General features: G+C 40.5%; 1 long non-coding RNA gene across 1 annotated transcript; it reads left to right on the top strand.

The window, feature by feature from the left end:
- The first annotated feature begins 43,565 nt into the window (after window positions 1-43,565).
- On the top strand, window positions 43,566-116,655 carry LOC136886323 (uncharacterized). The gene is made up of 4 exons (XR_010861772.2): window positions 43,566-43,680; window positions 48,165-48,289; window positions 68,088-68,170; window positions 116,557-116,655. It is a non-coding gene; the product is annotated as an uncharacterized lncRNA (long non-coding RNA).
- The last annotated feature ends 27,524 nt before the right edge of the window (window positions 116,656-144,179 follow it).

Here is a 144,179-nt window from a genome sequence, read left to right as displayed (position 1 = left end):
GTTGGTGAATTGAACACCGAGGATGATGTCCCCACAGTTAATTTAATAGTCGCAGTTAAAATATTTCTTAGTTCATGGAGTATGTGCATGATTTTCTTGTTATTTGTTCAACCTTCTGTCTGATATCTCCTCATGTTTACAAATTTATGGCCGACCCCGTGGTGAGGGGATATAATGCCTGCCTCTTACCCGGAGGCCCCGGTTCGATTCCAGGCCAAGTCAGGGATTTTTACCTAGATCTGAGGGCTGGTTTGAGGTCCACTCAGCCTGCGTGTTTACATTTGCGAGCTATCTGACGGTGAGATAGCGGCCCAGGTCTAGAAAGCCAAGAATAACGGCTGAAAGGATTCGTCCTGCGGAACCCAAGACACCTCGTAATCTGCAGGCCTTCGGGCTGAGCAGGATCAAGGCCAAGCCCTTCAGGGCTGTTGGGCCGTGCGATTTTTACAAATTTATGATACAGTAGCAATTGAATGTTGTCACAATATGTCGATACTTTTAAAAGAGTAGGCTCCAGTCCGAATGGTAGTCTAATATTAGGTTAGAAACTTACATACTTTCTGGAATACATAAAGGTTTCGAACAGAATTACAAATTAGTAACATCGATGGTAGGTGAAATTCTCATAACCATACATGAACTTCAAGGGAGGAAACATTGTAGGCTCATGTGCATATACTGCCAGTGATGCTACATCAGCTTAGATGTTAGGCCTATGCTAATATTATACGTGCTAGTTTTCTTTTAAGATCACGTAATGCCTATTTAAATTGAAATATGCTTGTAACATTCTGTTGTGATGTTAGCAATTCGGCCTAAGTGAGTTAACATTGCAAAATGCTGTCGTGTTTTACAACGGTCTGCTGTTTATCTTTAATGGCAGAGTCACTAAAATACGGTAATAACGACAGTATAATTCAATATCCTTCAAAATTGAAACGCTATTTGTTAGTAAATAAATTATTCCATTGGCAAAAAATATTAAAATCATGTCTGTGTTTAAGTATGATCCGCGTTTCTCTGCATTGCCATCGCCTCCGTAGCGTGACGTCACTACGCTGTTGTTAGGCCTTATTATCTAGGAGGTGTTGGCTATACACGACTCCTTATGAGACGCCTTAAGGGTGCTTGCGCAAGATGGCTGCTGCTCTTATGAAGAAAGCTAGCTTAGAGGCTAACGTGTCGTGCTAGTTCGATTCATTAAATTTAGGGCTTAAATGCAAAATGTTAAATATCTCGAAAACGGTGCATCGTAGAGCAAAACGGGCAAAATTTTTCTGCCCAATACCTCGGTTCGCAGTATGAGGAACATGATAGCATAAGCAAAACATAGTCTAATGATGAGATCAACGGTTCGGTTCCTACTTACGCCCTTTGACATTCGCTCTGTTTTAGCTTGTATTGAAGCAAGTCTTCGTAACATGATGAGGTCTAGCTATGGTAGAGAGTATAACGTGCCGTGCAGGTTCGATTCATTAAATTTGGGGCTTAAATGCAAAATGTTAAATATCTCGAAAACGGTGCATCGTAGAGCAAAACGGACAAAATTTTTCTACCTAATACCTAGGTTTGCAGTATCAGGAACATGATAACATAAGAAAAACCATAGTCTAATGATGAGATCGACGGTTCGATTCCTACTTAGGCCCTTTGGCATTGGCAGCTATCTAATTCTACAAGATGGCGGCTAGACATAGCTTGTTATGAGACAGCTTAAGAGCGCTTGCACAAGATGGCTGCTGCTCTTATGAGACGCCCTAGGGGTGCTTGCGCAAGGTAGCAGCGACAAGACGGTGACTATACACAGCTCCTTATGATACGGCCTAGAGGTGCTCACACAAGATGGTGGCTGCTCTGATGAAGAAAGCTAGCTTTGCATCGTGCAGGTATCTTTACAGCACTAAACCTCATACCTTAGAAATGTGGTGGCGGGTAATTTGAAAAATTCTACGTGCTGTTTTCTTAACAGCAGCTATCTTTAAACAATAGAGGCTATACATAAGCTGCTAAGGCCTCCTCTTATGTCAAGGCATAGCTCTATCGGACAAGTTTAAACCTGAATCGGGATAGCTAGAGTAAGCACGTGCTGCAGTGATGACGTCATTATGCATGTTTAGACTTGCAAATCACTAAAGAAACATAACAAGACTAGAATCGAACACTGCACTCTACGCCGTTAACTTTATCATGTGATCGGAACATTGATTGAAGTGTTTAGAACACTAAATAAGTGATCAAGACTATAATAGAACACTGTACTCGATACAACATGTGTTTAGAACATGTCAGGGGATACATTTGTTCTAAGAAGATTACATTACTGCACATTCCTTGTGGGGCTAATAGGCTAAAGGGCTAATGGGCTAAAGGGCTAATGGGCAAAAGGGCTAAAGGGCTAATGGGCTAAAGGGCTAGGGTGCCTCTCCTCTCTTTATCCGCGCTTGAGACCGGCTCTACAACTAGAGGCGGAGTTAACACCCTAAGGAAGGGAGAATGTTGGGAAATAATCTATATGAATATAGCTACTCGATCGACTATATACTACAGATGGATGACTTAGGTGAGGGTAAGCGCTTACTTAATAATACCTACACGACGTAATTCATGCTCTATTTCAAAAATATCTTCTTTGTACTGTGTGTAACCAGCATCATGATAGGCTCTTAGCAGTTGTAAACGTTTTACGAGTACGTTGGGGTCATTACAGTATCTTATATCTACATAGGGTAACAGAGGCTTGTTGTGAACTTTGAGTCTATATGCAGACAGTTGATGTGTAGGGACTTGTTTAGATGTAATACGTGCTTCAGCAGTAGCGTTTCTAGGTACAAATTTAACTTGTTTGGATAGCGATGAAGCGTTGAAATTTCCTTCTTCTTTACCTTGCATCTCTTCTTGAGATGTTTGCACTGCGACAGAACGTGTAGTAGGCTTAGGAAATGAAGTAAAATCATCAAGCTGTAATGGCATTGAAACATTAAGATTTTCTTCTTCTTCTTCTACTTTCCCATTACTACTGTTTTGATCAACATCATTATCCTTATTATCATAATCATGATCTTGCCTCTCTTTATCTTGAAGTTTGTGCTTAGTAACAGAACCTGCAGCAGGCCTAGACAACAAAGGGAGAATTAAAAATATCTCGCAGAGGTGTACGTTTTAAACATAAATCAGTGTTCTTGCTTTTTTGACATCTGTCTTCTTGACGGACCCTAACCTCACATTGAAGGACAATAGAGCGTCGTTAACCTCACTCTTGCCATCTTGATGGGCTTACACCTTACTGTTGCTACCTTGGTTACACGTTTTTGTGTTAGTTTACTGTTAATCGCTAAGCTGTTCGCATTATCGAAGTAGAGAGTAACAAATGTCAAGTAGATTTAAAGAAGAATCTGTTAGCAGAAGATAAAAGTCCGTCATGGAAAACCTATTTCTAGGTATATTTGCGAAGAGTGTGGAAAAGCATTTTCCCGAAGCTATCACAAGAGACGCCTTGAGATATCATGTAGGACAATTTTTCAATGCAAACATTGTAGAAGAGAGTTCAAGAACGCATACAACGCTCAACGTCATGAACCCTCGTGTAATGTAGCTTCATCGGGAACAAAATACAAAGAGCTCAACCATATTCAAGGGAACACTGATTTATGTTTAAAACGTACACCTCTGCGAGAGATTTTTAATTCTCCCTTGTTGTCTAGGCCTGCTGCAAGTTCTGTTACTAAGCACAAACTTCAAGATAAAGAGAGGCAAGATCATGATTATGATAATAAGGATAATGATGTTGATCAAAACAGTAGTAAAGGGGAAGTAGAAGAAGAAGAAGAAGAAGAAGAAAATCTTAATGTTTCATTGCCATTACAGCTTGATGATTTTACTTCATTTCCTAAGCCTACTACACGTTCTGTCGCAGTGCAAACATCTCAAGAAGAGATGCAAGGTAAAGAAGAAGGAAATTTCAACGCTTCATCGCTATCCAAACAAGTTAAGTTTGTACCTAGAAACGCTACTGCTCAAGCACGTATTACATCAAAACAAGTCCCTACACATCAACTGTCTGCATATAGACTCAAAGTTCACAACAAGCCTCTGTTACCCTATGTAGATGTAAGATACTGTAAAGACCCCAACGTAATCGTAAAACGTTTACAACTGCTAAGAGCCTATCATGATGCTGGTTACACACAGTACAAAGAAGATATTTTTGAAATAGAGCATGAATTACGTCGTGTAGGTATTATTAAGTAAGCGCTTACCCTCACCTAAGTCATCCATCTGTAGTATATAGTCGATCGAGTAGCTATATTCATATAGATTTCCCAACATTCACCCTTCCTTAGGGTGTTAACTCCGCCTCTAGTTGTAGAGCCGGTCTCAAGCCCGGATAAAGAGAGGAGAGGCACCCTAGCCCTTTAGCCCTTTAGCCCATTAGCCCTTTAGCCCTTTTGCCCATTAGCCCTTTTGCCCATTAGCCCTTTAGCCTATTAGCCCTACAAGGAATGTGCGGTAATCTAATCTTCTTAGAACAAAGGTATCCCCTGACATGTTCTAAACACATGTTGTATCGAGTACAGTGTTCTATTATAGTCTTGATCACTTATTTAGTGTTCTAAACACTTCAATCAATGTTCCGATCACATGATAAAGTTATCGGCGTAGAGTGCAGTGTTCTACTCTAGTCTTGTTATGTTTCTTTAGTGATTTGCAAGTCTAAACATGCATAATGACGTCATCACTGCAGCACGTGCTTACTCTAGCTATCCCGATGCAGGTTTAAACTTGTCCGATAGAGCTATGCCTTGACATAAGAGGAGGCCTTAACAGCTTATATATAGCCGCTATTGTTTAAAGATAGCTGCTGTTAAGAAAACAGCACGTAGAATTTTTCAAATTACCCGCCGCCACATTTCTAAGGTATGAGGTTTAGTGCTGTAAAGATACCTGCACGATGCAAAGCTAGCTTTCTTCATCAGAGCAGCCACCATCTTGTGTGAGCACCTCTAGGCCGTATCATAAGGAGCTGTGTATAGTCACCGTCTTGTCGCTGCTACCTTGCGCAAGCACCACTAGGCGTCTCATAAGAGCAGCAGCCATCTTGTGCAAGCGCTCTTAAGCTGTCTCATAACAAGCTATGTCTAGCCGCCATCTTGTAGAATTAGATAGCTGCCAATGCCAAAGGGCCTAAGTAGGAATCGAACCGTCGATCTCATCATTAGACTATGGTTTTTCTTATGTTATCATGTTCCTGATACTGCAAACCTAGGTATTAGGTAGAAAAAGTTTGTCCGTTTTGCTCTACGATGCACCGTTTTCGAGAAATTTAACATTTTGCATTTAAGCCCCAAATTTAATTAATCGAACCCGCACGGCACGTTATACCCTCTACCATAGCTAGACCTCATCATGTTACGAAGACTTGCTTCAATACAAGCTAAAACAGAGCGAATGTCAAAGGGCTTAAGTAGGAACCAAACAGTTGATCTCATCATTAGACTATGTTTTTCTTATGCTATCATGTTCCTCATACTGCGAACCGAGGTATTGGGCAGAAAAAATTTGCCCGTTTTGCTCTACGATGCACCGTTTTCGAGATATTTAACATTTTGCATTTAAGCCCTAAATTTAATGAATCGAACTAGCACGACACGTTAGCCTCTAAGCTAGCTTTCTTCATAAGAGCAGCAGCCATCTTGCGCAAGCACCCTTAAGGCGTCTCATAAGGAGTCGTGTATAGCCGCCATCTTGCGTCCGCCATCTTGCGCAAGCATCCTTAGGGCGTCTCTAGCCATCTTGTGCAAAGGACCCTTAAGCCGCCTCATAAGAGCAACCGCCATCTTGCGCAAGCATCCCTAGGGAGTCTCATAAGGAGCCTTGTATAACCGTCATCTTGCGCAAGCATCCCAAGGGTGTCTCATAAGAACCTAATATAGCGGGCATCTTTCATAAGCACCTGTAAGGAGTCATGTATAGCCACCATCTTGTGCAATTAGCGTCGAGAGATGGCTGATGTAGAATTTTTCCTTTTAAATTATCCGCCACCATATTTCAAAGGTATGTACCCAAAGAGTGCAGCACTGAGGTTTGCGATGTAAAATGTCGGATGACAGCTGACAAAGAGCGCGTGAGTTTGTTTACTAAACAAGAGCACGTGGAATTTTTCAATTTGCCGCCACCACATTTCAAAGGTATCTAGCTAAAGATGGCAGCACGGTGCTCTCTTGATTAAAGATGGCGGATGACAGCTAACAGAACGTTTCAAATTGCCCGCTACTACATGTCATAAAGAGGACAGCACGGTGTTCTGTGGATTAAAGATGGCGGATGACAGCTGACGAAATTGCCCGCATGATAGCAGCACAGTGCTCTATTGATTAAAGATGGCGGATGACAGCTGTCAAAAAAGCACGTGGCTTTGTTTGCAAGCAAGAGCACATAGAATTTTTCAAATTGCCGCCACCACATTTCAAAGGTATCTAGCTAAAGACTGCAGCACTGAGGTTTGTGATGCAAGATGGCGGATGACAGCTGTCAGAAAAAAAGCACGAGAGTTTGTAAAGCACGTGGAATTTGCCACCGCCAGAAAGAGGGCAGCACGGTGCTCTCTTGATTAAAGATGGCTGCTGTCACGTGGAATTGCCTGTCACCACAGAGATCTAGGTGAAGAGGGCAGCACGGTGCTCTCTGGATTAAAGATGGCTGCTGTCAAAAAGCATTTTTCAATTTATCCGCCACCACATCTCAAAGTTAAGTAGCTAAAGAGGGCAGCACTGTGTTCTATAGATTAAAGATGGCGGATGACAGCTGTCAAAAAAGCACGTGGATTTGTTTACCGATTCAAACCTCGCGCTAGTGAGGTTAAGTAGGTAGCACTAAGGTTTAGGCCCGTTAAGATAGCAGCACTGCGGATGACAGGTGACAAATTTACATCTACTACGATAAAGAGGGTAGCACGGTGCTCTCTGGATTAAAGATGGCGGATGACAGCTTCACGTGGATTTGTTTACCTATTCAAATCTCGCGCTAGTTAGGTTAAGTTGGTAGCACTAAGGTTTAGGCCCGTCAAGATGGCAGTACTGAGGTTTGCGATACGTTGTTGTCTGTCAAAAAGCACGTGGCTGTCAAAAAACACGTGGATTTGTTTACCTATTCAAATCTCGAGCTAGTTAGGTTAAGTTGGTACTACTGAGGTTTAGGCCCGTCAAGATGGCAGCAGTGAGGTTAGCGATGCGTTGTTGTCGATGACAGCTGTCAAAAAGCACGTGGCTTTGTTTACCAATTCAAATTTCCCGCGGGTGGTGGAGGAGGCCTCTGGGAGGCCTCTGGCTGTGGTGGTGGTGGAGGAGGCCTCTGGGAGCCGGAGGAGGTGGTGGCCGCAGAACCATCCAATTATACTACTATAATATAAATAATAATAATAATAATAATACACTGACTGACAGAGCAAATGCAACACCAAGAAGGAGTGGTCAGAACTTTATGCCAATTGCAGGGTAGACTGACGTCACTGAGGTATGCTCATGATGTGAAATGCGCCGCTGTGCTGCGCACGTAGCGAACGATAAATGGGACACGGCGTTGGCGAATGGCCCACTTCGTACCGTGATTTCTCAGCCGACATTCATTGTAGAACGTGTTGTCGTGTGACACAGGACACGTGTATAGCTAAGAATGCTAGGCCGCCGTCAACGGAGGCATTTCCAGCAGACAGACGACTTTACGAGGGGTATGGTGATCGGGCTGAGAAGGGCAGGTTGGTCGCTTCGTCAAATCGCTGCCGATACCCATAGGGATGTGTCCACGGTGCAGCGCCTGTGGCGAAGATGGTTGGCGCAGGGACATGTGGCACGTGCGTGGGGTCCAGGCGCAGCCCGTGTGACGTCAGCACGCGAGGATCGGCGCATCCGCCGCCAAGCGGTGGCAGCCCCGCACGCCACGTCAACCGCCATTCTTCAGCATGTGCAAGACACCCTGGCTGTTCCAATATCGACCAGAACAATTTCCCGTCGATTGGCTGAAGGAGGCCTGCACTCCCGGCGTCCGCTCAGAAGACTACCATTGACTCCACAGCATAGACGTGCACGCCTGGCATAGTGCCGGGTAGAGCGACTTGGATGAGGGAATGGCGGAACGTCGTGTTCTCCGATGAGTCACGCTTCTGTTCTGTCAGTGATAGTCACCGCAGACGAGTGTGGCGTCGGCGTGGAGAAAGGTCAAATCCGGCAGTAACTGTGGAGCGCCCTACCGCTAGACAACGCGGCATCATGGTTTGGGGCGCTATTGCGTATGATTCCACGTCACCTCTAGTGCGTATTCAAGGCACGTTAAATGCCCACCGCTACGTGCAGCATGTGCTGCGGCCGGTGGCACTCCCGTACCTTCAGGGGCTGCCCAATGCTCTGTTTCAGCAGGATAATGCCCGCCCACACACTGCTCGCATCTCCCAACAGGCTCTACGAGGTGTACAGATGTTTCCGTGGCCAGCGTACTCTCCGGATCTCTCACCAATCGAACACGTGTGGGATCTCATTGGACGCCGTTTGCAAACTCTGCCCCAGCCTCGAACGGACGACCAACTGTGGCAAATGGTTGACAGAGAATGGAAAACCATCCCTCAGGACACCATCCGCACTCTTACTGACTCTGTACCTCGACGTGTTTCTGCGTGCATCGCCACTCGCGGTGGTCCTACATCCTACTGAGTCGATGCCGTGCGCATTGTGTAACCTGCATATCGGTTTGAAATAAACATCAATTATTCATCCGTGCCGTCTCTGTCTTTTCCCCAACTTTCATCCCTTTCGAACCACTCCTCCTTGGTGTTGCATTGTTACTGTCAGTCAGTGTAATAATAATAATAATTATAATAATAATGGTTCATGTTTGTGGGTTACTGTAGTCACGTCCTAGTTCGTGAACCATGGGCAACGGCTGAGTGGCCTAGTAAGTGGTCCTGAGAGTCGGGATACCAGTTGCTATGGAATGGGAGTGGGCATCTCGGACATATTCTGAGTCGTGGTCCTCCTTGTGCTCAGGTGGCTAGGACTATACAATCCACCGGTGGTCCATAACCCGTTAGAGGAGAGATCCTCACTTAGACTATGTGCAAGTAGGGCAGCATCCTGCTTCATGAATCGACCGAGCTCAGAACATTTTAAGCAAGCCTCGGACCTATGGGAGTAACGGAGTCCCACTCCCATTTGACAGGCGAGGGACTCCTTGGAAACAACTTGCCGAACGAAATGGAATTCGATGGGGAGCTATCAATATTAATGGGGCTTATGGAAGAAAGAAAGTAGAACTGGCTGAGTCAGCAAAGAGGATGCATCTGGATGTGCTAGGAGTAAGTGATATTCGGGTAAGGGGAGTTAACGAGGAAGAGATAGGAGATTATAAAGTGTACTTGACGGGTGTTAGAAAGGGAAGGGCAGGGTCTGGGGTAGGGCTCTTTATCGGTAATACCATTGCACGGAACATAGTTTCTGTTAGGCACGTAAATGAGCGAATGATGTGGGTAGATTTGTCAGTTGGAGGAATTAGGACTAGAATTGTGTCCGTGTATTCACCATGTGAGGGTGCAGATGAGGATGAAGTTGACAAGTTTTATGAAGCATTGAGTGACATCGTAGTCAGGGTAAACAGCAAGGATAGAATAGTGCTAATGGGCGATTTCAATGCGAGAGTTGGGAATAGAACTGAAGGATACGAAAGGGTGATTGGTAAATGTGGGGAAGATATGGAAGCTAATGGGAATGGGAAGCGTTTGCTGGACTTCTGTGCTAGTATGGGTTTAGCTGTTACAAATACATTCTTCAAGCATAAGGCTATTCACCGCTACACGTGGGAGGCTAGGGGTACCAGATCCGTAATAGACTATATCTTAACAGACTTCGAATTCAGGAAATCTGTTAGGAATGTACGAGTTTTCCGGGGATTTTTCGATGATACAGACCACTATCTGATCTGTAGTGAACTAAGTATCTCTAGGCCTAAGGTAGAGAAAGTGAAATCTGTCTGCAAACGAATAAGGGTAGAAAATCTCCAGGACGAGGAAATTAGACGGAAGTACATGGATATGATTAGTGAGAAGTTTCGAACAGTAGACATTAAGCAGGTTCAGGATATAGAAAGTGAATGGGTGGCATATAGGGATGCTGTAGTAGAAACAGCCAGGGAATGCCTTGGAACAACTGTGTGTAAAGACGGGAAAAGGCGAACATCTTGGTGGAATGATGAAGTGAGAGCAACTTGTAAACGTAAAAAGAAGGCTTATAAGAAATGGCTCCAAACAAGGGCCGAGGCAGGTAGGGAGTTGTATGTAGATGAAAGAAACAGAGCGAAACAAATAATTGTTGAATCCAAAAAGAAGTCATGGGAAGATTTTGGTAACAACCTGGAAAGGGTAGGTCAAGCAGCAGGGAAACCTTTCTGGACAGTAATAAAGAATCTTAGGAAGGGAGGGAAAAAGGAAATGAACAGTGTTTTGAGTAATTCAGGTGAACTCATAATAGATCCCAGGGAATCACTGGAGAGGTGGAGGGAATATTTTGAACATCTTCTCAGTGTAAAAGGAAATCATCCTGGTGGCGTTGTGAACAGCGAAGCTCAAGGGGAGGAGGAAAATGATGTTGGTGAAATTATGCTTGAGGAAATGGAAAGGATGGTAAATAAACTCCATTGTCATAAAGCAGCAGGAATAGAGGAAATTCGACCTGAAATGGTGAAGTATAGTGGGAAGGCAGGGATGAAATGGCTTCATAGAGTAGTAAAATTAGCGTGGAGTGTTGGTAAGGTACCTTCAGATTGGACAAAAGCAGTAATTACACCTATCTATAAGCAAGGGAACAGGAAGGATTGCAACAACTATCGAGGTATCTCACTGATTAGTATACCAGGCAAAGTATTCACTGGCATCTTGGAAGGGAGGGTGCGATCAGTCGTTGAAAGGAAGTTGGATGAAAACCAGTGTGGTTTCAGACCACAGAGAGGCTGTCAGGATCAGATTTTCAGTATGCGTCAGGTAATTGAAAAATGCTACGAGAGGAATAGGCAGTTGTGTTTATGTTTCGTAGATCTAGAGAAAGCATATGACAGGGTACCGAGGGAAAAGATGTTCGCCATACTGGGGGACTATGGAATTAAAGGCAGATTATTAAAAGCAATCAAAGGCATTTATGTTGACAATTGGGCTTCAGTGAGAATTGATGGCAGAATGAGTTCTTGGTTCAGGGTACTTACAGGGGTTAGACAAGGCTGTAATCTTTCACCTTTGCTGTTTGTAGTTTACATGGATCATCTGCTGAAAGGTATAAAATGGCAGGGAGGGATTCAATTAGGTGGAAATGTAGTAAGCAGTCTGGCCTATGCTGACGACTTGGTCTTAATGGCAGATTGTGCCGAAAGCCTACAGTCTAATATCGTGGAACTTGAAAATAGGTGCAATGAGTATGGTATGAAAATTAGCTTCTCGAAGACTAAATTGATGTCAGTAGGTAAGAAATTCAACATAATTGAATGTCAGATTGGTGATACAAAGCTAGAACAGGTCGATAATTTCAGGTATTTAGGTTGTGTGTTCTCCCAGGATGGTAATATAGTAAGTGAGATTGAATCAAGGTGCCGTAAAGCTAATGCAGTGAGCTCGCAGCTGCGATCGACTGTATTCTGTAAGAAGGAAGTCAGCTCCCAAACGAAACTATCTTTACATCGGTCTGTTTTCAGACCAACTTTGGTTTACGGGAGCGAAAGCTGGGTGGACTCAGGATATCTTATTCATAAGTTAGAAGTAACAGACATGAAAGTAGCAAGAATGATTGCTGGTACAAACAGGTGGGAACAATGGCAGGAGGGCACTCGGAATGAAGAAATAAAGGCTAATTTAGGAATGAACTCGATGGATGAAGCTGTACGCATAAACCGGCTTCGGTGGTGGGGTCATGTGAGGCGAATGGAGGAGGATAGGTTACCTAGGAGAATAATGGACTCTACTATGGAGGGTAAGAGAAGTAGAGGTAGACCAAGACGACGATGGTTAGACTCGGTTTCTAACGATTTAAAGATAAGAGGTATAGAACTAAATGAGGCCACAACACTAGTTGCAAATCGAGGATTGTGGCGACGTTTAGTAAATTCACAGAGGCTTGCAGACTGGACGCTGAAAGGCATAACAGTCTATAATGATAATGTATGTATGTATGTATGTATGTATAATAATAATAATAATAATAATAATAATAATAATAATAATAATAATAATAATAATAATAATAATAAAATTATGAAAGTTAGGAAAATTATCAATGGAGCAGCTGCTTCACATCTAGGCCTGAAAGTGAGAGGGAAAGGACGTGGAAGGTGAAGGAGCCCTATTGAAGTCCGTGGGAAAGTATGACGTCATGGGGAAGGAAAATTTCCCGACAACCACCCTCGAACTATTAATTATTAACAAAATGAACGTGTTTACAAAATCAAAACAAAGCAAACGTCAATTTAGATGACATCAATCGAAACATATTTAAATAACTATAAACCAAAACCTAATCTAATCAAGCTTTTCGGACAGTAGGAAATTAACTGCAACATAGAATCAACACTGAATGACGTCAGGCAATCTCAGATATGATCGAAATTTTAATATGGTATACAATATCGCTTTTCAAGAGAGAAAACCGAGCTCGATAGCTGCAGTCGCTTAAGTGCATCCAGTATGCAGTATTCGGGAGATCGTGGGTCGAACCCCACTGTCGGCAGTCCTGAAAATGGTTTTTCGTGGTTTCCCATTTTCACACCAGGCAAATTGTGGGGCTGTATCTTAATTAAGGCCACGGCCGCTTCCTTCCCAGTCCTAGCCCTTTCCTGTCCCATCGTCGCCATAAGACCTATCTGTGTCGGTGCGACGTAAAGCCAATAGCAAAAAAAAAATCAAGAGTGAAAGTTACATGTACATCATATTACACAAGAATGAATTTAAATTAATTTATAAGCAATAACATAGAGCTTAGCGTAAGAAGCTGGAGTCCCCAGCGAGGGACAGTCCCCGAGCGCTCGCTAGGTCGGTCAGATGCAAAAGACGCGGACAAAATACTGAGCTCTCACGAGGAGCCCGGAACCGGAAGTCGTACGATTACAAATAGCCAATAGCAACACTCCAGATTGCCACATTCACCAATGAAAAATGTTAATGTTTTGGCCATTAAGAAACACTGTTACGAGGAGCTTCTAGAACAATCTTTCCTGCTGAACACGCATATCAGCGGATATTACAAAACGACAGGAAAGGGCCACATACACGTGGCACACCCTGCTGCACAAATTATCTACCAAATTGAGCATGCCTTTATGGAATTTGCAGAACAATATTTTACCGGGAACGCCGGTGCGAGAGAAGTCCGAAGTATGTTTGTTGAACTTCGCGCCAGGTGGAATGTCGGCAGCCCGCCGAACGCAGTGATGTACCCAGCGAGTGGCGTGGCTGCCGTAAGCCAGCTATTCGTGCCACATATGGTAATGTTCCAGCTCACCCTCAAAAGTACATTTTGAGCTACTTTGTCGCTATTTTGACACTGCCATCTTAAAAACCTTTACAATGGACGTCATCTGTCAAGATTTCAAGAAAATCCACCGAGTATTATAGGAGTTATAAGGGTAGATAATACCCGGGTTCTAGACACTTCCATGCGAACGTGTATAAAAGAAGTACCACCCGACCTACGAATTCAGTATCTGTCACTCCGCCGTCTCTGTGACACGGGTGACAGGAGGAGCACTGTGCGTGTCGAACTTCTAGTTGACAGTCTTCGAAATCCAAGAATTGGAACTTCGGTATTTTCTCTAAGTGTTGTGTCGGGACTTTGCCATATTCTTGAAGTGCCTGATTGGGACTTTATTATTTTCTGCGAGCATCGTGTTGGAACTTTGCCATATCGACATATTGGAAATTTGTTATTTTTTCGTGTGTCGTGATTGGGCTTTGATACTTTCTTAAAGTGCCATATAAGAACTTCGTTATTTTTCTGAAGCGTTTCATTGGAACTTCGTTATTTTTCGCCAAGTGTCGCGGTAAGACTTTATTATTTTCTTAAGGTGACATACTGGAACATTGTCATCGGAACTTTATTTTCTTCGAGTGTCGTATTGGGACTTTAATATTTTGACACATCGGAACTTTGTTATTTCTACACATTGGAACTTGGTTATTTTTTGAAGTGCCACATAGTGACTTAGTTATCCGACGACGATTGAAAGGACTTTGAATTTTCACGAGTGTTGTGTACCACACTGAACTTACGTTTCGAACTTATTCAAACTTGTATTTTGCGAATCAATTTCTGGAACATTGAAATTTTCCGAGCGTGTAGGATGAACTTGTGCCCTACCGACATAAACTTTCGCATGAACGATATGACTTGTCTTCCCAAGTGCCTCATTAAACTTACGTCTTGTAAAAACTGTGGAACTTAGGAGACGTTCAATATTACGTTTATTGTGAAATATGCAATATTTCCCAAGTGCTGCACGGGGACTTGTGTTTTGATTCTTATCCTCATTAAGGACTGCGACAATTCAGAATACGCATGTCGCGTTCCCAGAAAGCCTAGAACTTTCCAGTATTTTGAGTGAATCCATAATTTATAAAATCAGACTTTTTCTTTCAAATATTATTTTCTTTAATGGCTATTCACTTCGCCTATCGACGGAACAAGACAGTTTCCGAGTGCTATTTATTCAGTTCATTGCCAATGTGTTTAAAATCTTCAGAACTATCCATTTAGAACTGTAGTGACAGTAATCATCTAGAACATTCTGACTTACAGTAAGCTTGTGTTATGAACTTGCATTTCTACCTGTACAAAGTCAAAATCATTTTGTTCTTCGGGTGATTATTCCAGAACGTTTTGATTTAATATCTAGAGTGCAGTAACAATCATCAAAAGGTCATATCCGTTCAGACAGTGCCATGAATGTGTGGAGTGCCGTGCAGAAAACTCAAGTGTGAATTACGTCCCAAATCGAACCCTGGAACGTGTGCAAATCTTCGAGACATTCCAGAACGTCGAGACATTCCAGAACCTCGAGACATTCCAGAACTCCTCATCCGAGCAGGTGTGGTCCCTGCCCAGGCGATGTCCAGCGCCACCCCAGGACTCGGAGGTACCAACCAGCCACGAAACTTCCATGCTGCTGTACGAAGGTTATATGAACTTGCTTTTGATGATCAATAAACTCAATTTATCAAAAGAATCTCTAAAATTGATAACTATACCCCTCTCTGTACCAACTCCAATGATGATGCCACTCCCTAGGATAAGATACATGCTCGTTAATTTAATATCAAGCGCCTTAAAGATATGAACACTTTTTACGGGTACAATATAAAATTTGAAACCGGAAATGTAAACACCCAGATCTCTTGAACATAAATCTTCTTCATAGGCCCAAATATTACACACTATTGATTAATCAAGTCTTTTTCTTGGGGATTTCCGGAATGCATAAGACAGATTCATACAATAATTTTTGGAACCCAAAATAAAATTCCGCTGTTCTCTCTTGATGATGCACAGGTCACATCACAATGTGGACTGTTGTGGGTCAAAGATACCGCTAGGTGGTGTCCTAAAGTATAAAGAAAACACGGCGAATATTGCTACTGCCGAAGAACAGCCTCCTGAATTCCGCTTTTCCGGCAAACCAGATGATCCACTGCAGACCGTCACACAGGGACCTCGCTCTTCTAAGGCCCATACGAGTCTTCAGTCCATAATTCTTTCAAACAGCTTGCAGAGGCCAATTGGCAGGCATATTAACCTAAAACCTTCCAGAAATATTTGGATCCTTATCTGGCTAGGGAACTGGTATGGCGTTGCCCTTACACCATATTATGTTGATCAAAGTGAGACATCAGTCACACAAATGGTTATGGATTTTGTCTAGACCAGAAACCGCGTCGGTGCACAATGCGAATACACTCTGCACGTCCCAATCCTTGAAAGGCACCTGATAAGATTTCGATCTACTAGAGTCGAAAGAGAGATAGTGAGCTACAACTTCGCGCTTTATACACAAAAATACAGGGTAATATTTCGAGAGCTGAATATTCCTGCCAAAAGTGACGGGATGTGATCTGCGAAAATGTCCGTTAATGGAGAGGTGTAGGTAAATTGTGTACTCCGACGATTCAGCGTAGTATTGCGCACACTTGCGATGATGGAGTGTGTGGGATCATGGATTACACATACTATATCCTGGTAGCTGCCCTACTGCCCCGAATCCACAAACGGGCTTTGGCAAGTAGATATTTAATAGCTATATGTTTGGCCCTCTTAGGATTCGGACGATCATGCTTAAAGGGTGCTCACGTACTGCTGACCTGTTACCTGCGAGGGATACCGGAGGAGGGAGCTATTGTTTGCTCTGCAGCAGTCAGAATTCCGGTTATAAGAGAACCAACGTGGTTATCAGCAGACACTACCATCTCAACGGCCATCACTGGACGTTTGAAAAATTGCAGAAAATTTTCCCGATGATGTTGACAGTGTTTCAGCACTTCTGACTGACCATGTTATCGCGAAATTGCCAATGTCACAGAGGTCATCCACCGTAACAGACGAACAAGCATACGGCCTTTTGCGCTACTGCAGGAAGAAGTTTCCTAGTGCTGACCACACGGAGATCGAACTGGTTGATCAATCGCTCAAGAATCCCTCCTCCACCGCAGGACAAATGAGTGCCTCAGAAGATTTTAAGAGCGTTCATGAATCCCATGAAGAATAAACGAGAAGCAATATATTTATCAGATCATGGAGATCGTGTATGTTAAGGTGGAAACTACACACTGCACAACGTTTTCATTATTGGCAATGGAGTGCGAACTGCATCCAGCTGAGTTCGTAGCGGAATTTCTTCGCTGAAGATGTGTGGAACGCTTAGGGTACAAGCGCCTCCATCCGCAACTACTCTGAACTTAGAATAAAGATAGTGCTGTTATGTCCAGACCTCAAACGCGTTTTTTCAATAGACAGACTACGGTGGCCGCATGTGACGTGAGTCAGCTGGGCGACACACAGAACTCTCGGTGTTCCATAGCAATAGTGCCTTCGTGCGTATCTCACCACGCACATTCTCCTCTTTATCCTCGGCTGTGGGGAAACAGGTTCGCCAGGAAGTGATCGAACAAGAGGGCTCGAGGCCTCTCACTCCACTGTTTCTTGGAGAAACGCCGGCAATAGGCTTGTTTGGGAATACCGTGGTCACCGAGCAGTTTGCATAAGGGAGGAGAGCGCATGTCCTCCTTGCTGATGTCCCGGCCTCTTTGGGAGGACTTCCAGATGAATGTGCCTGGGAATAGACCATCAATGACGCACTTGTCAATTTCCTATTACGCTCTTGGGCCCTCCATTATCCTTCGTAATAGGAATTACGTTCTTAAAGATTTGACTGCAGGTGTAGAGTTCTCCACTGAGATCCGCACTTTCACCAATTCTTCAGCGAAAGGAACTGTGAACTCCAGAGAATCCGTGGGTTTGAACTTTCTCTGGACGTCTGAATAAGAAAGCTTACCCAGTGTTTTGATGTCCGCCCTGAGTCTCGGACGCTCCATGCACACTTGGACAGTTGAAGCACAAAGAGTGCTCATTTTACAGATCGCGAAACCTTGACATGTCAATGAGGTGCGGGAGTCATAATATATCACTGAAGCTGCAATGCATGGGCGAAATAGCAAACGGTACATCAGACATTCCATTTGATCGAGATGAGACTGTCGAGGTTAAAGCGCTCACATCGAGCAACATAACCACTTCGACGTCGTCAGAATCCTTAACCTAATCGCTATGGACGATTACTTCATTGCAGGAGTTTTGGGATTTGTTTTTCTACGTCTTAATGAGTACACTTCCAAACATTGCACCCGAGGACGAATCCAAATTCACCACCAACAATATTTTCATCAAAATTGCTGATTCAGGGAGGACTTTCGGGGAGGAAACTCTGGCCATGGACCGACGAGGTGACCATGAACCGCAGTAACAATTCGCATTTTCTATGCTAATTGAAACTGGTGCAAGCCTCTTTTTCTCTTACATTGGAACGATCGCGTTTGAATGGTGGCACCCTATGCTGTATCAAAATTAAAATTAGGTTCAGTTTCTGCTCCCACGACTGGATAGGGAAGCGGAAGGTAAATCCTCAGCAGAGACCCGGTAAGGCTTAATACACGAGATGGTGTCCTGTATATGGAGGAGGCCGGCTAGCTGCTACCCATCACCTCACCACGACCCAAAACTTGTGACTAGGCGAGGATGAAACCTCCACACAGAAGCTCTCTCTATGAAAACAAACGTAACATCCGAAGAGGAGAGGCTGGCTAGACAGTAAGTAGGGTTGGGTAGAAGAGGAGGAAATGCGCACGAAGAGAAAAGAACGGAGTCCTCTCAAGCAAATCGGGGGTACATCTGTCATTGTGGCGGTAATCCGAGGTCAATCCAGCATGGGTAGTCCTTAGCTAGCACGTCATGGTGTCGCTGGAGGGGGAGTGCTGTTGGAGGTCCAACGGAGGCAGGGTATTGCCGGTATTCACATTCAGATTGTCGTGAGAGCAGGTATCTGAACATACCAGGGAACAACGGACCACCAAGTGTGAACAGCCAGACACAAAGAGAGATCTAAGACTTCGTCCTCAATCCGGAGACGTATTGTAGCCTTCGGGAAGTGACCTCGTTGCCGTATACAAGTACTGCCAACTTTGTCGCAATGTTTTTCAGAAGTGTGGGACAGTGACCTCTGGTAGATGGTGTAGCTGTAGAGGTGGTTGGATAGAACCCCACCGTCGACATAAAAGAAAGTTTTGTATGTTTTAACTCCTGCGATCCACTTTTTATGGTGATGTTGTCTGAGTTTGTGTTACAGTGAAGTAAGCAAAGCAACTGGAAACTACTCCATTGTAAATACTGGGGATCCAAGAAGACTTACTTACTTCAGGTTTCACGTCAAATGTAATTCATCCTAAATTCACCAAATTCCCTAATCATTTGCTTGTATGACTGTGCTGAACTCAACAGGACTCCCAAAGTGAGGGCTGGTCCTGTTCTCAACTTCTTCGGGGCTCTCCAATCGCGCCAGCCGCATGACCTCACGGAAGATCAGCATTAACCTTACAGGGCCAATGGAAACCAACATGGTATAAAGGTTGAGAGCATGGTAGCCCCAGAAGGGAGTTACAGCTAGCACGAGTGAGATAGCGAAGAAAACACATGACAAACATCAACATAATGAGAGTAAAACAATACACTTACCTCTGGGAACGCGAATGCCGTAGAGAAGAAAAAACAGTAACAATGATGAATCAATGAAAACAAATGCAATACAAAATAACTTTAATACTTAAATCCGATCATGATTTAATAATTCAGATGGAAGAAAACAACTAAGTTGCCCTCACGTTATTTTAAACTCACAAACTCACAAACTCACCGGTCATCTTGCTGGAAGTGTTTCAAAAAAATAGTTCATCCTACGGAAATAATTCTTGATTGTGTTCATTCAAACCTTGATGTGATTTGGTTAACTTATTTCCACCAAGGGGTCAACGCAACGATGCTATATTAATTACCAGGAAATAATAAATCAGAAACGCCCAAAATAGCAAACACCGAAAATTACTGGCGGTGAAAGTAAAATCTTAGAACGACATAATGGTAAGATCAATCCGGAACACTGTAGCGGTATAATTATTGGGACTATGTGGAATTACAGCTAGTCCTGAGATCAATTCATGTGAAATTTAAAAGAAAAAGAGAAAGGAAACAATCATATAACTTTTCCCCATGTAACGCAACCCAGCGATAGCCAATTGTGCATTTAAAGACCAGATTGGAGTAAATTGTGAAATAACGGTGGGCTATTTGCTCACCATTGGAGCCCTGCTGGAATTTTGTTGTTATGAACTTAGTATTGGTTGTTTTTCGGAGGTTATCTGTGGAACGCATAGAGGTGAAAGATAGCGCTGGTGGCAATGGGTCTATCTACTGCAACCTGACAAAGATAAAAACAGGAATGATAATTAAACACCATAAATATAACCAAATGAGCACAAGAAGCAAAATACTTACCATCGAGCAGGAGCAGTATTAACAAAACCAGCGTGGAGGGCACAGAACATAAGGGAAAGGACAGGATCGAACTAACTACCTGAGGGGTTGCCAGGTCAAGATTGCTAAATGAAAGCAAGATTAATGTTTAAATAACTTGACTTTACTTAAAATTAGGAAAAATTTAAACAGAATTTAGGAATGAAAACTGTAGAACAAATAATAAATCTGTAAATAATGTCCTTAAATTATAGATAAAAATCAATTTTTAAAGCAAAATATACTATGAGTGCGCACTCGGATAACAACGTAAAATGATTTTTATGTAGTAATAAATAAGTAAATAGAAGAAAGATAAAATTGTAATAATTCAACTCATTAAATTCGGAGAGAAATGTCTATTTTTAGGATAATTAAAATCGTGAAAACACGCTCAGATTACAAGCTACAGCTTGCCTTAGAATCAATGAATGACAAATGTTAAAACGGATCCGTGCATTAAATATTAATTACATAACTGGCCAGCTTTTCTTTGTGAGTAAGTATACTACAATTAATCACAATAAACTGGAATTTGCTTCCGGAACCAGTACACAAGGATTTCAATCACCCCGAAACACGGAAACACACTCAATATTTGAGGCAACGATAGCAGACCGAAAAAATATTCCACACGTAAATAATACAATACAATACAATACAATAGATTTATTTTGTCTGGCAAGATTAAGGCCATTAGGCCCTCTCTTCCATCTAACCAGAAAGGACACAAGAGAAAATCGCACGAACCCGAATAAAAATATGTCTCAGATAAACTACAAATTACAAAGGGAAACACATAAAATTCCACAGACAACAAAACAATGGTACACACGAAGCATACAGCTTCCCAAAAACCGAAGCCAACATCCGACTTAAAGAGACAATAGGCAAAGCCCACACAAAATTAGCGTACCGGAGATAAGATAAAAACATGGCACGCAATAATGAAAGAAGAAGGAAAGAAAAACGGACGCGAATAATCTGAGGAGGGCAAGGTATAATTAAGAAATGGGGAACAAATTCCAGCTTATTATAACCAGAATATTACAATAATTATGTATAGTCTTTTAAATTTAACATTTCTTCCAACCAAAATATTAATAAAGGATTTAAATGCCGCTTGCACAATTTTAATTTTAGGAGGCCTTGGGAAACGGTAATGGCCGAATAAGACCGGAAATACACCATCCATTTAGTAATTAAACAATGAGCCATTACGAAAACAATACTAGTACATAACGTCTTTCAAAACATTGTCAACAGTCCATCGGATGCCACAAATATGAACCAAGAAAAGTAGAAAGAAATCCACCAACAAAATTAATAATAATAATAACTTTACGAAACAGAAAAAGGCAGCACAACGATAAACTCAGTTAAATTAAAGCGATGGAATAATAGGTCTCTCACCCGCGCATATACCATATTCCAGAATTATTCCATTATAATAATTTGGATATAGAACATTACCAAAATCACGTTAAGTTACATTTTAATATTTAGCAGATACAATTTATATCATTAAAATGTCCGATGAAGAAGAAATTCCAGCTTAATTTAATGAATATAGGGTGGTCGCCATGTCTATATACTATAGGCCTAATTTCAATTACAGTAGCGGAGTAGAGACGAAGTAATATTAACAGCGTTGCCAAAACATTTCTTCTAATATAATAGTTGTCGCAGATAGCTTGATACACACGTTCTTCTCCAAATAATCCAGCAGCAGAACAGTTCCGAAACAATTAAGAAGATACTTGTACTTACATTTTTGGGTGTCCAATTTAATATACTGTAATCCAATAGCTTACGTTCTAGCCCATTTTGTAACGAAGAACCCTCCTTCAGATAGTTCGGTCACACTATAGGTGGGCCGGCGTAAGGTTGCACATGACAGCTGCGCACTGCAATGGCGCACGAAGCGATGTTGCCGCCGTAACAACACGACACATGGGTTTTTAAAAACATGGGAGAAATGTTTTTGATGTCATCGCGATGATACACAATACAAATGAAATCTGCCGACAAAAATTGAACTTTCAACTTACCGATAATTCATCACACAAAATTATACGAGATAAATATACTACGAAGTTCTTATTGTCGCGATGTTAGAAAACACGGAAGAAATCGGTCGACAAGGATCTCACTTCATATACATCTTCACCAATAAATGTTAGAATAATATTCACCGGTGCTAACACAAAATGTTTCAAGTAAATTCTACAAAATTTACGAAAATTCAGAAACCTTATTTTCATACCTGATTCACAAAGGCAGCGGCTCGATACCCTCCAGATCACTGCCATCACTACCGTCGCCTTCGTTGTCATTGTCATCATCGCCTAGGCAGATCATCAACTCCTGAGAGTCACTGATGATGCCATGTATTGCCATTGCCGAATTAATGAATGCTGCGACATGGCTAAATTTCTTCCTGCACAAAGCCGCATCCATTCGAGCAATACTCTCCCGGAACAGTCCTTCCACTTCAGTAACTGTGAAGGACGTGTTATAAGTGTGTACGTAATGTTTTACTTCACCCCATACCGTACCAACTCAATGAGGTTGAAGTGACAGTGGTACGGCGGCAACCTAATAACCTCGTGCCCTTGTTCCTTCGCTACCTCGTCGACTATATTTTTTTTGCTATTTGCTTTACATCGCACCGACACAGATAGGTTTTATAGCGACGATGGGACAGGAAAGGCCTAGGAATGGGAAGAAAGCGACCGTTGTCTTAATTAAGGTACATCCCCAGCATTTGCCCGGAGTGAAAATGGGAAACCACGGAAAACCATCTTCAGGGCTGCCGACAGTGGAATTCGAACCCACTATCTCCCGGATGCGAGCTCACAGCTGCGCGCCCCTAACCGCACGGCCAACTCGCCCGGTGTCGACTAATTTAGTCGTACACATATGCGCTGGGATATTTCTTTACTGCGGCCATTCCACTTACAGTTCTTTACGGGAGCTCGAAAAAGGGGTCTTGTCCATTATTACGGAGTGGTAACGTGCATTGTCCATAACAATGACAGAAGGGACTTTGAGCTGTAAAAATCGTACTCGTGTCTTCGTATTGCATCAGCCTGGAAAGAATTAATTCCTATTACAGGAGATAGCTTAATTCGTTTCTTTCCCGGAGTGCTGTGAAACAAGTCCCTACTATCAGCCCCGTTTTTGCTATTGCTATGTACCCCAGTCACTTTTTCCTTGTGTTCTTGGAGGCGAACACCTGTTTGAATGACAGTACGTTTTGAAAGCCCTAATGTTTGAGATATGCGATCCACAACATGATCTACAGGAACGGAGAGACGGCTATACAAGCGTACGAATTTCGTCTCCCTCTCGTAAAACTCGCAAGTTCTCCGCACTAATTCTAATGCCTGACTATTAAGGGACACTCCGCGGCTCAAAGGATTATCACTTCGCGCTTCATGACTATGTTGTCATTTCCGAGACATCGCACTGCATTCGTTAAAATAAAATTTCACAATTATCTCAAAATGAAAACAAAACTTTCATAAACGCGCGAATCACACCTGACCACGTGTTAGCGGCGACAGACAAAACGGCAACACTTCAATACAGTAGTCAAGCTACTTATAGATGGCACCACTATACTACCTATATTGCCAACAACAATCAACTGAAAATAGTTCGTATTTATTTTGTAGCTCGCTTAAACCTTATAATATCTTTCAAATGCTCATATTTGTGTAGGCAAATAAAATATTATGAACACTATACGGAATTAAATACGAATTAACATGAATAAAATGCGTAACTGTACCTGACATATTGGATTGGTGATTCTGACTGACGGGTGACGTTCTTCATTTCATTCTTGTAGTGGTGCCAACTGTCAAGTGCAACCTTGTGCCGGCCCACCTATAATATTAAAAAAAACTGTAAATATGAAACACACAACATTATTGCGCTACAATTAAGGCGATGGCTTAATTAACGAGGCTACTAGCCTGGTTTATCAAACTCCACTCCAACAACTTTCAATCGCATTTTGTATACAACTTCTCCAAACGCATCCATCATGGCGAGCTGCCGGTAACCAAAGAGAATATGTAACAGACTGGCTTTCAGTCCAGTCGAGCCGCGCGTCGCTCAGTTGAAGATCGACACTGGGCACGCTCAAGTAAAAAATTTGCTTATTGAGCCAATCAGAAATTCGAAGCAACCGACGTAACAATGGCAAGAAGATGCATTTTAGAGATGGGCACTATCGACTGAAAACCACTAGCCTATCGACTAGTCGGGCGATAGTCCCTTCAAACTATCGACTGAACCAATAGTCGAATGTTTTCAGTCGAACAAAAGTATTCATTACTTCCTGTTGAGAAGACTACAGTCGAATGATTTCAGTCGAAATAAAGTATTCATATAACGCAAGTAGTCAGTCCACAAAAAAACATTCGAATGTTTCCAGTCGAAACTCTCCGTATCAAAAGTGGAGAATCGTACTTTTACGAATTCGACTGATTTTAACTCAATTTACCAATAAATCGAAATCAGGTGTATAGACACCCATTAGAACAAAATGTTATTTGAGCGATTTACAAATGTATTCAAAGGGATCCACGTTTGCAGCCGAGGAGTCACACCAATCCACATTAGGAATAAGAAGCTGTGCCACCTGGATATCCCAGGTCCGTATTCCATTCACTGACAGCGGATACCGTATCCTTAATGCAGTTTTCCATGGGGTTTTCTACATTCATTCCCGGCAAATGCCACAATAATACTGTACCTTGGGCGCATACCCCAATCCTAGACTTATATAATCACACTATGGAGGAATTCACAGTTGCGCAGGTTAAAATCCGATTTACGCACTCGTCCGGACGCGGCGCTAATAAATAGGGAGATGCCCTTAATACGAATCAGCATCATAGGAATGGTCTTTCTTGGTGGTAAATGGACAGTGAAACGTAGAAAGAGTACAATGAGGCTCTATTCACGAACAGAGCTAACAATAATAATATGTAAAATTTGATGCTGTAGTACACAATCAAGATATATATGAGATGGTGGTGGTGGTGGTGGTGGTGATTATTGTTTTAAGAGGAAGGACTACTAGGCAACCATCCTCTATATAACACTAATCAGAGGGAGTAGTATAATAAGCGGGTTCTGCGGCCTCCTCCCGCGGGAAATTTGAATTCTGGCGGGAAATTTGAATTTTGGCGGGAAATTGGAATTTTGGCGCGAGATTTGAATTTGTAAACAAAGCCACGTGCTTTTTGACAGCTGTCATCGACAACAACGCATCGCTAACCTCACTGCTGCCATCTTGACGGGCCTAAACCTCAGTAGTGCCAACTTAACCTAACTAGCGTGAGGTAAACAAAGCCACGTGCTTTTTGACAGCTGTCATCGACAACAACGCATCGCTAACCTCAGTACTGCCATCTTGACGGGCCTAAACCTCAGTAGTGCCAACTTAACCTAACTAGTGCGAGGTAAACAAAGCCACGTGTTTTTTGACAGCTACGTGCTTTTTGGCACACAACAACGCATCGCTAACCTCACTACTGCCATCTTGACGGGCCTAAACCTCAGTAGTGCCAACTTAACCTAACTAGCGTGTGGTAAACAAAGCCACGTGCTTTTTGACAGCCACGTGCTTTTTTGACAGCTGTCATCCGCCATCTTTAAACCACAGAGCATTGTGCTGCCCTCTTTATCGCAGTAGCTGCAAATTCGTCACCTGTCATCCGCAGTGCTGCCATCTTGACGGGTCTAAACCTTAGTGCTACCAACTTAACCTAACTAGCGCGAGGTAAATAAAGCCACGTGTTTTTGACAGCTGTCATCCGCCATCCTTAATCTATAGAGCACAGTGCTGCCCTCTTTAGCTACTTACCTTTGAAATGTGGTGGCGGATAATTTGAAAAATGCTTTTTGACAGCAGAAATCTTTGTGCACCGTGCTGCCCTCTTTAGCTAGATACCTGTGGTGGCAGGCAATTCCACATGACAGCAGCCATCTTTAATCAAGAGAGCACCGTGCTGCCCTCTATGTGGTGGCGGCAAATTCTACATGCTCTTGTTTGGAAACAAACTCACGCGCTTTTTTAACAGCCGTCATCCGCCATCTTTAATCAACAGAGCACAGTGCTGCCATCTTTAGCTAGATACCTTTGAAATGTGGTGGCGGCAAATTCCACGTACTCTTGTTTGGAAACAAAGCCATGTGCTTTTTGACAGCTGTCATCCGCCATCTTTAATCAACAGAGCACCGTGATGCTATCATGCGGGCAATTTCATCAGCTGTCATCCACCATCTTTAATCCACAGAACACCGTGCTGCCCTCTTTATTGCTACTACCTTAAGCACGTAGTAGCGGGCAATTTGAAAAGTTCTGTTGGCTATCATCCGCCATCTTTAATCAAGAGAGCACCGTGCTGCCATCTTTAGCTAGATACCTTTGAAATGTGGTGGGGACAAATTGAAAAATTTCACGTGCTCTTGTTTGGAAACAAACTCACGTGCTTTTTTGACAGCTAACATCCGTCATCTTTAATCAACAGAGCATAGTGCTGCCCTCTTTAGTTTGAAATGTGGTGGCGGCAAATTCCACGTGCTCTTGTTTGGAAACAAAGCCATGTGCTTTTTTGACAAGTGTCATCTGCCATCTTTAATCAACAGAGCACCGTGCTGCTATCATGCGGGTAATTTCGTCAGCTGTCATACGCCATCTTTAATCTACAGAGAACAGTGCTGCACTCTATGTGGTGGTGGTAAATTCCACGTACTCTTGTTTGGAAACAAATTCTATGTGCTCTTCAGCTGTCATCCACCATCTTTAATCAAGAGAGCACCGTGCTGCCCTCTTTGTGGTGGCGGATAATTTGAAAAATTCTTTTCGAAAAGCAGCCATCTTTAATCCAGAGAGAACAGTGCTGACCTCTTTAGCTACTTACCTTTGAGGCGGTTAATTTGAAAAATTATTTTCGACAAGCAGCCATCTTTAATCCAGAGAGAACAGTGCTGCCCTCTTTAGCTACTTACCTTTGAAGCGGTTAATTTGAAAAATTCTATTTAACTAGCTGCCATCTTTAATGAAAAGAGCATCGTGGTGCTATCTTGCGAGTAATATTTTACGTCACAGCTGTCATCCACCATCTTGCATTGCTAACCTTAGTGCTGCCCTCTTTAGCTATTACCTTTGAAAAAATCTATTTGACAAGCTGTCACCCGCCATCTTGCATCGCAAACCTCAGTGCTGCACTCTATGTGGTGGCGGATAACTTGAAAAAATCTTTTTGACAAGCAGCCATCTTTAATCAACAGAGCACCGTGCTGACATCTTTAGCTACCGCCATCTTACATCGCTTACCTCGCTGCTGCACTCTTTAGTTGAAATGTGGTGGCGGTAAATTCGAACAAGTTTAATCACACATCGGGAAAGCTAGAGTAAGCACGTGCTGCAGTGATGACGTCATCATGCATGTTTAGACTTGTCCGTTTTCTTAAGAGTAAGTCGGTGTAAAGGAATGTGGTAGCGGTAAATTCGAACAAGTTTAAAGATGCATCGGGAAAGCTAGAGTAAGCACGTGCTGTTGTGATGACGTCATTGTGCATGTTTAGACCTGATCGTTTTTCTTAAGAGTAAGTCGGTGTAAAGCAATGCAATAAGTACAACATTCTTTGAATGCGATCAAATATTTATTTGCAAATGTACTACAACAGTGTTCGTTTTCGCTGCTGACAAGGTTGGTGTGCTTCTTAACAACGTATGCTTCTGAAATGCCTCCTGCAACATTCAAATTAAACAAAACATTTAGAAATATATTATACTAAGTATGTTATGCTTTACAGAGGAGATCATATACTTCCTACCTTGCTGTTATTCCTTTTCGGAATCATCATCATCATCATGAGGTACTAGAGAAAGTTCATTCATACACTGTGTACAGTGTTCAATCCTCGGGTTTGGTCCATCCCAATCATCATCACCATTTTCTCCTGGATGCTTGTAATGTCGTTCACAAGTTCTGCATAAAGCTACTTCGATCGACATCTTACTGTGTAGAGGAAGGATGTCCCAAAAATTATGTACGTAAGAGGCAGCGTACGTATATAAAAATCCTGGTGGTAAGTATTGAATAAGATGTTTCGGCATCGACGATCTATGTTTATAGAACATCTTAATAGCCTCACTCACTCGTGAAACATAAATAAGATGTTGCGTATGAGCATGCAAACAGCATGCACATTTACAGTTTTGTTCCATAGCGTACGATGTCGAAGCACACACTAATGAAAATGATATTTATAGTCTCGTAACAATATTCGTTAGCGGATGGTAAGTAACATCACTCATATGAATAATAAGACAATAGGCTGCTGTGTTAGCAGGAATGTTTTCAGATGTTTCAAATTCTAAACGAATATCAACTGGAGATTCTTTTATAGATTCTTCATGATAAGAGCAGTCTATAACTACAATCGGAGCTTTATTTTTAAATTCTTGAGGTGTAAATAGCGGACGATCTTCTTTCTGATAATACGATGATTGAAATTTACAAAACATGTCATAGAGCATCCCAAACTTATTTTTCTCAAAGTTAATGTCGATGTTTTCGTAGGGATACGTAATTCCGTTGAGATATAGTCTAACGTGTCTTAATTTACAGTGATCAAACAGTGAGCTATCTTTTTCGTGATTGAATTTACGATTAGTTTGAAATCCAAAAATAATGTACAAGGGCTTCTCAGTAAAACGTGATGTTTTAACAGCCCAGCTATGCTTGTTTGTAGGTGGTAACACAGGATATTCATGCAGCTCCCAACTTCTAAAACGTATAGGTAATGGTGTATCATTTTCTACAATCTTGAGCAATCGAAGTTTTTCACGATCAGATAAGGTTACATGTGGAATCCGCCACAGTATACGATGCAGTGTTATTTTCGATTCTACTGGTGTTTCTACTGCTTTAAGAGAATTGTAATCACTTCGATCACGGATTAGAATAAGCTCTTGTTTTGCGTTGATTATAATACGTTTAAAGTCTTCTGCGAATCCAAAAATATGTTTCAGTTATAACATACCTGTAAAAGTTCCATCCTCATTAATCATCCAGTTGTTAGTAGCTTTTGGACACCATCCAGCCATCCGCAAATGATTACTTTCTTCATCACAGAAAGAAGGGTAGAGTTTCATTGCACTTGTAATACCAACATTCTTCGTTCGATCTATTTCAACATTATTTACTTCATATCACGCTTCAGAAAAGAGAAAAGCTAGAGCATGGTTATTTATTTGTGAAGTGCTTGGTCCACTTCCATCAGACTTTTCTAGTCGTCCTTCAATATAGAGGTAGCTTTCGTGTGGTAAGGTGTAAACATCTTGCTGATTAATAATAAAATGAATTTCATCATTGTTATTTAATCCAAACGTAAAAGGTTGATAGGAATGAAGCTCACTTCGTACTACACCTTCACGACTTTCTACTGTATTCGTAATGTCTAGCATTTCTTCCATTCTGTTGTAGTAGTGTATATCCTAAATCTTGGAGTATCTGCTTATGGTATCTGTTAACTCGATGAGTCTCTGCACACATGTAGTATGTCTTCGGAATGTACACCGTGTTTTATAGATGGTTTTCATACTGGTTTAAGATGTAGTTTGTAAGCTACGTACGCGTGCTGATCTAAATGAATAAGCTGATTATGTTTATTTACAAGTCTAAGAGTAACGTTGCTAATGTGTTTTACAGACACAGGATGATACAGAACTACTGCTGGTTTCTCACAAATAGCATATCCACGTTCCTCTGTAACAATAAAGTCGTGCAGGACGTGCGAAGGTTGTAGATTACTATTCAAGTCTGTAATAATATTACAAGTAATGTTCACATTATAATCATCGAAGTGTTTTATAGGTTGATCAGACTCGTAACGTACGTTCGGTAGGAGCTCCCTCGATGAAAATCCAAGCAGTGGTCCAATCGAATCAGGTTGTGATTTGAAGTCAATCTTAAATGATGATTCAATAACACATTTATGTGTAATGTTGCTTATAGTGATTGAGAACTTGTAATTATGATTACTAAAACTATCTTCCCCAAACTGATCAATTAACGTACTTTCAATATAGTCATGAATATCGTCTACTGTATAACTACCTGAGGGTAGTGTTAGCACATATTCATCGTAATAGAACTTGTTTAAACCATCACGCACATTACAGATTTTATTGTAGCTTTCAAACGATACTAGACCAAGACTATGCCGCTGATAACCAAGTTCAATTAGTGGATTAAAATAGACGGTTGTTTCAGGTCCTTCTCCACGTACAGCAAACGTTCTTTCACTGTTCGTCATCACGTAGACACTAATGCACTTTCTCTACTGTCTGGGTTTGATATAAGAACATAAGACATAATCGTCCGCACATGCGTGTATTAAAGTTTTGCACACGGTTTTTCTTGTAAACAATGTCTGCACTGCTTCCGAAATAACGTATGAGCTCAAAAGGAGGAGGTAAATCTCCATAGCTATCAAAATACCATACTTTAGATTTACGTTTTACATAAGCAACGTAATGAGTTCCAGGTCCACGACTGTCGTCCAAGTTAATTACGGCACTTTCACGTTCACGTGGGCGCACTGGTAGTTGATCGCGCATATACACAACTCGAAAATAATGAATTCCTAGTTGTTTAGCAAACGTAAAAACTTCATCATGCGTTAGAGCTCGATATGGCAGTGCATTCAGTAGACGTTTTTTGGAGAAATGTAGATACCAAGCTCTTTCTTGTATGGCGCTAGCTTCATGTTCACACCTTTGCCTCGTAACGCAATTGCCTCCATCGTCTTGTTATGACGTTCACTCCCTTTCAACTGTTGTTCGCTTCTTCTACAGCTTTGACAGTTCTCGCTACAGCACTAGCACCACCTAGCAATGACCCTAAAGCTGCTAAGCCAGCAAACAGCGCAGGAAGAAATCCTCCTCGTTTTGGTACAGGAATAATTCGTGCACGTTTACTAAATATTGCTCTGCACTTTGGAGAAATTCTCGCTCTTGCTGCGCGTAACGCCTTAGTAATAGCTACACGAGGATTGTATTCCCCTCGAATAGCTTTTTGCGCAGCCTTTATAACATCTTTCCATCCAACAGTTTTTACATTCTTCTTCTTCTTCATGTCGTTTGGATATCGTTGTTTCACCATGCTGGACACGACTTTACTAGTCAAGAGCAAATCATAAACTAACCGTTGTCTCTTGTTTCGTTTAATATATATATTACTATTACGTACTTTATGATTCAGTTATCATGAAGATTATAAAGCAGCAAGACACGCTACCTGTTACCGACATTGTACCACATCTCTTACCTAGTTCTAGTGCAACTACAAGAAAACGTCATGGAACGTTGTTTCCTTTTACTGTTCGATGTATTATATCAGGTCCGTCGGGATGCGGTAAAACAAATCTTTTACTCACACTTATTACTTCTGTAAATGGTGTACGCTTCGAGAATATTTACGTTTTCGCAAAGTCACTCTATCAACCGCTATATACTATTCTACAAACTGTAATGCACGATCTAGTTAAAGGTGGAATAAGATATTTTAAATTTAATTCACATGAGCAAGTACCATCACCAGACGATGTGCTTCCTAATTCTCTTATGATCTTTGATGATGTCGCAACAGAACGGCAAAACGTTATTCGTGCATTCTTTAGTATGGGTCGGCATAAATATGTTGATTGCATCTATTTGTGCCAAACCTATTCTCGTGTGCCTAAGCAGTTGATACGCGACAACGCGAATGTTATTGTGCTTTTTCGGCAAGATGAGCGCAACATGCGACATGTGTATAACGATCATGTTAACACTGATATGACATTCGATGACTTTAAACGTATGTGTGCTAAATGTTGGTCATTACACCGTTACAGCTTTTTAGTTATTGATAAAGAAAGTGATGTACAGCATGGACGATATCGCATGGGTTTCGATCATTTTATATGCATTAACACAGAATTACAGTAACTACTTGATTAAAAACCATCATCATGTTAACATCTAGCAAGGAGATCACAAAACATGTCATCCAAGCTCGAAACAATATTCGACGGAAATTTAAAGAGCTTAAACGTATTCAAGCAGACACGGATTTATTTTTAAAAACACAACTAAGTACACCACTCAAAGAAATTTTTAATTCTACTTCATTACCGCAGTCTACTTCAAGTTTTGCTTCTATGCAAACATCATATCATAAAGAGAAGCATGAAGAAGAAAAGCATGAAGAAGATACGGAAGAGAAGAAGCAGGATGTAGTTCAAGAAGAGGAAGAGGAAGATAAGGAAGAAGGAGAAGAAGAACTTAATGATACATCACCATCTAAGCGTGTTGAGTTTTTAACTACAGATGTTATTGCTGAAACACCTACTACATCGACGCAAAATCTACCATCTTTGTCTAAGGTTATGATTACACCAGTGTATCGCAATCAGTTTAGAACTTTTATTCAAGATACCTATGGATCTCTCTTTGCACCTTATATAGAAAAACTGTTTACAGGACAAACTGACACTACCTACGGTATTCGCTACGAAGATGACTGTTTCCGGATAGGAAATTCAAATGTTAAGATTAATTGCAACAAACTCATTGTAAAAGGTGTTACCTATAAACCTACGAAAGGACTCTTAGAACTTCATTTCTCACGAATACCTGACAAGGATATAATTTTACAAGATGATCTTAAAAAATATAAAGCAATACCTTTTGCTACTGACGCAACACGACGTAATTACAAGAGAACAGAAGCTGTAAATGCGAATAAGAGTTACAAGTATCGTGAGTTTATTTCTAAGCTGTTTCCGACTGCACGTAGTCTAGATGTTATCTACAAGCCTTTGTTGCCGTATGTGGATGTAAGATACTGGAATGACCCAAACTTACTCGTTGAACGAATACAACTTTTAAGAGCATCGCAAGAGGCTGGTCACACTGGTCACGGATCAGAAATTCTAGAAATAGAAAGAGAACTACGTTATGCCGGTATTATTTTGTAATGGCTCGTCAAGAGAAGATCTCACCTGTAAAGGTAAACATCGCACATGAGTTACATAAACCAGCACGTCGCACCTACTGTCGCAGACGCGTTATTACACGAGGAAAAGATGATCTCTGGCAAGCAGATTTAGTAGAAATGATTCCATATGCTTCCAGTAATAAGGGGTATAAGTATCTACTTACTGTTATCGATGTGTACTCGAAGTTTGCTTTTGCACAACCCGTGCGTTCTAAAACAGCAGCTCAAGTTAAAGAAGCATTTAAACATATTGTTGAAGAATCGAAACGCTGCCCAAGACTTCTTCAAACTGATCAAGGTAAAGAGTTTTACAACAAGGATTTTTCTTCTTACCTCAAGTTACTTGGCATTCAACACTACTCTACGTTCAGCAATCTCAAGGCAAGTGTTGTGGAACGCTTTAATCGTACACTCAAAACAATGAAGTGGCTAGAATTTACAGCGCAGGGTTCATATCGTTGGATTGATCTGCTACCTAGACTTTTATCTACCTACAACGATACACCTCATCGCACTATCGGAACAAAGCCACGTCTTGTTACAAAGAATACACCTCGTATAAATGCTATTCATCTTGTAATTAAAACAGCTGATCCACGTCGCCATCGCTTTAAAGAATGTGATTTTGTTCGCATCAGCAAACACAAGTCTATCTTTGCAAAAGGATACACACCTAACTGGAGCACTGAAATTTTTCAAATCAGAAGTGTTAAGCTTACTAATCCAGTTACGTATTTACTTCGCGATCTCAGAGGACAGCCTATTGAAGGAGGATTCTACATCGAAGAACTGCAGAAAACAAAATATCCTGATCACTATTTAGTTGAACGTGTTGTTCGACGTCGTGGCAATAAACTGTATGTTAAATGGCTTGGTTTTAATAACAGCTTTAATTCATGGATTAATAAAGAGGATGTACTTTAAATCTTATGCGTGTCTTCTTTTAATCCTCTACGTTTCCTTTCTTCTAAGTCACTAGGACATGCTGTAGGATTAAACAACCCCTGTAATATGTTTTGACAATTCATATTTAGTTTAGAATAAATATATACATTTTTATCCTTTGTTTATTTAGCGGTCTTTGTCACTCAGTTTTCGTTTTATTACACCAACAACGACAAGTGCTGCTATATTCTTCTGAGCAGCTAAAGCACTAGGTAATAACACACACACACACACACATACACACACACACAGCATAACTGTACGAAGCAGATTTTAACAGCTACACGACATAATCTATGCAGGCAGCATGTAACTACGTGTCAGGCGAACGTGTTCTAGGGGCGCAGGGGAGATGAAGCACGAAGAAAAGAAGATCAATCACTCTATTGATGAGTCCACGCCCAACATGTTTCCTCATCTTTCTCCCAGCACGTTTCTTCACCTTTTCCTTGTTTACTCTCTCCACAGCCATGATAAGTGTTTATAAGCCAAGACAACTCGTTAGTTTTAGGTCCATGATACAGTTTAATTAGTTGACATGTACGGCACTGTCTCACAGAAGGTCGTCTACCTAAACTCACGTGTTCATGATGTAAACTACACGTTTGAAGCTCTGACAAAACAGGATCTTGAGTCCACTCACGAGGCACCTTATCCCAAATCTTCTTTACAGCATTCGCAGCTACATTAACCAAAAATGCCTTTGGTAATGCATTTAACTCTTCTTCAGTAAAAGTGTTTAGTTTCTTTTTGCATGCATAAAACTTTACGATCGCCTTTTCAACTGCATTACACTTAGTATCTGTTAGAAATGACATGATGTCTTTACTCTACAAATGTTTCTTTTACACTAAGGTTATTTCGACACTGCAGTTTACATATGTTGTTCACTTCCCGACATGCACTGCGACACAGCCAATCAAAGAGCATGCATACATGTTGTAAAGACTGTTTACCTGTTTCTCTGCTATGCTCTTTCGGAAGAGTTTTAAATGATGGGCACCCCAATTCATGCATGTCGATAATATCACATGATGATGGTAGAAAATCACGCAACCATTCTTTCTTTTCACAACCCTTTAAAAGAACAAGATCTGCTCTTGACAAATGCGCATTCATCATTAAAGGTAGAAAACGATAAGGTATTCTTTTTGCTTCCCACTTCAAACCTAAATTGTTTTCAATCCACTGAGTCTGCTTTTTATCTTCATCTGTTTGCAGACAGTAAGGGAACGGTGGACTAAATACTAAACTAACAAGTTTTGGAGCCCACAACACACTGCAATCTAACACAGCCACCTCTTTAAATACAAATTTGTTTCCGTTTACTTTAAAGCCTTGCACATCAACTATTAATGTTTTCGTCATGTTTGCACTCCACACTCTATCACTGTTTCTCGAAGACTAAAGCTTTTAGTCAACGAACGGGTTTAAACATGCACAATGACGTCATCACAACAGCACGTGCTTACTCTAGCTTTCCCGATGCGTGATTAAACTTGTTCGAATTTACCGCCACCACATTTCAACTAAAGAGTGCAGCAGCGAGGTAAGCGATGTAAGATGGCGGTAGCTAAAGATGGCAGCACGGTGCTCTGTTGATTAAAGATGGCTACTTGTCAAAAAGATTTTTTCAAGTTATCCGCCACCACATAGAGTGCAGCACTGAGGTTTGCGATGCAAGATGGCGGGTGACAGCTTGTCAAATAGATATTTTTTTTCAAAGGTAAGTAGCTAAAGAGGGCAGCACTAAGGTTAGCAATGCAAGATGGTGGATGACAGCTGTGACGTAAAATATTACTCGCAAGATAGCACCACGATGCTCTTTTCATTCAAGATGGCAGCTAGTTAAATAGAATTTTTCAAATTAACCGCCTCAAAGGTAAGTAGCTAAAGAGGGCAGCACTGTTCTCTCTGGATTAAAGATGGCTGCTTGTCGAAAAGAATTTTTCAAATTAACCGCCTCAAAGGTAAGTAGCTAAAGAGGGCAGCACTGTTCTCTCTGGATTAAAGATGGCTGCTTTTCGAAAAGAATTTTTCAAATTATCCGCCACCACAAAGAGGGCAGCACGGTGCTCTCTTGATTAAAGATGGTGGATGACAGCTGAAGAGCACATAGAATTTGTTTCCAAACAAGAGTACGTGGAATTTACCACCACCACATAGAGTGCAGCACTGTTCTCTGTAGATTAAAGATGGCGTATGACAGCTGACGAAATTACCCGCATGATAGCAGCACGGTGCTCTGTTGATTAAAGATGGCAGATGACACTTGTCAAAAAAGCACATGGCTTTGTTTCCAAACAACCCCTCGGGTCAGTTTGCGGAGATACCTACAGAGATAGAAAACTGGTGGCCATTACTTGGGCTGATGTACTGCCTGCCGAAGAATGAAGCACCCCGCCTCCTGACTTAACCCACTCGCTCAGAGATTCGACGAACAATAAGACTCAGCTTTTATATCCGAGGGGAGGGTTCAAGAAGGCTCTGGACTATATCCGGACAACCCCTCTCATTTTATTGGCAGAACAAAAAGCTACAAGAAGCCTATGTTTGGCAGAAAAATAAATACAGAAAATTTCTGATTGGCCAGACTCCAAGGCAGGCGGGATGAGCAGGAAGGGTTTCAAACCTTGAAGTATCAAAATAAATGAAAGTCAGTTCAGTTGAGAAAACCTATAAACACGAAACGTCTTTAAAAACCAATTATTCTACCTTGCACCAGAGTGCATGACCTCTGTTTTTTGTAGAGACATCTAAGGAGAAAAGTTCAAACTTCTTGGTGTACACCAAAACAAAACAAAGAAATCCAGTCAGTTTGGGAAACCTTAAAATAACATATTACTCCATCATTCAGTAGTGACATCTTTTGATAAATGTCCCAAATTTATGGATTAGCAGTTTCAAGTTTGTTCGATAGATAGTTTTCCTTAAGGCGCTTCCTTTAAATGTGCGGGGTGGAGGTGTACCTCCCAGTATAAACGCCCCCCCCAAAGGTCCTTGCCTGGGGTGACAGAGTAGAACTTTAAAAAGAAGAAATGTTCGTATTTCACGGATCAGGAAATTCTTGCTGAATGTCCATTTTTAGAAAAATAATTTGGAAACTAGTTTTGAAGTATTCTATCCATCGTAGAAGTCTAGGATATACCACTTTAGTTTGACGGGTAGACCGGCCGCTGCTTCGAAGTACCCTCATACACACCTCTCCCGCTACTACGAGAGAGGTAGTCATGGTGATGGTCGCCGCAGATTAGATGTAGAAGTGCAGTTCACAGATGGATTGGCGGTAGAGTTACCGCACCTCATCCCTTGCCGGAAAGATGGAGCTCCGGCGCGCCGTTCAGAAGGAGACATGGCACAAACCCCACTCCGGTTTTCGCCCGCCAGAGGTTGAGATACAGCCGCCGGCGGCTGAGAGGGTGCTGAAACAATAATGATATTGGGAGGGGTTAGGTAATGGCCACCAGGTAACGGACAACAGGAGTTTTAATCGAAGGGGAAGTTTGTACAAATGCATATTATAAAACTTGTATGCTCAGGGCAGAAGGCCTCCTTTTTACCATCTAACTAATTTTAAGATCTACTACCCTTCTTGAAAGAAAGATAACTTTCAACACCTGCCAAGATTTAGTGGCTAATGTAATACACCAATGAATTATACTAGCTTCACCTGAGACAGGTGAACCCTAAATATCCTCTACGTGGCTGGGTTACTTACCAATAAGGTGACAGGTATTAAGAAATCTAAAATAAAGCATGGCCCATCAAGTCTGGGGGCAAGCTTGCAAAATAGTGATATACAGGACGTAGTATGTACCTATTCTGATGTAGAGACTAGAGGCATGTAGACTTAGGTGTTATGGACACATGAAGAGAATGACGGAGGAAAGGATACCGAGGAGGATGCAGATAACAGGAATATAGCCAAAAGGAAGACCAAGAAACAGGTGGATAAAAGAATGGAATAGATTATATAGAGAAGCGGAGAGGACTGGGCAAGTGTGATGAGGGAGAGCTTCAGGGAAGGAAAGAGGGGATGGAGAGGCTCATGTTCCAAGCAGACCTTGCCAACCGCTAGAAACTGTATATGATGATGATCATTCCTCTATCTTCTGATTTCATAGAGAAACATGTTCTCATCTTCTCCCCATATAATTATGCCATCTGTGAAGAGTAAAGTCCTTTATGCTTTTCTCCGCGTTTTTAGTTGTAGAAATGTAATGAAGAGTCCTTGGTTTTCCTATCATAGTCTTCGCACTACTTACACACTTTTCACATGTCTCTTATCATTTGTACTTCTGTGGATCCACATCCATCCACGCAAGAATTGGCGTCTCTGCATTCCCAGCTCAAGTAAGACTTTTCCGTCGCAATACTGAAATAAGAGATAAATATCACAAGTTTTGTATTAATCCATTACCAGTTGACGACTCTGGTAGATCAGTGGGCAGTTTCCTGCTTCAAATAACATTAATTCGTAAGTTTAATTACAACATAACCTCTTATATCTTTCATAGCGAGACACGAACAACAAAACAAGAAAACATCATTGCATGGATTAAACATGGGCGACTTGCACGGCGATGAACCAATATTAATTATAATTAAGTTGATTTAATTTACAATAAGTAAGCCAACCAATGCATGAAATAAAATTTTGCACATAACAGCCACTAATTTTGAAATTCCATCTTCGCTGTAAACATTTCACTTGTAATGTGAAAGCGGCAGTTGCATAAAGAATTAAAACGTTTCTCCATTTTCAGGAATTCCTTTCATTCTGGAGATAACATGCTACGCCACGTCCTCGCTTGGCCCAAGGTATATCGTCGGTAATTTCTGAAAAGGAAACAGATACCTTTCGAATTTCCTTTGTTTTCAAACTTGAGTAGTAAGAAGGTACATCGCTTAACGGGCCCTCAGTGAAAACGGAGATGGGATTTTAACGCTATCTGTTGTCAAATCTCTGAAACAATGCTCTCAGCTCGGTTGGCAACCTAGCTTGGCAGTCCTGCGTCCAAGGTTTATAAAAATGGCTTCAGGTAGCGGGCGGCGCGTTCTTTTCGAGTTCGAACTTATAGAAGGTGTGAATACTCTTGAATTGGAAGATGAGTACTCAGATATCAGTGATTATAGTCATTGTGACAGTTATAGTGCTGAGCATCAAGTACCAGCTCCATAAACCAGAAAGAAATTTCGTTCCAAACCTGATTTATTTCAGTGGCGGACGGGTAATATGTTTAGTCCTGTAATACACAGTTCTTCGGGTATGTCACTCGCTGTGATTCATGATAAACAAGCGGCTTTAGACATAATTCGGTGCTTCTTTATGGAGCATACAGCAGTTGAAACAAACAGGCACGTTGTATTTGTTACGCTAACAATACCACCGTCCCCAAGTTCAAGGCTACAGAAGTGGAGGGAAACCACACCTGAAGAACTGTACCTCTTTTTCGCCATGACAATGCTTATGGCAAGAATGAAGAAACTTAAAAAACTTGAATACTGGTCAACTGATCCTCTAATAATGATTCCGCAGTTCTTGGATTTCCTCTCCAGAGACAGGTATCTCTTATTATTTTAATGACAACAACAATCAACCTGATGGTGACCAGCTGTATAAAATAATGCCTGTCATCTCAGAAGCAAGTTTAGAGAAACGTTCACCCCGTTCAAAAACATTTGCAGTGATGGACGTTTGACGCTTTACAAAGGCCTTCATTCAGTTCATCCCATGAAAGAGACACAGATTTGGAATAAGGAGAATCTTTATCTGCGATGGAGAGACGAGATATGTGCTGAATTTTATTGTTTACACGGGGTCAACTACAGAAATAATTCTTAAACGTGAATTTGGGGTATCTGGTACGCTAACTGAAAGGTACTTTCAGAAGGACATACATTAGGGACAGATAACTGATATTCAAGTCCACAACTGTACGATAACAAAACCAACCCATGTGGTGCCATCAGGAAGAACAGGAGGGGTATGCCAATATTTAGTACAAAATTGAGGCAAGGACAAACTGAATCAAAAGCGACAGATAACATGATTGCCATCAGGTGGTCCGATCTTACGGAAGTTTGTATGCTGACCACGCAACATACTAACAACATGATACCCATAGGGAAAGCAGACAGGCAGACAAACCCCATTGCATTAATATTTGTGCACACTTTTCATATATTTAATATATTTTTGGCATTATATTTTTGGAAAATAATTGAGCACGGAGGATCTGATAGTCACTCACAATACGGGTGGGAGAGTTTTAAGAGTTACAAAAGGTGAATGGACATGATCACGTGATTAGGGACACATCTCAAGTGGCTGTGCAGCCAATTGAACACAGTGCCTGTCACAGTGCAACTTGTGTTGCATATTGTGTAAAACTTGATGCAAATGTACGGAACAGCAGAAATTTTGTTTACGACTGGTTCAAACACTACATACAGTTTTATATGAATGCAAAATAAAATAATTTACACCAAAAAGATATTTAGAAATCATGAATAAAATTTCTTAAAATTTATTTTACTAATTCATACAAGTAGTAGGGCAATAGGATTCCCACAGCCCACCAAAAGGAGGCGGCGGATCGGCTCATGTGACTGCTGACTCAGCAGCTCGCGAAATTTGAATTTGTGAACAAAGCCACGTGCTTTTTTGACAGCTGTCAAGGTGATAACTTTAAACAACAGGCTATCGCAAACTTCATCCTGGCATCTTGACGCGGCTGTTACGCTTTATTGGCTTCGGGGGAGTGTGGGGGCTTAAAGAGGTAGTCTTCTTTCCCCTATCTCTTCGTCCAAAAAATAGGGGATGGAGAGATGTGCTCTCCCCCTAGAAGTCTACTGCCTTGGCATTCTCTACCAAAAAAAAATATTGCCCAGCTAAGAAGTCAGGCACGGCCGCCTCTCCATCGTGAGAGAGTGGCAAAGAATAGCTTTTTATTGCATCGGTAAGCGGGAGGGGAGGTGTGCAGATCGATGAGCAGTAGATAGCGGGAGGTGCGATCTTTGCACACTCTGTCGGAAGAAGTTTAGGATGATAGTCGATGCATCCATATTCGATAGGTGCGCGCGCACACATGCGATCGTTGTACACTCTGTCGGAAGAAGTTTAGGATGATAGTCGATGCATGCATAATCGATAGGTGCGCGCGCACACATGCGATCGTTGCACACTCTAGCAGAAACATTTTAGTACGACAGTCGATGTATGCATAATCGATAGGTGTGGGCATACACTTTAAGCATGACTAACTTCAATGCTGACGGCTTAAAACTTCAACGCTGCTACCTCATGCACGTAGTAAGGGGCAATTTCAAATTCTGCTCTAAGGTTGAGAGGAAAAATATCTCTGACTTGGTAAGGAATCGAACTCGGAGTCTCCGTGCGAAAAGCACGCACGCTACACTACGAAGAGGCAAGCAGAAAAACTAAACTTTTTCAACACTACAGCCTTGGTCTACAAAGCGGCTGCTGCTCAGCACGAAGGCTTGTGTGTCCGCGCGACTGTTTTCTAGACCGGGAGTCGCTATTTTACCGTATCCTCGACCTGATTAGGAATCGAACTGGAGGTGTCCGGGCGAGAAGCTGCGACACGTAGCAAGGCATGAACACGTCGTTGGTAAGTTCGAGGCTTTGATTTACACAACTTCCCCGCCGCGGGGAACTTCCGGGCTAAAAATCTCTGACATCGCTAGATAATCGAACTTGGAGTAAGGAGCTAATAGCTACAGTATCTCCTGCCAGGTAAATCGGAAATTCTAGCAGTTACTTGGTAAACTCCGGGTTTGATTTCTAAGTAGATCTCGAACTAGCCTTATTTTAAGATGTAATTATTACTGCATATTCTGGTAGTACTGACTTGGCTAAGAGTCAAACCTGGGACCTCGGGCTAAGAAGCATGCGACTAAGAGAGGTCAGATAGGTTAGATGAACGTGAGGAGCCCAGCACAAGTAAGTTGTAAAAGCAATGCCAGGACTCGGCAAAAGGCACTGTAGTCGCCAAATCATGCTCTCCAGTTCAGAGCCCTTGGTGTCCCTTTTAGTCACTTCTTACATCAGAGAGGTATACCGTATGTGTTATTTTAATGATAGCACGTTGTTCGGCACACATTATACAAACTCCCTTTGTAGGTAGTATAACACCGGCGCTGACATTAACAATAAGAAAAACGAATCCTCTATGCTACTACTGCTTTTTAAAAGGGCCTTGGTTTGCTCATCGGCACTTCAGCAGTTGATTCGTAGACCCCCGAAAAAGAAGCCAGCGTAAATAGCTGGGAATCGAACTCGCTGACCTCCGGCTAAGAGGCAGGCGCACAACAGAAAAGGTGTACACTACATAAAAAGTGTGTAAAAAGAAGCTAGCATAAACAGATTGTAGACGCATAAACAAAATATTTTTACGGCTTCTAGCCAAGACGTAAGCTGCTCGACTTGTGAGCTCTCGCCAGAGCACATCATCTTATCTCCAGTTATGGTATGTAACGATCAGCACTTTTCGCCAAGCTCGGGAGAGAACAATGTACATCGAAACTGTTGTATTCCGACAACCTGTGGAATACATTCGCAGTAGCTCAATCAGGTGAGGCATTGCTGTTTTAACTTGGCATGTTCGATCCTAGCTCAGTCCAGTGGTATTTCAAATACGCTAGCCTCGAACACTTGCAGGACTAAATTTCGGCACTTCGTCGTCTCTGCAGCGGTTAGACTTAGGGTTGGACTTGACAAGTTCGATCCTAGGTCAGTTCGACAGTACGCTAGCCTCGAACACTTGCAATACAAATTCCAGCATTTCGCCGTCTCTGCAGTGGTTTGAGACTTGACAAGTTCGACTTTCGTCCGAGTCGAGACTCAGGTCAAGAGCCCTGTAGTAGTTTTTTGACTAGAGATAGTACCGACCGCTTCTTAGAGGTAGCAGTGTTAAGTTTGAAAAGAACATGAGTTGATGAAGGAAGCCAGTTCCGACTGTACTCAACGAGCATGCTGACATGAACACCTTCCCGCTCTCTACCTAGCAACAAGGCAGTGAAACGCACGACAGAAGTAGTGGCAGTGTGCTGAACGTATCAATTTGTGTGTGTATATAAGCGAATAACCAATTTACTGAATTCTCTCACTTTGATCGAAGCTCATTATCGTCATTCATATCTGCCGTCTGCATTATTCCAGTGACATCTGCTAAAGAAAAAAGTAAGTTTAATTCTTTGATTATTATTATCCCTCATCAGTAAAACTCAGTCTGTTGCTCTTGAAGATTTGTGATAATAAGTGTAGTGATTGGGTAATGGCTTTTAAGCAGCGCCCAAGAAAATCCCAAGTAGAAGAAGAAGAACAACAACCTGTATCACAGTATGTGGTTTGCTTTTGAAGTGGTTGGTATGTAGTTGTCTTCTTGCGAGCGTTTTAGGCATTTCGGGATACGTTGTCCACTTTTATTCGATTAACTGTGTTACTTCTCCAAGATATTCTTCATTAAGGAATTGTTAATTACATTGTGATCACAGTCACTAACGTATTGTCGGTAATGTTCAAGTCTCATTCATTTTTGTGCATTTGTCACCTAGATCTGAATATAGAAATGTTATACAGTATAGCCTACCTCGTAAGAGATAAGCAATAATCTTTCTCAGTCAGGAATCATGCTGAAGAATTGCACATATTTTGTGCTAGCTACATTTTTATTTCTTTGTTGATCATTAGCGTCTATATCTGTCTTTCGTTTTTGAAAATTCTCAGCTTTTATGTTACAAGTGCCGGCTCCTCTTTCTACTTGTATTGTGGTCACTGAATCCGATATCTAAATATAGGCCTAATGGTATGCATAAGTTTTCTGAAGTGCTACGCTTCTTTGTACTTAGTAGTAATGTTCCATGTTTGAAATCTTGAGAGTTATTCCGTTTACGTTATCTGTAAGATTATGTGTGTATTTCTATAGAATTTTTAGGTGGTATGACTGTTATTTTGAACATTTTTATATATCGCCTCATTACTCCAGTTGATAGCCACTACATACTCCTGACGTTTTATTTCTGTGTGATACCATAAAAGTAGACTACCCCTTTTCGGAAGATATTGTCGGTGCTGAAAATAACTTCTTGAGAACTAACTGGAAACATTTACCAATAATACATTGCCTGACATAAAGTTTAAGAAGGGGAGGAGGAAACGAATTGAAACCTTCATGTGTTGAGAGGGTATGTGATATTAGTTCAGTGATTACACAATCGAGTCAAGTTTGCGAAGAACTTGGCAGAACGAGCCCACTTATCAGTATGATGTTGGCCCCCTTCTGGGTTTGATGAATGCACTGATTAGGTTGGGAAGGGTGTCATAAAGACGTTGTGTCCTCTCCTGAGGCAAGCTGGCCCACAACTGTTGCAACTGGTCCTTGTTATCCTGGATACTGTCACTGGGACAAAATTGACATCGGAGCTGCTCTCGCGCATAGCCTATCGGGGGCAGATCTGAGGACCATGCTGGTCACGGTAGTACCTCAACATTATGCTGACAGTTAATAGAGATATATGCCGTGTGTGGGCGAGCATTGTGTTGTTGAAAAATGGCACCACGATACTGTCGAATGAGAGGTAACACGTCAAGACGCAGGACGTCTATGACGTACTGTTGTATCGTTAGAGTCTCCTCAGCCAATATCAACCGTGACCTGAAGTCATACATGAGACACCAGGAGTACCACCGCTGTGCCTCTCCAAAACATTGGAGGAATGGGTCCTCTCCCAAGGTTGCCGCCATACTCGCGGCTGATGGCCGGGGCAGTGCAGAACCGCGATTCATCATTGAACACAATGCAACGCCATTCATAAACAGTCCATGCTTCCCGGTCATGGCACCGCTCCAAATGAAGGCGCTTGTGTTGTGGTGTTAATGGCAGCCTATGAATTGGACGGTAATTCCCTAGCATGGTTGCTGCTAATCCCTGAACAATGGTACGGGATGACATAGAATGTTGCAGGGGCTACAGTATGCATGGTGTACAACGAGGTGAGCTTTGTTGTCGATCGGAACACTGTCAATGAATATGCTTGCCCTCACATTCCCATGCAGTCCAATATCGGTCTACTGTCACAGCTTTATGCCCCACAAATCTGGATATTGCCTTCTTCGACAAGCTGGCCAAATGGAGACCCACAATGAGGCCACTTTCAAACTATGTCAGGCACTGGTAATGCTGCAGCACCTCTGTATCGTTCACAGCAATCGCTCAAGTTCCGATATTGTTTACACCCGTTATGTACTCTACCAGGCCTGGTAACAACAATGCTAATGCACTCTTGTGGCCATTCAACCTCTCTCAGATAATTGCAATGGTGTGTGCATGTACGATGTTACATTAAAATCTGACCATTTCTTCAGGGTGCTTCAGTATTTTTGTCAGGCTCTGTATATTAATAGAATTAACATTGATGGTCAGAACAAGTACAACACTTTAGTATTTTCCCCGCGCATTGAAATATACAGGTAAGAAGTCGGCAGTGGTAAAGAAGTAGGGGACTGGAAATAATAATAATATTGCATTGAAAATCACTCACATGTGTTTAGGACTCCATTTTGAATATCATTAGGTCCCGAAATGTTGCTTTATTAGTGTTTTTGTGCGTAATATTGGAACAACTGTAGGACAGGGCACCAGAGACTTGGTGCAGACTGATGCTCGTTTTTTGTTATTTCATGGGAGTGCTGAGAGGAGCGTCGTACTATGCTACCAACTGGTGTGCAATGGGGCTGACATATTATATGGACCTTAAATTATATGAACTGTTCTTGGGTTGTGGCAATCAAATTGTGTGTGGGAGTTTAAGCCCCGAGGTAATGCTGCGAAGTGGCCATTGGCTCATGACCAAACCATTCGTCTGGTTAGCACTGCAGTATGTTAGGTTTCATAGGAAAATATTCTTGTTCAGTATTCCACATTCTTTCCTTTACAGTTTTTATTTACTTGTGCCTTTATTCTGTGCAGGTTGGGCAATGTTAATTTCATTGAATGATGTCGTTTCCCATTATATGTCAGCTAAAGGCAGTGCTAGTAGAAGGTGAACTAATGGCATGGACAAGAGTTCATTATCTTATAAATGAAAACATACTTCTTCGGGCAGATTGGTGGGTTCCTGGCATTAACTCATTGGGCCCGAGCCACGGAACCGTTCCGTGCTTCGTCTCGGTGGACCAAACGCCGGACCACGGAACTGTTCAGTTGTCTCACTTTACTACGTAATTCTACTTTTCCTCAAGAGATGGCAGAGTGAGTTGCATTTGTGATTTGTGTAGGGACTCTTTCTTTGCAATGTTATATGCTCTTTGGTAATATATATCGATAGTGTGCTTGGTAATATTAGTTTGAAGTGGGCTATCTCTACCTTTGAGACTCGCTTGTAAACAAGATGGCTGCCAGTATAGAACTGATATTTACAGATATATAACCCCTTTTAGGAAGTAATGATGATTAGGAATGTAATTTTTTCAGTGAAATTAGTAGTAATATTAGTACTAGTGTGAGCAATGCTCCTGAATAACAAATAGATGTGGAAATCGAAGAGAAAGTGCAAAGAGAAAACTGGGTTACAGCTCAGCAGGAGGACTGAGTAGGCCTACGGTCCCGTGATGCTAATAAAATAAAGTGTTTTACTGTATTCCTTGTTCCGCAGTTTGTGGTATGGAAGCCTTTTGTATTTATGTATATTTAAATCTTTAATGGTCTTGTAAGTAAGAAATTTCTCATGATATGAAGCGCCACTATATTTCCTCCAAAATAATCCCAGCGCCAATGCAGTTTCAATCCAACAAATATGCCGGGCTCAATGGGTTAATAATGAACGCATTTCGATATTACAAGAAATTAAACATAACATTTATGTATTTTATCTTACGATGTTGTCTTATATGCTGGTGTCGCCTTTGTAGATTTCTACCTACTTGTTTCTGGCTAATGTATGTATATATGTAATGACAGATTCTGAATGGTCCATATAAAATGAAATAGTCCATTGTCTTCGTAACACTCAGACAGATGTGGGAGTAACAAACTAGCTATCTGCATGTACCAGGATGAAATGAGTGCATAGTAATGTTTTATATATTTTTATCTTGAGTTGAACACATTGAAAAACTTTAGAATAACTTTTACACTTAGTTTGGAGTACAGCACTCTGTTGAAGTGAAACATGGATAATAACTGATGAAGAGTAAAGTGGAATGTGGTGTTATCAAAAGTTGTTGAAGTTCAGATGGATAAAACAGATCATAAATATAGAGATGGCAGATTAACTTGTTGAGAGGAGAACCATTTTTGAGAAATTGATCCTAAGAAGGAAAGGATTGATAGAACACATCTCAAAAAACTGGGAAATTGTTCAGTTCATTTTGGAGGGAGGTGCAGAAGATATGAATAAGAGTAACTTGCCAGGAAAAAGATAACATCAGATTAACATATCTGTAGGATGTTATTGTTATGCAAAAATAAAGATGTTAGGAGAGGACAGTGTCTTGCAGAGTTGTATCAAACTATGATACAGATCAGGGTGTTCAGGGTGATAAACAAGTGACCTAGTGACTGTGTTTTTATGAAGGTTACTGCAATTTGATCCTGATCAACGCACATACAATTTTTAATTAATGATATCCCCCTGTTGTACTAGTTCTCTGTAAACCTGTAAATAATATGGCTATAATTGTGATTACATGTAATAAACTTCATGTATTGTATTGAATAGGTTGACTACTTCAATATACTTACTTGTTTCAAATTTATATAATTGTGATATGGACAGACATATCCTGTGGTCATCATGACGGTATTGGCAGTATTATAAAACTGGGGGTTGTATGAATGTGGTGATGATATTACAGTCATGTGAAACTGTATGTCCTATAGCTATGATTATGATATCAGTTGACATGTAAAACTATAATCTTGTTGCTTGGTCTATAGACTAATGATCTAATTAACAACATTAGTTATATTAATAATTTTTCTTGCGCATGTTTCAGTGCAAGGATATTGGAAGTAATTTTTAATCCTAGCATCTTCTACTCATTTGCTGTGTGAAATGGACATCAAAGTAGAAATCAAAGAGGAACCAATCTGTCCTGAAGGAGAAGCAAGTATTTCACTTGTAAGTATCTTTCGAGAAAACTTTATAGCAGTTAGATTTTAACCCTTATCAATTAAATAAATTTGGCAGGTTTTGTTCATATTGCACATCTGAAAGCAAATACCCTGGTGAAGGCTGAGATTCAATGAAAAGTTCTGTATGAGGTAGAAGTGAGAGTTCTTCTATCTTCTTTCCTTGCTCTCTTGCTACTCTCAGCACAGTCCATTGTAATTCTGTGTGTGTGGCTTGCAGTTCAGTAACTCTTCATCCGGACAGTAAAAGTGTATGTTGGTGTAACTCACAGGGTAAAGTAATGGCTTGATAATTTAATCTTGATTTGTGTGATCCTGCTTTGGTATTTGAGGATGCTGAAATTTGCGTGCTTGTTGGAAGTTATACAGGCATCTAATGAACTTCTCCACTACAACATTATTGCACCTCGGGGTCTTTGAAAATCTTAGAAGTTGGTAGAGGTACATTGACAGTAATAATCTGCTCCAAAGACTGCTACTTGTGAGACAATAATTTACGATACCCTCATTCGTTGGACATATATACTTGTGTGTGCGGACGTTATCTACATTATCGGCCATTGTTGGAGCTGTTGCCTAACTGTGGAAATTACCAGGCAAATTTAATTCAAATAACTTTTCCCGATTGTTACGTATTTGGTGGATCAACTTGATTTGCAGGATTATCGTTTGAGTGGTGCGTGCATCACGACGCGCACGCTTTGAATCATGGGAAATAGCTTCTTCCTGCTTGCTGAGTGTGAGCTCGAACAGTCCGTCCGCCGCTACAGTCCAAGATGGCTGTGTTGTGTGAAGCTCCCAAGTGGACATGTTGGCGCATAGAAAGACAGTTACGGATGGAGCCTGACTCCGGAGGATAAGAGTGTGAATGTTGGGGCAATGCCCCTTACTATTTTAAAAGTTTATTAGTGTGCTCCAACCTGTTTTTTTTTTTTTTTTTTCTTTAGTGTGAAAGTAAGCTTGTGTCTTCTTACCGTTTCCGGTATGGAGTTTTAAAAGTGTTGTAAGTTGGATACCCTAACTCCAAGTAAGTACTGGAAATTATAATTTATTGAAGGGATTTCGTATGACCAGACATTAAAAGTGAGTAATTTCAGCGTGGATTTGACCAACATCATAAATGAACCCTTTCGGTATCGCGTAACTTTTGTAAACAAAATCTGGTATCAGCTCTGGACTGAATCAGTAGGGAAAAACAAAACAAATGTAATGTAGGGAGTTTGGGATCGCTAATTATGCGTTTATGAGGTGGAATTTGGTCTAGGTTGTTTTATCTTGTTGTTTTGTCGTCGTGCATTATTGCCTACTGCACTTCATGATGTGGATTATTATTATTATTATTATTATTATTATTATTATTATTATTATTATTATTTTGATACTTATGTTGAGGTGTGTTTTTCTCCCTTATTTTCCTTCGCTGCTTGCATTTGGTGTCTGATTGTGTTCCTATTGCCTTTGTGGCTGATTATTTGTATGTGACCGTGATTTGCATTATTCGGGGCGTTAATTAATGACACCTCATGTACGCATTGTAGCGCAATCCAAGGCCCCCTCAGTTCTAAAGTATGTATATATAAGCCGTAGGCAAACTGATTAGCTAAAGCTAATGTAAATTGGTACCTCTTGCATAAATTATTATTATAAATTTTAATTGCGTCTAATCTTAAAATTGAAATTTGCTGGTTGACATTTAACTTAAAATATGCCGATTTCTTAACGTTTTCCTGTCACCTTCTGTTTATTGATTTTGGCTCCCTGCCTTTGTTTTGATTACGTAATTATCCCTTCTTATCTAATCTGATGGACACCTCTAATTTTGGTGGCTTTGATGACTATTACTGGATTATGGCTTGGCGTCAGTACTGGTAGCTCCTAGGGTGTGCTTCCGTGTTCTATTATTTTTTGTGAGGAACGTTCATTGTAATTTTCCTTTGATATACTGTACTTCATTTAGTTGAGACTGCTGTTGACTTTAATTTCATTGTGTTTTCATCTTGTTCGGTTATTTTATGTAATTTTTATTCGCGGTTGGAGCCACTATTTTTCTCTTTTCGTGTGTTCTTGTGTGTGACTTGTAATTAACTATTTTGTAGTGTAGCAAATTTCAATTTTAAGCTATATATGTAATTGCGGGCCTGTATACTGATGATCATCACTCTAAAAATAACGATGAATTTCTAAATACTCATTTCCTAGTGTTTATCTTTTAATTTATTTGAAAAGGTTGCAACCTATTTTAATATTTTCTTCCCATATTTTAAGTAAATCTTGTTGAGAATTTTATTCAGTGATGTCTGTTTTGAGTAATTCAGTATTTATTTGAGAAACCCTATCTTGCTAGCAGATTCATTTTACCGTAATATAAAATTCATCATAAAATTGTGTTTCACCTTGAGTTTTAATTACATTATGATTTTTTTTAATGAGAAGAATATATGTAAATTTAATTGTTTAAAACCTATTTTAACTCTTAGAGTGCCAGGGAGCGTGATTGCGCTCCTCTGCAGCCTAGCAAAAAGTGCCAGGAGCGCGATCCGTGTTGCAGCTGTCTATGTAAGTCATAATAGTTTGCGCATATCTGACAGATGGCAGCTCCAGTAGCCATCACTCTGTAGTAGATACTACATAGTTTCTAAATCTACCACCAGAATCTCTGTGCGACATGTTGTGTTGATATTATGATATTTTTTATATTTCAGCTGTTTGGCGCGTACCTGTAGACCATGTGTTCGTAATAATGGCGGCTAGTTCTCGTATTGTGTTTGAAAATGATGACGATTTGGTACAGTATATTGATTAATTGAGTGATGATTCTGATTATATTGAGTCAGGCGATGATTCAAATGATGAGAGTAACAATAATGCCGGTAACGTTTCAAACAATGACGATAGTGGTTATGTTATCCGACTTACTTGTGTGACATTGATGCATGAAATTTCTGATAAAGACGGTAATGATAGTGATGGGAATAATGATGAAATTGACGGTGACAGTAATGACAATGATGACCAGATTCCCGATTTCCGTAAAATTCCGTCCCATCACGACGTGCAATTTTAGCCCTCTCCTGCATTCGTTGAGACGCCCGGCGCTAAATGTGCACCTCCTCCTGATGCTAGACCAAGTCAGTATTTTAATCCATTTTTACAAGAACTATTATTCTTAAAACACTGATATTTTACAAACTAGTAAACAATGCATAAGTGTGCACGGGAATACCAAATTTAGGTGAGTACGATGAAAATACTAGGATGTATTGAGATCCAAATTTGAATTTTAGAAATTTTCAAAAATTGCATGAACAAATTTAATTTTTTGCTCGGAAGTATGAATTATTTTCGTGATGTTAATATAATGAGTGAAGAGAGGGATCACTTAGCTACAAGAAAATGTAAACTACAATGTGATATCTTGAAAAGTGAGGATAGGAAATGCTTTTATCTTCGGTGCTGTATAATAAGCATTTTATCTCTGGCATTCTTAGCAACCACGGCAGTAAGGGAGCCGGCACTATGAGGGTTAAATTTTCATTTTTATTTATTTATTTATTTATTAAAATTTCTTCATTTTCAATTTAATCTGGTCTCTCATTTGGTAGTTAGCAATATTGACCTGGCAATCTGTCAACCGTTAATGATAAGATCTAGCCCTTTCATTCATGTTATGCCCTCCACGCTTCATATTTTGTGCTACTGCCCTTACGGTAAGTATTGTGCTTGTTTTCTTCTTGTTGTTTGTGCTGTTTTCATTTTGATGATGAGTGTTCTTTTGGTAAGGTTGCAACTTGATCAACTTGATATTGACCAAGTGTTGCTTAAAGGTAGAATTCTGCTGTTAATGCAAACACTTCTGAGAAAATATATGTGCAGAAAGAGTGTGAAGCTATAAACAAGAGTGATGTCTGAGCACGTCCGACATAGTGTTCAGCATCTCTGTGATTGGTATGCCTTATTATGTCACATGTCACACATGAACCTGACATACAGGCATACTCATGCTGGAACAAGGCCAGAATTCGCTGGCACAGCTATGACGACATACTTACGGGACCTCCTGGGTAGGAGGGGTTTCGGGTGGGGAGAAATTAAAACTTACTGAAGAACTTTCTATCTCTTCACCTTCTTTCAACTCACGCCTGTACTTCACCGGCGTCCACTTAACCTAATTTATACGTACTTATTCCACTTACATATTCACATATTATACTAATTTTACTTACCTGTTATAAATTCCTGGCGATAGGTCGTCGTGAACCAGTGATCTTCGATTCCGTAGTCCATCAGCTTATCCACTCAGCTAACATGTTACTTGATAATTTGAGGTGTATACGATGTATATATAGATACATATAGTACACTACCAGTAATAGAGATGGCATTGCGAAGTAATTAATATTTACCCCAAAGGATGACTCTGTCGTCTCTCAACTGTTGCCAACTTAACTTCTACGAGGAACAAAAATACATCAAACTCAAATCACAAGTTTCATTACCGGCAGTGTGATTATTGTTTGAAGAGGGAGTACAACTAAATAGCAGACGAATACAAACCAGTCGTGTGTCCTGTCTCCATCTATGTTATAGTCGTGATTACTGTCTTAAGAGGGAGTAGGCCTACAACTAGACGAAAGCAATCGAGTTGTGTGTCATAGTCGTGATTATTGTTTTAAGAGGAAGTATTACTAGACAGAAACAATCGAGTCGTGTGTCCAGCTCTGTAATAATATCATAAGTTAAAAACTTCATTTTCCCGTATTGAACTGAGATTCACAATTAGAATTAAGGAAGGTTCAACCTTTTCAATACAAAATGTGTTGCATAAGATGTTCACAACATATTATTTATTATTTTATTAGAACCGGTTTCGACGCTTATTGCGTCATCATCAGCTACAAAAATCACAAATGGGCAAAGTACATATCATAAAAATTGCATAAATGACTCTTGCATGGCTGAATACAAATGATGGAATGCTTTTCTCCTTAATGGCTAGAAGAAAATGAGTAAAATATGATGATGTGATGTGACACATAAAAGCGTAGTAGTTTGATGGGTGAGTATTATGCATAAAATTGATCTGATGCTTTAAACATAAAAGTCTGAATGTGATAATAAAACGATGTAGTAAAAACAATGTAGTAAAATAGTCCACTCTTCTGTTGTTGTTCAGTTAAGACACATAAGTCCAGGTCCGATGTTATATGAGGTTGGCAAGACCAACAAAAACATTTTGTCAAGGCCAGGAAACCTGATGTTAAGTGATTGAATAAGGTTGATCTTCAAATTAGTCTCAGCTCAACAAGGGTGGTGAATCTTAAAAGAAAGGAAAGAAAAACTGAGTTAGTAAAATGCAAATCTAAATGGAGTCGCGGCCAAGGATGATAGGATATGAGACTCACCTTGTTTAGCGTGCTGTCTGTGTAGTGTGAGAAGAGTTGTCATCCCTGGCCGCGACTCCACTTAGATTTCCATTTCACTAACTGAGTTTTTCTTTCCTTTTAAGATTTACCACCCTTGTTGAGCTGAGACTAATTTGAAGATCAACCTTATTCAATCGCTTAACATCAGGTGTCCCGGCCTTGACAAAATCTTTTTGTTGGTCTTGCCAACCTCATATAACATCGGACCTGGACTTATGTGTCTTAATTGAACAACAACAGAAGAGTGGACAATTTTACTACATTGTTTTTACTACATCGTTTTATTATCACATTCAGACTTTTATGTTCAAAGCATCAGATCAATTTTATGCACAATACTCACTCATCAAACTACTACGCTTTTATGTGTCACATCACATCATCATATTTTACTCATTTTCTTCTAGCCTGTAAGGAGAAAAGCAGTCCATCATTTGTATTCAGCCATGCAGGAGTCATTTATGCAATTTTTATGATATGTACTTTGCCCATTTGTGATTTTTGTAGCTGATGATGACGCAATAAGCGTCAAAACCGGTTCTAATAATATAATAAATAATATGTTATGAACATCTTATACAACACGTTTTGTATTGAAAAGGTTGAACCTTCCTTAATTCTAATTGTGCAGCTCTGTAATAGTCATGATTATTGTTTTAAGATGAAGTACAACTAGCCAAAACAATTAAAACTCCTGTTCGGTGCTGTATCCATACTAGTATTTATTACTTTAAGAGGGAGTACATCTACGTAAACACAAGAAGTTCATCTTCTGTCCACTCCTCTGTCAACTTATGGTGAGTACCCATATATTCATATCCTGTCTCGGTGATTGCAGTATACTCGTATGTATAGTGTTGCCTTCCCATTCATGATGTGATCACCAAAAGTGTACTTCCAACAACGGTCGCTGAATTAGCAATGCTGTCACACCTAACCGAACCTGACCTAACGTGTCACTACCAGTGGTTTTCGGTGGATCACAACCTAACCTGTCACCATCAGTGGTTGTCGGTGGATCACAACCTAACCTGTCACTATCAGTGGTTTTTGGTGAATCACCCCGTTCAGTTAGCAATACTGTCGCACCTAACTAAACCTAACCTAACGTGTCACTACCAGTGGTTTTTGGTGGATCACAACCTAACCTGTCACTATCAGTGGTTTTCGGTGGATCACAACCTAACCTTTCACTATCAGTGGTTTTTGGTGGATCACAACCTAACCTGTCACCATCAGTGGTTGTCGGTGGATCACAACCTAACCTGTCACTATCAGTGGTTTTTGGTGGATCACCCCTTCAGTTAGCAATGCTGTCGCACCTAACCAAACCTAACCTAACGTGTCACTACCAGTGGTTTTCAGTGGATCACAACCTAACCTGTCACTATCAGTGGTTGTCGGTGGATCACAACCTAACCTGTCACTATCAGTGGTTTTTGGTGAGAAACAATTGCTTTTGTAAGGGATGCTAGAGGACTGTTGGCCGCTTTGCGGTTCTAACCTGAGGGCTTAAGCCCCCAGACCCCCTTTGCTTGTCCCCAGACCGATGGTTTTGCCACTAGCCGGACCTAACCAAACCAGACGAATGCTTTTTGTAGTTGCCGGACGTACTTAATACTTGTAAAGTTTTCGCGACATCAAGTGAGCCCCATCATATCGTACCGTTAATACCTATTTCACGAACCAACTAGTCAAGTTGTAACCCAATCTATTGCCTGTAAATTGTGTTACGCAGTCTCAAACAGCTAAATATAACAAACCATTAATTCATACATTTAGCGGCCGCTACACGTCCCTTTGAATTATCCGCCATGTTTGCAAGCATCAACTCACCAAACATGTCATATATGACGTCATAAGCAGCGGCAGCGGAGCCCGTGCTCGCCCGTGCCGGCGGATCCTGGACTTATACCCTCATGCTCAACAACTGTAGGTTTGATATTTCTTATTATGTAACTGCGTTGATCTTGTACATGTGTTAATGAAGTTAGTGTTAGTGTCCCAAGCGAACATTTATGAAAGTACTGAATTATTCTAATGATTATTACATTTTAAATATCTATAGTTTATAAATTCTTTCAAGTAAAATAATATTTAGAAATATGAAGTGTAAACTCTCCACATTAAAACGTGGGTACTATTGCAGGGATTCCTTTCATTGCAAGGCACACATCTGTAATAGTCATCAGCAGCAGTATTGGTGGGTCATTTATTGTTACTGGGAATTGTGGGTAGTTGCTGACTTTGAAACATTGTTGTCAAGCCATTTTCCCCTCCTACTCTCTCCTCTGTGCAGCATTCTGAGTGCCGATGGTTTTACATGTTTGGCAGTTGTTGGGAATGTATCTTCAAACACCATATTTATTAACATTCAACTGTTTTATATATGTACCAACACACATATTTACAAGAAAAGTAAAAATTTCCCAAACATATCGGCCACCAGAAGGCGCTGGCCTTTTAAGAAGGGAAGAAGAAAGAAAGTTCACATCAAGAATAAACACATAACACAGATAATCAGGGTGTTCATACAGGCATAAATCACATCACTGTGTAACTCAACACTTTTAGTATTCTTTCTCATTCTCAGGCAAAACACACAGCTTCTTGATGGGTCGTTTTATGATACCGGAGTTTGTTCTCACAGTGGCGACCCGTATGAGGTTGTCTTCACCAGGATGAACCTACTCTATTATGCCCATTCGCCATTGCAGTGGTGGAAGGTTGTCATCTTTGATGAACACAACATCTCCAATTCGAAGATTAGGATGTATCTCAGTCCACTTGTGGCGCTGTTGCAGGGTGTTAATATATTCCCTGTGCCATTGTTTCCAGAAGTCCTGGGTCATCTTTTGAAGATGTTGCCATCTGGAAAGTCTGTTTATGGAACAGCGAACAAGGTCATGATCAGGAAGTGCAGTAATTTGTTCCCCAATTAGGAAGTGAGATGGGGTTAAACAAGATTAGTCTGTAGGATCATCGCTGAGTCTTGTGAGAGGACGAGAATTCAGGCAGGCCTCTATTTGGGAAGAAAGGGTAGTTAGTTCTTCAAAGGTAAGCACCGTGCTACCCATAGTTCTTCGCAGATGGTACTTGAAAGATTTCACCATGGACTCCCAAACTCCGCCGAAATGCGGTGCTGATGGAGGGATGAAATGCCAGGCGATCCCCTTTGTGGTTGCAGCTTCGACAATATTTCCGGTTTGATCAGAATCTTGGAGAAATTCTTGCAGGTTCTTTCAGCTCCTTTGCAGTACCGACGAAGTTAGTGCCATTGTCGCTATAGATATTTGATGGACATCCTCTGCGTGACGTGAAACGTCGCAGTGCGGCCATGAATGCATCCGTTGTAAGGTCTGAGACAACTTCCAAATGTACAGCTCTTGTGGCAAGGCAAGTGAAGATGGCGACGAAAGCCTTGCCCATTCGTTTGCTTCGCAGTGTTCCAATTCTTATAAAAAATGGACCAGCATAGTCTACCCCCACGTTCAGGAATGGCCTTGCAGGGATGATTCTTTCTTTGGGAAGATTTCCCATCTTCTGTTGATTTGTTGTTAATTTTAATTTGTAGCATGGCAAGCATGAAAGAATGCACCCTTTAACGACTTGTCGAATTCTTGGAATCCAATATCTCCCACGTAATGATGATATCACCAGTTGGGGTCCAGCATGGAGTAATCTTTGATGTTCACTTAAAATAATAAGTTTTGTGAGATGATGCTTGGGAGGAAATATAAGTTGATGTTTAGCTTCGTAAGAGATAGATGATGCATTGTACTGTCTTCCTCCAACACAAAGATAGCCATGTTGGTCCAGAGTCGGACTTAAATTCCTAATTTTGCTAGCTGAGTGAATGTTCTTTCCTTGCTCAAGGCATCGAATTTCTTCATGATAGGATACTGCTTGAACAATCTTCATACATACATTGAGGGCATTACTTATTTCTTGAGGCCTTAATGGGGACATGTCGCGTTCATCGGGGTTTCTCCTGCAGTTTGAAGCAAATCTGAGGCAATAGCTAATCGCCCTGAGTAGTCGGTTTAACGAAGAGAATGTGTTTAGAAATGAGTCGTTATGTTGCACAATAACAAGTGAAGTTAATATTCTTTGGTCTCGTATTTCGTTAGGGTCGGAGATAGTTTCTCGTTTTGGCCAAGCTGAGGGGTCTAAGCATAGCCAGGCTGGACCGTGCCACCACAGCATGTTGTTCTTCATGCCTGTTGGTTCAATGCCTCGCGAGATGAGATCTGCTGGGTTATCCTGTGATTTAACATGAGACCAGTGATTCGAGGGAGCAATTTCTTGAATTTCTGCAACCCTATTTGCTACGAACGTCTTCCATTTAGTGGGGGCACGCATTTAACCATGCTCGTACAATTGTCGAGTCAGTCCAAAGGTGTATCTTAGTGAATGGCAGTTGTAGAGAGGCAAGTGTTTTCTTCAGGAGATGGGAGAGCAGTAAGGCACCACACAATTCTAGTCGGGGAATTGAGTCTTGCTTTAGAGGTGCGAGTCTCGATTTTGCGCATAACAATCTGATAAGAATGTCACCCTTGTTGTTCACAGACCTCACGTAAATACAGGCGCCATAAGCGTGATGTGAAGCATCGCAGAAACCATGGATGTCTATGGACTTGATTTTCCCTTCAGCAAGAACACACCTTGGGATCTTGATGCTATTAAGCGTGGGGATCTGATCATATAATTTCAACCACATATGAAATAAGTTTGCTGGTAAAGGGTCATCCATTCTGACCTTTCCCGCCAGAGATGTTGCATGAAAACCTTGAAGCTGATTAGTACAGGGCTTATAAATCCAAGTGGGTCCAAAATTGAGGATATCGTTGAGAGCACCATTCTCTTTGCGAACGTTGTATCACCCATTAACTATTGAAAATTTGCGTTACAGTTTATTTGAAACTTGTCCGTGGATGGATGCCAAGTCAACCCTAAGGTCTTTACCATGTCACTAACGTCAGTTAACGAGTGCTTAGTTTCGCGTAAGCTTTCTGGGATGGAGTTCAGTAATTCAGGGCTATTGGAACACCATTTTCGCAAAGGAAACCCTGCACGACTGAGAAGCCGTTGTAACTCGATTCGCAGCTCCAGGGCTTCTTCTAAGGTATCTGCTCCAGAAAGACAGTCATCAACATAGAAGTCACGCTTGAGGATCGCGGCCGCTCTCGGGAATTCGGACGCTTCTTCGAGTGCTAATTGCTGGAGACATCTTGTGGACAGAAATGATGCTGCAGTGTGGCAGTGTTAAGAGCATAAAATTTTAGATTATCTTGAGGATGTTCTCCCCATAGGATGCACTGTAAGTGTCGATGTTTAGGATGAACCATTATCTGGCGGTACATCTTCTCAATATCAACGGTGAAGGCAATGTTGTGAGTGCAGAATCTCATAACTATTGATCAAAGATCTTCTTGAATTGTAGGTCTTACCATTAAGATATTGTTTAAGGCAGTACCGTTGTCAGTCCTTGCTGATCCATCAAATACGACTCTTGTTTTAGTAGTGCTGCTAGAATGCTTGACAACAGCGTGATGAGGCATATAATATCTTCCTCCTTCAATGGGTTCTGACTGAAGTTACATCATGTGTCCAAGGGTCTGGTACTCTCTCATGAAGGTGATGTAATTTTGACGAAGGTCATCTTGAGTTTGTAGTTTCCGTTCTAAGAGTTGAAAACGTCGGCTGGCAGTCTGCATTGAATTTCCAAGTTTCAGCTCTCCCTTAAGGGGTAGCTCTACGATGAATCTCCCAGTTTTATCTCTTCTTGTGGTGTCTTTGAAATTGGCTTCACATTCTTTCTCTTCAGGCGAGTGTGTAACATGGTTCACTTCCTCTAGGCTCCAGAACTTCTGAAGTTGTATTTCTAAGTTAAGGTCAGACCTGATGAACGATTTGGTTGGTGTCTCGTCTTCCCTTTTTCGATTGAGTTGGGAATATTCTCTGCTGAGAATCCATCCTAGCTGAGTGTTCTGTAGGCATGGATACCCTTGTTGGCTTTTTCTTCCGGGTTTCAGGAGCTGTAAGGAAAACTGTGCGCCAATCAGTAAATTGGTAGCCTGAGGGATGTGAAAGTCAGGATCAGCTAGAGTGATGTCTTGTGGAATGTTCCAGTCCTTGCAATTGATATGTGAGACAGGTATATTGCCAGTTATTCTGGCAAGAACAATACATTCCATGTTGAAGTGATAATCGTTGATTGTTGAGTGAACCTCAATATTCACTGCTGTGTTTGCTTGGGATGTGAGTTCACCAAAGGCTTGCAGTGTTATGGCGCTGGTCTTCTTTTTCAGTCTCATTTGTTGCATCATGTGTTTGGATATAAAGTTAATCTGCGACCTATTGTCCAGTATGGCACGAACTAAATGGAATCTTCCTTGACCGTCCTTGATCCTTACTGAAGCCGTACTCAGAAGTATATGATTCTTGGATGTGCTTCTTAGAGAATGATAAGATGATTCTTGTGGATTGTTGTTTTGATTTGCAGGAGATAATAATAATAATAATAATAATAATAATAATAATAATAATCGTATGGCCTCAGCTACCGTATGCAGACATTTCAATTTGACGTCATCTGGCTGTCTGCTCATCAATTTCGACGTTCCGTTTTACTCTAGGCCCACTAGATGGCAGACCGAGTAAACTGAAACTCTCTTGGGCGTCTGTGGCTGAGATTTAATGAATTTTGTTGGGTGAACACCAAATGTGTCACCAGAGATCTTTTACATGCCGACATCGTACGACATGGAGTGTCGAATGGACTTTTTTCCGCCCTTCAAAAATCCGACTACCTCTGTCGGGTTTGAACCCGCTATCTTGGGATCCGGAGGCCGACTGCAACAACGTGTGGTGATATTTGTTACATAATCTACATGATGTTTTTGATGTAAGTGCCTTCCAAGTGTGGGATGAACTCAGGCAGTTGCTGTATAGATTTTTATCCTTTACTACTTTGAACCTTTCATCACAGTCTAATTTAAGAAAATCTGGGTACCTGTAAACCTGATGTTCATCTGAATAGATGCAACATTATCTTGACGTATAATGTATGACTGTTGAGCTGCGATATTTGACCTTGAACTTGTCCGATGGTTTTGAGATAGACTGGGAGAGGCATTGGAGGCACAAAGTTGCAATGTCTGACAACGTCTCTCCAAGAACTTAACAAGTTCTTTAAACTCTACAGCTTCGAGATGAGAATGTTTATTTTCGAATTCTATTCTCAATTAATTTTCCACTCGTGATAGTAAGAGCTCGTTTAGGTGAAGATTTAGAATGCTTATCTTAGTATCTAGTGTGTTTAGCACATCAGTGCTACCTCGGAATTTATTTACGAGTTGGTGTATCTCTGTTTCGGTTGAACGTACATTACCCGATGATTCTAGGATCTGTTTAATATATTCAGCAGCTATTAATTTTGGAGAGTGATACCTGCTCACGAGAAGGTCATAAGCTACAGTAAAATTGGAGTCTGAAATGCCAATATTCCTAATAGCATCCTTGGCTTCTCCTTTAAGCGAGGATAACATATAATGAAACTTCTCAACATTTGACAGATCATTGTTATTAACTATCAGGTTATGAAAGGTGTCGCTGAAGTAAAGCCAAGTTTTTAATGTACCGTCAAATGTAGGGAGCTTGATTTCTGGCAATTTTATTTGCCTTGCTACATCATTGGTTGAAAGAGAATGTACTTCGTCAGCTAAATGTGAAGTCTGGGAAATGATAGCCTTTCTAAGCTTAGCTTCCAGAAGATCGCTATTATTTTCGAATTCCTGGTGGTAATCGGTATGTGAATCTATATTTTCGTCATCATTTACCTCGAGTTCAGTTTGAATGTGTTTGAAATCTTCCTTAAGAGAAAGTAGCCTATTCAGTTTTACTTCGATTGAAGTTGTGTCTGCCGTATCAAGTTCTGAGCTCACGAAGCTTTGTATGTGTGTTAAACCGGCTTTAAGAATGGATCCTTTCTTCATTAGAGCTCTCTTTGTATCGGGATCCATGTTGCATTTGTAGAGATTAATACGAATGATTGGTGTCCTCTTTACATATCAATTCCGTCTATTTTATGCCTTCTAAGTTATGCGTCACGAATGTAACCGTGTTGGAATTTCCGTGCCTGGGATTTTAGTTCTCATGTGTCACACTAGATGACACTACTTGTCATTATAACGATGTTTAAAGATAAAAATTTCATTGTTCCGTATTGAAAGTATTAACGTTAAAAATTAAATAATTGAAAAAGAGGTTCAACCTATTCAATACATAAGAGAAAGAAATGTAGTGATTACATTCTTATTTAATAGTAATTAGAAATGGACCGGTTTCGACCCTAGTCCAGGTCATCGTCAGCCGTTTAAAACATAAAAAACATGAAAAACAATGCAAAGATTAAGTGAACTCTGGATCGGTATAAGATGAAATATAAATTGATGATGGGGGTAGAAATTGTGAGTCACTTGAAAGAAAAACAGTACGTAATATTATGAATGGTAGTACGGCACACGCAATGATAGGTAAAGTCTCACAGTGTTTATGAATAGTGGAGAACGGTCAAATGGGTCAGTTTTTACACTCTGTCAGGTACATAGTCACAACACTATCGAACAACATATGAAGATTCATAAATATGTTGAAGTCGCAGACGAATAGATTTATAGAAGCAAACTGCCAGCTCTCGGTGATCAGCGCAGCACTTTCAAGGTCATGCGCTCTGGTCTCGAACGCCAAAGTAGAATGGAGAATATCCTGAAGATCCAGTATTTGCCTCGGTTGCGGGAAGTTAAGTACGTATATATAGAAATATACAACGCAATTCAGTATAATTGAATGAGTAATTGTGCTCCTGCTGAGTTCTTGGAAAACAGTTGACTTGAAAAAACAGCTGTAAAGAGAAAAAAATATAGTAAAAAGCGCAATATCGGAAAACAAATGAAAACATATATGCACAGTGCACTATTTTTTAAATTGAAAAAATTTAGGTCATGATTGAAGTAGTCGAAGTTGGCACAAGACAAGAGTTAAAATTTGAATGAGGAGAACCGAAATGAAGGTAGGTAGTGTTTTTTTAATAATAGAATAGGTAGAATAAATTAAAAGAGGAAGAGTGATAGTGAAATAAGAGAAGAATAAAAGAAATTGAAGTTAAATGGTGTTGAGGAAGGATAAGATAGGGAAATGAAGGAGGGGTAGTTTAGGGTGGGTTAGGAGGGTGGGTTATTGGAGGTAGAAAATGTGGGTGGGAACTTTGTAAGGCATGGAAAATGGAATTGGGGTTTTGGAATTTGGAATTTTTGAGAAGAAGAATTAGGAAGTCGAAAAGAATGTTGGGTTTTTCAGAAATGTCGTTTAAATTGAAATTAGGGTTGAAGTACTGGTCAAGGTGGATAAAGCAATTTTCAGTAATGTTTAAGAGGGGGCCTTTGTTAATGATTTTAAGTATTTTCATGTCATTGTCAATACTGGTGAAACTATACTTGGAGTCTTGTATGTGCTGTCCTATGGCAGAGAATCTGTTGTATTTAATGGCATTGACATGTTCAGAGTACCTGATATTGAAGTTGCGGCCAGTTTGTCCAACGTAGGAGGAATTGCAGTTGTTGCATTTGAATCTGTATACACCAGATTTAGAAAAAGCATTAGACTTATTTAGAGATTTAGAGTTGTGTAAGATATCAAGATTTCTATTGTTAGTTCTAAAAGAAATTTTCATGTAATGTTTTTAAAAAAAGTTATTTTATTAGCATCCTGAGTGCAAGTGAAGGTGGAAAAAGCAGTTGGTTTTATTTTGTCTTTAAAGTAGTTTTTGGACGGTGTTTGAATTTGTTGATGATGCGGTTTATGAAGGAGTTGTTAAAGCCATTGAATTTAGCGATGTTGCGGATGGTGTTTAATTCGTCATTTAAATCTTTTTTGGACATAGGGGTGTTGAAGGCACGAAAAATTAAGCTGTTATAAGTAGCACGTTTATGAGCTTGAGGGTGCGAAGAATCTTGTTGTATTGTGGTTGCTGTTTGTGTTGGTTTTCTGAAAATTTTGTAAGATAAAGAAGAAGGATGTCTAGTGATAGTTAGGTCTAGAAATTTAAGAGTTTGGTTGTGTTCTGATTCGAGGGTGAATTTAATGTTAGAGTCTAAGTTGTTGAGATGAAGAAGTGTAGAGGCTGCGTTGGTTGATTCCTCATTTAAAATTACTAATGTGTCATAGACATATCTGGCCCAAAAGAGGATGTTGGAGAAATTATTATTATTATTATTAATTTTTGTGTTTTCTAAGAAGTCGAGGTAAATTTCAGCAAGAATGCCAGAAGCTGGTGAGCCCATAGCCAAGCCATCTTGTTGATAAATGGTGTTGTCAAAGGTAAAATAATTATTGTTGAGAACTAATTTTAAAATAGACATGAAGTCTTGAATTTCAAGTTTACTTAGGTTACTGAATTTGTTTAGGTTGTTGTTTATAATGAGGAATAATTTTGAAATTGGAAATTGGAATACTAGGGTACATGTTTACAATGTCAAAAGAATGGAGAGAAAAATTTGGTTTGATTTCAAAATTCTTTAATTTGTTGATTAGATCAGAAGTGTTTTTGATAGATTTGTTGGATAAAAATCGATAATTTTTTAGTAAAAATGTTTGGATGAATTTGGAAGTGTTGTATAGGGGACTGGGTCTCTAATCGATTATTGGACGGATGGAAATGTTAGTTTTGTGAATTTTAGGGAGGGCTTTGGCAGTGGGTAGTCCTGGGTTCATGTTTATTAATTTAGCTTTTCCTTGATCTGTGAGGAGAAAGGAAGCGTTTTTTAAAGTATGTTTGAGTAGGCGTTGGACTTTTGTGGTTGGGTCTTTTTTTTTACTATAGAAAAAGATGGGTCACTGAAAAATTTTTTGGTTTTATCTAAGTAGTCAGTTTTTCCATCTTCATCATCATCAAAGATTGGAACGGGAAGAGGTGCATGTAAAATTTTAAGCAAAATAGCTAGTCAGTGTGAAAGAAAGTGAGCAATAAAAGGAATAAAACAAGGGATGATATTGTGTAAAGATGTGCAGAATGTTGTTGTCCTTTCAAGTTTCTCCTTTTCTGTTCCTACCTCTTCTAGTGCTACCCTACCATGTGTTCATTTTCATACTCCTATCTCTCTGCGTAATTATAACTCGATTTACATACATACATACATACATACATACATACATACATACATCATACATACATCATTATAGACTGTTATGCCTTTCAGCGTTCAGTCTGCAAGCCTCTGTGAATTTACTAAACGTCGCCATAATCCTCGATTTGCAACTAGTGTTGTGGCTCATTTAGTTCTATACCTCTTATCTTTAAATCGTTAGAAACCGAGTCTAACCATCGTCATCTTGACCTCCCTCTACTTCTCTTACCCTCCATAACAGAGTCCATTATTCTCCTAGGTAACCTATCTTTCATTCGCCTCGCATGACCCCACCATCGAAGCCGATTTATGCGTACAGCTTCATCCATCGAGTTCATTTCTAAGTTAGCATTTATCCCCTCATTCCAAGTACCCTCCTGCCATTGTTCCCACCTGTTTGTACCAGCAATCATTCTTGCTACTTTAATGTCTGTTACTTCTAACTTAGCTTTCGCTCATGTAAAGCAAAGATGGTCTGAAAACAGACCAATGTAATGATAGTTTCGTCCGGCTGCTGATCGCAACTGCGAGCTCACTGCATTACCTTTACTACACCTTGATTCAATCTCACTTACCATCCTGGGAGAACACACAACCTAAATACTTGAAATTATTGACCTGTTCTAGCCTTGTATCACCAATCTGACATTCAATTCTGTTGAATTTCTTACCTACTGACATCAATTTAGTCTTCGAGAGGCTAATTTTCATACCATACTCATTGCACCTATTTTCAAGTTCCAATATATTAGACTGCAGTCTTTCGGCACAGTCTGCCATTAAGACCAAGTCGTCAGCATAGGCCAAACTGCTAACTACATTTCCACGTAACTGAATCCCTCCCTGCCATTTTGTACCTTTCAGCAGATGATCCATGTAAACTATGAATAGCAAAGGTGAAGGATTACAGACTTGTCTAACCCCAGAAAAACCCTGAATCAAGAACTCATTCTACCATCAATTCTCACTGAAGCCCAATTGTCAACATAAATGCCTTTGATTGATTTTAATAACCTACCTCTAATTCCATAGTCCCCCAGTATGGCGAACAACTGTTCCCTCGGTACCCTGTCATATGCTTTCTCTAGATCTACGAAACATAAACACAACTGCCTATTCCTCTCGTAGCATTTTTCAATTATCTGGCGCATACTGAAAATCTGATCCGTACAGCCTCTCTGTGGTCTGAAACGATACTGGGTTTCATCCAACTTCCTCTCAACGACTGATCGCACCCTCCCTTCCAAGATGCCAGTGAATACTTTGCCTGGTATACTAATCAATGAGATACCTCGATAGTTGTTGCAATCCTTCCTGTTCCCTTGCTTATAGATAGGTGCAATTACTGCTATTGTCCAATCTGAAGGTACCTTACCAACACTCCACACTAATTTTACTATTCTATGAAGCCATTTCATCCCTGCCTTCCCACTATAGTTCACCATTTCAGGTCTAATTCCATCTATTCCTGCTGTTTTATGACAATGGAGTTTATGTACCATCCCTTCCACTTCCTCAAGCAAAATTTCACCAACATCATTTTCCTCCTCCCCATGAGCTTGGCAGTTTGCAACACCACCAGGATGTTTTCCTTTTACATTGAGATGTTCAGAATATTCCCTCCACCTCTCCAGTGATTCCCTGGGATCTATTATGAGTTCACCTGAATTACTCAAAACACTGTTCATTTCCTTTTTTCCTCCCTTCCTAAGATTCTTTATTACTGTCCAGAAAGGTTTCCCTGCTGCTTGACCTAGCCTTTCCAGGTTATTACCAAAATCTTCCCATGACTTCTTTTTTGATTCAACAACTATTTGTTTCGCTCTGTTTCTTTCATCTACGTACAAATCCCTGTTTGCCTCGGCCCTTGTTTGGAGCCATTTCTGATAAGCCTTCTTTTTTACGTTGACAAGCTGCTCTTACTTCATCATTCCACCAAGATGTTCGCCTTTTCCCATCTTTACACACAGTTGTTCCTAGTCATTCCCTGTCTGTTTCTATTACAGCGTCCCTGTATGCCACCCATTCACTTTCTATATCCTGAACCTGCTTACTGTCTACTGTTCGAAACTTCTCACTAATCATATCCATGTACTTCTGTCTAATTTCCTCATCCTGGAGATTTTGTACCCTTATTCGTTTGCAGACAGATTTCACTTTCTCTACCCTAGGCCTAGAGATACTTAGTTCACTACAGATCAGATAGTGGTCTGTATCATCAAAAAATCCGCGAAAAACTTGTACATTCCTAACAGATTTCCTGAATTCAATGTCTGTTAAGATATAGTCTATAATGGATCTGGTACCCCTAGCCTCCCATGTGTAGCGGTGAATAGCCTTATGCTTGAAGAATGTATTCATAACTGCTAAACACATACTAGCACAGAAGTCCAGCAAACGCTTCCCCATTCCTATTAGCTTCCATATCTTCCCCACATTTCCCAATCACCCTTTCGTATTCTTCTGTTCTATTTCCAAATCTCGCATTGAAATCGCCCATTAGCACTATTCTATCCTTGTTGTTGACACTGATCACGATGTCACTCAATGCTTCATAAAACTTGTCAACTTCATCCTCATCTGCACCCTCACATGGTGAATACACGGAGGCAATTCTAGTCCTGATTCATCCAACTGACAAATCTACCCACATCATTCGCTCATTTATGTACCTAACAGAAACTGTGTTGCATGCAATGGTATTCCTGATAAAGAGCCCTACCCCAGACTCTGCCCTTCCCTTTCTAACACCCGTCAAGTACACTTTGTAATCTCCTATCTCTTCCTCGTTATCTCCCCTTACCCGAATATCACTTACTCCTAGCACATCCAGATGCATCCTCTTTGCTGACTCAGCCAGTTCTACCTTCTTTCTTCCATAAGCCCCATTAATATTGATAGCTCTCCATCGAATTCCATTTTGTTCGCCAAGTTGTTTCCAAGGAGTCCCTCGCTTGTCAAATGGGAGTGGGACTCCATTACTCCCATAGGTCTGAGGCTTGCTTAAAATGTTTGATTTAACACTTGGTTATTTCATTTCATGTCTTCTAGTTTTACATTGGTAGATAAATTGATGATCATTTTATTGTGCCATTTTTAAATGTATTTTGCTGCTGTTTCTTGTTTTCATATTTTGGTTCGTTAACTTTTTACTCTACATTTGTTATTTATTACTCAGCCTTGTGCAGACACTAAGGAGGAAATATCTATAAAGCAAGATACACTTGACGAACTGGTTCCACATCTGAAAGAAGAAAACAGGTAAGTGCACTACAAAACATGAAATGTGTTGCTGTCATGTTCAGTGAACTGTTCATCTTAACCATATCTCTCCAAGGTTATATTTAGTATTTAATATCATAAAAAACTAATGGTTGCATATTGTAATTCTCAATTTGTACTGATGGCTATGGTCCTTAACGTGGATTATATAAGATGTTTTCATTTGTAAAGTGAAAACTGGTGGTTAGAGTCAAGTTAAATTTCAAGTAATTTATAACATGTTGAATGTGTTTCTGAATATACTTTTATTGAATGCATAACAGCAAAAACTAAGGTAGATTGAGATATATCTGGAGTGGGTTTGTTATCATAGAGTACCTTTCATTGTAGTAAATTCTCTGAATTTACACAGCATGCTCACCGTTCGAGCGGTTTTATTAGCTTATTATTTATCACTAAGTGGAACAATTTTGTTTTACAAGAAACTTTTCGATTCATTTCCATATTTTTATTTCACCATCATACATGTGTACATGGTAATGATTTTTTAGAGTTTTACAATGATAAAGTTTATATTTATAATTATAATTTTAATCCCACTGTTCTTTTTATGAATTATTGGTGTGTTGTTCAATCTTTGATATATTTCATAACTTGTATTTTTCAGGGGGTTGCATTTTATCTGGTGGTGATTTTGGAAATTTAAGTTATTATTTAGGATGTGGTATATGTTACGGACTTATTTTGTTAAGTTTTTGAATTCATGCATTGATGAGCACGTCGAGAGTGTCGATTTATCGTATTAAGTTTTATAATCAGTTGTTTCAAGTTTGTTTTATTTTTACTCTTGACATTATATTGTACTTTCTGACAGATTTTGAAGTGTTTAAAGGTGTTTAGGTACCTAGCAGATTGCAATACTGTATCAAGGCAGATTATCATGAATTATTATGCTTCGTTGACCTTATCAGAATGCTACTGAAATTATTACATTATCCTGTAAGCTCCTAGTAGTACGGATGATTCACGTAAGCACTAGCCTTCAGTGAGCTCAGGCGCCTGTATCGTACTGCCACGTAGTATAATGTACGGAACCCAACTTGTCCTTGTTTACCTCCATGCGTAACGACAACATTCTGATTTACAAGTAACAACTCTCATTATTGTCCCGTATTGAAGATGACGTTAGGCATAAAATCTCAAGCGTAATTTAATAAAACCACCTATTAAATACTTTCCACATTTAATGTGGTTTGAATATACATGAATTTATGTAGACTTACCTTACATGTTTCACCCATTATTTGGGCATCTTCAGCCTGTAGACAACTTTTAGGTCAAGGTTTGGGACCTTTTCAACCATATATAGAATAATATATGACTGTTAATAATCTCTTAAGACTAAACTGTGTAAAGACACCATTAACTTATTATATTTTCATTCACATTCACAACAATCTTGACCAGCCTACATGTAACAATCAGTTCTAAATCTCCACTGGTGGTTGACAACACATTCCGACATTAGTTTTGTCACAAACATGAAATGATATAGGTGGGTCAAATGAACACCGGTATAAATGTCCTCTTTACCCTAGACTTATGTTTCTTCGGTTACATTTTCACACTCTTGATCCCATGCTGCCAGAAGCTCCTCCTCGGCGGATGAAAAATGCCGTCCTTCCAGCTTCACCCTCACTTCTGGGAAGAGTGCGAAGTCACATGGGGCAGATCAGGACTGTATGGAGGGTGATCAAGCACAGTTAACCCTGATCTGGCAAGAAAATCCATTGTTACGTTAGCACCATATGCCGGAGCATTGTCGTGATGCAAGAGTCAAGTGTTGAGCTGTGACCTTGGACGGAGCTGCTTGAGAGCCTGGATGACCAGAGGCAGACAAGTCTCACTGTACCACTTTGCAGTAACTGTCCTTTGTGTTTCTAGCACAACCCGAGTCAGGATGCCCCGTTTAGTGAAGAATACTGCAATCATCCTTTTCTTCACTGACCTTGACTTTTGTACAGTCACAGAAGTACCCTTAACTTCAAACAGCCACACCTTGTTCTGGGATTTTGTTGGGACATCGTAATAATAAAGCCAAGTTTCGTCACCTGTGACGATGCTATTGACGTTATGCAAAGTCCCATTTTCAAACTGTTTTAGCATTCTTTGGCACCATTTCACTCAATGTGCCCTTTGTTCCTCTGAAATTGAAAGGGGCACCCAAAGGGAACAAACCTTTCTAACATGGAGATGGTCGTGTAGAATTGAATGAATAGCTGGTGCAGGGATGTGGGGGAGGCGGTCTCTTCTACCTGCTGGTAAGCCAACTGCCTCTCTTGCTGCAACATTTTCCTCACAGCTTCAGTGTTTTCCTCAGTCACTGATTCAGATGGTCGCCCAGAACGAGTCGTCTTCAACCACAAAATTTCCCCTCTGGAACTCTTTGTACCAGCGGAAAATTGTTGTCCGATGTAGACAGTCTTTCCCCAGCACAGGAGTCATTTCAGGCACTGGTCAACAGTTAATCCATGAGCAAAATTGTAGCAGATAATTGCGATATTCACCTTTAGACCTCGCTGACATCTTAACTTGCTTTCAATTCCACTGCTTGGTAACAACTGGTGTGTGAATGTCGTGTCTTGCTGTCTTCTAGACCAGGTTTCACCCCTCTTTTCATCCCTCACCATAACAGGGGTGTCCAGCGAACCGTTTTTGCGTACTGCAAAACTTTTCTAGTGCCCTTTGTATGTATATGGTTGAAAAGGTCCCAAACCTTGACCTAAAGGTTGTCTACAGCTGAAGATGCCCAAACAATGGGTGAAACATGTAAATTCATGTAGATTCAAACCACATTAAACGTGGGAATTATTGAATAGGTGGTTTTATTAAATTATACTTGGGATTTTAGCCTAATATTCTGTTTTACATCATTATCATTATTTAGAGCGGTGTATACATCATATTTATATGCCTATAGTCAACATAGTATGTTACATTCTGATATTTATTCATGCTCTGGAGGATATAGTTGTGAATTTATTTTATTTGTACTCCATTGATTACTATTGAATATTTTAGTATTAAAGGGAGATTTGTGTATTTTGTGGCTCTGCTTATATAGTTCAACAGAAAAAAATGTTGGTTTGTGATTCCAAAATTGTAGGAAACTACTTTAAACCATTTTATGATCATTTTTACCAATAGAGATAAGGAAAAGTAAAACTGCACAGTAAAAATTCAAGAAGAGAGATTGGAGAAACTAAATTTGACAAGAAAACACAGGATAACACGAACATTATCTTAAAACTTACCGAGTCCCAGCTGAAAGTATAAAATAAAATTAGATGTGTCTCATTGTTATAAAGTCAAAAGGGAGGTGAAGCCATCAAAGGTACACTATACTCGACGATGACCGTGATTGAGAATGTAAAGCTCCAAATATTTAGCACCCTTTAAATTGAAAATCTACTTTTAATTATATAGTATAATGATTAAAAATGTACTAAGTATTTGGAGACGATTGATTCAAATCTTCCTTGATAATTAATAAATGTAGGCTGAAATAATCTAGCAACCCATGTAGAAAAAACTTGAAAAGTTTTAAATCAAGGATGAAACCACAAAATGTTTAAGTGCTCAGCAGGCAATTGCTATGGAACTTGAACCCTAATATGTAACTGACTTCCCAATATTAACGATGTTAAGGTATTAAATTCTGATTAATATCACACATCCAGCAAAATAATGCACAAATTCACAGCAGTAACCAACATCCATGTTTCTTCAAGTTGAAATCTCAACAATTCCCCAAAATAAACAAACCATACCATCACACAATCAGGGTACCGACCAAAGAATGTCACAAAAAGTACTCATTCAGTTCAACAAAACAAAGTTGCAGGAAAAGAAAATCATTAACCAAAGAGTTTTAAGTTTTACTGCAATACCCATATCATGACGGATTAATGTCTTATTCAAAATAGACTTCATTACCTGGATATTTGGTAAGATGTGCACTTCAGAAATGAAAAAGTCCTGCGAATCATGAGAGGATAAGGGAATGCAAGACAGTTACACAGCCCTAAATAGAGAAAGTATCATCACAGAACAAGAAGAACAGTAGCAGAGCACCAGAAATGAATGAAATCAGCCCGTGAATGAAAGTGATGAAAAAGTAATCACAGTGAAATTCAGTTATAAAATCTCAAACCTGTGGCCCGCTACAAGAACAACTCGGGGATGACTGGCAGAATAACTTGAAAAGTACTGCATCATAATATAAGGACAAATTTTGAATAGAATATGAACGCCACACAAAGTAGGGTTACTAATATAACTTAGTTCATACGAGGATACTCATAATTAACACACCCACAATAACCTAAAAATTATACACCAGTCTTCATACATTCCTACTGCTACTGTAAATTGAAAAGAAATTGATGAGAGTGCAATTAAACTTTAAATTAAGGAGTAATGATGTGATACCATAATGAGTCAGTAGTGAATATAAAAAGAAATTGCAGATAACACATGGCAATACAAGCATCTGAAATGCATGGTAGGCCAATAAAACATTTCCTTCCCATAATTTCGTAAGGTAAGATATACTTACTTAATATGTTTTTCTCATTTCTTGTCTGAATTAGGATATGTACTCAAATTCAATCGTTTAAGACACTTGAAATATATAACTAACTAGCTGTTGTACCCGGCGTAATCCGGATCGTTTTTTAATGCTTACCTAAGAATTGTACTACCGGTTAGTTACGTGTGAGATGATATTTTATAGAATTTCTGTAAGAGATGTTTATTTTACTATATATAATGACTACTGTAGTTTTAGAGTTATTTACATGAGTTGGATTTCAAGTTTTAGATTATTCAATTTGCAAGTAAAACTTTGTCCTTGTGGAAGCTCGAACTGACTGGGAAGTATTTCAATCTTTCGAAAAGTAATAAGTGATAAGTAGAATATATGTATTTACCCGTCGCGCTATTAGATATGTACACGATTTCGGCTGGCATTGAGACTGTCGGAAATGAACCTTCCGACAACAAAAGCAGTGGAAATGGTGGAATCTCAGAGTCATTTTAGACTATTTACTTTTAAGCCCCTCTCAGTGGAGGCTGAACGTGGACTTAAACGACATCCAGAGCGTCACAATTCGTCTCAGCAACATATAACCAGTGAATTCTACATTAATATCGGTTATATTACATTATATTTACTTTTCATTCCCACCCATTCCCCATCTGCAGCGGGGGTTGGGATATTTTATCCTCATAGTTTTTCCTTTTTTTTTTTCAGATGGTAAGTCATATATGTGTACTAAGTTCCACTGAGAGCTATTCTGGAACATACATACATACATACATAGCCATAATCTCGTTTATTGTTACATTCCTTTTCAGCCCTTTTAAAAATCCAGACTGATTGCGGATGAAGTATGACTTAACGATCCACAGTGTTATAATAGTAGTTCATGTGTATAGCAATTCTGTATGAGGACTGTGCTGGAAGAAACACACATATATTCGTAATTTCGGTCATATTGGACATTTTCTTTTCCACCCCTCTTCAACTCCATGCAGATCCCTCGGTGATCCCAAAAACTATGGAGTGTACATTAATATTTATCGTTGTCTATTATGTTTTTATATTTCACCCTTCTTCGTGGCTTTTATATAATTCACCTCTACCCCTAGGGTGCTAGGGGTATCTTATCCCTGTAGTAACTTTTTACTGGGTGATTTCGCCGTGCGGTTAGGGGCGCGCACCTGTGAACTTGCATCCAGGAGATAGAGGATTCGAGCCCCACTGTCGGCAGCCCGTAAGATGACTTTCCGTTGGTTCCCATTTTCACACAAGGCAAATGCTGGGACTGTACCTTAATTAAGACCACAGCCGAGTCCTTCCCACACCTAGGCCTTTCCTATAGCATCGTCGCCATAAGACCTATCTGTGACGGTGTGACGTAAACCAAGTTGTAAAAAAGAAATCTTCCAGATAGTGATATGAGTACGAAGTATCGTTGAGAAGAATGCTATAGCATACACACCTACGTCCTTAAACTCAGTCACTTTGGACGTTTTCCTTCATTCACCCGTTCTCACCCTACCCTCCTGCCGATTGGGACTGAACATTGTCTTAAATGGCATCCAGAGTGTAACAGTTCATCTCAGTGTACCCGAACGACTACGTATTCGACACAAATATCGGCCTTTTCGGTTACTTTTAAATTTCACTCCTAGTCTAGGAGGCTAAGTGTCTTTTACCCCACGGCATTTTTTCCAGATAGTACGTCATGCTTCTATCAATTTTAGTTGAGAACTATGCTGGAAGATACACATATACGTCCATTATCTCGGTCATTTGGACATTTGGACATTCTTCACTCCTTCTCACGGTCCTGGAGATTGGAGCTCAACTTGGACTTAAACGACATCCAGTGTGTCACTATTCATTTCAGCGAGCCGAAAATCTACGGATTCGACACTATTTTCGATTTTTTTTACATATCATCCCCTCCAATCCCTAACCCTAATGGTGCTACGGTTGTCATAACGCCACGCGGTTTATCTCCTGATAGTAAGTCATAAGTGTACCAAGTTCAGTTTAAATCGCTGCATTAGTGCAAAAAAACTATTAACCGGTCACTATTTTTGGTCGTTTATAGTTATATATATATTTCACCCCCTCCCCTAATGGCTCTAGGAGTGTCTTACCAGATAGTAACTTATACCAATAGTAGTATAATAAGCGGGTTCGGCGGCCACCGCCACCGCAGGCTCCCAGAGGCCACCTCCACCACCACCACAGCCAGAGGCCTCCCAGAGGTCTCCTCCACCACCCGCGGGAAATTTGAATTTGTAAACAAAGCCACGTGCTTTTTGACAGCCACGTGCTTTTTGACAGACAAGAACGCATCGCTAACCTCAGTACTGCCATCTTGACAGGCCTAAACCTCAGTAGTACCAACTTAACCTAACTAGCGCGAGATTTGAATTGGTAAACAAATCCACGTGTTTTTGACAGCCACGTGCTTTTTGACAGACAAGAACGCATCGCTAACCTCAGTACTGCCATCTTGACGGGCCTAAACCTCAGTAGTACCAACTTAACCTAACTAGCGCGAGATTTGAATTGGTAAACAAGTCCACGTGTTTTTGACAGCCACGTGTTTTTTGACAGACAAGAACGCATCGCTAACCTCAGTACTGCCATCTTGACAGGCCTAAACCTCAGTAGTACCAACTTAACCTAACTAGCGTGAGATAAACAAATCCACGTGCTTTTTTGACAGCTGTCATCTGCCATCTTTAAACCACAGAGCACTGTGCTGCCCTCTTTATCGCAGTAGCTGCAAATTCGTCACCTGTCATCGGCAGTGCTGCCATCTTGGCGGGCCTAAAGCTTAGTGCTACCAACTTAACCTCACTAGCGTGAGATAAACAAATCCACGTGCTTTTTTGACAGCTGTCATCCGCCATCTTTAAACCACAGAGCACTGTGCTGCCCTCTTTATCGCAGTAGCTGCAAATTCGTCACCTGTCATCGGCAGTGCTGCCATCTTGGCGGGCCTAAACCTTAGTGCTACCAACTTAACCTCACTAGCGTGAGATAAACAAATCCAAGTGCTTTTTTGACAGCTGTCATACGCCAACTTTAAACCACAGAGCACTGTGCTGCCCTCTTTATCGCAGTAGCTGCAAATTCGTCACCTGTCATCCGCAGTGCTGCCATCTTAACGGACCTAAACCTTAGTGCTACCAACTTAACCTTACTAGCGCGAGATTTGAATCGGTAAACAAATCCACGTGCTTTTTTGACAGCTGTCATCCACCATCTTTAATCCATAGAGCACAGTGGTGCCCTCTTTAGCTACTTACCTTTGAAGTGTGGTGGCGGATAATTTGAAAAATGCTTTTTGATAGCAGCCATCTTTAATCCAGAGAGCACCGTGCTACCCTCTTTAGCTAGATACCTGTGGTGGCAGGCAATTCCACGTGACAGCAGACATCTTTGAGCACAGTGCTGCCCTCTTTGCGGTGGCGGTAAATTCCACGTACTGTACAAACTCACGTGCTTTTTTCTGACAGCTGTCATCCGCCATCTTGCATCACAAACCTCAGTGCTGCGCTCTTTAGCTAGTTACCTTTGAAATGTGGTGACGGCAATTTGAAAAATTCTATGTGCTCTTGTTTAGTAAACAAAGCCACGTGCTTTTTTGACAGCTGTCATCCACCATCTTTAATCAATAGAGCACTGTGCTGCTATCATGCGGGCAATTTCGTCAGCTGTCATCCGCCATCTTTAATCTACAGAGCACCGTGCTGCCCTCTATGTAGTAGCGGATAATTTGAAAAGTTCTGTTAGCTGTTATCCGCCATATTTAATCAAGAGAGCACCGTGCTGCCATCTTTAGCTAGATACCTTTGAAATGTGGTGGCGGCAATTTGAAAAAATTCTATGTGCTCTTGTTTAGTAAACAAAGCCACGTGCTTTTTTGACAGCTGTCATCCACCATCTTTAGTCAATAGAGCACTGTGCTGCTATCATGCGGGCAATTTCGTCAGCTGTCATCCGCCATCTTTAATCTACAGAGCAGGGTGCTGCTCTCTGTAGTAGCGGGCAATTTGAAAAGTTCTGTTAGCTGTCATCCACCATCTTTAATCAAGAGAGCACCGTGCTGCCATCTTTAGCTAGATACCTTTGAAATGTGGTGGCGGCAAATTGAATAATTCCACGTGCTCTTGTTTAGTAAACAAACTCACGCGCTTTTTGTCAGCTGTCATCCGCCATCTTTAATCTATAGAGCTCAGTGCTACACTCTTTAGGTACATACCTTTGAAATATGGTGGCGGATAATTTAAAAAGAAAAATTCTACATCAGCCATCTCTCGACGCTAATTGCATAAGATGGTGGCTATACATGACTCCTTAAAGGTGCTTATGCAAGATGGCCGCTATACATAGGTTCTTATGAGATGCCCTTGGGATCCTTGCGCAAGATGGCGGTTATACAAGGCTCCTTATGAGACGCCCTAGAGATGCTTGCGCAAGATGGCGGTTGCTCTTATGAGGCGGCTTAAGGGTCCTTGCACAAGATGGCTAGAGATGCCCTAATGATGCTTGCGCAAGATGGCGGCTATACACGACTCCTTATGAGACTCCTTAAGGGTGCTTGCGCAGGATGGCTGTTGCTCTTATGAAGAAAGCTAGCGTAGAGGCTAACGTGTCGTGCTAGTTCGATTCATTAAATTTGGGGCTTAAATGCATAATGTTAAATATCTCGAAAACGGTGCATCGTAGAGCAAATTGGACAAAATTTTTCTACCCAATTCCTCGGTTCGCAGTATGGGGAACATGATATCATAAGGAAAACATAGTCTAATGATGAGATCAACGGTTCGGTTCCTACTTTGGCCCTTTGGCATTCGCTCTGTTTCAGCTTGTAATGAAGCAAGTCTTCGTAACATGATCAGGTCTAGCTATGGTAGAGAGTATAACGTACCGTGCAGGTTCGATTCATTACATTTGGGGCTTAAATGCAAAATGCTAAATATCTCGAAAACGGACAACATTTTTCTACCTGATACCTAGGTTTGCAGTATCAGGAACATGATAGCATAAGAAAAACATAGTCTAATGATGAGATCGACCGTTCGATTCCTACTTAGGCCCTTTGGCATTGGCAGCTATCTATTTCTACAAGATGGCGGCTATACATAGCTTCTTATGATTAGATTAGATTTAGATTTATTATTTTTCTTTAGATCTACAGTAATAATACCCATTTGATCCGTTATAAAGAAAAATAACAATGTCCAGCCTAAGCCAAATTACATACTACTAACTTGGTGGACCCTACACAGGCGGAATACCGGGCAACCATGCAAGGTTCCACCCCTAACTAAATCTGTTAAGCTGCCTCTAACATGGACGGATGACCGGCTCACATGCTAGGGCACCCCCTATCTCTAAATTAAGCCTATAACTAATTACAACATTAAATCTATACTAATCTATCTTACGCTGCCTCTAACATGGACGGATGACCAGCTCACATGCTAGGGCACCCCCTACGTCTAAATTAAGCCTATAACTAATTACAACATTAAATCTATACTAGTTCTAAATCTATACTAATCTATCCTAAGCTGCCTCTAACATGGACGGATGACCAGCTCACATGCTAGGGCACCCCCTACATCTGAATTAAGCCTATAACTAATTATAACATTAAATCTATACTAATTCTATCCTAGTACCTCTTATCATTAACTAAGCTGCCTCTAACATGGACGGATGACCGGCTCACATGCTAGGGCACCCCCTATCTCTAAATTAAGCCTATAACTAATTACAACATTAAATCTATACTAATCTATCTTACGCTGCCTCTAACATGGACGGATGACCAGCTCACATGCTAGGGCACCCCCTACGTCTAAATTAAGCCTATAACTAATTACAACATTAAATCTATACTAATTCTATCCTAGTACCTCTTATCATTAACTAATAAATCAAAACCAATACTGTCTCAATACACATAAGTACACCTTCACTTGCATAAATACCCTCTAAACTTCGCTATCTTTCCTAATATCCATAAATACACCTTCACTTGAAAAGATACCCTCTAAACTTCGCTATCTCTTTTAATATCCATCCCTCGAACTCAACAATCATTCACTTCATTTCCATGCCACATATCATTACATATCTACCTCTTATCATAAAGACACCTTTACTAGAATAAATACCCACTAAACTTCGCTATCTTTCTTATACCTTTACTAGAATAAATACCCACTAAACTTCGCTATCTTTCTTATCATCCATTCGCCACCATGCCCCTGCTGAACATACACACAAACCTTTGCACATTCCATTCCTCCTACATTTCCTCTACTTGTCTCTCTCAGGGTTGCTGATTCCATGCTTCAGCGGTATTATGAATGTCACAGACCCCATACACGCTAACCTTAGCACATTCCATTCCTACTACATTTCCTCTACTTGACTCCCTCGTGGTTGCTGATTCCATACTTCCGTTACACTCACATTCTGCTAATACGTACTTTAACCATTACAATGCCCTTCGAACTCAACAATCCATCCATCTTATATCTCAAGACACCATTATATGAATAAGTGCCATACAATTACAGTACACTTAAAAACACCTTATCACCTCGCTACCTCTCTTATCATTCATCCATCATATATCTATTATCATCACCTTTCATATTTAACACTTCAATTCCAGTAGATACCATCCAACCTCCTTTATATCTCCAAACTCGTAACAATTACACTACACATATAGACATCATTACTTGAGTAAGTACCATCTAAACTTCGCTACCTCTCTTATCATCCATCCATCTAAACTCTGATCCAACTTCTAAACATCAATACATGTCTACCTCTTATCATTCTTCACTTGAATAAATACCCTCTAAGCTTCACTACCTCTCTTATCATCCATCCATCGCACTCCGCAATCATTCTCTTCAATTCCATACCACATATCCTTACATATATACCTCTTATCATTAACTAATAAATCACTCACCAATACGATCTCCGTCATGCCATCACTTGAATAAATACCATACACTTGGTCTATCCATCTTCTACCTAAAGACACCATCACTTCAATTACAATTATACTACACATACAGGCACCATTACTTGAGTAAATACACACATACAAACACCACCATAACTACGCTTCTGTCCTCCATCATAGGCAAACTATGTTACTTACTACTGTTACTTGACTTTTTACTTCTCGTAATTATTCCTTCCATTTTTCCTTTTTTGTCCCATAGGTCCTTCAAACTCAAGCTTCTCCCTTTGATCACGGCACTTCTTACTTCTGCTTCCTCCCTCAAACCATTATTCTCGCTCCGATTCTGTCCGCTTGTCTTCCCCTGTGGTTCTTTTTCTTCCCTCGCGCAGACTTCCGACACTAATTCGTCCATTAAATTCCTGACTACTTCCATCCTTCTTGCATTTACTTTTTCTTCAGCTCTTTTCATGATCTCTTCCCAGGAACCCCATCTACTCAGTGTTCCTTCATTTACAGTATGTACATCAGCCCTGGTAGTTTCTTCTTGCCTCGAACTGTCAGCCCTGCTAGTTTCTTCTTGCCTCAAACTCTCATCCATTAATTTCAGTTTCGATATTGTCCACTTACGGGTCCAATTCCTTTCGCTCACCACGAGTATCTGACCACTAATATACGCTTTCAATCCCTGAATTTTTGCTTTCACAAGATGTTTCTTAAGAATTTTAAAATTTCTACTCTCTTCTCTTCCGAAATCTCTCTTAATTCTAATGTTCTCACACTGTAGATTACCAGCGTTCCTTATCACTATGTCTGCCATCAATGAAGATAGCAGCGACACTTTTATGGGCCTGTGCCCTCCCACCTTGCCAACTCTCTCCACATTGTCTATATCTACCTCACTGAAATTTATTTTCATTTTTTTTTTGTATAACATCTACCACTTTGTAAATAATGTCCACTTTAGATTCTGCCTTGTCTTCCTCCACCCCATAAATAAATATGGATTTCTTCTTGCGCTCCTGTCTGCAGAATTCGATTTCTTTCTTCAGGTTTACCATCTCTTCATCCATATTTTTTATTTTCTCTCTTAGTGACACCAGTTCTTTCTCGCTGCCTTCTATCATCGCCTTCGTATTCTTCATATAATCCTGGATCCACTGTCTCGTCTTTTCTTGCTCCTGGCCTTGTTCTTGAAGCATTTTCTTTAATTGTTCAAACGGACATACCTCCTGTATTACTTCTCTTACTACTTTCCTCATAACCTCTACGTCTACCCAATTCATCGTATCTATCTCCTTGCCGACCGCTTGACCTTACCGCTTCCTCACTCTTAATCCACTCCACTCAGCAGGCGCACGCCACACGAGACGTCCGTCCTCCTCACTGGCTTAAGCTAGACTGTGAGCTTCTTATGAGACAGCTTAAGAGCGCTTGCACAAGATGACTGCTGCTCTTATGAGACGCCCTCTGGGTGCTTGCGGGAGGTAGCAGCGACAAGACGATGACTATACACAGCTGCTTATGATACGGCCTAGAGGTGCTTACACAAGATGGTGGCTGCTCTGATGAAGAAAGCTAGCTTTGCATCGTGCGGGTATTTTTACAGCACTAAACCTCATACCTTTGAAATGTGGTGGCGGGTAATTTGAAAAATTCGACGTGCTTTTTCATAAGCTGTTAAGGCCTCTTATGTCAAGGCATAGCTCTATCGAACAAGTTTAAACCTGCATCGGAATAGCTAGAGTAAGCACGTGCTGCAGTGATGACATCATTAAGCATGTTTAGACTTGCAAATCACAGAAGAAACGTAACAAGGCTGGAATCGAAAACTGCACTCTATGCCGTTAACTTTATCATGTAATCGGAACATTGATTGAAGTGTTTAGAACACTAAATAAGTAGAGCCGAAAACTGTACTCGATACAACATGTGTTTAGAACATGTCAGGGGATACCTTTGTTCTAAGAAGATTAGTTTACCGCACATTCCTTGTAGGGCTAATAGGCTAAGGGGCTAATGGGGAAAAGGGCTAAAGGAGCAACAACCTCATCGATCGCTATCAGCAAGAACGCTTGTACTTTGTTAAGTGTAGAAAATTAATCTTTATTTGGAAATGGTTTCATGTTCAGAACAAGGAATGGAACCTAGGGGTTACGTCTTACCTAATAAAATCCCCGAGGTGCGATGAGTTACGTTTTTCGAACTAGTGTTTGGAACACTGCACTTTTCAAGATGATAGCAGAGAGTTTAGCAATGTTCTGTTGTTGGATTATAAATTCTGCGCTACAACATGCATAAGGTGGCAGCCTTGAGGTTTACTGCCGTAAAGATGACAAGAGTGAGGTTAACAATGTTCCGTTGGATTTTAAATTCCGCGCTATAACATGCATAAGGTGGCAGCCTTGAGGTTTACCGCCGTAAAGATGGCAGCAGTGAGGTTAGCGACGCTCTGTTGTCCTTCAAAGTGAGGTTAGGGTTCGTCAAGAAGACAGCTGTCAAAAAAGCACGTGGCAATGTTTACCAAACAAGAGCATGTGGTCGTGACGTCACGGTCACGTAGTATGCTGCCTCAGCATGCAAAGTTCAATCTCTACACCTACGTAGTAAACATTCTGCTATGTTCACAAGATTTTTTACACATAACTATTCTTTATGCTTTAAGTTCATGCACATAGGCTATGCTAAGATAGCTGCACAAACACATTCGAACTTTGTAAATTCTAATGGAATAAGTTTAGTACTGCGTGCATCATGGATACATGATGTGTACACGCATTTAAACATAGCTATACTTAATGCTGCTGCTTTGTTACAAGATTTTTATACATTGCTATTCTTTATGCTTTAAGTTCGTACACACACAAGCGATAGTCGTGCGCTCTGGCAGGGGAAGTTTAGTACGATACTCGATACATACATTATCGATAGGTGATGTGTACACGCTTTAGAACATAGCTCTTCTTTGTGCTTTAAGTTCGTGCACATGGGTTAGGGATACACAAAAGCGATTGCTACATGCTGTAGCGGAAGAAGTCTAGTACGATAGTCGATGCATGTAAAATCGATAGGTTATGCTAAGATAGCAGCACACTTACACGATTTTAGCACAATCTAGTAGAAAAAGTTTAGTATGATAGTCGTTTCATGCAAAATCATTAGGTAATGTGTTCACGCTTTGAAACAAGGCTTTTCTTTTTGCTTTAAGTTCATGCGTACAGGTTATGCTAAGATAGCAGCGCAATCTAGCGCAAGAAGTTTAGTACGATATTTGATGCATGCAAAATCGATAGGTGACGTGTACACGCTTTAAAACATGGTTATTCTTCGTACTTTAAGTTCATGCGTATAGGTTAGGCTAAGATAGCAGCACAGTCTAGCGTAAGAAGTTTAGTACGAGAGTCGATGAATGCAAAATCGATAGGTGATGTGTACACGCTTTGAAACATAGCTATTCTTTGTACTTAAAGTTCATGGGTCTTAGTTATGCTAAGATAGCAGCACAATCTACCTGAAGAAGTTTTGTACGAGAGTTGATACATGCAAAATCGATAGTTGATGCGTACACGCTTTGAAACATGGCTATTCTTTGTACTTTTGAGTTCATGTGTATAAGTTATGCTAAGATACCAGCACAGTCTAGCGGAAGAAGTTCAGTACGAGATTTGATGAATGCAAAATCAATAAGTAATGTGTACACGCTTTGAAACATGGCTATTCTTTGTACTTTAAGTTCATGTGTATAAGTTATGCTAAGATAGCAGCACAACCTAGCGGAAGAAGTTTAGTACGATATTTGTTGCATGCAAAGTCGATAGGTAATGTGTACACGCTTTGAAACATGGCTATTCTTTGTACCTTAAGGTCATGTGTATAGGTTATGCTAAGATAGCAGCACAATCTAGCGGAAGAAGTTTAGTACGAGAGTCGATGCTTGCAAAATTGATAGGTAATGTGTACACGCTTTGAGACATAGCTATTCTTTGTACTTTAAGTTCATGCGTCTTAGTTATGCTAAGATAGCAACACAATCTACCTGTAGAAGTTTAGTACGAGAGTCGATACATGCAAATTCGATAGTTGATGTGTACACGCTTTGAAACATGACTATTCATTGTAATTTAAGTTCATGGGTATAGGTTATGCTAAGATAGCAGCACAATCTAGCGGAAGAAATTCAGTACGAGATTCGACGAATGCAAAATCAATAAGTAATGTGTACACGCTTTGAAACATGGCTATTCTTTGTACTTTAAGTTCATGTGTATAAGTTATGCTAAGATAGCAGCACGATCTAGCGGATGAAGTTTAGTTCGATGGTCGTTGCATGTAAAATCAATAGGTGATGTGTACACGCTTTGAAACATGGCTATTCATTGTACTTTAATTTTATGGGTATAGGTTATGCTAAGATAGCAGCACGATCTAGCGGATGAAGTTTAGTTCGATGGTCGATGCATGTAAAATCAATAGGTGATGTGTACACGCTTTGAAACATGGCAATTCATACTGCTGCTCTGTTCCCAAGACTTTTAAGCATAGCGAATCCTTTATGGTGCTCTTATCGACGTCAAGCTAAGGATTGATTACGTGACCGTGACGTCACAGCCACGTGCTCTTGTTTGGTAAACATAGCCACGTGCTTTTTTGACAGCTGTCTTCTTGACGAACCCTAACCTCACTTTGAAGGACAACAGAGCGTCGCTAACCTCACTGCTGCCATCTTTACGGCGGTAAACCTCAAGGCTGCCACCTTATGCATGTTATAGCGCGGAATTTAAAATCCAACAACGGAACATTGTTAACCTCACTCTTGTCATCTTTACGGCAGTAAACCTCAAGGCTGCCACCTTATGCATGTTATAGCGCAGAATTTATAATCCAACAACAGAACATTGCTAAACTCTCTGCTATCATCTTGAAAAGTTCAGTGTTCCAAACACTAGTTCGAAAAACGTAACTCATCGCACCTCGGGGATTTTATTAGGTAAGACGTAACCCCTAGGTTCCATTCCTTGTTCTGAACATGAAACCATTTCCAAATAAAGATTAATTTTCTACACTTAACAAAGTACAAGCGTTCTTGCTGATAGCGATCCATGAGGTTGTTGCTCCTTTAGCCCTTTAGCCCATTAGCCCTTTTGCCCATTAGCCCTTTATCCCATTAGCCCCTTAGCCCTACAAGGAATGTGCGGTAAACTAATCTTCTTAGAACAAAGATACCCCCTGACATGTTCTAAACACATGTTGTATCGAGTACAGCGTTCGGTTCTACTTATTTAGTGTTCTAAACACTTCAATCAATGTTGCGATCACATGATAAAGTTAACGGAATAGAGTGCAGTTTACGATTGTAGCCTTGTTACGTTTCTTCTGTGATTTGCAAGTCTAAACATGCTTAATGATGTCATCACTGCAGCACGTGCTTACTCTAGCTATTCCGATGCAGGTATAAACTTGTTCGATAGGGCTATACCTTGACATAAGAGGAGGCCTTAACAGCTTATGGAAAAGCACGTCGAATTTTTCAAATTACCCGCCACCACATTTCAAAGGTATGAGGTTTAGTGCTGTAAAAATACCCGCACGATGCAAAGCTAGCTTTCTTCATCAGAGCAGCCACCATCTTGTGTAAGCACCTCATAAGCGTCTCATAAGAGCAGCAGTCATCTTGTGCAAGCGCTCTTAAGCTGTCTCATAAGAAGCTATGTATAGCCGCCATCTTGTAGAAATAGATAGCTGCCAATGCCAAAGGGCCTAAGTAGGAATCGAACCGTCGATCTCATCATTAGACTATGTTTTTCTTATGTTATCATGTTCCTGATACTGCAAACCTAGGTATTAGGTAGAAAAAATTTGTCCGTTTTGCTATACGATGCACCGTTTTCCAGATATTTAACATTATGCATTTAAGCCCCAAATTTAATGAATCGAACTAGCACGACACGTTAGCCTCTACGCTATCTTTCTTCATAAGAGCAACAGCCATCTTGCGCAAGCACCCTTAAGGCGTCTCATAAGGAGTCGTGTATAGCCGCCATCTTGCGTCCGCTATCTTGCGCAAGCATCCTTAGGGCATCTCTAGCCATCTTGTGCAATGACCCTTAAGCCGCCTCATAAGAGCAACCGCCATCTTGCGCAAGCATCTCTAGGGCGTCTCATAAGGAGCCTTGTATAACCGCCATCTTGCGCAAGCATCCCAAGGGGTTCTCATGAGAACCTATGTATAGCGGCCATCTTGCATAAGCACCTTTAAGGAGTCATGTATAGCCACCATGTTATGCATTTAGCGTCGAGAGATGGCAGATGTAGAATTTTTCTTTTTAAATTATCCGCCACCATATTTCAAAGGTATGTACCTAAAGAGTGTAGCACTGAGCTCTATAGATTAAAGATGGCGGATGACAGCTGACAAAAAGCGCGTGAGTTTGTTTACTAAACAAGAGCACGTGGAATTTTTCAATTTGCCGCCACCACATTTCAAAGGTATCTAGCTAAAGATGGCAGCACGGTGCTCTCTTGATTAAAGATGGTGGATGACAGCTAACAGAACTTTTCAAATTGCCCGCTACTACAGAGAGCAGCACCGTGCTCTGTAGATTAAAGATGGCGGATGACAGCTGACGAAATTGCCCGCATGATAGCAGCACAGTGCTCTATTGATTAAAGATGGTGGATGACAGCTGTCAAAAAAAGCACGTGGCTTTGTTTACTAAACAAGAGCACATAGAATTTTTTCAAATTGCCGCCACCACATTTCAAAAGTATCTAGCTAAAGATGGCAGCACGGTGCTCTCTTGATTAAAGATGGCGGATGACAGCTAACAGAACTTTTCAAATTGTCCGCTACTACATAGAGGGCAGCACGGTGCTCTGTAGATTAAAGATGGCGGATGACAGCTGACGAAATTGCCCGCATCATAGCAGCACAGTGCTCTATTGATTAAAGATGGTGGATGACAGCTGTCAAAAAAAAGCACGTGGCTTTGTTTACTAAACAAGAGCACATAGAATTTTTCAAATTGCCGTCACCACATTTCAAAGGTAACTAGCTAAAGAGCGCAGAACTGAGGTTTGTGATGCAAGATGGCGGATGACAGCTGTCTGGAAAAAGCACGTTTGTTTGTAGAGTACGTAGAATTTACCGCCACCGCAAAGAGGGCAGCACTGTGCTCAAAGATGGCTGCTGTCACGTGGAATTGCCTGCCACCACAGGTATCTAGCTAAAGAGGGTAGCACGGTGCTCTGATGATTAAAGATGGCGGATGACGGCTGTCAAAAACGCGCGTGAGTTTGTTTCCAAACAAGAGCATGTAGAATATTTCAAATTGCCGCCACTACACAGAGGGCAGCACGGTGCTCTCTTGATTAAAGATGGCTGCTGTCATGTGGAATTGCCTGCCACCACAGGTATATAGCTAAAGAGGGCAGCACGGTGCTCTTTAGATTAAAGAAGGCTGCTGTCAAAAAGCATTTTTCAAATTATCCGCCACCACATTTCAAAGGTATGTAGCTAAAGAGAACACCACTGTGCTCTATAGATTAAAGATGGCGGATGACAGCTGTCAAAAAAACACGTTGATTTGTTTACCGATTCTAATCTCGCGCTAGTGAGGTTAAGTTGGTAACACTAAGGTTTAGGCCCGTTAAGATGGCAGCACTGCGGATGACGGGTGACGAATTTGCAGCTACTGCGATAAAGAGGGCAGCTACTGCGATAAAGAGGGCAGCACAGTGCTCTGTGGTTTAAAGATGGCGGATGACAGCTGTGAAAAACGCACGTGGATTTGTTTATCTCACGCTAGTTAGGTTAAGTTGGTACTACTGAGGTTTAGGCCCGTCAAGATGGCAGTACTGAGGTTAGCGATGCGTTGTTGTCGATGATAGCTGTCAAAAAGCACGTGGCTTTGTTTACAAATTCAAATTTCCCGCGGGTGGTGGAGGAGACCTCTGGGAGGCCTCCGGCTGTGGTGGTGGTGGAGGAGGCCTCTGGGGGGCCTCTGGCTGTGGTGGTGGTGGAGGTGGCCTCTGGGAGCCTGCGGTGGCGGTGGCCGCCGAACCCGCTTATTGTACTACTACCAATTTTGGTTGATACGTATGCTGGAACTTACATTCGTCCATTATCTTGGTTATTTTTGACAATTCTCTTCTAAACTTTCTGAACCCCTATGCCAAAATGTCAGAGCTTGGACTGTAAAAAAATTCTGAGTGTCACTATTCATCACAGCGACCCCGGAAAATTTGGGATTTGACACAATTTCCGATGTCTATATCTCACCCTCCTAAGGGTGCTAGGAGTTTCCTATCAACATGCGGTAGTCTCCTGATAGTAAGTCATATGTGTACCAAGTTTGGTACAAATCGCGCCAGTAGTCCTGAAAATTATGGTTCGAGACTAATATCGGTAGTTTATATATTTATATTTGCCTCCATCCCCGGGGGATTCTACGGATGTATTGCCTCGACAGCATTTTTCACAGATAGTAAGTAATATTTGTACCAAATTGAGTTGACAGACGTGCTGGAACATGCACACATACATCCGTATTCTCGGTCATTTTGGGAATTATATTTTTTCACGTTTCCTCACCTCTATACCAAAGGGTCTGAACTTGGACTTAAACATTCCAATGTTCATCTAAGTGACTTCTAAAACTTTGGATGCGACCCCGGAAACTATGGATTCGACACTATTTTCGATTACTATTGCATCTCTTCCCCCCTTGACCCCGTCCACTAGGGGATAAAAAAATCCGGAGTGTCACTGTTCATCTCAGCGACGCCGAAAACTATTTTTGATTGGTTTTACATTTCACTCACCCCTACCAGTAAGGGGGCTGAACTTGGACTTATAAAAATTCCGGAGTGTCACTATTCTTCTCAGCGACCCGGAAAGGTATGGATTCGACACTATTTCCGAAAAGGCCGATATTTGTGTCGAATCCGTAGTCCTTTGGATACACTGAGATGAACTGTGACACTCTGGATGCCATTTAAGACAATGTTCAGTCCCAATCGGCAGGAGGGTAGGGTGAGAACGAGTGAATGAAGGAAAATATCCAAAGTGACTGAGTGTAAGGACGTAGGTGTGTATGCTATAGCATTCTTCTCAACGATACTTCGTACTCATATCACTTACTATCTGGAAGACTTCTTTTTTACAACTTGGTTTACGTCACACCGTCACAGATAGGTCTTATGGCGACGATGCTATAGGAAAGGCCTAGGTGTGGGAAGGACTCGGCTGTGGTCTTAATTAAGGTACAGTCCCAGCATTTGCCTTGTGTGAAAATGGGAACCAACGGAAAGTCATCTTACGGGCTGGCGACAGTGGGGCTCGAATCCACTATCTCCCGGATGCAAGTTCACAGGTGCGCGCCCCTAACCGCACGGCGAAATCACCCAGTAAAAAGTTACTATAGGGATAAGATACCCCTAGCACCCTAGGGGTAGAGGTGAATTATATAAAAGCCACGAAGAAGGGTGACATATAAAATCATAATAGACCACGATAAATATTAATGTACAATCCATAGTTTTCGGGATCGCCGAGGGATCTGCATGGAGTTGAAGAGGGGTGGAAAAGAAAATGTCCAATATGACCGAAATTACGAATATATGTGTGTTTTTTCCAGCACAGTCCTCATACAAAATTGCTATACACATGAACTACTATTATAACACTGTGGATCGTTAAGTCATACTTGCGTGTAGAGGCGCTCGGCTGTGAGCTTGCATCCGGGAGATAGTAGGTTCGAATCCCACTATCGGCAGCCCTGAAGATTGTTTTTCGTGGTTTCCCATTTTCACACCGGGCAAATGCTGGGACTGTACCTTAATTAAGGCCACGGCCGCTTCCTTCCAACTCCTAGGCCTTTCCTATCCCATCGTCGCCATAAGACCTATCTTTGTCGGTGCGACGTAAAGCCCCTAGCAAAAAAGGAAAGAAAAAATCATACTTCATCCGCAATCAGTCTGGATTTTGAAAAGGGCTGAAAAGGAATGTAACAATAAACGAGATTATGGCTGTGTATATAGGTATGTTCCAGAATAGCTCTCAATGGAACTTAGTGCACACATATATGACTTACCATCTGAAAAAAGGGAAAATTATGGGGATAAAACATCCCAACCCCCGCTGCAGATGGGGAATGGGTGGGAATAAAAAATACATATAATGGAATATAACCGATATTGATGTAGAATTCATTGCTTATATGTCGCTGAGACGAATTGTGACGCCTGGATGTCGTTTAAGCCCACGTTCAGCCTCCACTGAGAGGGGCTTAAAAGTAAATAGTTTAAAATAACTGAGATTCCACCACTTCCACTTCTTTAGGTGTCGCAAGGTTCATTTTAGACAATCTCAATGACATATCTAATAGCGCGACGGGTAAATACATATATTCTACTTATCACTTATTACTTTTTGAAAGGATGAAATACTTCCCAGTCAATTCAGCTTCCACAAGGACAAAGTTTTACTCGCAAATTGAGTAATCTAAAACTTGAAATCAAACTCATGTAAATAACTAAAACTACTCATTACATATAGTAAAATAAACATCTCTTACAGGAATTCTATAACATATCACTTCACACATAACTAACCGGTAGTACAATTCTTGGGTAAGCATTAAAAGACGATCCGGAATTCGCCGGGTACAACAGCTAGTATTAATATATATGATGTTCCCAGATCTCAGGCTGTCACTCATCGTAATGTTTACCAAAAGAGGTTCGCACTTTAAATGATTAAGTTAAAAAGAAAATTAACGAAAACAACATTAATCACTCACTGATGTAGTAGGCTGCATACACACATGCAGATTCCAGAATTACATGTATAACCCATATACTCACCACTCACCAATATCCTCATTAAATTCAGGACATTAATCCAATAAAGATTAGAATAATAACCCAACTAATGGTCGTACATAATCAGGGAAGACACGGTACAATCACTACCAACTTTTCAAAATTAGAATTTTAAACCTATACCAAATACAACAATTACAATAGAATTCAAGTAGGTTTCACTTGAGATAGATGAACTCTTCCTATCCTCTTGGCAATGGATCACTCAAAGCATAGATACAGGACTTAAAAACTGCAAGATGGTACAAGACCCTTGGAATCTAGGGGATAAATTAGAAGAAAATTTATTAACAGCTTTACTACTAGGATAAAACTTAACAAAGACTTGGTCTGCGACCATTATCTTAGTGGGTATTCGTCCTTTATCATAGTGTTTTCGAACTTTCTTGTGTGAAACGGCCTTAGCTTCATCCCACACTTTACGGACATTACAAGGGGTAGATAGTTCCAGTAATAATTCCTCAATATGAACTAGGTTCGACAGGGGTGAAAATGGAATATATCAAAACTTTAATTCCATAGGAGTTTTACCATGGGATTCATGGGTTGCAGAATTGAAGGCAATGTAGGCAGGTATCCCACTTAGTCTGATTAGCATGCTGGTATGCTATTAGGGCGAATTTCAAATTTCTATTCATGCTTTCCGAATACGATGCGTTGGGGTAATAGGGTGTTGTGGTGATATGGGAGATAGTCAAGTGTAATACATTTTTTTTAAAGTGACTGGTGAATGCACTAGCATTATCCATACAAGGAACTTAGGCGTTCTTAACGAAGCAAAAATAGAATTCATACAGTTAATAGTAGTTTGCGAATTAGTAGATCTGGTTTGGAAAATCCAACAGAACCGGGTAAAAGCATCAATGCACAACAATACATGAGTATACGCACGGGACGAACGAGGAAGAGGTCCAACATGATCAATAAATAATTTCTCCATAGGACGAGATACTTGGAAAGAGGACAACAATCCCATGCGATTGTTTAGGTTAGGTTTACTAATTGCACAAGTTTTACAAGATTTAACCATAGATCTAATATCTCGATCCATCCTCTTCCAGATGTGGAACCGACTGATTGTCTGCCTAGTTTTGAATGTACCCAAATTTCACCAAGAGGATTATGATGATAATACAGAAAGATAATGGGAAGCATAATCTTTGGGGCAACAATCTTCAACCTTTTATCATTACGGGCTTGACAGCAGAGAACACCTTTCACACAAGAATTCGGTTTAACAGTTTCACCAGATTCAATTCTCCCTAAAATAATTTTCAACTCAGGATCTTCTCTTTGATATTGGCCAATGACTTTGTACAACATAGGAAGCTTCAACAAGATAGGATTTTCATTTACCAAATTAACTTGAGGATCCTTCAGAATTTTCAGAAAAAATCTCTTTCACCATCAAACATACGACTAAGTCCATCGGCAGTCACATTATTAGTACCACGAATGTGGCGAGCATTGAAACTGAAAGCTGAAATCCTTAACGCCCATGTAGTCGGCCTCTGAGTACGTTTAGGTCTTCTAAGAACCCAAGAGAGAGCCTCATTTTCGGTTTCCAAGTCAACATTAAAATCTTCAATATTGATGCGAAATTTCTCTAATGCCAAGAGTACAATGGACAATCTCTTGTTAAAATCCGGAATGGCAAGTACCGGAGCATTACTTAGGGCAGTTTTAAGGACTCAAAATCTACCTGCTGAAGTCGATCCCATGCAAACTTAACATCCTTGCGACGTAAACAATTTAACGTGGCAGCAATTTCAGCATAATTAGGCACACATTTTCCAAAACATTAGTCATACCAATGAACCTGGTAATGGTTTTTACATCTTTAGATTGTTTAAATTCATGAATAGCCTATGTAAGGACATGATCAATAGCAATACCCTTCGCTGACACGATGTGACCGAGGAAACAAATTTGAGATTTGGCAAAATTTGCCTTTGAAAGTTTCACAATTAAATCCGCCTTCTTCAATCTTTTGGTTACCTCTTTGACATGTTTAAGATGATCCTCTAAATTAGCTGAATACACAACAAGGTTATCTAAATAATTGATTACAAATTGAAATTTGACTTCAGTAAACACAGAATCAAGCAAGCGAGTGAGCACTGCAGCCTCAGTCGATAGCCCGAAAAGAATTCTCGTGTATTCATGCAGCTTCCAATCAGTTGCAAGTGCTGTTAGTGAAATAGATTCCTCATCAAGAGTCGCTTGATTGCAAGCGTGATTAAGATCTAAGGTACAAAAATAATTCGCACCATTAAACCAAGAAAGACGTGTGCTAATACGGCAAGAGAACTGACTGGAGAACAATCTTACGGTTCAATCCTCTATAATCCACCACAGGCCTGTAACCACCAGATGGTTTAGGCACTAAGAACATTGGGGCAGAGTGTTACAGCATTACACCGTACTACCGGTGATTGTGGACTTACTCATTTCTCATTGATTATATTTCTGCCAGTGGACTGAAGGGAACTATTTTAAAGCTCCATACACATATTTGTTAATTAACATAGATGTATTACTACGAGCTCTGCTGTGTGGTGCGATCTCGCGCTAGCGATCTAAGCAGGACGCCCCTCCTACCGCTCCTTGTCCAATCAGTGCGTGGCATGTTCGTTTGAGCTAAAAGTGGTCATGATGGAATTGATTTCGTCTGTGGAAGTGATGGCGAGCGGACGTGTTGGCTTGTCTTCGAAGATGTTAGCCTTCGGGTGGTGTATTGACCCCGGATGATAGTCTGGAGTCATGGGTTTTAAAACCCTTAATCTATTCATCGTTTTACATCGTCGTGTTTATGTTTCATACTTTATTTAATGTGACCTGGGTGATAACTGCTGTGAGTATCGTACGATCTGAATTATTTTCGCTAAATATTTGATTCTACAAGTAAGCACTGCAAAAACATAAAACTCCACGTCATGATTTTAACTAATATTTCGTCTGGAAAGTTTTTTATGCAAATTGATTGCCTTACTGTGTTTGGGAACCTATAGTCTACATGCGGCGGCTATCGAATGTTTAATAACCTTGAAGGAAGTGATGATATGGACGTAAAATCTGTCTCAGGAATTTGTCAGGAAGGTGAACGTTGTTAGTGTTCGTGAAAGAATATGTGTTAACTTCATTGTATCGTTGTTCACCCGTGAATAGGCTATTCCTGAGTTTGTAAATTATCACCAATTTTCGCCTTAGTGGCTTTAAACTACGTGGGGATCTGCATGGGCATGAAATTCTAGTTTTCTTTAGCCTATTTGGTCTTTAAATTTCAGCTTATATTTTATTTTTCCTCGTAATCTTATGCTTTGAGTGGGTTGGCATTTCTTTCGTTTTATTCGTGCTTGGACCTTCCCTCTTACTCCACGGTTGGCCGTTTACATTGTTTTAGCGCGTTGATGTGGTTGACATAGCTGAATTCTTCCTCATGTGGGCGTGGTTGTGCAATTTATTCCTTGTTCCTATGAAATGTTTACTATACTTTATTATCTCCCATATAGAAATATATTTTCTGCTTGTTTTTGTGTTTCCCGTTAAGTGGAAAATAATTTAGTTCCTGAAATTAATTTTGTTGGACTTGATTTCCATGCTGATGCGAAAGGCTACTTATGCAAGTTTCACTTTGGTAATATTTGATCCCATGGTTACAACCTTTATTTTTCTTGGCATTTATTTAAATAAGTTAACAAATGCGGGCCCGTGTATTTTTGGTTATAATTGCGCTGGCGGGCCAAGAGCAAGCTGAAGATGACGGTCTAATTACACCATCATTGAGCATCTGATCAATAATTTTGTTTAATTCAATCATTCTGGGTTGAGCCTAACTGTAAAGGGGAGATCTTACAAGAATATTGTCAGTTATATCAGTGTGATATTCAAGAATATTAGTTAACCCTAGCCGATTAGTAGAAACTTCAGGGTACTGAGAACGAAACTCACGAATTTTGAAAGCTTGCTTGTCCGACAGGTGATCAAGTTCCAATTTGTTATCTTCATCATCGTTACTATCCTCCTCCAATACACAAGCAATATTACCTTGAAACATCCTAACATCGTTGAAAAAAAATATTGATCAGGGCAGAATTTAGAGAAAAAATTTCTGTCCTGTAAATTCAGAACCATCCCAACTTAGCCATAAAATCAGCACCCAATATGAGTTGACACTCTTAACTTAGAAGCCACACGACAGCTTATCTTCCGTGTGAATTCAGCAGTTGTATTTTTGATCATAGTAGATTCAAAAATGTCTAATGTATTCCCATTGGCTGTTACACACTCAAAGTTGGAGGGTTCCATTTTAGGCAATTTACAGCAACACTTCATTCTCTGATACCAGCTAGTATTCACTAGTGAGACAATCAATCAGACCCAACACACGTTCGTTATTAAGTTCAATATGTACCAGAGAAGCTTTTGGAATGACCCTACCTGAAATTTTCAAATCTTGAGGAACATAAAGCTCAATGATTACATTTTTATCCTTAAAATTTATTTCATTGAAATTTTTAGCGCTTCTTACTAGCCACCGGGTATCACTTCTTAAATTATGACAATATCTTCTCACATGTTGTCTGGAGCCACATACAAGGCAACAGATATTCTGCTTTTCAACTGGGGAATTTCTAGGTCTGGTGGAAGGGCAGTAATTCCTGAGATGATCTATTGACCCACACGCATAGCACTTCTTACCTTGAGTTTCAGTAAAACGATGCGGGGCATAATGCCGAGAATTACGAAGAAGTTGGGGAGGTGGATTGTTTACGTGGCCCCACTCATCACCATGCTGACAGTACATCCTCCACCACTTCACCAAAGGTGCACGCCTTCTTCAGTTCAGCAAAATTAGTAGGACTTGTGGTTAACGACAAATATGACCTGTAATCTGGAGCAATTCCTCGAGTTCTAGCCACCATTTCTTCTTCAGGTACAGTGATCTCGAAAACTTCACAATAACATTTGAGGTCGAGTACATATGTCAACAAACTCTCATGAAGAAATTGCGTCCTAAAACAATGTTTGGGAATTAAACTCTGCAAGGCAAGAGAAGCAATCATCTTGGACAAAATTCATTCATGAAATTCGTTTAAAGTTAGATTGCTTTGGAAATTTCCTCCTTCAGTATTCCTTCACAGTTAGGAAATAGGACTCTAAAATACCTAGAGCATCCATAGAAAATACATTGGCAGTTTCTGTTAACTCTGCCAAAAACCGCAGGAACCTGATAGTTTAATCAATAGAATTTGCTGAGAAAATTCTTACATTTTTGAACAGCTCATTAATTGAATTAGGGGTAGGACTCGGCTTAGCTAAATAAGCTTTCCTGTACAGGGGTGAGGGCACAGCAATGAGGTGACTGATCACACGATGATTGAGGCACAATCGTAGAATTATCTAGTTCCTGCCCGTTACATCCGTCATTTTTAGATTCTTCACTCAAAGAAAGTTTATTGAAATTGTTAACACTCATGATTAAATCAAGATCAACAGAATGGTTAGTACCAAATGTTAACAACTCGGTAGATTAGCAAGCAAGTCAGGTTAGGGTTTCAATGAAATCAAATCTTGAATACTGCTGATGTAGTGATTGGTCCTTGCTTTTAATCTTTTAATTTGATAAGCTGAAGGTTACATTTCTTTCAGTTCACTGATAACAGTGGCAATTTCAGACAGAGAAGAATTAATACGTTCCATTGACTCACCCATTCTGCAGTTCTTACTACCAGGTTTAATTGGACAATCAAGGGCAGCAATAAGTAGGGCTATGTCACCCGAAGTAGACCCGGACATCTCCACACCACGAACTTCCAGTTAGTACAGCAGTTCACTATTCCTTAACATTCGGGGATATAACACGGATCGGGTTGACCTTTTGACATGAATCAGATAAACTCACACTAGAATTCAAACTACTATTGCCTTTCCCTTTGCACATTTTATCCTCTAATCACCAAATAGAGCACTACTTCTTATTTTAGTCAGTACTTTGATTTAGAGAGGCCAACACCTCAAATTGATTCCAAGAAAGAAAAATAATAACTACGAGCAACAGGATAAAAACCACGCTCGGTGGTTACCAAAACACTATTATGAACCTCCAGCGATAGTATTTGCACGACTGGGACAATCAGAAGTATACAAAGTGAAATACTTATCAGAAACAGTCGCAATAGAGTCACGTCGATTAAGTGGAAACGAACTTGGCCCAGAGGTCAGGTGTAGTAGTTTAAAAAAAATCAGATATACTGACTCAAACATATAGTGTGTTCCAAGAAAAATAAACTTGAATCAATTGAATTAAATTAAGGAAGTATTGGACCTTTAAACGAAAACACCAATGGAAAATGGTCGACCAATAAATTAAAATCAATATCCACTGATGTCCCCAAGACATAAAATAATATTCTTTTCAGAATTGAAATAGGTCCTTAAATTTTTTGCATAAGTGATTAATTAATTAATTTAAACAGAGTGAAAAATCAGTTTCGAGTTACTTCAGTTAGAACTGTTTCTTCATGACATCCAGGGCTCACATGTACATGTTAGTAAACCACCGGGTTTAATCCAACAACCCTCAAGGAAAACAAAGAGTATACACTAAATCTTTATACTCCCAACAGTTAAATATTACTTTAGAACCTCAACTGAATTAAAATCGAGTGACAACAGATTCCAGCAACTCAACTCAAGAGTCAATACACGACATTTTTAAAAACAGAGCAAACACGATTGAGTCATCGGACCCCCATATGTTATAACTGTCAACAAAGACACACACCCTTAAAATGTTTACAAGGTAACCCGTAACGACCATATCACGTGAACAAAACAAACAAACAAACAAACGTGGCTGCCATGTAAAAACTGGATGGTTACCAGAAACAATTTCCAACTCGTTTGAGTTTACATGTGATTTCTTTGAAATATTTCACCTTTAAATAAGAATTACAAGAAGGTGTAGGGACAACATTTTACCAGAAAATTAAATTAAGCGAGCGCCCAGAAAGTGACGCCTAACATCAGTACACCATTAACTATCGTTGTTCACATTTGAAAACTTGATATACGATTGCACAATTATAATCCAGTGATTATCCATTTCACTCAACGAGATTTAGATGTAAAAATCCCATGGCACTACAGCCCATGAAAGGCCTTGGCCTACCAAGGGACCGCTGCTCAGCCTGAAGGCCTGCAGATTACGAGGTGTCGTGTAATGAGCACGACGAATCCTCTCGGCCGTTATTCTTGGTTTTCTAGACCGGGGCCGCTATCTCACCGTCAGATAGCTCCTCAATTCTAATCATGTAGGCTGAGTGGATCTCGAATCAGCCCTCAGGTTCAGGTAAAAATCCCTGACCTGGCCGGGAATCGAACCCGGGGCCTCCGAGTAAGAAGCCGGCACGCTACCCCTACACCACGGGGCTGGCGATTTAGATGTAAACAGTTCAAAATCCTTATTCCGATTTTGCGAAGACATCAGTGTAGTTTAATCCAGTCGACCAAGAAGTAAAGAAGGGCTACTTACAGTATTTAGTAGGTGAGCAGTGACAGTTCTATATCCGCTGAGTCAGCATTATTTTTGCTGCGTCAGCACCCGAGGTCATTGACCGCGGTCACGTGACCATGACGTCATCACCACGTGCTCTTCTTTGTAAACAAAGCCACATGCTTTTTTGACAGCTGTCATCCGCCATCTTGCATTCCTAACCTCAGTGCTGCCCTCTTTACGGCACTAAACCTCATCGTGGTGGCGGGTAATTTGAAATTCCACGTGCTCTTGTTTGTAAAGAAAACGCACGTGCGTTCTTGACAGCTGACAGCCACGTGCTTTTTTAACAGCTGCCATCTTTGAACAACAGACGATCGCTAGCCTTAGTGCTGCCGTCTTAACGTCACTAAACCTCAGAGGCACGTGGGCGCGAAGTTCCATGCCTCTTATTTTAGGCTAACCTAAGTTAATGGTTATGCCTTATTGACTTTGGGGGAGTATAGGGGGTTTTAAAGATGTAGTCCTCATTCCCTTACCTCCCCTTACCAAAAATAAGGGACGGGTGAGTGAGAGATGTGCTCTCTCTAGAGGTCGACTGCCGTAGCGCTGTCTCCTCTATAAAAAATATTGCCCTGGGGCCAGGGCACGGCCGCCTCTTACGAGGCAAGCGAGGGACACATTGATTTATACTTTTATTTATACGTACATTAAGTAGGTAGGAGAGAATGCTTAAATCAGCGTGTGTGCGGGCGCGCAGATCGATGAGCAGTAGATAGCAGGAGGTGCGCGCGTACATGCGATTGCCGCTTGCTCTAGCGAAAGAAGATAAGTACGTTAGTCGATGCAAGCATTATCGATAGGTGTGTGCGTGCGTACATGTGATTTTCCACGCTCTAGCGGAAGAAGTTTAATACGATAGTCGATACATGCATCAACGACAGGTGCGCGCGCTGACATGCGATCGTTGCACGCTCTGTCGTTGGTGGCGGGCAATTTGAAAAATTCCACATGCTCTTTGGAGCCACGTGCTTTTGACAGCAGCCATCTTGAATCAATACAGCATCGTGCTGCCCTCTCTACGGCACTAAACCTCATCCTTAGGCATGTGGTGGCGGGCAATTTGAAATTCCTCGTGCTCTCGTTTGTAAACAATGCCATGTCCTTTTGATAGCTGTCAGCAGCCATCTCTAATCAACTGAGCATCGTGCTGCCATCTTTACGGCACTAAACCTCATCCTTAGGCATGTAGTGGCGGGCAATTTGAAAAGTTCCACATGCTCTTTTGACAGCTGTCATCTTTGAACAAGACAGCATCGCTAAGTTCAGTGCTGACATCTTTACCGGGCTAAAACCTTATAGGTACCACCTTAGATACGTAGTAGTGGGTAATTTGAAATATTCCACGTGCTTTTTAAAGCCACGTGCTTTATGACAGCTGTCAGCGACCATCTTTAAACAACAAAACTTCAGTGCATTCCTGACGCCTAAGAGAGCGAGTCAAACCTCAGATCTACTATTTTGAAGGGAGCTGTCCTTTGTTTTTCGACAAGATGCCCTTCCCGACGCTAATTATACAAGATGGCAGCTGCTAGCTTAGAGGCTACTACACAAGACGGTGGCGATACATAGGCTATTATAACTTTCTCTTCCTCTGTCATGGCATATCTCCATCGAACAAGTTTAAACATGCAGGGCAAGAGTGTGCACGTGCTTTTAACTTGCAGCGATGACGTCATTGTGCATGTTTTAGACTTGATCGCATACTTACAAAGCTGCTGTTTAGAACATATCATAACTAGAATCACATACTATAGTTGATGCTGTAAGTGTTCGGAACGCTAAATAAGTAGTTAGATGTTGAAGTGTTTAGAACACTACTTTGCAAGAGAAAAAACAAGACTAGAATCGAACACTGTTCAGAGAGATACCTTTAAAAATATTCCCTTCTCAGCATACTTAGTGAGCTGCTCTTTTTAGCAAGGTAAGACGATAACATACTCAAGAATCTGCTGAACACCTTCTTTCTTGATATACTTACTCTTCTTCTCCGAGTATTTAACTAAACTTTCAAGAGGAAGGAGCGGGAGGAGGCAAAGGAATACCTAATCTAAAATAAAATGATATGCCAATTCTACATTATTTATTACATCTTGTATGTACAAATTTGATCTTGAATCATTTGCCGTAGTGATTTCTGCTTAATGTTCTTGTACTTCTCCCTTTCTTGCAATTCTTGTATGTACAGGTTTTATCTTAAAATGTTCATGTACTTTCCCCTTCTTGTATGTATAAGTTTTAGTTGATGCTGTACCCCCATGGAACACTGGTAAGGGAATCACTATCCCATACACGTTTGTCATCGCAAGGAAGCAATGAACATTTATTTTGTTCGATCGTATACACATGATGTTTACGTGATTGAATCATTTTTTGCATACAGAAAGCGGCATTTGTAGAGGTAAGTACATCGAGAGATTGTTGAAGGTGTAAACGGCTAACGACGCTTGAACGTACGCCTTTTTCTTTTTTAATAGACTGAATTTTGAGTGTCATAGGCATGCATTTTTTGGTGCTAAACCATTAAACTGTCATGATATTCATGCCGCATTCATTTTTCGTAAGCCCTATGATTTTCTTGTTCTGTGGCTGAATGTTGAATGGATTACTAGGTGAAAAGGAAGAAGTGTCAAAGTATTGCGAATGGTTTCGCATAACATCGTAGACGTCGGTCTTCGGAATAGGATAAATGATACTATCTGTATCCATATACAAAAGTATAAGATCAGAAAACTGTTGCTTTGCAAATCCATAATGAAAATCATACATTTTAATTTTGAAAAACCAAGTATAGCCATTGCTAAATAAATAGGCTTGGCATAGACGATCTCCGTTCTTTTTTGTTTTAACAGAAATAAGGTCGTGATCAATAACATGATAGGCTTTGAAATTTGGTTTTGAGATGTACTTGCGCGCGCCATACCGGCCATCCCACTGATTCATTAAATGAATGTCGCGATGTTTGCGTACATTTTCCATGCTTTTGCCATAGATCGAGTTATTCATCAGTTTGAAAAATGAACTCTCAAATGCTGTTGTAGCACGTAGACGATGTTCAGTATTCAAATCCATGTACGGTTTAAGCCATGCTTCCTGCTTAAACGCAATGATACGATGAATACAGTCTAACTGTAAGCCGTATTCGAGACATTGTATGTGGATAACATAGCGCTTTTTCGGAAAAAGAGTGGCTAGCAGGTTAGTATGTTTCGATGTATCGTTAGGTGGAATCATTTTTTCAACACAAAAAGGAAGGTCAGAATGTGAATCATGCAGATGAGAAGGGTATGCAAGAGAAGCTTCCAGCACGTAGCCGCGATGAAGATCTTTAGCAGCCTCAAAAATATCAAAATGATGAATTTCACTTTCTGTTAGCCATACAGAATCTTTACACATTAATGGCTGTGACATGGCCCACTCATACAGATTATTCACATCGAAATACATGAGATAAGAATCTTCTTTCTATGAATTATAGTTGTCGAGGTAAGGATTAATTGCGATGACATGCCTGTTGACCAGCGAAACTAGTCCGCGAATGCCGCGTTCAAAAAACAAAAGCATGTCGACATCCGTTAGAAGATCAAGTTGAACACCGGTACACTTGAGCATCGCATCCCACGACAGACCAGGTGTTGTGTAGTAATAGCAAGGGTCTAATCCGTAAATAGATAAACACCTTTTACGGAACTTCTCAAACACATTACAGAGTAAAAGTGTATCTGTCTTCAAATACAAGTCAGCATATTGACCTAAGATCTGTAGCTGAAACATTGACCACACCTGGCAGGCATGCAAATAGTCTTCATCAGAAATAGATACCGTGTGCTTATCGTATGACGATGAGCTGAGTGACGGCGTGCTACATTCACTTAACACACTTGTAAATGCAGACTGAGGAGGTAATTTTGTTTCTTCTAATGTTTGAAAGCTCTGAATGTAGTCATAGGGCAGAACACCTTTCCTTATACAAAGTTTAAATTGTTCAGGATCTGAAAAATACTCTCGAATGTATTTCAAGTCGTCGCTGGAAAGCCCATTTACAAGTGTATCAAGTGAAAAGTTCATAAATTTGTGGGAAACTAGAAAGCGAATGGTAATATCGCCTTCACGATAACTGAATGAAATAAAGCTTTCATGATTTTGCGCAATCACAGTGAACTTTGTACAATTTCATCATCATCATCATCATCATCATCATCATCACTGGCGCGACAGCCCTTTATGGGCCTTGGCCTTCTGAAGAAGTTTTCCCCATTCTTTCCTGTTAAGTGCAAAGCTCCTCCAATTCTTGATTCCAATTATCTTTACATCCTCTCTCACCCGTTCTTCCCACCTTAACTTTGGTCTGCCAACTTTCCTGATTCCTTCTGGTACTGCATTAAATCATTCTGTCATTAGTACGCAGCACATGTCCTGCTCACTCCAACCTTCTGATCACAATGTTTGCTTCGTTATATAAATTATACAATTCATGATTATATCTTCTTCTCCAGACACCATTTTCTTCCACTGGCCCAAAAATTTGCCTCAAAATCCTTTTTTCAAATATACCGAGATGTCTTTCGTCAGACTTTGAGGGTGTCCAGGTCTCAGCACCATATGTTAATACAGGATTTACTAAAACTTTATACGGCGTCTCCGAAAACCGTAAAAGAGTAGTTAGTGGGACGTAAAACAATTAACATTATTATTATTATTATTATTATTATTATTATTATTATTATTATTATTATTATATTCAAAACTTTATACATCAGCACTTCAGTTTTCCTAAACAGCAGCTTAGACTTCAGATGTTTTCTGAGGCCATGATAGCACTTGTTAGCAGACAGTATACGTTTTTGGATATCAGAACTAACATTGTTCTTGGAATTAACTTCTGATCTTTGGTAGGTAAAGCTACGCACAACATCAAACTTATACGAGCCTATTTCTATGAATTTAGAATCACTAGGGTAGTCTTTCTTGGTTACAGGCATGTACTTAGTTTTTCCTTCATTAATCTGTAAGTTCATCTTACTTGCCGCTTTTTCGAGGCTTGTGAAACCTTCTTTCAATGCTCTTAGCGTTCTGGCAATTAAATCATCTGCATATGCCAAAATTTGAACTGATTTATATGAGATGGTTCCCCTTGTGTTGATACTCGCATCTCTAACAACTTTCTCCAAAGCTATATTGAACAAAAGGCATGATAATGAATCTCCGTTTCTAACTCCGTTCTTGGTCGTTATAGCACTTGATAACATATTCTGGATCTTAATTTGATTCCGAGTATTTTCCATGGTAGCTTTCACAAGGGCGACCAATTTCATAGGTATCTCAAACTCTTCCATTGCTACATAGAGATTACTTCTATCAATGCTGCCATAGGCTGATCTGAAATCAGTGAAGAGATGATGTGTATCAATTCCAAATTCTTAACATTTTTCAAGTATCTGAAGAATTGTGAAGATCTGATCAATAGTAGATCTTCCTTGGCGAAATCCACATTGATAGTCACCAACCGCATTTTCCACCTAAGGTACCAATCTGCTAAAGAGAATATTGGAAAATATTTTATAAGCTATAGTTAGAACACATCATGATATCACTTTTCTCATGTATTGGGCAGTTGATACCTACGTTCCATTCATCAGGGATTGTTTCAGCTACCCATATCTTGGCCACTAGTTTGTGAAAGTGTTTAACAAATTATTTTCCAGCATTTTTCACAAGCTCTGATTGTATTAAATCCATTCCTGGGGCTTTGTTATTCTTTAACTTCTTAATGCCAAGCTCAACTTCCTCAATAATAGGTATCGGCACTTCTATGTCCGATTTTCTTGTATTTACAGGAGGTAAGGTAATTTGGTTATCACCTGGACTTTCATTCAACAGTTCATCAAAATATTGGGCCCATCTTTCTAGTATTGGTCCTCAATGCCCAGTATTATGCCATCTTTATCTCTATGCAAACTTGTTCTAGGCTGGAAATCCTTACGACTTTTATTTAACTTCTGATAGAAAACTATCACACCATTCATCCCATTCAACCGTTCCATTTCTTCTAATTCTTTCCTCTCATAGTGTCTCTTTTTCTTCTTGTGCAATCTCTTTTCTTCTCTTCTGGAAGTTCTATACTCTTCCACTGCTTTTCGGGTGTGATTCCTGTGTTGCATTCTCTTGTATGCTTCATTTTTTAAGGTTGTTGCTCGTGCACACTCTTCATCAAACCAATCGTTGTGCCAGACTTTCTCTTCCCTGCCTAAAACTTCATTTGCAGTTTTTAATAGTGCGTCTTTAAGATTCTTCCAGATTTCATCAATACTCTCACTATTAGGCAAATCGGTTAGGGCCTCATTAAGCAAGCTAGCATATCTGAGAGCAGTTTCGGGCTCCTTCAGCCGAGCACTGCTGAACTTTCTTGCATTGGATCCATGTACCTTTCTTGCATTATATATTCGGCTTCTAATAGTTGCTACCACAAGGTGGTGGTCAGAGTCAATATTGGCCCCCTATAACTTGTAACACCCATCAAGTTAGAGAAGTGTCTTGCATCTCTTAGGAGGTGGTCAATTTGGTTAAGAGTACTTCCATCTGGGGACTTCCATGTCATTTTATATATGTCCTTGTGATTAAAAGTTGTACTTCCCACTACCATATTTCTTGAGGATGCAAAAGCCTGATTCCATTATCATTAGAAATATCATGCAAGCTATATTTTCCAATACAAGGTCTGTATTCGTCTTCCTTTTCTATCTTCGCATTCAAATCCCCGAAGATTATTTTACAGTCTGCTCTTGGGCACTCATTATAAATTTCATCCAGTTCATCGTAAAATGAATCTTTATCTTCGTGGCTCTTCTCTTCAGTTGGAGCATGTGCACAGATAAGACTGTAATTGAAGAACTTCCCTCTAATTCTAAGCCTGCACAATCTATGCGATTTTGCCCGAAAATCCATGATAAGGTGTTTAATCTGCTTATTGACAATGAAACCGGTACCAAACATGTGATCCTTCACGTGGCAGCTATAGAATACCATGTGAGTTTTTCTCTGTATCACTCCTTCACCAATCCATCTCACTTCTTGAATAGTAGTAATATCTAGTCGTTACTCATCCAGCTGATCGAGCAACTTTCTTACGTTTCCAGCTTGGTAAAGAGTTAAAACATTCCACGAGCCAATTATCAAGTCCTTTACATGTTTGCGAGTTCGTCGTAAATAGGTCAGGGCGGCTATTTATTCTTCAGATTTCGAAACGAGAGTTTTTTTTACAGATTGGGTTGTCAGTCCAACGCCAACCCCCAGCAATCCTGGAGGTCCGATGTTTTCGTTCGGAGTTGTCTCCCTTAGTTCGTGGGTCCCCATTTTGAAGCGTCGGGAACTCGCTTTTTCGCCCTTACATGATTTAGCCGTGTACACGCCGTGTACCCGTTGCCCAGGGGCCACGGCTTGGACACGCATCGGACTTTGTTGGAATAAATAGGAATAAATGGCATTTCCTGTGTTTTATTAGTACACTTCCACCAGCAAGAAGTGAACCTACAGGACCACATACTACCCCTTCGGCCCCCCTTTGTACAATTTAATTGTGCAAATTCTCGAACAATATAGTGACTGTCGTAACCTGGCAAGTTATGGAAAAAGCATGGAATAAATTTAGGTACACAATACGAAAGATTGCACGAATCATGTGCAGGTTCACGATATTTCCCGGTAACGTGACAGTGATCTCTAACCTTAATCTGTGGGAAAATAATCGGCTGTTTACAGATGTGACATTCATCAGTTTCATCATGCAAAATCATTTCATCTCGTGTCATTTGAATGGGCACTGCCTGTGAAATAAGCGTTCAACACGTGCTGCTAACTGTTCTAATTCTTTTAACAACCATGCTGCACAGTTTTCGCCTCGATACATCTTAAAAGGATAGAGATGCATCGTAGGAACAAACGACTTTGTAAGCTACTGAAAACGAAGTGTGCTTTTGCACGTAATCCGTGTAGGGTTCGCTCAAGTCGGATTGGCAACGTTGAAAAGGAACAGTAAAACATTCAAAATCAGCATAAACCGTAAAGGGAACAGGTTCCTGTCGATAATAATTTACAAATCTTCATTTCTGCATTTTCCATGGTTGGCAGAACAAGTTTTACGGCAGGATGTGTTGTACAATCATTGACATGGGTTGCTAACAAGATTTTGGTTGTAAAGTATTGCAAACAGTGGTCACATGTATACTTTTTCCCATCGTGTAATGAAAGTTGAGAACTTAACAGACGAGAAAGATTAGATATCAAGCAGTAGTGGCTTGTAGTTTCATTGCAAACATATAAAAGCTGAGGATGGTGTTGTTTTGGATAAGAAGCGGTGTAAATTGGTCCTACAATACGGTCTCCGTCAACACCGTGTACAGAAAAGGAAAAATTCGAGCTTTTCTCAAACGTAGAAATGTTTTCTAAATCCGTAGGAAAAGAAACACCTTCAAAGTTTAATGGCTGTTGCAACTGAATAATCGTATCATTATACGGAAAGTTTTTGAATGATTACGTGTTGCTGGTTTCAACGCCATGCCGATGACCCATAAAAAGCAATAGTCATCGTTATTTTGCATATTGATGACTGCTTTTTTAAATAATCGCTGGATTCCTATGTTCCTTTAATGTGTCGCGTACCTGAATTGAAAGGGTAGAATTTCCACACATTAATTTGAAGATGCAAAATACTTTTAAGTGCTTTATTTCTTGCTCCTTCTTCAAACTGTTGAAATTTAGCTAGCAGTGTGTCAACGATGTGTTTGCGAAACCATTCCGAAATATCGTCTGAACATAAGAGTTTCGTCATTTTAGAAAAAATGTAAAATGTTTCATGAATTTCCTGATTATCTTTAAAAGAATGAAGGAACATGCAAGACTAGCGTTAAGTTTAAGTGCCGTATGCATAAACAGCAAAGAACTGACTTTTTCTTCGAAAACATTGTAGCAAGAGAGTAAGAAAGAATTTCGTATAATGCCGTTTAGAATGCGCGATGAAAAAAATGTATGTATAGTTTCCCAATTCATAGTCATAATTACGCACCATCAAATCTAATAACACAATATTTGATAAATAGGTCGGTGATTTAGTTCTAAAATCAGTTAGCACACTGGGTAGAAATACTTGGAAGTCGTCACAGACACGCAAAATTCTTTCCCCAAATTTTTAATCATTTTAAATCGCTGAAGATTGTTGAGCCGTCTGGTTAATCCGTTTGATTTTTCTACAAAAAAGCGAAATACTATGTTTTCGAATTTTTAAAAACAATGTAAACATTGTATCGAAACATACCTTAAAATGTGCACGCTCAAAACTGTAACTCGGTTAAATGACGACGATAATTCTTGATGTACCTAGAAAAAAAGAGAGTCTATAAAGTTGAAGCAGCTTGCATCGCACATAGTGATGAAAGGATAGGAAATGGCTCCAAGGTTATTTGGTTTTTAACAGCTAGCCTGTTATTACTGAATAACTGCCTGTGAGTAGCACAAACTGATCGTTACACACAGCACTTGCATCGCACATAGTGATAATAGGATAGGAAAGGGCTCGAAGGTTTAGGACAGGAAAGGGCTCGAAGGTTAGTTGGTTTGTTAACAGAACTGCCTGGCACTAACCAACAGTTTAGGCTTACTTTAAGGTGAAGACTGCAAACTGAAGAATGCTCATTGGAATAATGTTGTCAGCACACGATGATTTTCTAAAAAACAAAGAAAAAAAGAAGTAAAAAATTGAAGAAATAATAATAATAACCAAAGAATTAAAGTTACTTTTTTAGCAGGTATAATTCACGATGGTTGCTTCGTTGAAAGTGAGGGAATACAGTAATTTGCTTATTTGTTTTATATATATACACACACACACACACGCGCGCGCGCGCGGAGCACTGCAACTGTTATGCATAACTACATCCGGTGCGACTGTGGACTTGCTCGTAAGAACAAAAGCAGGAAGTGGAGTAACAGTTGTAACAAACGTTTATGCACTAACTTCTTTCAGCACAGGCCTTTAGGGTGAGCAGTAAGAGGCGGAACTTCTCAAGTGCAAACAAAACTGCCAAACCCTCAAGTTGATAGATTGAATATTTAGCCTCTTGAGCCGATTGGTCGCCTTCCGAGTTCTGTTTCCTGAAGAACAGCGGCAAGCGCTGCTGACGAGGTGCCTCTTGAAACATGTTACGGGGGCGATCCTCGGGCCCTGAGCTGGGCAAAACGTTAGGGTCTTTTATCAACGTCTACGACATTCTCTGACTGTTAACTTGCAGCGACCTCTCGGGCTCTGAGCTGAGTTTAACGATCCTCGGCCCTGAGCTGGGCAAAAATAGAGGGGGCCAACATCTGCGGTATCCCCTCCCTGTTAACTTGGAGCGACCTCTTAGGGCCTTTGAGCTGGGGCGAGAACAACACTTACGGTATTTACTGCCTAGCGACTTTTGGGCCTAAAGTCCCCAGGGCTTTAGCGACTGAACAAAGTCAGCTACTGTACAGTTGCGAGCGAGCGATGAACTTCGTACCGAGCGAAACTTGTTGATACGCGACATTCCTTTCAATAAGCGAATGTGCACTGGCCAAGTCTAACAGCAGCATGAAGCTCACTCTCTTCTCCCAGCAAATACGACATTGAACAACAACAACAATTACAAACATATCCCCAGTAAAGTTAACACTTACAGTATTTCTTTCCCGAGACCCTACTCTAGCACCAAGGGGTCGGCTTAACGCCCCCTAGTAACAACGTAATATATCCTTACAGCTTCGTAGGTGTAAAACCACAGCCCGGTGCCGGCACATAGCCTGCTCAAGGTTCTAACGTCGCTGGAATTTAATGCAGGCTTTTTACACGCAGCGTAATATACCCTTACAGCTGCCCAGTTGTATAAAACCACAGCCCGGTGCCGGCACATAGCCTGCTCAAGGCTTGGAATTTAATGCAGGCTTTTAGTAATTTTTACAAGTTGTTGCTAGAACACTAGCAGGCTCTGAGCTGAGTCCTGGCTAAACTCCTTAAGAGCTGTAGAATAACACCTATAGAATTTCCTGACTAAGAGAGGAGTTTACCTCAAGCAGCAACCCTCAAGCCCCTGAGCTGTGTCCTAGCTAGACTCAAGCTATCATTCTCGACCAACAGGACTGAACCGGCTAACCTCAGTGTCAAACTGTTAACGCCAGACAGATAAATCACGATCAACAGCGTTATGCATTGCATTTATGTGCGGCCAGTATTTAAAAAGTAGCGGGGTTCGAACTGCACTGTCGTCAGCTCCGAAGATAGTTTCCTAATTTTTACACCAGGCAAATGCTAGAAGGCGGCTGTACTATAACGGCCGCTTCCCGCTCCTAGCCCTTTCCTGCTCTATAGTTGGTCTTCTGAACAACGCAAGAATCTGTTTTTACAGCTGGATGCCCTTCCTGACGCCGAAGGTGTAACAAGTAACAGGACGATAAATCACCTGGACTTTGAATCGCAGTGTAGGCAACGAAACAACTCAAGAATCTGTTTTACGGCTAGATGCCCTTCCTGACGCCAAAGGTCTAACAAGTAATAGGACGATAAATCACCGGGATTTTGAATCGCAGTGTAGGCGACCAAGGTAATGCATATTTTTGCTAGTCACTTCCGTTTTGCAAGCAATCGCAGACTACATGTAGAGGTTGCTTGCTTCTCCCAGTCGTGTAGGGGTGCATGCTTTGACTTTGAGTTCGTAGGTCTGAAAGAATGCATTCTTACAGTTGTACAAGAATAGTTAAAGCGTGTTGTTTGGAGTTTGAAGATGCAAGTCCTGCTGAGCAACAGTCTCATTGTAGACCAAGGCTGTAGAGGTTTAGTTTTCTGCTTGCTTCTCTCGTCGCGTATAGTGCATGCTTTGACTCGAATCCTGACCAGGTCAGTCGGATGGAGACCGTCAAGAAGAGCATCCGGTCGTTCTGAATGAATGAATGAATTTATTGAACTGAACATAACAGGCTTTCGCCCAGTTACAATGTTCCAATATGCAATTCAAAATAAAACACTCACAGACTATTTATAGCTAGACACTAACTACTTACTACTTCTAAATCTACTTTGTAGCATCTTGCACATGGGCGGATCGCCAGCTCCACATGCAACACACCACCTAACTAAACTAACTGCTTTACTACATAAATATATACTAAATCTATCCTAAATCTGTCCGGCCGCGACATCACCCCTGGTGAGAAACTCCTACCACCCTTCCCTGGGATGCCACGACCAGACATGTCTCATGAGGCTCGGGAACCGATACCTCATAGACCCTTTAAGCTGTCAATGTTATTTCCTCACCACTCCTTCATGTAACAACCCACATGTGTGCGGATTGCCTAGCTCTACATGTAGGTCGTCACACCTGTATTTCACTGCCGAGACGGATTCCATAACTCGGCTCATCTTTCACTGTCTCATTGACAACTTACTTCCTCTAACCTAACACTATTCACTACTTTACTCTACTCTACATGTGCAGACGTACCGAATCAACACTTTAGCTTGAGATAGGTAAGGCCTATCTCCCCCTCTTCCAAATCTACTGTACGTCAGCAGCCAAAAACAAACTAACAAAACCAAACTAAAATAAAACCAAAATAAAAACGGGCAGACAAACAACCAACAACCTCATTAGAAGGTATACAGTACGGCTTACATATCAATGAATTGAATCTACTAATTAGAAATATACAATACCTAAGGAACAAAGAAACAAAACTGAACAAATATAAAAACAAAACATAATACTAAACTTAAAATTATTTTCGCCCTTACTTATTAGTGAGTTATACTATATAATGTTCCATATCTGTGAATAAATCGAATATATTAATTCCACATTCAGTTATAATTTACTACCACAGACATATTCATTAATAGTTAGTTACATATACCTTTCAACGTAGCTACATGTAATTATCTCTGTTTTCTTTACATTTTTCCCAAATACCTCTCATAACATTAAATAATTTGGCTATCTTTCCCGGTTTCTTCCATTCTCTGCTTAATAGACTAGAGAGTGATCCGGTCGTTCTCTGAGATAATAGTATGTTGAGAAATACACCTTGCTAGCGGTGTGTGATCAAGTAGCAGCTTTCTTGCTTGCTTGTCCTGTTAAATTCCGCACCAGAATAGCAGTAAGCCATGAGCATGTAGTTAAAGATGGCACCTGACAGCTGACAGAATTTTTCAAATTGCCTACCACCACATGCGTAAAGTTGCAGGCATATGGATTTAGCCTCTGCCAGCACTAAAGTTTTGTGTTCAGAGATGGTCGCTGTGGAATTATTCAAATTTCCCGCTACCACGATGAGGTTTAGTGCCGTAAAGATAACAGCACGATGCTTTGTAGATTAAAGATGGCCGCTATCCGCAGCTTTGAAAAGCACGTCGAATTTCAATTTGCCCGCCACCACGTGATAAATGTATGAGGATTAGTGCCGTAAAGATAGCAGCACGATGCTTTGTTGATTAAAGATGGCCGCTAACCGCTGTCAAAAAAGCACGTGGCTTTATTTACAAATCCAAATCTCTCGCCAAAATTCAAATTTCCCGCCCGTGAAGTCTAGTGCCGTAAAGTGGGCAGCACTGAGGTTAGCGATGCAAGATGGCCGCTTGACAGCTGTCAAAAAGCACGTGGCTTGGTTTACGAAAAAATGCACGTGGTGATGACGTCATGGTCACGTGACCGGGGTCAATGTCCTCGGGTGCTGACTCAGCGGATTTAGAACTGTCACTGCTCCCCTACTGTATTTCATTAACATAGTAATATAAGACTTAGATGCTAACCAAATCTCGGCGAATCGCCGGGTGGCGATTAGTTCATCTAGGTTAGTATCTCCTCTCCATTACTTCTCCTTTTTCAATTAAATATCCTTAAAATTTCTACCAGTGAACTGGATCCGACGTTACTAGTTTCATGAACGAAGCAGAACAACCGACGGTCAATTCATTGTCGCTTCACAAACAGCTCGACAAACGACGAGTCATGTAGGACCGCACATGCGGCCAGATAGCACCACCCTGCAGGCAGGCGAGCTCACTGATGTCTCGCGCTCACGTCGACCATGCGTACTACTAAGATTCAGTAAATACGTCATGAATTAAACGAAATAACTTTTTAGGTCACCATAATCGCGTATGTTAATGCGTTTTGATTCAATAATCCAACTATGCTTGATTGTCAAACATATGTGTGTTCTTTCCGAAACAGGTTATAAACATGTTATAGGACAACATGATGGCAAGGATAATTGGCAGTCATACAAATTTTAGTTAAAAACGGAAGGGTATATATAGATACTTCAAGGTAGAAACGGGTTCCAAGAAAGACATTTCTGGAATCATTAATGAACAAGGGAAATGTGTATGCGAGGATCTTCAAAACGGAGAAGTATTCAGACAGCAGTATTTATGTTTGTTCGTTACAGGGATAATGTCCAGTTAGAGGATGTCACTAATACTAAAGAAGTATTAAGATTTACCTATTATAACAACGAAATTACAGTAAGTCACAGAAATGGAAAACTAGAAAATAGGCTGGAATTGATAAGATTTCGGGGTATGTACTAAAGACAATCTGTTGGGAAATACTTATTTGATTATTGTTTGCATGAAGGAGCTATACCAAATGAATGCAGAGTTGCAATAGTAGCCTCTGTGTATAACGGGAAGGGTGATAGACATAAAGCTGAAAATTACAGGCCAGTTTGACATGCATTAGATGTAAGCTTTTGGAAAGCATTCTTTCTGATGGTTCGATAGAAGATAATTCGGGTTTAGGAAAGGTTATTCCACTGAAGCTCAACTTGTAGGAATCCAGCAAGTTATAGAAGATATCTTGGATTCAGGAGGTAAAATTGATTGTATCGCGATTGACCTGTCTAATGCATTTGATAGGGTGGATCATCGGAGATTACTGGCAAAAGTGAGTGCAATAGGATTTGACAAAAGGGTGGTTGAATGGCTGGCTATATTTCTAGAAAATAGATCCCAGAGAATTACAGTTGGAGAAGCTTTTCCTTACCCTGTAATAATTAAGAGGGGAATTCCTCAAGGCAGTATTATTGGACCTTTGTATTTTCTTATATATATATAAATGATATAAGTAAAGAAGTGGTATCAGAGATAAGGCGTTTTGTGGATGATGTTATTCTGTATAGAGTAATGTATAAGTTACAAGATTGTGAGCAACTGCAAAATGACATCGATAATGGTGTGAGATGGACACTAGGCAATGGTATGATGATAAACGGGGTTAAGAGTCAGGTTGTGAGTTTCACAAATAAGAAATGCCCTCTCAGTTTTAATTACTGTGTTGATGGGATGAATGTTCCTTATGGGAATGATTGTAAGTACCCAGGTGTTAATATGCCGGCTCCGTGGTGTAGGGGTAGTGCGCCTGACTCTCGCCCGGAGGCCCCGGGTTCGATCCCCGGCCGACTCAGGGATCTTTCTCTCGACCTGAGGGCTGGTTCGAGGTCCACTCAGCTTACGTGATTAGAATGAGGTCCTATCTGACGGCGAGATGGCGGCCCCAGTCTCGAAAGCCCAGAATAACGGCCGTGAGGATGCGTCGTGCAGACCATATGACCCCTCGTAACCTGCAGGCATTCATGCTGAGCAGCGTTCGCTGGGCAGGCCAAAGCCCTTTCAAGGGCGTTAAGTGCCGTGTTGGTAGGTGTTAATATAAGGAAAGATCTTCATTTCAGTTATCACATAAATGGGATTTCAGAAGGGTACGGATCTCTGCACATGGTTACGAGGGTGTTTATGGGTTGCAGTAAGGATGTAAACGACCGAGCTCGATAGCTGCAGTCGCTTAATTGCGGCCAGTATCCAGTATTCGGGAGATAGTAGTTCGAACCCCACTGTCGGCAGCCCTGAAATGGTTTTCCGTGGTTTCCCATTTTCACACCAGGCAAATGCTGGGGCTGTACCTTAATTAAGGACACGGCTGCTTCCTTCCCACTCCTGTCCCATCGTCGCCATAAGACCTATCTGTGTCGGTGCGACGTAAAGCAACTAGCAAAAAAAGATGTAAACGAGAGGGCATATAATTTTCTGGTTTGACCCCAGCTAGAGTATAGTTCCACGCATGGGACCCTCACCAGGATTAATTGATTCGAGAACTGGAAAAATCCAAACAAAAGCACTCGATTCGTTCTTGGTGATTTCCGACAAAATTGTAGCGTTACAAAAATGTAGCAGTGTTTTTGCTGGGAAGACATAGGAGTAAGTAGATCAGCTTCTCGACTAAGCGGTATGTTCTTAGCTGTTAGTGGAGAGATGGTGTGGAATGACATTTGTGTAAATTAAAGGTCTTTCGTCGAGACAATTACCATCACTCCCGCATCCTTTGGCCCAGCCTTAAGTTCCTCCCCTAATCCCCGTTCCTCCATTTACACCTTACCCGACGCCACCCGCTCCTCCTCTTACTAACCTCTTCCCCTCCTGCTTTCCTTGCCATTCCCAACAGTCTTCACACAGTTGCTCACTACTGGTCAGGTCGATCACATTGCCGCGTAAGTTGAGTACTCTCTTTATTCTTGGTTTTCCTCCCTTTTTTAAAGAACTTCGCGTTAATTTAATTTTCTATTCTCATCATCAGGTTCCATTGGTTCCATCTTGGATTGGGAATTCACATCTCGTCGTATGCAGAACTCGTATGATAAGAAGTCGCTTACATTCAGCCTCCATACACATTTTCTGAATCATAAATACTGAACTTTAAGCATGATAGATACCCTCTGCGCCAATGTTGTACATAACATATATTCAATATTTGACAGAAGACGTAATGGAACGATAGAATTCACTAGAAGCAATTGGACTTTATATTCAGACTGGCACTTTATAGCTTATCACTAGGGAATTTTAATGTTTATATAAAGTGCAATATTTCAACCATTATTGTAAATAATCGATGTGGTACTGTATTAATTGTCTTACTGCAATATGTGTACTTGAACATTTCACTGTCTATTGATAAGTACCACGATGTTATTTTACCTTACATTTCATGCATTTCACCATTTTATATATGTTATCACATTACACATTTTGCTCATTTGCTTAATTTTATCAATTTATGACAAATTATTGTTCCTCGATTTGAACATATAAAAAGTGTATCATACTTAGGCTGTTGATGACCCACACAGGGTCGAAACTAGTCCCTTAATACACTGTAATGTATACATATGCATTACAATTATTGTATAGTATGTGGATTGATCTTTGTCAATTCAATTATACGAATCAACGACTTCCCCACAATTACGGGTCGCCACAATGGACTAAGTATAACGTGTCAATTTACAGAAATTTTCACTTGTTAGAATCATATCAGTATTATGTTTTCAGTTATGGATGTCTGAACAAATAAGATCTCAGATTGAGTACAGATCCATGTATGGTGGTGGTAAATATACTTTTAATGCTGTTCTTAGCCAGCTGGAACTTCTTCCAGAATTCCATGAACAAGACAGGTATTTTGACACAAGCAACAAATATTAGGCCGATAATCTCCATTTCATTTAGCTGCTATTTTTTTTTGTGTGAATAAACTGCTTCTCAAGTTGGACTTCAGTAGGCTGGCCGACATGGTGCTCGAATTGGATAGACGGATTGATTGTGAAGCCACTATTGTCATTATATTTAAAGGCAGTTGTATCAATTCGTGTTTTACTGTTTGTCATAGAATAACTGTGGACTGGTTCGTAAGCAGAAGATTTTGTTGCTGAGTTATTCGGCAATGAATGATCTTATCTTGTGATGATATAAGTTTCTCAGTACTCTGCCAGAATGTGAGCCACTGGAAAAATAAGATATGGAAATACATTATGATAGACTACTTCATATAATATGTAACACTATGTTGTTATGTAATCTTTGTTACCATGTGAACCAGCTTAAATGTTTTTAAACATTTATATACCCAATTTATTATTTCTCTCATGTCAGAGTGATGCGTGAATGCCAGACATATTTTAAAAATGTGTGCAAATTCAGGGCCTTCATTTGACAGTTTAGCAATTTGATAATGTATAGGAAGTGGAGGAATAAGCTGAAGAAGGTCCCAAAATGTACTGTAAGGGGTAAGGGAGGACAGTACTAAATGCTGTGAGATATACCACATACAATACAGAATTTCCCTTCAGTAGCTAAAGTGTTCAGTTGACTCCAACTAATTTGCATGAAAAGACTACTCATTATTTCTAAACAGGTATTGCAGGGCCTTTTTATCTGCAGTGATGTGTAAATATGCAAAATAGTAAGTTCCAAAGCTAATCTATAGTACCTACCCTGACCTCCCCATTAGAATTTTGATCTCCCACCCCTCTAATTGTAGTTATTTTTCTCTTCATTTCAGTTTGGTTCATAACGATGTCCCCACGCACACTGGAAAAGGGGTCCATGCTAGTAAACTACGGCACAGGATTTCAGCTAATGCGTTACTTTTCGAACAACACCCTTCAGCTTCCTCTGCAAGAAGGCCAAATCACTGTGAAGAATGCAACAGTTATTTTGTTTGCAAAACTCATCTCCGTGATGACATGTTGGTTCATTCAGGTCTAAGAGCATACTACTGTAATGAATGCCACAAGTCCTTTAAACAGAAAAGTAGTTTACTTACACACATAAATAGTCACACCGGGGTTAGACAATACTATTGTGACGAATGCAACAATTCATTTATCTGCAAAAGTCATCTCCGTCGACACATGCTGGTTCATTCAGGTCTCAGAGCATACTACTGTAAAGAATGCCACAAGTCCTTTAAACAGAAAAGTACATTACGTGCACACTCAAATATTCACACCGGGGCTACAAGATACTACTGTAGGGAATGCAGTAGTTCGTTTACTCGGAAATTTGATCTCCGTATACACACGAGAATTCATTCCGGAGAAAAACCATACTCTTGTAACGAATGTAAGAGTTCCTTCGCCCGGAAAAAATATCTCCGTACACATATGACAGTTCATTCCCGAGTGAGACCGTACTAATGTACGGAATGCAGCAGTTCATTTACCCATAGAATTGCTTTAAGTACACACAGATATATTCACACCATGAAAAGACGATACTCGTGTAATGAATGCAGTAGTTCATTTACCCAAAAATTTGATGTCCGTGTACACATGAGAATTCATTCCGGAGAAAAACCATACTGTTGTAACGAATGCAACATTTCATTTGCCCAGAAAAGTCATCTCCATAGACACATAAAGACTCACTCCGCGAAAGACCATACAATTGTAAGGAATGCCTGTGTTCGCTTGCACAGAAGTATAATCTCCGGTCACAAATGACAGTTCACTGCGGATAAAGACTGTGCTTTAGTAATGAATGCAATAGTTCCTTTACCAAGAAAACTATTATCCTTACGCACACGAGAAATCACACCGCGGAAACACCATACTATTGTACAGAACGCACCAGTTCGTTTGTCCTCAAGTGTAAGCTCCGTGGACACTTGGCAGTTCACTCCGGAGAAGGATTGCTACGAACGCAACAGTTCCCTTACCCTGAAAAGTATCCTCCTTACGTTCTTCAAAATTCACTCCGGAGTACGACCGTACTTTGTTAAGAACGCAACTTTTCCTTTAGTAGTAGAGGTTATTTCCGCAAACAGTTGGGAACTCACTACTGAAGGGGACTATTCTGGCGTAGAGTAGAAACTGTTCTTTGGAACAGGTGGCTATATATATGTAGCCCAAAGGGTTTTCATCCTACTACAATGGTTCGTTTGCTTTTAAAAGTTATCACCGAACCCACACGAATACCCTCTCTTTAGAAAATTCGTGCCATTCTAATGAATGCAACAATACACAGAAAGATGATATATTTGGATAGCGTATGGTAATGCTCTCGGGAGAATGCCGTATTTTTTGAGAAATGCAACCATTTCCACTATCAGGAGGTCGCTTACACTAGAGAAAGGACGTAGCGTTGAGCAGAATATATTCATATTTTGCTCGCCGAAGTACTCTTCCAGCTCACATGCCACTGCACTCCTCAGCAAGGCATTACCGTTGTAAACTCTGCAATAGGAGACTACGTTCCCTCAAATGTTTATGCTCGGAAAATACATGTGAATGTATTTCGCTGCAAACGTTCAGCCTTCAGAGAAATTTGGTAACACGCGTAGCAGAGAAATGCTATTTCTCGCAACTTATGAAAAAGGATAGTTGAAGCGTACATTAATTTGTGGGTGTATGTTTAAGTTCGTGTGGAACATCTATTCTACGTTTCACTTTCGTTGCGTAACGGTTTGCAATATAAACTGCAGCCATCAGGGGCCTGGGTTCGATTTCCGGTTGCGCCAGATATTTATGAACGGCGGGATAGTTTGTATGTATTTGGAATGGTGCCTGTAACTCACCTAAATGGTAGCTCTACTAACGATTTTACATTTCTTTGTCTACACTTTGGAATATAATACTTGAGGGAATATTTCCAACATCGAGTGTAGTTCGACCGTCGCTTTTAGAGCACTGTATATTGCAATTCAAGGAATGCTCGAAAATTAGATACACAGTTGCTTGTAAAAGTGTTAACTACGGTAATTCTCAATACACATGTCGATATATTTAATTTTTGCTCATTAATGATTGTGTACAAATATTGACCTTCAGCATATATATTTTACAATATTTACTTTCACTTTTCGTGGTACTTTTATAATACTGCTAATCTCTGACACATCCCCTTCAATCTAAGTTATTAACCCTCGCCTGCCCAAATTTATTTGATCGAGAAAGAAACATTTTCTCGAAAATGCCCTTCAAAAATAAATTTGTGTGTCAAAATCGTTGCATTTTCGGGGAAAAGGAAAATGGGGAAGTGATTTAAATTGGAATAATTGTGTAATACGAATTTAATATATCCGAAACAAGAGGCAGTAATGTAATGTAATGTATCAGGCAATGGTATTACGTGGTATACATCAAAGAAAGGACTATAAGTTCCACCTTTTCAATACTATATATATTGTGTGAAAGTTTTACATTTCTGTTAAAATATCACAATTTTTGTATGTTTGGTACCGGTTTCGACAGATTCTCTGTCATCATCAGCCAAGAACAATTATACAAAGACAAGTTACATTGATCATGACTCTTATGTTAAGATTACAATAGTAGTTATATACATGATAAGGTTAAAATAGTATTTACATATATAGACTGGAGGTCAGTAAGATAAAAAAAAGTTGTATTTCTATAGGTGTGCACCTTAATATTTCTAATTAAAAGGATAACTTGTTGAAAGAAATTCTGTTCTTGAAATATAAAATTGTAGTAGAGTGTGATTGTTGGCTTAAGTCTATAATATTTTAACTGGTAACCGGCCGGTACATTTTTGAAGGCATGTAGCCATGTTTGACACATTGAAAAAGTGAACAAACATTTAGTCATGTGTTGTTCCGTATAAAATATGCACAACAAAATTATATACAGATTCAAATGAGACTTCAACTTGGACTTGAGAAAGAGGATTTATATTAAAATGTTCAATGCAAACAAAAATAGATGCATTAATTTGTCACTGCATGTTGATGTTGACAGTCACATTGTCCATTGAAAGTTCCATATATTGGCTTGTACTTGGTGTGTTTGTTTATGTTATATTGAGAGATGGATTGAACATAGTACTGAGGTTCTTGTTAAAGTGGTACAAGAAGATCTTATGATGCAAGTTGTAGATACATAAATTGATTTAGAAAGATCCTGAACAAAGCCGGAACCTATAAGAAATGAAACGCGATTTAGAATTATATGAAAATTGATAAAAGGTGGTAATATTAGCGAAATGAAAGACTCGCCTGAGGTGCCAAGTTGGTAGTAGATATATCGGAGAAGAACTAACAGACAATGTGGAGAGGCGGACGTTCGGAGGGAGTAAGGCGGGGCGGAGTTACTAAGTAGGGGGAAGGGGAAGAGCGGTGCAGGCAGGACTATGATCGGGTGGGAGCGGACGGCGGTAGGGATATTATGTAAGCGTGTTATGAATTGTTTTGAAGATTGATCGATTTTTGGGTATCAAACGTATCAAACAAAATCGTAGGTTTTTCAGAGAGGTCATTGAGATTAAAATTTGGATTATGGTACTGATCGAGTGAAATGTAAAATTGTTCAGTTAAACCAAGTATAGGGTCTTTGTTTATTACTTCAATGATGTCTATATCGTGGTCTCTGCCATAAAATTTGTGTTTATAGTCGTGCACATGTTGGCCTACTGCGGAGAATTTTCTGTATTTAATTGCCTTTACGTGTTCTGTGTATCTAATTTTGACTGATCTACCGGTCTGTCCAAGGTAAGTACTGAGACAGTCGTTACAATGAGATTTATAGACACCTGACTTTTCAACAGGGTTGGAAGTGTTAATTGAGTTAGAGTTGTGTAAAATGTCTAGGTTTCTATTATTGGCTCTAAAGGAAATGTTGATGTTCTGCTTCTTAAGTATGTTTGTAATTTTATGAATATTGCGGTCAAAGGTAAAAGTTGAAAAAGATTTTGATTTAGTAGTTTCTTTCTCAGTGGAACTTATCGCCCTTTCTTTGATGTAAATCATGATTCAATACGGAACCTAAGTAAAGAATTCTTAACGTTAAATTACGTGATATGTCAAAGTATGTTGTAACCATGTAATAGCGTGCCATAGTATGTTATGAACAGTTGCTATATGCAGTGTACAACCTTTTAAGATATGTCACCTGAGCTCACACAATTTGCAAATGATGCATAATTTGTCATTTCTTGTCCATATTGACTTCATATGGAAGTCTTCAAAACACATCTTTTTGCCTGAGTGACAAGAGAACAACAGAATATTCTAAGCATCGGAACCTGGAATAAGACTTGATAAACAGCGTGCCTGATCTTTTACTTCGAGTATTCAGGCCAATGGCCAACCTGGTTAAATCACTTACCCACTATTGGAAGTTTCGGAGCTGGTGGAGATACCTGATCTGAAGAAGGATGCCCTTTTTTTGGATAAAATTTTACCGGCACTCTTCAACGCAGACACTATATTATCCTTGCCCTCAAGGAATTACGTCAAATAAGATACTGTTCATATTCGATGCTGAAAATCATATCTTCATAGAGATAATATATTATCGGTAGAAAAAACATAGAACATCACACATCATGAACCAGCAGATAACCTTGACATAGCAAGACATCTACAGTCATTAGACACTAATGCTTGTGCAGAACCTCCTGGCAGCTTCCAAGGAAAGAAGATATATATCAAAGAGTTACATAAAGTCACAAAAAGTATGAAAGTTAGTGATTCCAGTTGGAAACATTGGCCTGGAGAGCGTTAATCTGACTTATCTAAGTTACAAAAGTTTATTGCATGTGCAAGTTCGCAGATTGGTCATTAAGGCGAGTATGTGCTACACATACACTCTGCTAATAGGGCCACTGCCACCTGGATTTCTGTTTCAAACCCCCACTCGGGCATGATATTTAACAATATCTTACTTTAATAATAAAAAAAGTATAGCTGATGGCTTTGCAAACTTTTTTGGATCGGTATTCGAAACCTCCACCAACCTATGATATTACTGACACATCTGATTTATATGCTAATTATCCATTATCTTATTTATGAATTTGTGTGAAAGTAGAATTTAAAACATTGTCACTGAAGTTTGGTCTCAAGAGCAATTGTGTACTGGTAATCAGAGTCACTAAAAAAATCAAAGGTTTCAGTATAATAGCTGTTTGGATCTGCATTCACTTCATGTGATCTTTTAGTTTTTACTATCTTTGTAAGACTGTTTATGTCACAGTAATTATTTGAGAAACTGGGTATTCTGATGCTCAGGACGTACTTCTTGTATCAGCCCTTGCAGTTTCTACTGTACTGAAGAGAAGATATCTTTTAATCTTATACCAGATTTTGCTCTTCATTGTGACTCTTTCTTATGAAACTTTTGTTGCTTTTATAGTTAGTATGTTTTATTTTACCTGGCAAGATTAAGGCCTTCATGCCTTCTCTTCCATCTAACCAGGCACTGAAATATACATACATTACATATATCACATTATATCACTTTACAATAATATATTTAATACTAATTAAATTAATAGTAATACGGGAATGATGAGTGATAAGGTTAAATGAAGATGAAATAAATTAAGTATAGTAAAAGGATAAATGTTAATAAAATTTAATAATATTTGAAGAACAGAACGGGTAAGAATTTTAGACTAATCTTCTACCAGAATATCCGTGATGATAGAATGGTTGTAAGTAGCAGCATCAAGTTTAAAGATGAACCTTACTGATGCATAAAATGTCTCCACAGAGCTTTGTTGGAAGTGCGAATAGCGCTTAACCCTGTGATACTTTCAGGAAGGAGGTTCCACTCCTGGCAGGCAATTACCGTGAATGATTTATGAATGATGGCAGATCTATGGGTAGATAAAGCAAGGATGGAATTATTAGAAGATAGGTATTTGAAATATGAAGTAAGGTAAAATGGCTGTGAAGAATGAAGATGGCATAGGGTATGAACAGAGTGACGGATTTCTAGTCGGGGCCAAGATAGGTGGTTATATGAAGGAGTTATATGGTCATAGTACCGTAGGTTACAGACGTATCTCACACATGCATTTTGACCATGTTGTAATTTGCTAAATTACTTGCACCCAGCGTCTCTAAAAATCACGTCACAATAGCCGAATTGAGGGAAAACCATAGCTTCTACCAATATTTTTTGGTTTTTCAGGAAATGAGTATCTATAGCCCTGCAGCATGTGCAGTGCAGAGAATGTTTTCTGAGTGATGTTCGTAATATGCGTTATCCGTGAGATGTCATCATGGAAAGTAACGCCTAGGACTTTTACTGATGACGTGAATGGTAAGTAAGTATTACATAACCTTATAGATGGATTCTATGGTCAATTGACCTTCGTGAGTAATTCCGGGTATCCAAGGATGATGGATTGCTTTCTTGCTGGGTTTAACGTAAGGCCACATCTCAAAGACCAACAAGAAAAGGATGTTCAATTCTGATTGATTTTGTCTTTGGCCAAATATATTTTGCAGGAATACCATTGTACGCAACATAGTTTCTGTTAGGCACGTAAATGAGCGAATGATGTGGGTAGATTTGTCAGTTGGAGGAATTAGGACTAGAATTATTGTGTCCGTGTATTCACCATGTGAGGGTGAAGTTGACAAGTTTTATGAAGCATTGAGTGACATCGTGGTCAGGGTCAACAGCAAGGATAGAATAGTGCTAATGGGCTATTTCAATGCGAGAGTTGGTAACAGAACTGAAGGATACGAAAGCGTGATTGGTAAATGTGGGGAAGATATGGAAGCTAATGGGAATGGGAAGCGTTTGCTGGACTTCTGTGCTAGTATGGGTTTAGCTGTTACGAATACATTCTTCAAGCATAAGGCTATTCACCGCTACACATGGGAGGCTAGGGGTACCAGGTCCATAATAGACTATATCTTAACAGACTTTGAATTCAGGAAATCTGTTAGGAATGTACGAGTTTTTCACGGATTTTTCGATGATACAGACCACTATCTGATCTGTAGTGAACTAAGTATCTCTAGGCCTAGGGTAGAGAAAGTGAAATCTGTCTGCAAAGGAATAATGGTAGAAAATCTCCGGTACAAGGAAATTAGGCGGGAGTACATAGATATGATTAGTGAGAAGTTTCGAACAGTAGACAGTAAGCAGGTTCAGGATGTAGAATGTGAATGGGTGGCATACAGGGATGCTGTAGTAGAACCAGCAAGGGAATGCCTAGGAACAACTGTGTGTAAAGATGGAAAAAGGCGAACATCTTGGTGGAATGATGAAGTGAGAGCAGCTTGTCAACGTAAAAAAGAAGGCTTATCAAAAATGGCTCCAAACAAAGGCCGAGGCAGACGGGGAACTGTACGTAAATGAAAGAAACAGAGCGAAACAAATAGTTGTTGAATCCAAAAAGAAGTCCTGGGAAGATTTTGGTAACAACTTGGAAAGGCTAGGTCAAGCAGCGGGGAAACCTTTTTGGACAGTAATAAAGAATCTTAGGGAGGGAGGGAAAAAGGAAAAAGTGTTTTGAGTAATTCAGGTGAACTCATGATAGATCCCAGAGAATCACTGGAGAGGTGGAGGGACTATTTTGAACATCTTCTCAATGTAAAAGGAAATCATCCTGGTGGTGTTGTGAACAGCCAAGCAAATGGGGAGGAGGAAAATGATGATGGTGAAATTATGCTTGAGGAAGTGGAAAGGATGGTAAATAAACTCCATTGTCATAAGGCAGCAGGAATAGATGAAATTAGACCTGAAATGGTGATGTATAGTGGGAAAGCAGTGATGAAATGGCTTCATACTTACTAAAATTAGCATGGAGTGTTGGTAAGCTACCTTCAGATTGGACAAAAGCACTAATTGCACCTATCTATAAGCAAGGGAACAGGAAGGATACCAACAACTACCGAGGTATCTCATTGATTAGTATACCAGGCAAAGTATTCACTGGCATCTTGGAAAGGAGGGTGCGATCAGTCGTTGAGAGGAAGTTGGATGAAAACCAGTTTGGTTTCAGACCACAGAGAGGCTGTCAGGATCAGATTTTCAGTATGCGCCAGGTAATTGAAAAATGCTACGAGATGAATAGGCAGTTGTGTTTATGTTTTGTAGATCTAGAGAAAGCTTATGACAGGGTACTGACGGAAAAGATGTTCGCTATACTGGGGGACTATGGAATTAAAGGCAGATTATTAAAAGCAACCAAAGGCATTTATGTTGACAATTGGGCTTCAGAGAGAATTGATGGTAGAATGAGCTCTTGGTTCAGGGTACTTACAGGGGTTAGACAAGGCTGTAATCTTTCACCTTTGCTGTTCGTAGTTTACATGGATCATCTGCTGAAAGGTATAAAGTGGCAAGGAGGGATTCAGTTAGGTGGAAATGTAGTAAGCAGTCTGGCCTATGCTGACGATTTGGTCGTAATGGCAGATTGTGTGGAAAGCCAGTCTAATATCTTGGAACTAGAAAATAGGTGCAATGAGTGTGGTATGAAAATTAGCTTCTCGAAGACTAAATTGCTGTCAGTAGGTAAGAAATTTAACAGAATTGAATGTCAGATGGGTGATACAAAGCTAGAATAGGTCGATAATTTCAAGTATTTAGGTTGTGTGTTCTCCCAGGATGGTAATATAGTAAGTGAGATTGAATGAAAGTGTCGTAAAGCTAATGCAGTGAGCTCGCAGCTGCGATCAGCGGTATTCTGTAAGAAGGAAGTTAGCTCCCAGACGAAACTATCTTTACATCGGTATGTTTTCAGACCAACTTTGCTTTACGGGAGCGAAAGCTGGGTGGACTCAGGATATCTTATTCATAAGTTAGAAGTAACAGACATGAAAGTAGCAAGAATGGTTGCTGTTACAAACAGGTGGGAACAATGGCAGAAGGGTACTCGGAATGAGGAGATAAAGGCTAATTTAGGAATGAACTCGATGGATGAAGCTGTACGCATAAACCGGCTTCGGTGGTGGGGTCATGTGAGGCGAATTGAGGAGGATAGGTTACCTAGGAGAATAATGGACTCTGCTATGGAGGGTAAGAGAAGTAGAGGTAGACCGAGACGACGATGGTTAGACTCGGTTTCTAACGATTTAAAGATAAGAAGTATAGAACTAAATGAGGCCACAACACTAGTTGCATCGAGGATTGTGGCGACGTTTAGTACATTCACAGAGGCTTGCACACTGAACGCTGAAAGGCATCACAGTCTATAATGATAATGTATGTAGATGTATGGAGGTACATTTGTATATCATCAGCGTAAATATGGTATTTGCAGTGCGTTAGGTTTTGGGAGACATCATTAATGGAAATAGAAAAAAAGAAGGGGTCCTAGTACCGATCCTTGAGGGGCACCATACTGCACGGACCGCCAAGTTGACATGTTTAACCTATCTGTAACACACTGCCAACGGCCATGTAGGTAGGAATGCAGCCAAAGGAGGGCACTGTCCAAGAAATGGAGGGAATGCAATTTCTAGAGCAAAATGTTAATGTCAACAGAGTCAAAAGCTTTGCTCAAGTCTAGACGTATTAAAACAGTCGCTTCTTTTTGGTCCGTTGCTTCTCGAATGTCTTCTGTGACCTTCAGTAGTGCCGTTGTAGTACTGTGTGCTTGACGAAAACCGAATTGTAGTGGGTCAAGTACGTTGTAAGTCGTCATGTCATCTGTTATTTGTCTATGGGCGATGAACTCTAGCTCTTTGGATAAAGCAGAAAGTATGCAGATGTCTCTGTAGTCAGATGGCTCAGAAGGCGAAGCTACTTTTTTATAGGACGTGTAATGCCCGCTTTCCGTGTTTCGGGAAATGTGCTGTCTATAAGGGACGAGTTAATTATAACTAGTGTAGGGAATATCACGTCCAGAATATTTTTTATCATCTCTATTCCTGTATTGTCATTTCCTTTCGCCGTTGATGTTATCCGATTTATAGCAAACCTGACTTGTGAGTGGGTTGCTGGACGGAAGTAGAAGTTTTCTCTATCTGTTCGCGTCTTTGCATAATTCCCGTCAAGAGTTTCCTGTTTCATGTCTACATTTAACGTGCCGTTAGATGAAAAATAATCGTTCAGTTTTTCCAAGGGTATATTTAATTCGTCGTGGTCTCGTCCTTTGGTAATGCCAAAGCTCTTTATAGATTTCCACAACAGTTTTTGAAACCTTTGGTTGAATTAAACTGTGAGCGTGTCGTAATTTAACGTTCTAATCTGTTGGGTCGTAGCGTTTCTCAGTCTCTTAGAGTTAAATGGATTGTCAGGAGTGCAATGTTTTCTAACTCGTCTGTATGCAGCATCGCGTTCAGCCCTAAGTGCTCTAATCTCAGCTGAGAGCCAGGCAGCTGACTTCCGCGAAACTCGAGCCGTCCTTTCAGGGCATGTCTATTGTACAGCTCAGTCATATGTTAATTGAAACATGCCACTTTGTCATTTATGTCTTTAAGATTAAATATATCATACCATGACAATGAAACTGCATCTTGTAAGAGTTTATTCTTATCAGTTCGTCGTAGATCTCGATATGAAATTATTTTCGGTTTGAACTTGGGACTTTTAATAGCCATAAATAAAGCATCATGCCGTGATATACCTGGGGCACTAATTTGACCGTGGTGAAGAACTATTTCAGGTTGGTTTGTGGCAATGAGATCAATTAAGGTGTGGGATGTGTGGCACTGAGAGGGAGAAACGTTAATTTGCAAGCTTTAAAAGAAGTTAAAAGTTGGGTTGTCTGAGGAGAGTTAGGTTCAAGAAGGTTTATGTTGAAATCTCCCATACTAATTATATTGGAGTAATCAGTGACTAAATCTAGTATTTGAGTTTCTAGATCGCATAAGAAAGCGGAATTCGGTGGCTTATATACTACACTCAGCAGACATTTTACTTCATTCGCAGCTTTCGCTCGTACGCACCTGGACACCTACAGATTATTTTAGGACGTAGACTGGTCATAAGATATGGGGCGGTACCCCCGGAGGGCTTATTTAATCTGTCGGATCTAAGCAATGTTTAACCCGCCAGCTGCAGTCTTTCTATTGCGTGGTGTGGTTTTAACCAAGATTCGGATATTAATATTGCGTGGAAACTGTGAGGCATAAATAGATATTTAATTTTGTCCACTCGCGTCTCAGCAAGGCGTTGAGCGTTTATATGGCATACCTTTAAAGCATTTCTGTACCGAGAAAGCTTGTCGACTGGGAATGGCAAGAGAGCTCAGATGACAATAGGTGTGCGTTGCCTGCACAGCTGGTTCCCGGGACATTGGGGGAGGGTGGTGTAAGTGAAAGTTTGTGAGGAATGTTTGTAAGGAAGAGGGGAGCCTGTTCGTTTGTCTCAAGGTCATTATCAGAGGGGCTAAGCGCAGTTGACTCCGGTTTTTCCACTTTCAATTTATATTTTTATGTAACTTACGATGTTCTCAGTTATGACAATAATGGGAATGTAACTAACAATTTACAGCGATCAGTACGATAATGACAATATAGCAATAATGTGCGTGGAAATAAATAGGATAAAAATAAGGCACTCTACCCAGTCTACTGCTACTAACACCAATCTATCGCTGCGGCAAGCAGAAATAAACTATATACTAATTACGTTCTAACAGTGAGTTAAGGTAAAAAATTATTATATTCTACAAGGATAACTCTAAACTTAAATTACAATTGAAAGTTACAAAAATGCTGTGACCCTTTCTCCCGCATATCACTTTAGTTCATTTAACTGTTCCATAGTCCACACTTTAAACTTATTTGATCCAATATTATGTTAATTACTCCACCAATGCTCCATACCTGGCGTACTCCAAACCTCCAAATTGCCTCCTTAAAGACTGCGAGCCTTGTTGCAGTCAGATCCTCTCTTTTTGTGACCGCCATTCCCTCGAGTCCTCTTTTCTTGTGGAAGATTTCTTTCCGTTTCCGGTAGGAAACGAATTTCACTATTAGAGGTTGTGGCTTCGCGCCCAGTCGTCTTCCCATGCGATGGCTCCTGTCAATGTCCCGAAGGTCAAGGTCGACACCAAGATCTCTTGGGATGCTAATTGCTATGACATCAGAATCTTCCCCTTCCTTTTCCGGAATGCCGAAATACGGATACATTGCCGCCGCTGGTATTGCTCCAGTTCATCTTGTTTTTAAATTCACTTCTGATTCTCACAAGTTCCCTGTCCTTTGACTGAAACTGCTCTTGTAATAGTTTGACAGTTTCCTTGTACTCCGCTCTTAGTTCCTGGAGCTGTGACATTAGGGCTGTAACTGTTCGGCTACGGCCTGCGTGACGAGTTCTTGGGGAAACTTCTTAGGAACCATTATGAAAAGTTACTAGTAGAACACTGACTGTTTATTTTAGTTAACTGCACACGCTTAACTTCAGGACGAATCTAATAACGTCTTTATCACTTCAGGCACGTTTAACTTCAGCACGAAAAACTGCGTCTTTTTGTGTACGGTGTGATTTATTTTGGTGACTTGTTTTTTATTGATGTTTTCTCTATGAATTCTGATTGTTAAGTGATGATGGCGATGTTTACTTTTCTATTGGTATTGATTGCAGTAAATTGAAATTATTCTAAATAACATGTGCAGTCTTATATTTATACTTTGATGGTGTTTCACTACTTTTCTCTCCTGTTGTGGATCGTGAATAGAAGAGAATACTCCCATCTCCTAGTTCCTGGAACTGTAATCATTTATTGCAATTCAGTGTTCTGATACATGCATAATATTCTAGTACTTTAAACATTACATTTACACCTAATTACTAGTTCCACCTAATTACTAAATAGTAGTTTAAAAAAGAAAGAATTTATTTTTGTCCTAGGCATTAAGAGTGTTTTATTGTCTAGGAAAACATGTATCTCACCTTTACTGTCAATGGGCGCGAGTATTTGTTTATTATGGGTCCGAACAGATTTCTCCTGAGCTTACAATAGACGCAATGAATTCTCGAACTACAGCTACGGAATTCCGGCAGCTGACTAAGGCACAGTTCATTAATTGTAAGCTAAGCAGATTCGCATGCAGTTTAACGCATTAACAGTTACAATGACACTACAGTCTGATACTAAACGTTGATTTTTTTCAAGGTTTCTTTTCGTACTTTTAGTTAGTGCTATTCTCTTTTCATTTCCTTCTGCCAGATACTTCTTAAAATACAAAAACGCTATTCATCCTGGTGTGATGAACAGGAATTAGCGATTGGTATAATTTACCATGGGAGATGTTTCATAAATGTCGAACTTCTTCGATATAACAGGCTGTGTAAGGAATGATAGGGTATCTGCAACCTGGGTGACAGCCAGATCAGTGGTGATTGATGGTAAACATTCCTTGGAGGAATTGTGAAACGAGCGAGCGTAGTTAGGAGCACTCTGGGCGAGTTTTCTTATTCCTCAAATAAATATCTTTTTTTTTCATTGGTGAATAAGGAAATGTACAGCAATTTTGATTGTTCAACGCCTTAGGTTGGCGGGAAGAGATAGAAATGTTGATGAATTTTGAACATCAAAACGAACTCTAAACATTCCAGTTTATGAAACTTTTAATAGTTCATCTTCACCCCCAGAGGGCACAACAGAAGTTGATAGTAGAGACATCTGTCGAAAAATGTCCAAACTCCTTGCACTAGTAGTTTCAAAGTTTCTGTTGCAGATGGCCTTATTCAAGGCGCTTAATTCAAATGCGCGGAGACAGACCTCCTCCCCCTAAAGTCTTTCCACATGCGACACAATTTTGAAATGTTGGTTTATAGAAAAAAAATTGAAGTTGATGTTTATAGCCAGAAAAAATTCTTGATGAAAGTTCATTTGTAATTATGCGGTAAATATGTCTTGAATCTTCCTGAAGCCATAGAAGTCCGGAAGGTACAGTCTAAGTTTGACGGCAAGAGCGGCCGCCGCTGCCGATACCCGGATAGTGTTTCTGGGACCCCTCAAGTACCATCAGATACATCTCTCCCACTACCTAGAGAGGGGTAGCCATGGTGATGGTCGCCACAGACCATCGTGAAGTAGACGGTTGTGCTACCGCACCTCGGCGCTTGCAGGTGAGGATGGTGCTCAAGTACGCCGTCATGAAGGAGACTGGGCCCTTACCCCGTGCCAGCATCACTCGCCAGTTGTTGTGACCCGGCCGCAGATGATAATCAGGGCACTGAAACTGTAACTTACTGGGCAACAGTGACTGCTTTTTATGGAAAGAGAGTTCCTTTACATTAGTGTTGGAGGTGCAAATAAGGCGGGCGGCATCGAGGTTGAGTGTGTCACTTGCAGGCTCGGTTTAAGAGGCGGGGAAAAGGTAATGGCAGCCGGGCAACGGAGGAAAAGCAACCTTCTTCTAGAAGGGAACGTTTTTACAGGGTGATACATAAACAAGGTAATATCATAGGTGAATATATGCGGGGCAGAAGGCCCCCTCATACCACTTACAAATCAAATAATGAATTTTAAAATTCTAAGCTGTTAAGGAAAGAACTATAACTACTTTCTCACCGCCTTAACTCAGTGGTCTATACTGCAAAACAAGAGGTTTCATACTGCTTTTATTTGTGATTAATGCGCCGCAAATATTCTTTCAGTGGCTGGATTACTCACGAAAAGTGTGACCGGTGTTGAGAAATCCACGATCATCTCTCTCCTTTACTTTCTCATGAGAAGCTTTAAGGTTACTTTTAGCCTTCTCCCACAGGTCCCTAATATTATTGTGATCTATTGTCTCTGGAAATATCTCATTGGTGGACCACAGGTTACACAATGGCGTGTTGGGAACAAACTTAAACATGATAGAGGCAGGAGTAAAATTGTGTGACTCATGAACAGCCGAATTTAGAGAAAAAGATAACCAATCCAGGGAAATATCCCACCTAGAATGATTTTCATCATGAAAGGCTGTCAAAGCAGATCGAAGATTACAATTCCCACGCTCAGCCAGAGATGGTAGAGGGTTATATGGATAACTCAAACCAAAATTTTCGGAATAAATGAAATGTGAATGCCTTTGCATTATCGGAAACTATATATTGACAAGGACCAAAAGAAGCAAAGAGAGTATTAAGGAGAGAAATGACAGATTGAGCGGTAACCATGAAAATCAGGTGAAACCATGTACACACACAAGGATGAATTTGTTCCCGTTCCCCTTACATTGAGGGAAGGATCCAGCGTAGTCTATATACAAACGCTCCATGGACCGATATCCTTGATGCGATGACAATAGCCCTTGCTTAGTAGACAAGGTAGGCTTACTAAGCAAGCACCATTTACAAGCTTCAACCATTTCTCTCGTTTCGCCATCCATACATTTCCAGATGAACATGTCTCTGATTTTCTCTCTGGTTTTGAAGATGCCTAAATGTCCTCCTAATGGGGTCTCTTGATAGTACGAGGTTTGGGGCAAAAGTCATATCAACTATTTTTCTTCTTGTCGATATATGAACGGATCACAAACGTATATGTGTCGTGTTGAAGTTCTGCAGGCATAGTGTGTATGCAGAACAACAGATAGCTCTGTGAAAGCTGGTAGTAGCGCAGAGAGGGCTGTGAAATTAGTCAGTTGGTGAGTGTCGTGCGAGATGGAAGTAAACCGTGTTGAGCAGAGCGCTTAAATCAACATAGGCGTTCTCCGAGGGAGAAATGCGATGGAATGTCACAGTGAATTAGTGGAAGCCCTAGGGAATAACGCCCTACCATACCGTACAGTAGCACGGTGGGTAGGAAAGTTTCAGCAAGGACGTATGTCAACCAGTGATGAGCAACGTTCGGGACGACCTGTCAGTGTGCGGACCGACGTGGCACATACCGTTATCGAGCAGCTCCTGGATGAAGACAGACGATGGACGCTACTGGAGTTAGAGAGGGCAAGTGGCATCGAGAAACGCACTGTCCACAGCATATTGCGTAATGAGCTGCAACTGCGCAAAATCGCATCGCGGTGGGTACCGCATGCACTGACGGAAGTTTAAAGGTGGGTGCGCTATGCAGTATGCTCCGACCACCTTGCACGCTCGCAACAGGACGGCCGTCAGTTCTTGTCACGAATAATCGTCATCGATGAATTTTGATCCAGGGCATACGAACCAGAACTGATACGTCACTCCGCGGAGTGGCGACATGCTGGATCACCAAGGAGGCAGAAGATAGGTCAGAATCCTTCCCCACTCAAATTGATGGTGATCGTCGCATATGACGTCAGGGGTGTCATTGTTTGCCACTTTGCTCCACATGGCAGAACAGTGACCGCACAGTACGACAGGGACTTCCTGGTGCGACAGGTACGACGTGGCGTTCGGGAGAAACGTCGTGATCTTGTGGACAGTGCAATGATCCTGCACGACAATGCAAAACCACATAAAGCAGAGTGAGTAGGGCAGCTACTACGACGTTGGGGATGGGAAGAATTGGAGCACCCACCGTACTACCCCGAAATTTCGCCCTGTGAATTCGTGGTAGGCGGTTTGCAACACGAGAGGACATTGCTAATGCTGTGCGCCAACAGGTGACCCGATTCACGCATGGTACGGCAAATTCTGAGGCAGATGGTATTCAGCGCCTCCCACATCGTTGGCAGCGTGTGGTGTCTGTCGCAGGGGACCACTTTGAGGATCTTTACGCCCAAGTTTGTCATGTCAACTTTATGTGTACTGCGTTGTCATTCTTTTGCACCGGGAAGGCCATATTGCCCTGTATACTACGGTATTAAATTAGTTGTTACGATATTTCAGTGATATTCATTGTCCACATATATAGTTAACACGTTTTACTTTCGTCTGTATAATGTCTCATTTTCCAACCGGACTGGTATCTTCAAGAAAAAAATAGTTGCCATGACTTTTCCCCAACGCTCGTACTCAAAGATGTTGGGCACGAGAACAGCTGCAACAGCTACCTCCATCTTATGATCATGCCTCGAAGGGCAACACAGAACCTCATTCCTCAGCACATAACAGATATTTTCCCCAGAAGAAAGGGATTCCATTATAGGATCCAGCACTGGATTTTACCGTTGATATTTCTCTATGTCACGAAGTAACATAGGAGCATCAGTCAAAATAGCTCTAACACGAGAAGGTATGGAAATGGAGTGAGAAGAACTGTCCTGTTCAATGGACTCAGCGCCACAACATAACATGCGGCTTAGTCCATCTGCGACCATACTCTCTGGTCCTCTAATGTGTCGCACGTCGAATTGAAAAGCAGAAATACGGATAGCCCAACGGGCGATACGTCCTGTACGACGAGCCCCAGCTAAGACCCAATTTAAAGCCTGATTTTCAGCTTCTAACTCGAAACGAACATGCTCCAGATGAAGGCGGAACTTGTCCAAGGCAAACATGACTGAAAATCCTTCTAATTCATAGATGGAGTACTTGGCTTCTTAACCTCTCAAAGCCCAATGTCACCTACAGGTGACAATATTAATAACATTTCCTGCTCATCAGGCTGCTTGAACTTCTATGCCTGTTGGAAGTATTTATAGAAAGGTCTTATAATTTGAAATGGACCATTTTTGAACTCGCAGCCTGCACTGGTCAGTCAGTTCTCGCTCAGATAAAAGAGGAAACGGGCTGGGTTGAAGTGGAGAAGCAACTGCAAGTCATTATGGTATGGAGAGCGTGCGATAAAAGGTAATTTTATTTTGCATTTTATGCAGTTAAATTGCTAAAATGTTCGGTAATTAATGCGACACGTTCTTAAGCACAATATTACAATTTAAGGATATGTTATTGCCGTTAAAAGGCAAGGTGTCACCTATAGGTGACATTGGTCACATGAAGTAGGTCTTTTTGTCCAGTTTCAGTCATGTATAGTATCCGATATTCAGTTCGTGTTTTCTCCCTCTTTTCAGTCTTACACTGGATGAGGTACTAGAAATGTTGGAAGATGACAGTAACAATGCACCATCTATAGATGTCATTATGTTTCCTCCAAATGAAGAACATTTTACAGATGAGGAAAGTGGTGATGAAGAAACTAATTCTGTCGATGTCAATCCCCTTCCTGGTAGAATATTGAGGTTGACAATGGAAATAAATGCGATATCAGCAGATGATGGTACGTCGATACATTATAATGAAATGCAGCAGGCATCTGCTCTTTCTAGGACAAATAAACCAGCATCTTCTAAGAAAGAATACAGTATATTGTGGGCAGCTACAGAGGGGAATTTTGTTTTCCGATTGGGTGAGGTGACGTGCATCAGGAACCTTCTGAATATGACACACCGCAACTGTGTCTGGTTCAGTGTTTTGAGTTACTGTTCACTGAAGAAGAACAATCTCATTTTGAAAACGTCCAAGCTATATGCTCCACTCAGGAACCACGTGTTAGACATAAATTCGGATGATATAAGTGTTTATATTGTTGTACTACTGTTGACCGGCTAAATGAATTTGCAAAACTATAGGAATGCTTTGAGAATTAAAATCAGATGTCTTCAATAACTTAGCTTCCAACAGCATGAGAATAAATACAGTTCCAGAAATTCATCAGTATTTGCATCCTTCAGATAATATAAATATCCCCCCACCCCCACCCCCACCCCTCAGTGACAAACTTAGCATGGTATGAGAATAGTTAAAATATCTCAATCAAAACATTGGTCAGTAATTTGAAGAAATCTGTTTAACTGATCTTGCAGTGGATGAAGCTGTGGTTCCCGATTACAGTCGTTCAGTACGAAGCAACATATCCACGGAAAACCTCTGCGGTTCGGCCTTAAACTGTGAACAATTGCTATGCGATTTGATTACCTCGTAGCCTTCAAGTCTTACCAAGGACGTAAATGGGTTCAGCATACTCAAAAGTCCGGTTATGCGTTATGGGCAGCAGTTGTCCTCGCACTTTGACGTAAACTACTAGCAAGCTGCAATCTGTAACTATACTGACCAATGTCACCTACAGGTGACACCCCTGTATTTTGTGTGTGGAACAAGTTTCCTGCAGATTTTTAGTTTTGTATTGTTTTTCGTAATATACCTAACATAATCTGAAAGGAAGTACATAGAATTATTTCGTACATTGTGTTTGGGCTTTGACGGGTTAAGCCGACAAAGCCCTAGACGCATAGGCAATAGGCCGCCTTCCGAGTTCGGTTTCTTTTAGAAGAACAGCTGCAACAGTAGATGAAGAGGCATCGGCTTGAACTATGAATTTCTTAGAGAAATCAGGCATAGGATCTAACTTGAGATCATTTTTCACCTATCACAGGCGTCTTCTCCGATTTTGAGTGTAACTTTTAATTAACCAATAAAATTGAGAGGGTGTTGTTAGTTTATTCGTGAAAGATCTCGAACTTTCCCCGAGGGTTTATAAGGGGCGTTACAAGGAGCTACCTTGAAATCAAACGCAGCTTGCTGCGATGGCCCCCATTCAAACTTGACACTTTTCCTAAGAAGTAGGCTTAGGGGCGCCGCCCTATTAGTGAAGTTAGGAATAAATTTCCTGAAGAAATTCACCATGCCTATGAACCTAGCGATTCCTTTTGTACAGGGAGGTACACCTCTACGCCGCACATTTAAATCTTGCGCCTAAAAGAACTCCTCTACTGGAGAAACCGTGAACTTGAAACTAGACCTACTTAAAACCTTACTCACTAGATGTCACCACTAATATCTGATGGAATTTTGTTATTTTGAAGTTTCCTGGACTGTGCGAATTTCTACTTGTTTTGTTAACCATTCATCAAGAGGTTTGGACATTCTCCCATAGATGACACTGTCAAAAAACCATGATCATGCACTCTGGTGCGAAGTGAAAGAACTTTTGATTTAAAGAAGTTTTGTATTCATAAGTTTTTTACTAATTGATGTGCATTTATTTTTGGGTTGGCAATATTTATCTTTTCTTTCCGCCAGTTTTGAATCCAACCAATCCCGAATTTCTGTAATGAATTTTTCACCTATCACAGGCGTCTTCTCCGATTTTGAGTGTAACTTTTAATTAACCAATAAAATTGAGAGGGTGTGGTTAGTTTATTCGTGAAAGATCTCATACTTTCCCCGAGGGTTTATAAACTGCGGATTTTCACGTCTCTTGGCCATTTGATCGTCATCTGTGTGTGTGTAGCAGGAGGCGGGTGGCGCCTCTTTCATCAGACAGCAGTTCTTCAGCAAGGTAATGGCCACATAACATCTTTATTTCTTGCTAGCTCCGCAGTTTAATCTGAGGGAAAGATCCGAGTCATTAACTATGTAACCTAGTTTTCCTAAAGATGTAACCTTCTGCCGGCTTATTGTAAAAACTTCATAAAATCTTTAAATGTAAATCAGGGATAGTGATTGATGTACCCTCTCGAGCTCCCCTTCATATTGGCTTGAGGTGACTACGTTTTGCAGCTGGTTTTCTTCCTTTCCGTAATGGCTTAATTTATTCTTCTACGAGTCACCTCCAAAGTTTGGGAATAGCCCCTGTTTCACCGGCCTAGTGCCCCTTAGGTTTTAAGTACTCATATCTAGGAGTGCAAGCATCCGCCTCCTTTCATTTTGTGTTCGGGCCATTTATTTAACTGTTACTCCTTTTACACGAAGGCCCTGTAGTTTGGGTGCTAGATACCTCTGTATAACACTTTCCTATTTTAATTCGTGCCCTGAGAGACCAGGAAGTGTTAAATTTTAATGTGTACGCTGGTGGTAAATTTGAGTCTATTAGCTCTTTTGCAAGCTTTGTTATTGTGATGTGTGCCTCTTGGAGGCTTCGTATTGTAAACTTTTGAGAGCAAGTGCTCTTTGAATTAGGGGGATTCCGCCCTTGTATAAAGTTATGCTCTTGTCTAATTTTGAGCTGGGAGCTCAAGAATTGTAAAACTAGGGGCTTGGAACCCAGAGTTGTAAAAATCACTAATCTGGTACCTTCGTTCCGAAAACCGTTATCTTGTACCTGAAATGTCATTTGTATTACACTGAGTGAAAAATTGTTAAATTTGTTGTTTGTTAAAACTATAACCTTCAATTTGAGTTTTTAAATTCCATTCTTGACTTTGTAGTTAGACCCATTCACTCCGTCACCTTCGTTCACCTCTGCATTCCATGGGTACCCGGTAACACGTGGTAGCAGAGCGTGGTTGGCTGGGTCTCAATTAAGCCCCTTTTGACGGCTAAACACCGAATTCGTTTTGAACTAAGAATTTTCTCGGTTGCTGGATTTTTCTTTTCTAAATTTGTAAATTTTCTTGATCATGCCTGGCCCTTGCGAAGTCCTCCCTCCCGGCTACTTGCGTAAGTAGGAAGTAATTTGTGAATGTCTTATTAGGAATGTCCAATCTGGAGGCACGGTTGCGGCGGATACTACCAAACTTAAGGAATCTTTAGAATTACCAATTAGTATCCTAACTTTGGGAGAGCAGGAAATTGATGAGGCTCTCTCCACTATCACGGATAATACCATTGAGTTAGCATCTGTAGTTAGTTTTTTGAATTAAGTGATCTTTCTCCCAATCAACGTAAGATAGTGCAGGCAAGGTTGTTCCATTTTTATAATAGGGTTAGGGATCTGTTGTCTCTCAAGCTAAAAAAGACCATGCCAAGGAGGCTAGTAACCTTGTTGAACACCTTTCAGAAGTGTCAAAGAAAGTTCTTCAATTGTTGACTGAGGCAGCTACCCCAAAATCCGACCAAGTCCCTGCGATAAACATGGTGAGTGAGGAAGATTCTTCCAAGAATGTAGAAAGCAGAAAATCAGTAGCAACGCAACAAACATCTGCCCCATTGGAAAGCGAGGCTGATTATCACACCTCAATTCCACCTTTCTTTTTAAAGAATGCTGTGTCTGAGACTTCTCAGCTTTCTAGGCCGTTACCTGTTGTCACCAGGGTTCAGTAGTTTGCCTCATTCTTTGGCTATGTTGCTTAGGGGAATTTCTAAGTTTTCTATTAATTCCACTAACGATGTCATCTCCTTTGTAAGATTTTTAGTTGAATTCCAAGATTACGCTCTAGTGTTTTCTCTCTCTCCTTCTCAAATTCTTCAAATTATTTACCCATACTCTATAGGTGTCCTCTCGGATAAACTAGAGCCATTCCTGAGCAATCTTCTATAGAAGACTTCCATGCACACCTTCTGGCGAATTTCATTCCGGCTCGAGCAATGTCATCATTAAGTCAAAGGTACTATTACAGAGTACAGCGACTGGATGAAAATCTCACCGACTTCATCCAGGATATTAAGTTTTACACAAGGGTGTTTGCCCTTCATTTTTCAGGAGATCAAATCGTGCAGACCATTGTGGGAGGCATTTCCCCACCGTAAATGTCATATCTGTGTTTCGCGTCGCGTCCTCAAACTTTTGCTGAATTAGAGGCTATGGCTGTCTCAGCCGAAGGAGTTAGGTATGCCGATATCTTAAGAGTCGCTAAGGAGCCCCCTCAATCTTCGTTTCGGCCTTCACCGCGCAGAACTTTCACCACACGTAAATGCTATGCTTGTGGGTCGGCAGATCTCCATAACAAGTGCCCAGTAATAAAATCGATTGGGACAAAGAGTGGAGCAGGGTCATCCCAAGGCTGTTCTAAATGTGGCTCGTTTTCTCACATCGCCAAGAATTGCCCTACCGCCAATAGCAACCCCTCCTGTTCAACTTCTGGTGCAACCTCCACCAATTCGAACAATCGGAAGTGACTAGTGGCATCGGCTGAGTCGGCAAAGTCATCTTCCCAAGGCTCAGCCCCGTTTTAAACCACCGAAAGCTCGGAAAAGGGTAGTAGTTCTTCTAACCCCGCATTTGAATGCCCTAAAGAATGCCTTAGGATTGCGGCGGACACCCACGCACTTGTACCTTTTCTGAAAGTGGAATTGAATAGTGAGCCCGTTACCGCTATATTAGACTCTGGGAGTGTTTGTTCTATTATTTCGGCTGAATGGTACTCAAAATTAAAGCCTGTATGTAAACTTTCTGTTTATGTTTCGACTTCACTTCAATGCGTTTCGGCTAATTCTTCATCACTAGAAATTTTAGGTTTCCTATTTGCCAAAATTCGTATTTCTAAATTCACTTGGAAAATAAAACTGTTTGTGGCTATGCACTTGTCTTGCCCCATAATATTAGGAGTAGACTTCATGTCTCATACTGGTCTAGTGCTCGACATTCAGAGCAAGTCGTGCACTTTCAACTTTGCTAGTAACTGTGACATTCCTTTGCTTAAGTGTAGTTCTGCGTCATGTTCATCTGTTTCGCCTACCCAGGATGAGATGTTGTTAGACCTTAGACATCTACCTGAGGAGCAGGCTGAGAGTATTCGTCAATTGTGTCAGTCGTTTCCGGATGTACTTTCTGATACTCTTGGGGTTACTGACCTTATTGAATATAACATTGAGGTTACAGATTCGATCTCGGTCAGATTTCCACCTTATGGGTTATCTCCACCTAAAATGAAGGCTCTGAAGGAGATCATTGATCAGATGCTGAAAGATGGTATAATTCGACCCTCTAAGTCGGCGTATTCCTCGCCTATTTTCTTGTTTCCGAAACCCCAAGGTGGCTTCAGGCCTGTGATTGACTACAGAGCTCTAAATCGGAAGGTGGTATTACAATCTGTGCCTCTTCCCGACTTCACTCTTGTTTTTCATGGTTTCGGAAAGTTAAGTTCTTCACCATATTAGACCTTAATCAGGCGTACAATCAGATCCCTCTAGCCGAAGAATCAAAACATCTAACAGCTCTTGCCACGGATTGGAACTTGTATGAGTACAACCGTGTGCCTTTCGGGCTCCCCCCAGGGGCAGCTGTGCTCACAAGACTGCTAGATAAGGTCTTCTCTTCCGTCAAGTTTGAATACTTATACCATTATCTTCATGATGTCGTATTTTCTGAGACCTTTGAAGAACATCTAGATCATCTGAAAGAGGTCCTTAATCGCCTTCGTAAGGCAGGGTTAAGTGTGAAGTTATCTAAGGTAGCTTTCGCTAAGCCTTCCATGTCATTTCTAGGCCATATTGTGTCGCCCGATGGTGTTTCGATCGATCATTCTAGAACACAGGCCATCCGTGATTCAAACCTCCTAAGGATATCAGAGGAATTGCTAGGTTCATCGGTATGGTGAATTTCTTCAGGAAATGTATTCCTAACTTCGCTAACAGAGCGGCGCCCTTGAAGTTACTCCGTAGGAAAGGCGTCAAATTTGAGTGGGGACCTTCTCAACAAGCCGCTTTTGAAGATCTGAAATTAGCCTTTTCAACGCCCCTGTCCTTGCTGTGCCTAATTTCTGGAAGAAATTCATCGTCCAAACCGACGCCTCATCATCGGCGGTGGCTGCTGTCCTTCTTCAGGAAACTGAACTCGGAAGACGACCCATTGCTTATCCGTCTAGGACATTATCTGCTCAAGAATCCAAGTACTCCATAAATTAACTTGAGGGTTTAGCAGTCTTATTTGCCTTAGAGAAGTTCCGCCTCTATCTGGAACATGTCAAGTTCGACCTGGAAACAGATAACCAAGCCTTAACTTGGGTCTTAGCTAGGCCGCGTCTTACTGGTCGTATAGCCCGTTGGGCCATCAGGATTTCTGCCTTCCAGTTTGATGTTTAACATATTAGAGGATCTGAAAATGTTGTGGCGGATGGACTAAGCCGCATGTTTGCTAATGATGTGGAGACCTCCGAATTGTAAGATAGTTCGTCTCTTCCGACGCCCATTCCTTCGAGCATTAATGCCATTCTAACTGACGCCCCCATGTTGTTTAGGGATATTGAAAAATATCAACGTGAAGATCCTGTGCTGACCCCTATTACGGAAACCCTTTCTTCTGGGGAACATGTTGTCCGTTATGTGTTGAGGAATGGGGTTTCATGTTGCCCGTCGAGGCATGATCAACAGATGAAAGTGGTTGTTTCAGCTTCCTTGTACCTATAATCTTGAAGTACTACCTTGAAACCCCACTAGGGGGCATTTAGGCATCTTCAAACCTCGAGAAAAGATTCGAGAGATGTTTATCTGGAAAGGTATGAACGGTGAAATTCAAGAATTAGTGAAAGCTTGTAAATCTTGTTAGCTTAGTAAGCCATTATCTTCTATTATCTTCTCATCAAACGTCGCGCCCCATGGAACGCCTCTATATCGACTACGTAGGACCCTTCCCCCAGTCAAAGGAGAATGCCAATAAATTCATTCTCGTGTGTGTAGATGGTTTCACAAGATTTTCCTGGTTATTTCTGACTAAGCTGGCAACCGCTCAGTCCACAATTGCTTGTTTAAATACCATATTTGCTTCTCTTGATCCGTGTCAATACATAGTTTCTGATAATGCTAAGGCATTTACATCCATCCTCTTCCGTAAATTCTGTCTTGACGTGTCTATATCACACCTAACTACATCGGCGTATTATCCTCAACCTTGTCTGGCAGAACGGGTCAACCGTAACCTTAGATCAGCGCTCATTGCATTTCATCATGAAGATCATTCCAGGTGGGATACGTCCCTGCATTGGTTGGCCATTGCTTTGAATTCAGCAGTTCATGAGTCCCATAATTTTACTCCAGCTTCTTGATGTTTAAATTTGTGGCTAGCACGCCGCTCTCTAACCTTTGGTCACTGATGATGTTCTACCAGAGACAACAGATCCTGATAATATTAGAGATCTCTGGAAGAAGGCTAAGGCCAATCTTAAAATGTCTCATGAAAAGATTAGGGAAAGATATGATCGTGGACGGAGGCCCACCAACTTAAATGTCTCTGGTCTAACAGGCATGTTTGAATTGAAAAGAAGAAGAGTCTCAACGAGGGTAAGTTAAACAGCCGTGCTGGGTTCGGCTCATGAAGGTCACTTCTAGTGTAACTTAAAGTACGTTGATGGGTCTTTCCAAAGTTGACTCTGAGACCTTGCTGTGTGGCCCGATTACCGAGCAATGACAGTTCTAGTTCTAGTGTTCGTGATCCTGCACATGAACGGTATAAAAATAGTTACTGGAAGTCTGTTGTTATTGGCTCAAAAATATCTATCTAAAGTGGCAGGCGACCTTCTCTGTAATTTCGTTTAATTTGCCAATTTTGAGATATTTATTCCGTTTCAGGTTAATGGAAGACGGTATCAGAGGCTTTTATTTTCGTGTCTGTTTGTTGCACTATTGCAGCGAAACGCCTCGATAGCTCAACCAACGTCCATATTTAGAGACTACATTTCTAGGTTTTCATTTGTACATGGTCTAAAAATTCCTGAATAGACTGAGGATTTATTGGAAAACAGGAAGAGTTTTCTTCCACTTTTCTCTTATACTATTTAGACTACGGTACTCGCCACGTACGGCTCATCACTGCTGCCAAGTAATGTATCGACAAGGTGGAAAATAAAATATTGTTGTGAATCTAATTTGAAGTCCGGTCCCGCGGTGTAGGGGGCAACTCGTCCGCCTGTCACCCGGCGGCTCCGAGGTCGTTTCCCGGCCGGATCAGGGGTTTCTAATTGTAAATGATTAATATCCCTGGCCTGGGGACTGGGTGTTTGTGTCTTCCATAACGTTCCTTTCCTCACATTCAACACTGTACACTTCCGCAATTCCAATTACACGCACGTCCATGTCATATGGTGCAACCAGGGGCAAAAGATATCTGTAGGTTGACGTCCCGAAACCATAGTAGCACTTAAGAAAATCTAATTTGTAAAACTCAAGTCCTAAAGAAATCGAGAAATTTTTCAGCAAAGAGGTTTACGAACACTTGGTCTGTGTCCACTGTGAGATGCATTCCGTACTTCTCAAAAAATTGTTTCCGCTTTTTCCTCACAAGAAAGTTCTCAGCTCACACAATAGAGGACACCTTCCCCCCCCACATCAGGAAGGCCATTCGGCTGTAAAACTGTGTGACCTCAACAGAGAGTGGAGATGACCTCAACAGAGAGTTGAGATGACCTCCTGTTTGTCTCAGGAGGATGTAATGACCAGGCAAGTGCTGTTTTCTATCCAATGGAATTGTTCCTCGTCTTTGAGTGCAAACGGTAAGGACAAGGCCACACATTATACCAAGCAGAAATGGGAAAGCCTCCGACAAAGCACTCTTTCTGAACTTGAGTGTCAGGTAAGTAAGTACCTTGTAATGTGGCAATCTGGAAGTTGTAGCTTGCTACCTGTGAGAACTATTAAATTCTGCAAAGGCTGCCTACAAGCTGTCCACGTGTGAAAATAAAGACATGCTTCTTCTGGCTCTGCTGAATAATATCAATCACGGTGATGTGCGTATCCTTCTACCAACTTCACGGCGATATATTCTGAAACTGAGACAGCATTTCGTTAGTCGTTATAATTCCAAACTATTCGTTTACATAAAATTATTTTCAAGACCATCAGAGCGTGAATCAAAAAATATTGTAGTCGTTCAAGGTAAAATATTGATATTCTAAGAAGTTTCTGGCCCCTGCCTCACGAATTACGGTACTTCAAGTAATTCATAGATAACAAGGAAGATTTTAGTAAGAAATCGGTTTTTCTTAAGTGCTACGCACATGAAGAATTGAGGATTTTAGAC

The sequence above is a fragment of the Anabrus simplex genome, chromosome X (genome assembly GCF_040414725.1).
Source record: "Anabrus simplex isolate iqAnaSimp1 chromosome X, ASM4041472v1, whole genome shotgun sequence".
In the NCBI taxonomy this organism is placed as follows: Eukaryota; Metazoa; Arthropoda; class Insecta; order Orthoptera; family Tettigoniidae; genus Anabrus; species Anabrus simplex.
The sequence above is the reverse complement of the archived record's forward strand: the minus strand, read 5'-3'. Positions and strand labels throughout refer to the sequence as shown.